At 39.6% G+C, this 144179-nt stretch overlaps 1 protein-coding gene and 1 long non-coding RNA gene across 9 annotated transcripts; one reads left to right on the forward strand and one right to left on the reverse strand.

Moving 5' to 3' along the window:
• Positions 1-25183: 25183 nt before the first annotated feature.
• Positions 25184-84171, reverse strand: ERCC6L2 (ERCC excision repair 6 like 2). Of its 8 annotated transcripts, none has more exons than XM_051642930.1 (19): positions 83797-84171; positions 81353-81777; positions 78342-78461; positions 76698-76891; positions 73807-73968; positions 72390-72597; positions 70831-70971; positions 68684-68797; positions 67022-67141; positions 61878-61949; positions 61481-61626; positions 54511-54606; positions 53098-53197; positions 50675-50827; positions 49474-49554; positions 47409-48570; positions 46533-46687; positions 30324-30511; positions 25184-28463 (listed from the first exon to the last, which is right to left on the reverse strand). In XM_051642930.1, the coding sequence occupies exons 1-19, from the start codon at positions 83813-83815 to the stop codon at positions 27491-27493; spliced, it is 4629 nt and encodes a 1542-aa protein (XP_051498890.1). In that variant the 5' UTR covers positions 83816-84171; the 3' UTR covers positions 25184-27490. The 8 variants fall into 8 exon arrangements, with proteins under 8 accessions (XP_051498890.1, XP_051498892.1, XP_051498891.1 ...); XM_051642933.1 differs by having other exon boundaries at positions 28296-28463; positions 30328-30511; XM_051642932.1 differs by lacking the exon at positions 83797-84171 and having other exon boundaries at positions 78342-78439; positions 81353-81430.
• A 213-nt stretch (positions 84172-84384) lies between these two features.
• LOC127395683 (uncharacterized) lies at positions 84385-98743 on the forward strand. Its single transcript, XR_007891839.1, has 3 exons — positions 84385-84456; positions 94058-94174; positions 97435-98743. It is a non-coding gene; the product is annotated as an uncharacterized LOC127395683 (long non-coding RNA).
• Positions 98744-144179: the final 45436 nt, after the last annotated feature.

The raw sequence follows: 144179 nt of genomic DNA on the forward strand, positions 1-144179 counted from the left end.
CCCTGGTGCTACACTACTGGCACTTATGGAAAGCAAAGTGATAGTAACATAGGGCATTAATTCACTCAGTTTTCCATGCTGAATATCAAGGCACTGAATACCTTTCAGTTCTGCTGACTTTGAAGTAAGCTCTGATGCTGTCAGTGCACTGAAGAAACAGGGTTTTCACTGTACAAGCTCCTCATCTCATCTGAGGTGATATTCACCACCCTGGTTAAATGTCTGTGCAGTTCAGAAAGACCCATGGGTACTCCACTGCCTAGGACTGCAACTCTTCTGTATGGCATTTTCACAAAGGGGCTTACTCAGACCTCCATGTTTAAAACCAAGATGCATTTCTTCTAGCGCAGGTGAGGGTGAGCTCTGAGTTGCACACATCACAGTCAAGAGCAAAAAGGACTTTTTATTCTGTAAGCATTTCAGTGCTTATTTAAAATTCTTTCCCTTCCTTTCATGAGTGGCAAGAAATTGTTCTTCTTAAACTCAAACATTCAATATTTGCATAAAGCAAACACCAAAAGTTCACAGACATTCAGACTTAAATTCAGCTGGGATCTGATCAAACAGGAACAGAGAAAAAAACCTTCATTAGTTTCACAGATCTGATTCTTACAGAGATTATAAAGACCCAAATGCACACATTAGAATGAAGTCTGTGCATCAGCATGTATAAGAAGATTAAATAATGTTTCTTTAGAAATGCATTGTTTCACAAGTGCTTTTCAAAGGGGGTCTTTATTTGTCCTTTCTTTGTCATTTTTAGCTAGAGCCATCATTACTCACTCTTCTCTAGTGGCACACAGTATGCTGGATACTCATAAGCAGAGTAAAATATCCCTTTTCTGGCAGTAAAGAGGGTATTGGCCCCTCAATATTGCCTGAAGAAGGAGAAAGGGAAGAATCTGTCCTGCCCACATTATTACCATATTTATCCATCTTCGAAATAAACATTCAGGTATAACATGTTAAAAATAAAATTTTAAAGTTCTTGCTCATAAATACATTATTTATGGCTTTGAAAATATAAGTTGGAATGTCAAGCTAAAATATGTCCTGCATGTACAACCATAAATTATACAGCATCATAAATTTACTGGACATTTTACAAATACAGATATTTCCCCTGTCCCAGCCATTTATAATATATGACCTTTCTAAAAATGACATTAAGCTCTCAGTTACCAGCACAAACACGATCTGCAGTTGCAGAACCAGACTACCTGCTCTTTCCTGAAAGGACAGACTGTGTTTACACCAGGCTGGTGAAATCACTGTTGTCCTAAGTTATTATCTTGTTTAGATATGCAGATAATGCTTAAAGCTGTTTTAATTGTTTATCCAGGTCTCTATCATTCCTTTTTAGTTCTAACCAAAGGCTAGGAAGGAGACATTGATCTCTCTTTACCCCTTGCTGGGAATTCAAACTAGCTGATTTGCTAGAAGTCATGGTGCCAGGCATCAAAGAAAAACGTGTCTTTACAAAAAAGCATGCTTTTTCATTTTCTTAGTAGTTGGATCCAGCTGCTGGTTTCCAAAGATATTTGTCAAGGTGCCCCTGAGCAAATCAGGAAAGAACTGGACCTTACAGGAAATTCTCATCTCAGATTGAACAAAGAAATTTAAAAATGTAACAGGAACTGCTAAATTGCTATTCCAGAGATAATGTTTTAAATTAACAGTTACAATAAATTAGTTTTGCCTGTGACAATGTTGGTGTTACATACAACAAGTCTAACATGAGTAGTATGTCAGGACAAGCAGATCAGAAAAGGCCACTGCACTCTGCTGGGATGGTGTGATGAAACAGGCATCTGATCAGGCAGCAGTGCCATGGAAACTGCCTGGAAGTCAGCACTCTGGCTTCCCAAACTGAAGAGAAGGAAAACTATATTAAAACTGCTAATATGCTAAATATTTGGGCTTAGCACAACAGTGCTGGATGAGGCTATCAGGGAAGCTCTTGAACTCATACAGATGGTAGCAAAGGAATTGCTTCCATTAGGCCACAACTGTTGAATGATATGTGCTGGTGTCCCCCTGCAGACTAGTTAAAAACATCCAGTTTGTCACTATTAGAAAGCTCTTTGGGAATGGGTTGGCTTCCACAGCTTTGTCAGGAAGTGGCTGGAATTCATAACTGACATTTATTACTTTTGATTAAGCTTTAGTAGCTCAGGCTGTAACAAATGTCAAGCTTATTTAACACTACAATCTATATATATATATACACAATGTTGAATAGTTACACATTATTGACACTATGTATCACATGGGATAATTAATGTAATATTCCATTAGAACACTAATATTGAAACAAAAGTGTTTTCAGTATTACCATAGTAATCAAACTCTGTCAGGTTGTTGGGTTTTGTTTGGGATGGAGAGGGTTGGGCTTTTCATTGCTGTTTTTGTTTGTTTGTTTGTTTGCTTGCTACTTTATTTATTTATTTATTATGGAAGCATGTAATCAATTTGTTCTGTTTTGGAATAAGATTTGTTTCAAACCATAGGAATTTCCTTTAGAACAGTAATCCCAATTCCCAACCATCTTTGTTCCCATTGTTCCTGCATCCCAGATCCCAGCACCCGGAGGCTAAACTTCTTTTCCAATGCATGTCCCCATTCCACCTCCCCATGTCCAGCAGTCTCACTGTGTAGAGTCTCACAGGCTCTCTTTTTGAGAAGCAGCCTCTGCAGACAGAACAGGCACACAGCCTGCTCTTTGGAGCCCACTTGTATTGTGTGAGGTTCCTGTGCCTAGGGGTCTTTGTAGCATGATCTCCCACAGCACTAACATTAAACATCTGGTACTATTTATCCCAGAGAGAGGTCCCATGGACTACATTACCCAGAACGCCTGACAGGGGAGCTGGCTAGTAGCTTGTAAGTGAAAAATAAATCATGCTCATCACTGTGTTCCTCCAAGTCACAATCTTTTTCTTACATAAAAGCTACTGGCCAGATGTACACACTGGATGATGGTGACAGCAGACAAAAATGTAAGCCAGAATAGGCTGCACTTAGAGTCATCTGAATAACAAGTGAAAATTCAGACCCAAGAATTCTGCTCAGATCCATGTTCCCAGCCATAATGTGAGAAACTTACTTCTGCTGAGTCCTAACACAAGTATCAAAAAGTCACACTTACTGTAAAACTCTAGCTAAAAAAGGCCAAATTCTGTCAATAAAATACCAAAAAGATTAACCAAAGTTAATCCTTCTAGGATAGTGGGAGGCAGAGGTTAACAACAGGAAATTTTTTTACAATCAGGGAGGTGAAACTCTGGAACAGATTTCACAGAGAGGTGGTAGAAGCCCCATCCCTGGAAGCATTCAAGGTAAGGTGGGTGGGGCTCTGAGCAACCTGATCTAGTTGAAGATGACCTTGCTCACTGAAGGGGGTTTGGACTAGATGACCTTTAACGGTCTCATCCAACCCAAACTATTCTATGATTCCATGACTCTCTAGATGCAGTGGCAAGATACCCATAATGATTTCATCACAAGCACAGCTGGAGCGATGTCACTGCAACTGGAGCACATGACATCAAATCTTTGGTTCTTCCCTAAGCAGTCACATCATTGACAGCTTGGCACTCGTACCCTCTGCTACCAGCTCTTTCAGATCAGAGCACTGCTGCTTTCAATGCTGACAGCAGGCATCCAGTTTCAGAGATAGATCACTATACTTTAAAAAAGCTTCCTTAAAGTTTACAACGGTGGAAATGTCAAATAACATTTCACTTTTGATGTGATGCAGTGTAAATGGTGTAATTATATTTACAAGACATGATTGATAACATACTGCCCATGAACTCTTTCCTTTGAACTTTCTCAGAAAACACATTCATCTGCCATTTCCCAATCTCAACTACCAAAGGTTCCAAGCCAAAAAAAAAAAAAGAAAAAAAAAAAGATTTGAACAGTTTCAACAGAACAAATAAGCCCTGAACAACTGTTCAGGAGCAGAAGAGGAAAGCTGATCTCCAAGTTTGGGTTTGCTGAATTATTATGCTCTTCCTTTGAAAGCCTGTGCAATCTGGGGGATTTGGGTGGGTTTTTTGTTTGTTTGTTTGTTTTGCTGAACCTAGAGTCACATCTCATCTAAGAGTAATGTGAGATCCCAATCAATGTTGAGTGCCACAGGAAAACCCTTCACTTGATTACCTGTTGGTTAGTCCTCTTTTTCAGCAGTGTCATCTCACTGAACCACAAAGCTACTCATGAGGTCCACTGCTGCACAGCAATCTATGGGAGACACAGTGGAGGATGCTACAGACTTCTTGAGCTGATTTGCTGCCTGATAATACTCTTCCCTTAGCTGCAAACCACAGTAAATCACCGTAAGTGACTGCTAAGTTAATACAGCCAACTCCAATGGCAATGAATCAGGGAGAAGCACTCTGTTATCATTCTGACTCCAGAGCTGTGAGGTGATAATCTCTGTCATGGGGAAATCACAAACCATGGCAGGGAGTAGCCTTGCTAGATACTAAGGGCTTCTACTGAAGCCTTAGGCACCACAGCCTGAGTATGGGGAGGGAACATTTTACAACTGAGTCAGGCATTTTTGCTCACTTACCTTGCTTGAAACTCCCCTTCAACACCCATCCAGTTTGACCCCTATAGAAGACCATGAACCTGGCAAGCTCACAATAACAGAGGGATTTAATTCTTGTAGCCAGATTGTGATGGGACCATCGAATCACTAGTAAAAATGCAAATTTGTTACAGTGAAGGAAGAGCATGGTAAATTAGTCCAGCTGGAGAGGAAGACCTTAATACACATTCGTTAGACTATCATATTCTCAGACTAAGGCTACAAGGTAGAAGATATTTAAAACTCCCATTGTAAAATAATCAAATTCAGTTTTTGTGTTATATAGAAATGCATTATTTTGCTATAGCATGTTTGAAACTTCAGCCAAGAATATCTGAAATATTCTACAAACATTTTGACAAATAGGAAATAAGTTTAAAGTTGAAGCAACATCATCCTCCCAGGAATTTGACACACGGTAAAGTCATGCTGGAATCACTTAAGACATCAGATTATCTGGTGTAGTAATGGGAGACACTTTGAATGGTAGAAGGACATCCAGTCCTGCAGATGTTCAGATAACAAATGTTTTCAAGGCACTTTGAAGCTGAAGCACATAAATAAAAGGTTTCCTTATTAGATATTAGGAAGAGTAATAAAAATACACTTTGTACTAAAGAACATCTGAAGGTTCTTTTATGAGACACAACATAAAGGTTTTTTCAAAGTAACGTGTTTTTTTTCACATTACCTTTTTTCATTAGCAGAGTTCAGAAATCAATTTGAAAACTTCTCTTTCATTCAATCCAGCAGTGTCAAATCTTTTTGTCAAAGAAAGACACAACTACTCAGACAGCGTAAAGAAGCTTGTAAAAGCTACTAGATAGCGAAGTTAACTCTATCACTAGCACCACTGATTGGATCCAGAGCCACAATAAAAACGGATAGACTTATGACTAGACTTAGACTTACTTAAATGCCCATACCTTAAACGATCTCAAATACCACACCAAGGAAGGGGCTGGGGTGGGGACAGGACAGGGGAGCAAAGGAGCAAAAGACAGTACTGTAGAAAAAGAAAATGAAAGCCATACACTCGACATGTCAATTTCCATCAGTTGTGTAAAAACATCTGGAAGTTGCAAATCCTGAAGAACCTGGCAGTCCCGTCGTCTCCTATTTCACCCAAGGACACCATATTTTGTCCCTAAGAACTAGAGAACAGGAACAAAAAGAAGTGTAGCACATCAAATAAGGAACATGTACCAGGTAGAGATTTGTTGGCTTCATTACAAATTAATCCTTTTTCTTTATGATGAATGACAAATATCCGACAAAATGGGGCTGTGAGAGCAGTATACTCTAGATTTCCTTTTTAATATCGATAGGCACTGGAAGGGGAACTTACAGCCTTGAGGCTTACATCCATATAAGCATGATCTTTTAGCCATGTCCCTACAGTTATTGTAAGCATATAATGTATCTAGTCAACAACTTGCTTTTCCAGTGATGATTATATGCAATGACGATTTTGATGGATGTATCTTTGAGAAATTCCATTAAGGTTGTAGAAGCTCCTTTGGAATAAGGAATATGAATATGATCCAGCAGTGTGCCCAGGTGGCCAAGAAGGCCAGCACCATCCTGGCCTGCATCAAGAACAGTGCAACCAGCAGGACCAGGGAGGTGATCCTGTCCCTCTACTTGGCCTTGGTGAGGATGCACCTCAAGCACTGTGTGCAGGTTTGGGCACCACTGTAAAGGAAGGACATCAAGGTGTTGGAAAAGGTGCAGAGAAGGGCAATTAGGCTGATTAGGGATCTGGAGAACAGGTCTCATGAGGAGAGGCTGAGGGAGCTGGGGCTGTTGAAGGTTGTAGTGAGGTGGGTGTTTGCCTCTTCTCCCTATTGACCAGCAATAGAACAAGAGGAAATGAGGTCAAGCAGCACCAGGGGAGGTTCAGGTTGGATATTAGAAAAAATTTATTCACAGAGAGAGTGGTGAGGCATTGGAACAGGCTGCCCAGGGAGGTGGTGGAGGCACCATCCTTGGAGATGTTAAAAAAAGGGGCTAGACATGGTGTTTCATAAGATGGTTTAGTGGTTTCGGGTTGTAGGGTGGATGGTTGGACTTGATGATCTTGAAGGTCTTCTCCAACCTGGACATTTTTATGATTCTATAATATTCTGAATTATATTAATTAAAAAATTATTACATTTTGTTTACTGGTAGAAGAGAAAGCTCTGTAGTATTTGATAGACCTGAAGTAAGAAGTACAGCAAATTTAAATACCGCTTACAAGAAAATATGAGAAAGCAACTCATACAGTTTTAGGAAAAGAATGTACAATTTTGTGCATGGGATTATGCCATTTTTGTGAATTTTAATATTATCAGAGAAATCCTTTCATTGAAATGCTGGACAGCTCACCCTCAGAGAGAGGGATAGGGCAGGGAGCTGGGAGGTGAAAACAAAGCTGAAGTTAAATAATTGTCAGCTGGGTCAGTAAATGACCACTTGCAGAACTGGAAACCAAAGCAGGTCAGGACATGAGAATGCTACAGAATGCAAAGCTCTTGATGTCCCCTGTGATTTTGTTGAGATGGAGGGAGTGTTTGTGGACAAATAAATACTTACTTCTCTGATTTAGACATAAAGATTATATGATGCAGAAAACCCACAAGCAGTTTTCTAGTGAAGAAGCAGCCTAGGAATATAAGGAAAATGCTAGGAACTGCCAGTTAGGATTAGGACTGTAAAGGATCCTGAAAAGCAAAGCTATTAGGGATGGCAGTATTTTGCTTGTGTGTGGTGCACATATGCAGAACTAAAAATGCACAATGAAGTTTCAGATTCAGTTATTTAAAATTAAGAACACCAGAACTTCCCTCACTCATAAAATCTTCCTTGGGTTCACTTGCATGTGTGCCTTGGGCTATGGTGAGGGCTTACAGACCAGAGTGCTACTTATCAGCATGTCCCATCCCCAGTGTTCTGTATGTGCCTTTTGCATTATTCAGGCACAACTTTGAAGACAGAAATGCTAAGTAGCTTGCAGGTCACTCTCTTTTCCTTCTTATTATAATCTGCGAGTGTTTAAAAGACTGCAATCATCACAGGCATGTGAAAAGAGGGACTACTACAAAAGATGGGAGTTAAAGCACAAACCAATTGATGTCCAAGGGACCTACCTCTTTGGGGTGCCTAGGTGCTTCTAGGATTTTGTTTTTTTTCCAGACTATTTGGCACTAGCAGGCACTTTACATTGTCCAGACACCAGTTCCATTGACTTCCATGGCTCTTGCAAGCACTCTGCAGTTCTGGAAGTGAGGCCCTTGCACACAGACACCAATTGCCTGCTAAATTCTTGGTGATATGCTTCACATTAAATGTGTTAGAGAGAGAGAACTCAGTTGTAAGAGGCAGCACTTCACCACCCCAGCTCTGCTTGATTCAGTAAATAACTTCCAGTTTCCTCAACAATAAAAGCTTAAAAAAAAGATAAGGTTGTCTTTCATTAAACAGTTTTGTCCCTTCAGCTACCGCATTCAGTGTGCTGAATAGATCCAGTCAGACTGTTGCCAGAAACAGTCTCCCTGCCAACTGAAAGCAGCAGTTTTCTCCTATTATTCCAATAAGTTTCTTCCTTTTCTTGGAGGATTTCCAATAGCTCATTGAGAAAAGAGTCCAGCCATGAAAGGTTAACTCCATATTGGTGTTCCCATTGGAAATCCTATTGAGCAATTTCAAACCTAAGCAAGGTAGTGGGATGAAGCCAAGAAAATGTAAATCCAGTATGAATACTGGTAATTTTCTTTCCAGGAAAAAAAAAAGAGGAAAAAAACAACAAAACAAAAACTGAAAACAATGGGATTACTGGAAATCAGTGGTCTTCTTTTTGACAGTGTGTGCAGATGAGTAAGAATGGATGATGGACCAGCTCCCCTCCTATCTTTTGTTCCTGATACAGCAAAACAATGTGGAAAAATCATATAGGAACAACTGGCTTTTGAATACTAAGATTTGCTAATTATAATGAATATCTGAAGGCTACCTATACATATGTGGTTCTAGACAATCTTGGAACTATAAAGCACAGTGAAAGCTCTTTAAAGTTCCTGCACTGTAAGTATTCTTTATGTCCTAACATAAAGCAAATGAAATTCAGTGGTTGTGAAGGAAGCTAATGGTCCCTTCTGGCCTTAAACTCTGAGCCATATTCGAGAAAATAATGACTGATTCAGACCAAAGCTTGGGGTGGGAGCACGGTGGGAAGGTGATGAGATTCAGCACCTAATTTAGTATCCATCTGGATATTCCATACTTCAGCAGATCAGATTAATATTCCTTTGCTGCTTTCTGCCAAAGAATGCTGCACTCAAGTGCTTCACAACACAGAGCTTTAGCCTCAGTTTTTTACATCTACATGTAAACTTCACTGTAACAATACCCCAGAGAAAGAGATGGATTTCCCCTTTTTAAGTTGCTGAGACCATCAAGATTTTTTTTCATATTCACCTCTCTAGATTGTCTTTGATAGTCTGGCTGAGAAACTGAAGGAACCATGGAGTTTATATATTTCAAGCTCCATTGTAACTGTCATTTAATAAATGCTCATTATCACTGCTTCAAGTTGCAGCTGCAGAATTGCTAGAACATTTTCAGCTGGTTCTGTGCTGTCACCTGTAACCTAATGAATCCAAAATACCCTGGTATTGTCTTCCTGAAAGACTCAGACTAACCTCCATATTTTTTAGTTTGTCACAATTTCCAGCAGTTTCTACAAAGTTTTTTGAACAAATAAGCATTTGGCTTAACAGCATAAGGCTGTTTCCCACAACAAAAGGACACAGTCTTTGAATGTGGTCTTTGTGCTTTCTCTTTGACCCCAGTTATTTGTTGCACAGACAACATGTCGCTGTTGCAGTTCCCTGGCATCTGTAGTTACCGTCACCACTAATCCAGTAATTTCTGGTGCACATTTTAGGGCTCAGCCAGCCATTCACTGCTTTTTGATTGCCTCCTTTTGCACACCACATACTAAACAATCCTGCAAAACAACATTGAAACTCTGCAGCTCTACACAGCTCAATTAATTTTCCTAATTGGATCAAACACTCAGAATTTCCTTTGTTTTATTCTTTCTCCATTTGCAGACACACTTTTTACTAACAATACATAGCAATTAGAGAGACACCACGATTTTCAATAACTGTATGTAGTAGATACAGTGCCTCATGAATACTAGCTTTATACAGTCTATCTTGTCTGGCTTCTCATGTGGGACACAGCAAGCCTCAGTAGATGATAAGATGTTTTTAGACATTCTTATCAAATGTTTATGTGTCACCATACTATGCTTCAGTCTCTTAACCTAGTAGCTTCCTGTGTGTGCTGCAGAGCATAAGCAAACTTCAGGCAACTAAACTGTGCTGTTACGATGACAAATCTGCAGAACAACACAGAGGAGGAATGAGGGGAAATCTTTCCACTGGGGGCAGGCTTATGGAAGTGTTGTGTGATCTTTTGGGATCTTTTGCTTTTCCACACAAAACTGGAAGCCTAAACCTCCTGAAGCCAAAATGAGTTGTGCTGCAGCTTACAGATGGCAGATCTTGATTATTAGTGTTTTACTTCCTTCTATGTCTTACTAGAAAGTGCTCAACAGAAGCAAATCTGGTGACAGACATGTATTCTACTACAAAGTCCCAGAGAGATGGAAAATAATAGACATAAAAAAACGTGTATAAGGGCTACAAAGGCCTTGCAAAAGAGAAAAGAATTATCTGGCAAGAAGGTCGAAGAACAGGCAGTAACATTTAAAATCCCTTGGTTGCTGCTTCGGCCCGTGTATAAATTATCCCTCTAGAGGCCAGCAAAGTATCAAAAAACAGTTACTGTGAACTAGACTATAACACCAGTGTAGAACCAAGCCTTATCCAAATTATTAACATTTAAAACTTCTCCCAGCTGTTCAAAGGCTGCCTTCTGCACTGATACTGAACTGTGTGGCAAATACAGTAGGAATCTAAAAAGCATCCCTTGATATTACTTTTATCATGGAAAAAAATTGTTTACGTGGGTCATGGGTGTTGGAAGTAGAGAGCGCTCACCAAAACAGATATATTGCCTACATTCATATAGGGAAGATCTGCTCATTTAAGCAGTGTGCTTCAGATTAGTGCATACTTAAAAGTGTGTATTGTGGTTACAACCAGGAATGGGACTCTTAACATACTGCAGCACTGATTTGCTGCCCCTGAACTTCGTGTTTTGGTTTTACCATCTGTAAAATAGACTCTGTGATACTTGGAATACACAACTGACCTGGGAGAATCACCTCCTGCCTCATAGAAGTGATGGGAAGATTCATTACTGTAATCAATTACACAGAAGAGCCTCAATAAAGAGTGCAATGGGAATGCAAAATCTGGCAAATGAAACAGGCACACACATGCCTTAGTCTTTTCTTCTAACTAATGTGATGATCTAAGGCTTTCACTTAGAGTGGGTTGTATTCTTAGGCTTGTTCCTGCAGCCCTCACACAGCTGCATTTCCACAGACGTTTGCTTGAGGAAGGCCTCAAGATTCAGCTTTGTGTCTTTTGTCTTGGTGCCAGGAAATATTATCCTTTTAATTAGCATGTCCATTTCTTTGATAAGTGTTTAAGTGGCTTCCCTGCAATTTCATCTCTTTTGTTGTCATTCAGCACCTGGGAGGTAAGGAAAATGGAAGCCAGCACTGAGTATTTCCATCATTTCTACAGAGGGATATTTCTGAGACACTGTACTTGTGTGGGTGGGCAGTCAAATGGATAGACAGATGGAAAAGGGAGTTTCCTTTATGGGATTCCAATAATTGGTATGTGGTTTACATTCCATTCATCTGAAGGACTCCGATTTTAAGCAGAAACAGGCTCGGGCTACTAAACTACCTGTAATGTTCAAAACATGCACATGCTTTCAGTCAGTGACTTGTCTCACATGCATCTTTTCTTTGACACACACAGGCCCCAAAGTGTAATGTGGTCATTTACCAACAAGAATTCATCATCAGGTACTTTATTAGGAGCTGGTTCAGAGCCCTCTTCCAGGCAGAGGTTTTCTGATTGCTACCTTCACAAGCAGAAGCACTTTACAGAGCGGTATTTGAAAATGGCATTGATTTCTCAAAGGGGGTTTTTGTTTTGTTTTGTTTTGTTTTTCCCTAGGTTCATCCAACCTGGGGAAAGCCTTGTCTGGACAGTGTTGCAGAGATCTGGCAGCTCAGCTTGGTCTTAGTAGCCACATGCTAATATAGATAACCACCAAAATAAGCCTCATATTGAGCAGCTGGATTTGCTGCTGCTCATTAAGCACAATTGAATGAGAGGCAATACCTTGTTCAGAACTATTCAGACTAAACAAGTCAGACTACAGAACAGCACAAGATACATTTTGCTTCAGAGTTGGTGAAAATATGAAGAGCTTCAACATTAAGTGCTATCATCCAAGGGCAGGGAAAACAATGACTTTGGTAATGCATTGGCATGATGCTCAAAACTCTTGACCATTTATGATAGGCCTGTCATAAACTCTAAAAATTTCTTCAAAAATTCCCCCATTAGCTAAGCTGTTCTGCTGTCCATATTTGTTCACCCTTAGCTTTTAATTACACATGCCCCAACACGTTTCTCTTTGCTGCACCTCTGTTGACTATCCTGTCTAGATTGTAAGTGCAAGTGTTTGGATATTTCCATACCACCTTTGACCACACAAAGTGCTTTATGTCCCAGCACTCTCTAGTTTTACCATTTGGGCAGGTCTCCCAACCAGCCCAGTGGAAGATATAATGCAGGTTGCTATACACTCTAAGAAAGGAAGAACAGTTTTGCAACTCAGGTCTACAGGAACCTGGCTCAACCACAGACTTTTTGCACATTTTGTTTACTTGCTCTGTGCTTCAGTTTTCCCATTTGGAAGAAAGTAACTAGGGAGAGATACAGATCTGCCATCAAAGTGAAAGCTAAACCAAGCTCCTCATTCCCACATAAAATATGTGATGGGGGATATCTGTGGCACTGGGCTGTGAACACAGGCAAGAACTGCAGTGTCACCTGTTATTTCCAGCTCTGTGCATCCTGCAAAGACAACATGCAACATGGCCTTGGCAACTCATCAGTCTTTTGCCTGCACTGGGTAAGCAGGAGCTACTAACATTATGAAGGAATTTAAAAAAATCAAACACCTTTTTCTTCTCCCTTGTGATTCAATGGTCAATGTTCAGTTCTCCACTGTTATTCACTGTGAGACCCTTGGGACTCAATTTAACATTGGTACTGGTAAGTGAGAAGTACTCAAAATTGCCTTTTGCGTTGAAAAGTTATCTAGAAAATCCTTAACTTCAACCCAACTTTTTAGGATCATGCCACACTAAACCAGGAACCTCTCTTCAGGCAAATACCTGTAGCCTTGCACTCTGCTGGACCTCTGAGAGGTGTGGATCCATCCTGTGCTAGCTAGGGCAAGGAGATAATCGCTTCATACCTGTAACTAGATGCCTTAACCTAATTGCATTTGTCCTGACATTTCAGTCTCTAATATCTCTGTCCAAGATTCACTTTGAAAGAGATTCTCCCTTCTTGCTTTAGCTCAGACCAGTAAAAAGTTAATCCTGTAAATAAACAGGCCAGACAGTTCTGGTGTTGGCTATATTACTAATTTAAAGTAAATCTATCAAGATCAGGGATATTCTGATCACTCAGTAATGGACTGGAAGCAGAATTTGGAGTACTCAAGTCTGTTATGGCCAAACAATTTCCAATTAGATGAGTAGTAACATTTTGTCAGTCTCCCTAGTGCTATCCTGTCATTTGGGTTTCACCCACCCACAGTTGTTGGTTTGGTTCATTGGCATCCTGAATGCATTCTGGGATTTTTTTTGTTGTTTGGGATTTTGTTGTTGTTGTTGTCGGGGGGTTAATTTATTTTTGGTTTTTTGGGGGGCTTATTTTTTTGGGGTGGTTGTGGTTTTGTTTGTTTCGTTGTTGTTTTTTGTTTGTGGGGTTTTTTTGTGGTTTTGGTAGGTTTTTTGTGTTGTGTTTTTTTCCCCCCTCTGCCATTAAATAAACCAGAATTTATTTTGCACACCAAGATTTAGCACAGAGCTATCATTCACTGCCTTACTGATTTGCTGCTGGACACCCCTGCCTTCCCAGGGTACCACCATTTACTTTTCTTGGACACCAAAACAGCTTGATACAAGGAGCCTTTGGATTAATATTTTTTGGGGTGATTATAATGAGTTTGCACAACATTTCACTAAAGTAAGGTGAAATGCTGAATAAACTATGACCAGCACACCACAGGGGACTCCTAGCAGCACAGTAAGTTAATTTAATAATATCCCAGTGTTCTCCCTGGACTGATCAGACAGCACCTTCACACACCAAGAATTATAATCCAGTCTTTAATGTTAATTAAGTGTGACTGCTTAAACTTCTGCATTTTTTCTCTCTTCCCTTGGCTGGCTACAACTGTTCAAGTGTTGCTGAAAGTTACTCTAAGTATTAAAAAATGCTCAGCTAAATAGGTTAGCTTATTTGCTTTTGCTGATAGTAGCAGTCTACAAGAGCCCTTTCAAATCTCTTCAGTGTTTTGGAAAGTGGATAAGGGACTTATTCAGTGATGTGCAAGTTTTGCCTGAGCCAGGAATGAAGCGTGCACTTCATGAAATGAGAAATAACCTCAGACCACACACAGAGTGTAATTTCTGAACTCTGGCTTGCACTCTCCTCCCCTCATTCCCATACACACATACACACACTCCTGCTAAAAAACAAGATGATGACTGACATTCCTAAATCCTTTTAAGTCCTTTTAAGTATTCTTCTACATGTAACAAGACGGAGGTTTTCAGAGCTTATGTGGCTCATTATTAGCAACAAGAGGATAAAAAAATGGATTACTACAGTATGTGTGTAGCATGCCAAAGAGAAATAGCAAAAAGACTATGCCATCTAAACACAGCTTTCAGGAGGAAAAACTGCTGATCCAAATGTAATAAAGCTATTTTTACTACATAGAGAGATGAGGAAAAGCCCTTTCTGAAATTTTCCTAAAGAATAATGTTTGTTCTGTCACTCCTTGTTTGGTTAAGCTAAAGTCAGTGAGTGTTTAAAATACTATTTTCCGTTAAAACCCAGTGAAGTAAAACAGACAGATAGGTTTATTGCATATAAAAAACTCACATCCTTTCCTCTCCTAAGCATAGGAACTACTTTGCGTGGCTGATGAGAACAAACTGCACAAAGAATAGGCAAAAGGTAAACTTTTCCACAGCTATTACTCCATTGCTTCAATATAATCTCCAGAGCTTAGTTCAGCCTTTCAGCAAGCAAGTACACTTAATTTCCTCTATGGTGGCCTAAAAGAAGCAGCTTAATTGTGTTCAACAGGTAAGGAGTTCTTTTGCATTACAATTGTAGCATGTCTGCTGAACTGCCCCTACAGAGCTAAAAATTAACAAGCAAAAGTACTTACAGATTGACTTCCTTACCTCATCTGTTGCTGTGCATCTGATTGGTATACCATCATCTAGCTAAGCCATTGGTATCTACTCCACCATTCTGAACACTGTATATCTCCTTATGCATACAAATGTACATCTATGCTTGTATTATACACACTGCTGTTACTTCCACCAACAGTTAGGCTTGCTTATCACTTTCCAGCACAGGACTCTGCTTTCAGTTGTTTATAACTTTGCCAAACTCTAAGTGCTCAAGCTGAAATTTTCCATACTGAGTGTCTGCATCAGGCTGATTTTTTCTGGTAAGTTTCAACTAAAATAGTACAGCTGTTCTGAAAACGGGGTTAAAGGGGAGCAATCTCATTTTCCCCCTTGTTTTTCTTACAGGCATTTCAGTGAAAATTATTTTGTCTGTGTACCTGGGGAGAGAAATTGAGGGAGGAAATAGGGGTTGCCCTACTGCAAAGGATCAGACTGTCAGGATCATGCTCACTACTAGCCTTCTGAAAATGTGTCAAATTTTGACCATGTTATAAAATTCTAAAAACTGTTTAACCATACTCCATACAAGTCTCCTAGAGAGCAGCAACATTATTATCTGAATACTCCATTGCAACAGAGGATGACCTTGATGTCACACACCTCCTCCGTGTCCATCACCAGAGTGCACTCTTCCCACAGATCAACCAAGCAGACTCCCAGTTACAAAAGTATCTACAGGACAGTGTGGAACTTTTTGTGCAATTTCTAGTCCTAGTCCCCAGGAGCTGCTGTGGCAAAATATCTGAGAGCTGAGAAATTCTGCCTGTTGTACCCATGAGGAAGCTTGTTAGCTTGGAAACAAGCCAATGAGTTTGGAGTAACAAGAAATAAATGGAAAAGCAGAGAAGATTTAAGAGACAAATGCAATAGGAGAGCAGAATAGCCAGGGCATAACGATCCATTGTGTTAAATACACATTCTCAACAAGAACCAAGAATTCACAAATGGCAACACACTTTTGCTTACAACCAGTTTCTGTGATATCTGCTAGTAACTACATGCTTTCTTTCCCTAACTGGCTGATCCTCAGAAGAGACTGTAACCTACTACTTTCCTTTCAGGTAGTTGCAGAGTGATAAGGTTTCCCCTCAGCCTCCTTTTCTCCAGATTAAACCCCAGTTCTCACAGCTGCTTCTCCTAAGACTTGTTCTCCACACTCTTCAGCTTCGTTGTCCTTCTCTGGACTTGCTCTAGCACCTCAATCTGAACACAGTACTTGAGCTGGGGCCTCACCAGTGCTGTGTACAGGGGGACGATCACTTCCCTGATCCTGCTGACCACACTATTTCTGATACAACCCAGGATGCTGTTGGTCTTCTTGGATACCTGGGCACACTGCTGGCTCATATTCAGCCAGCTGTCAATCAGTGCTCCCAGGTCCTTTTCCTCTGGGCAGCTTTCCAGCCACTCTTCCCTAAGCCTGTAATGTTGCCTGGAGCTGTTATAACTAAAGAGCAGGGTGCAGCACTTGGCCTTGTTGGATCTCCTACCTAATATTATCCTTGGCCCATCGATCCAGCCTGTCCAGATCCCTCTGCTGAGCCTTGCCATCCTCAAATAGATCAACACACTCTCCCAGTTTGGTGTCATCTGCAAACTTACTGAGGGTGCATTCAATCCCCTCACCCAGATAACTGGTAAATGTATTAAAGAGAACTGGCCCCGATACTGAGCCCTGGGGAACGCCACTTCTGACTGGACACCAACTGGATTTAACTCCATTCATCACAACCCCTTAGGCCTAGCCACTTTTTTCCCCAACAAAGTATACACTCATCCAAGCCATGACCAGCCAGTTTCTCCAGGAGAATTCTGTGGGGAGCAGTGTCAAAGGCTTTCCTAAGGTCCAGGCAAACAACTTCCACAGCCCTTCCCTCATCCACTAAATGCATCACTTTGTCATAAAAGGAGATTGTGTTCATAAAGACCTGCTTTTCATAAAACCATGCTGACTGGACCTGATCCCTTGTTTTCCTGCACACGCCACATAACGGCACTGAAAATTATTTGCTCCATATTCTTCCCTGGCACCAAGGTCAGACTGGCAGGTCTGTAGTTCCCTGGATCCTCCTTCCAGTCTTTCTTGTGGATGGGCATCTCATTTGCTAACTTCAGTCCACTGGGACCTCCTGGTTAGGCAGGACTGCTGATATATGATGGAAAGAGGCTTGGTGAGCATTTCAGCCAGTTCCCTCATCACCCTTGGGTGTATCCCATCCCGACCCAATTGGTTGAAAGGCAGAAGTCAGAGAGCTGTGGTCAATGGGACAGAATCTAGTTGGAGGTCTGTGACTAGTGGAGTCCCTCAGGGGTTGGTACTGGGACTGGTACTATTCAATATTTTCATCAACTACCTGGACGAGGGAACAGAGTGTGCCCTCAGCAAGTTTGCTGATAACACAAAACTGGGAGGAGTGGCTCACACACCAGAAGGCTGTGCTGCCATTCAGCAAAACCTAGATAGGCTGGAGAGTTGGGTAGCGAGAGACTTGATGAAATTCAACAAGGGCAAGAGTAGAGTCTTGTATCTGGGGAAGAACAACCCCATGTACCAGTACAGGTTTGGGGCTGACCTGCTGGAGAGCAGTGTAGGAGAAAGGAGCCTGGGGGTCCTGGTGGACAAGAGGATGACCATGAGCCAGCAGTGTGCCCTTGTAGCCAAGAAGGCCAATAGCATCCTGAGGTGTGTTAGCAAGGGTGTGGTTAGAAGGTCAAGGGAGGTTCTCCTTCCCCTCTATTCTGCCTTGGTGAGGCCACATCTGGAATATTGTGTCCAGTTCTGGGCCCCTCACTTCTGGGAACTGCTTGAAAGAGTCCAGTGCAGAGCCACAAAGATGATGGAGTGGAACATCTCCCTTATAAGGAAAGGCTGAGGGAGCTGGGTTCTTTAGCCTGGAGGAGACTGAGGGGCTACCTCATCAGTGTTTACAAATAAGTAAAGGGCAAGTGTCAGGAGGACACTTATCATCTCATGAATAATCCCAAGGTGGCCTTCAACCTTCACATCACCCATAAATCCTTTTCTGTTCACAAGTAAGAGATCCAGGAGGGCACCTTCCCTAGCTGGTTTCCTCACCAGCTGTGTCAGAAAGTTACCTTCCACACACTTCAGGAACCTCCCAGACTGTTTCTTCTTGCCTGTACTGTATTTCCAGAAGACATCTGGTAAGTTGAAGTCCCCACAAGAACAAGGGCTAGTGATCACAAGAATTTTCTAGATGCTTAGAGAATATTTTGTCCGCCTTTTCATCCTGGTTGAGTGGTCTGTAACAGACTCCCACCATGACATCTGTCTTGTTGGTCTTCCCCCTGATTCTTACCCATAAACACTCAACTCTATTGTCACCATCATCAAGCTCAAGACAATCAAAACATGCCCTAACACACAGGGCCACCTCACCACCTCTCCTGCCTTGCCTGTCTCTTCTGAAGTGTTTGTAGCCACTCATTGTAGCCCTCCACACGTGCGAGTCATCCCACCACGTTTCTCTGATGGCAGCTGTATCATAGCTTTCCTGCTGCTCAATGGCTTCCAGCTCTTTCTGTTTGTTGCCCATGCTGTGTGCATTGGTGTAGACGCACTTCAGTTGGTCTACCAATCCTGTCACCTTTCTGATGGGAGAAGCCATAATTCCATGGCATTTCCACAATTTCTAACCCATCAATAACCCTGTGTCTCTGCTGTCACATGGCTCTTCATCCACTGAGACAGCAGACAGCTGTCACTAGGAGGATATTCCTCCTTTAAATGTTCACAAATGTTAATACCTAGAGTACCTGAACCAAAGGATACAGATTAAAAAATCAACTTTAAACAGATTTCCTCATTACTACTGAGGATTGTAATCTTTTCATTACATAAACAATAGCAAGTTCAACTCTTCCCTTTAAGTGCCTTCCTGCTGCTTCTGTCTCTTTCAATTAAATGGAATTTATTAAGATAATCACTTCATACATATCCAGAAACATTTCAAGAGAAATACCACAGTCCAGGCCAAGTGCATTTTCCCATTTTTTTTTTTCTTGTTCACGCGTACAGCTTATAAAGAATCAGACACATGAATGTTACTGAGTTCAGGTATTTGCTATGGATGCAAGTTACAATTTTGCAGTGTTAGGCTAAGGTATCTGAGTTTGAAACAAAGTGCCATCAGATGGTGAATCACCCAAACAGCATGTACTCTTGTAAAGTAATAGGGCCCCTTACAAGGTAACTTAAGATTTGGACTTTGTCAAATACCACATACAATGACATGTCAGGAATAGAACAGAACCTTAACATTTCATTAAAGAGAAGATACTCCTCGATACTCCCTCCAAGTACAAGACTCTTGCATAGGAAATAGTGTATTGCAATCCAGCAATATATTTAACTGAAACTACAAAAGAGTGAGGGGCTCAGAGGCTGAATTACTTTAGCTATGCTAGCACAGTATCTGTATACAGGACCAAAGCAAGTGCACATCTGATTGTACTGTAGAGGTGACATGACCAAAACACAAGAGAGTAGTTTTGAGAAAAATGCTTTCTCAGAGGTACTTAAATTATGGTTCCAATTAGACCACAGTATGAATTTGTTTTCTTTGCCATTGAGTTATAAACCAGAACAACTAGAAACTGTGTTGGAACTTTCACTGCAGCCTGAATCACGGAGAGGTCAGTGCTGCTGACAGTTGTGAGCATTTACCTCAAACAGTATAAACAGACATCTGGTATTTGTTTTTAAAGTATTGGCACAGAATAATTTTCAGGGTGATATAGGAGATCGTGTTTACATGAGCATTCACTTGATGGAAACAACTTAACATCAAACCATAGGGGAAGAAAATCCCTTTAGTATAAACCATTCTGTTGAAGTAAAATACAGATTAATTCTGAGTTGCGCTGTTATTTGTTTAGAAACTGAGCAATCCCACTGCTTTGCCATTGACTTTAACAGGTGCAGTGTTAGGGATTGCTAATGTTGATATAAAATACACTATCAATGTTCAGACATTGGAAATTGCTTCAACAGACTGGTGCAAATTCTAATGTAATTAGGCAGAGTGTATGCATTTTCAGAAAACAGTGCTTTTAGTGCAGCAGGCCTGCTCAGGCTCCGGTTTGTGTGAGTTCTGTGTGCAATCTCAATTCTGTCTTACTGCGTTTAGACACACAGACATAGCATCAATTTCTGATAACTCAATTCCATCCTCTCAGCTCAAGTAGTTTCAAAGACAAAAGAGACAATTAGTTCCCAAGTATCATGCATATACAACATACTTGCCTTCAATTACTTCTCCAATTTTAGGGCAAGACCTTCACTTGGGTTGAAAAAGGATAAGCAGCTTTTTGGAAGAAAAGTAAATACAGGCTAAGACACCAAGCAAACAACTCTGAAGCCCACCAGTTATCTCTTTGAGATGTACTTTCCTTCTCTTTCAGAATTAGCTGGCAGAATCACCCAAGAGAGACAGACTCATTTAGCATATCATGGATTTTCCGAGATCCATGTGTGATCCCCAGGAAAAGAGGCATACCTCTTAAATGATCTGAATCACTGCCTAACTTTCTCATCTGCACATCTACACATCCAGTTTAGATCACAGAAACTTGATTTCCCAAGTTACCTTAAGCCAGTTATCTACTTTTCAGGTGCCTTAATCAGGAAGGTAGATGCTGGCACAAAGTCAACTTAGATGACTGTTACTCTTTTTCTGTAGGATGCACCAGTCAAGATGTACTGCATTTTAAAAGGTGCAAATGCAAGGAAAGAGAGTTTTCATAAGAATACTACTTTTTTTGTTGCATAAGCTGGAAGACATGCAGTGAATAAAATAGTCAGGATGTTGCAGGAACAGAGAAAAACCCAGCAGCAAAGGCAGTCAAATGCTTTCTTTGATGAACAGACCCTCTTCTCCTGCTATTAAAATTACTAACAAAATAACAAACCATCCTTGTCACACCTAGTAACTGTATTTTCATCTTTGAAGTATCCAAAGACACTCTGACTATGTGGTTTCAATTTTCCTTCCCTCTCATTAATGCTGCTTTAACTCAGCTGTGCTGAAGCCACGGCACTGTCATCAGTTTGCATTTCAGTGCTCAGTCATGACTTGCTAAAGCTAAGCTTTCCAGCTGACTTACTGTGTTCACAAAATGTTTGTAGGTACACTCAGACTTTCTCAATATACTAATTACCTCAAATTCTTCATTCTCTCTCCCCCAGAACAAATATAAAATTTGTGTACTACATGGCTACTCCCATGTCTAGTTATAAGCACAGCTCCAGTAAAACATGCTTAAGAGCCAAACTATACTGCAAATCAGATCCAGGAGAGACACAGTGTCTTCAGCTAGGTCTGGTGACAGTTTTGTAAAAAGGTTGCTGACTGAGCTGCATTTGTTAGCATAGACTGGGTCAGATGCCTTGCTATTTCACTGGCAATCTGGTTGTTTGGTGCTTTTCCTCAAAGAATTTCCATTGATGGCAATGGGAACTATTGCTACTTCCTGTTAGGTCAGGGACCCAGAGCCAGACCCACAAGAACCTCCCTGAATAAAAGAACAAGGAAACAGCAATAAGTAACAGCAAAAACCTAGTGAGCCATTCTCAGAGAAAGTGATGACAAAAAACCACACTGTCTTTCTCCTGGCTGATTTATATTGAGATCAGGTGATAACTAACATGAAGCTATTTACATAGCCTGTAAGGCTGCTACAGTTTCCCTCTAGCATGTGCTGCCCTGCAACTGTGCAGGAACCTGCATGCAGAAGCTATATAACTCCATTCTACCATAATCCTAAATACAGCATCCCCAATGCTTCCTCCATTTTTAGAGCCAAATAAAATGATAATCATAGATTTCTGAGAAGACAAAAATTGTCTGGTTTTAATATTTATAGTATATGCCTTAAAATACAGGTTACATTCTCCTCTTTTGTATTTGTTTAGACTCTTTTTTTAAAAAATCATACACAAGTATTATTCATGACAAAAATATTTTATACATAGATCCCTAAGGCACAAAATTGCTGTACTTATGACTTAGGTGATACTATAGAATAAAATGTTAAATTTGCAGAGAAATTATAGAATCATAAAATGGTTTGGGTCAGAAGAAACCTTAGGGATAATCTAGATCCAATCCCCTGCATGGGCAGGGACACCTCCCACTAGGCCAGGTTGCTCAGAGCCCCATCCAACCTGCTCTTGACCACTTCCAGGTAGGAGGCATTCACAACTTCCCTGGGCGACCTGTGCCAGTGCTTAGTGTACCATCTTCACACTAATTTCTTCCTGATCTTCAACTAACATCTACCCTCTTTCAGGTTGAAACTGTTCTTCTCATCCTATCACTACATGCCCTTGTAAAATGCTCCTTCCCAGATTTCCCTAGCCTCTCTTCAGTGAAACCAAGAGTGACATAAATCTTACTTCAAGGCATTTTCCTGCAGCTCAATTTAATTACACATAGCAAATGCATTTCCTCAAATTTAGAATCAGTACTTGGCTTACATGTGAATAAAACATGCACTTCTATGGAGGTTTTGATTCACGCATATCATCACCTTAAAGATGAGAAACATTATTTCCTGAGTACTTCAGGAAAATTATGACCACTTCATACTTGGAAATCAGCCCTGCAGTCCAGCCTTGTATCTGTACAGTCCCACTGCTCTGAGGTACTTCTGAAAGTAGTAAAATCAGAAATGTTACCTGACTTAAGCAGATTTTACCCTCTCTGGTACCTACCAATTTAAACCATGATGGACAAACCAGTGGTGCTCAGATGAAACCTCTCTAGTGCCATGATTTCAACAGAAATCAAGGTTATTTAGCCCCTTCTGGCCCTTGGATTGACAAGCTACCTATCCTGCTCTCTGATCTAAAATAAGATCAATTCTAGCTATGTAGCTTCTTACAGATATTTTTCTCTCCTGGTCTTGATGACCTCCAATATTGGCACTATGCAACCTGTTATACAACATTTACTCTTACACAGTTTCCCTATTATCTGACTTAATTTATCTTTGGTGTGGTTTAAGCCACTTAACATCATGGGACTATTCCCCTTCCTTATGCAGCAGCATTTTTACTTATTTGACGGGCATATTCTTCATTCCACCAAACCTGATCTTTAGCTAAGCAGCAGTTTGCCTCTCTGAGCAGAAAAACACTGTAAAAACAAATATTATGCCACCAGTAAAAGGTCTTAATTTATGCCCTGTTTATCAACATCAACAAGAAGGGTCCACACATTCCCTGTCTTGTTGACTTCCTTGCAATCTACGTTACTCAAATGTTCCAATAACTAACAGTTTTATGGCTTGTTTTTTCTATTTTCTTAGTTAAGACTTGTTGAAAAAGCTGCTCCAACTGAATATCCTAAATTTCAGTCTGTATCTTAAGAATCATTTGGTATAATGATTTCCTTATGAGGAAAGGCTGAGGGAGCTGGGTCTCTTTAGTTTGGAGAAAAGGAGACTGAGGGGTGACCTCATCAATGTTTACAAATACATAAAGGGTGAGTGTCAAGAAGACGGAGTTAAGCTTTTTTCAGTGATGACCAGTGATAGGACAAGGAGTAATGGATACAAATTGGAGCAGAGAAGGTTTAAGGCGAATATCAGAAAAAGTTTTTTTACTGTGAGAGTGACAGAGCACTGGAACAGGGTGCCCAGAGAGGTTGTGGAGTCTCCTTCTCTGGAGACATTCAAAACCCGCCTGGACGCCTTCCTGTGTGATGTACTCTAGGTGACCCTGCTCTGGCGGGGGGGTTGGACTAGATGATCTTTTGAGGTCCCTTCCAACCCCTATGATTCTATGATAACACAATGTTAACAGCATAGATTCAGGATGAGAAAGAGAGTTAGGCAACGTATTTATCTTATTTATATTAGTTACCTGATTTATCATGTATGTTAAATACTGAGCTCCTGAGCTTCTTGCTCCTTGCTAAGTCAGATTTCCCAATCAAGTTTTTAAATGGTTTACACTTAGAATAAGCACATAATGTTTAATGCAGAGACAGGCAAGCCTGCGACAGTTTCCCATGACCTAAAGTAGATGCTGCTCCAGATCAAATTTAAGCTTATTTTCCAATGGGCCGTCATCCAGACCACAAAAACCACCACCGCTCACAGACTGCTGCTGTGCTGCTTCAGTGTCCAAGCTTTTAAAATTTCATAACATTTATCCTTCACATAAAACAATTTATACAGTATACTCAACATAAAACCCTACACTAATACAGCATTACATTTGAGATTTCAAAGCTTACAAAAATCAAAGATTAGGGTTAAATTTTCCAGAGCAACATGAAGCCCTGCCCTCTTTTATTTATATATTTTAGTAAGATGCTCCTTCACACAACCCCACAGCACTGAGAAGTGTGACAGAGTATGCAGCAAATGGAATATGATACTGGAGAAGTAGTTGTAAGATAAGCAATCTGTGAAGAAGTTTTCATTTCAAATTTTTGCTACAGCCATTGTTTCAGGTATATGATGAAAACTTCTCAGTATGTAGATCTATATATACTACATTTCATTTTCTCAACAGCTGACAAGGTGAACACTTCCTTTCTGAGATACTCACAGTATATTAAGTATTGGAAGAAAAATGAGATCCAGCAGCTTCCCCCTCTCCCCACGTACAACTTAGAAAGTATTTATTATATTCTAAGAGATGTATAGATTTATTTATGCTTTGCTTCCAAAATGCTGAATGGATCCTTAAGGCCACGTTCCTCAGCATGTTAAGAGGAAGAATTATTATGTTCTATTATAGAAGTAGTTGAATTGGGTGCAGCTTGTATTTATTCCCAACTGGGTAAAAAACCCAATACTATTATGTATCATTGTATTTGATACCTGAATCAGAGAAAGGAGTTGTGGCCTGATTCCAGTTTTACACATCTTCATCTGAAAGTCTGGGTCTGTAATTCTATACAGCAATAGTGAACTGTTGAACAAAACTAACCTTAAAAAAGCTCAACTTAAAAATTATTTGCCCTGAAAGCTATCAGCATGAAGCAACAGAATACAAATTTGATGTTGTGAGAAGTGCTATGATTATTACCAGGCCAATTTCAACTCCAGTTTTGAAGTTAAATGCAGAAGACATATGTAAATACATTTGCTTTAGCTGAAACACAGTAGCCAAACACAGACGAAGCAGCTGTCATGTCAAAGCCAGGGGAATGCACAATACCCATCACTCCAGACAGAAATCTGCCTCTGTAGCAGCGGTGACGTAAAGCAAGGACTGATACCAGTGCTCTCCTCAATTCAGACTGCTGCATAAGCTGCTACCTCAACACCCCTTGCAGCAGAACCAACAGCCATTCCTGCATCCATACTTCCACTAAGGATCATCATGTTCCACAAGATAATGCCTGCTCATGAAAAGAGAAGGCCATGAGGAAAACAACCCACAATTGTCTCCTGCTGTAAGAAGGCTCAAAGTGTAACAGAGTCCAGAATGGCCATGAAAATGGCCAGAGGACTGAAACAACCCTCCTATGAAGAAAGGCTGAGAGTTGGGATTGTCCAGCCTGAAGAAGAGAAGGTTCCAGGAAGATCTTATTGCAGCCTTTCAGTACTTAAAGGGGGCTTTATAAGAAGCACTGAGAAAGACTTCTTAGTAAAGCTTGCAGGATAAGGACAGAACTAGAGGAAATGGTTTTAAACTGAGAGGGAAGATTTGGATTGGACACGAGGAAGAATTTTACTGTGATAAGGGTGGTAAGACATTGGAACAGGATGCCCAGAGAGGTTGTGAATGTCCCATCCTTGGAAGGGTTCAGGGTCAGGTTGGATGAGGCTTTGAGTAACCTGATCTATTGAAAGATGTCCCTGCCCAGGGCACAGTAGTTAAGAGTAGATGATAGCCAAAAGTCCCATCCAACCCAAACCATTCCATGACTCTATGATCCTGTGGTTCTTGAAGTGTCCTGAGGCAACTAACTGCTGTGTCTACTCTAATTTGTGTACTTCACCTTTGGTAAGTATCATCCCTGGTGAAGTGTCACTGAGACACACTCATAGGTTGTTCCTGCCGCAGAAATTATTAGACTATCATATTAGAGCAAACTGCTGTAGCACAGCAAGAATTACAATTATATAAGCATAATAGGACTGACAAACCTTTTGACTATCAGCAGAAGATGAATTCAAGCTGCAATATATTATCAGTAATATTCAATGCCAATAGCAGAACTAACTCAAGAGAAGATTATGGTTAACCTCCTAAAAGTTACCTCACTGATTTTAAACAGTATGCACACTTGAGTTTAAAAAAGTGTGGCCACAAAATTGCTGATTCTACAATACTCACAATTTAAATAACTAAAGAAAAAAAAAAATCAAGCAGCAATCGGAACATGCAATTTCATGATATTTCTAAGTGCACATGCAATACAAAAATGTATTTAAAAGTTTTTCAGAATACAGTGCTAACAAAATGAAACTAGTTTCATGAAGCCAAGCAAGAATTAAGTTTTCCCGATATAAATATTTTTCAATTTTCCTATCAGACACTCAAATGCATCAAGGAAATGGAGACAACAGTAAGTCTGAAATACTGAATGGCATTAGATTCTTCCTGGTATTTAATAGGAATTTATTTATTTATTTTAGGCTATTCCTGTTCTTCTTCCCTTGCATAGAAAGTATTATTCAGACCACAGCACCTTAAAAAGACTCGACAGAAGTCTATAACAATAAAAAAGGGGAGATGAAAGAACAGTGAAATATGAAATTCGATACCCAGCAAAATTTAATGTGCTGTAGTTCTTGCATTGAAAAAGTGAAAATTTGTATTTTTTCACATCAACCAAGCTCAGAAACTCACTGCTATAGGATACTGAAGATAATGAGAAACTCTACAGCTTCAATGAGATTGAGTAAAATCATAGAAGAAAAAGATTTTCAAAGATTATTAGGCATGAAGACATCATCTATGTCTCATTAAGTCTGAGTTTCCAGTAGCTCAGAAAATATGTGGAGTACCCTTGTCAAATCCTTTTAATACCATTAGATTGTGCTGAGATGACTGGGGGTATCCAAATGAAAGGGGAAAATCTACCTAGTACTGCTACTGTGTCTATAAATAAAATCAAGATGCAAGAAAGCAAATTGCACTAAAAACATAAAAAAAATATTTAAAATTAAGATATCATAGCTTACCATAAAACATAGCACATATGTATAACATATTACACACGTAATTACACATTACGTATGTAATTACATATATATTCACAGCTGTAAAACACAAACCTCTATAATGATAAATATGGATTCATCACTTCACCTTTAATTTCATGGAGGTATCCCATTTTCCTGCAAACTGAAGCTATGCATATTTTAGTGTTGAACTGAGATAATTACAGCACAACTCACATAGAAAACTTTCATTTTACAGCATTACAGGATATAGAAGTGGATGGTTTATCTGAATCATCTGGACTGTATTTTTTCCACAAAAAATTTTCATTTTTTTTCCAAAGAGAACTTTCATACGTTTCTTTCTCTTCTGTCACTGGCAGATGGGGTACTTTTTCACATAGCTTCTCTATGACTGTTATGTCCGTGAGCTTTCTAAGGTTCTCCTCATTCTGCTCATTCAGCATGTCCCAGAAGTCTTTTGGTCTCTCCTTTGATTTTTCTACCTGCACTGAAGGCAATCTCCTCAGTGATTCTGTAGGCCCATTTCCACCATTTCTGAAGAGGTCATTGAGAATAGAGGTATCTCCAAGTAAGTCCACAAATGACTTCTTAAAAGTCTGAGCTTTCTTCTCCCCATTTTGTGACTGAGATAAGGATCTTTTTCTCAGCAGTTGTGCTCCTTTGGAATCTTGCTGTCCTTCACTACTTTTTACAGACAGCACCTCAATTATTCCTGATTGACTGCTTAATGAGCCAGATGCCATAAAATCCTTGAATGCCTGACTGTTTCTCCTTTTGATATGTTGAGCAGCAACAGCAGGTGATTGTTTATATTTTGTATCAACACACATACATTGCATGTAGGAGTTACTGTGAAGTTGCTCTGCCTCTCCCTTGCAGCTCTGCTGTCTCTGCATTTCTGTAGTTTCACTCAGAAGCTGGCTGTTAGTTGACAAAGATTTAGACTTAGATCTTTCAAAATTAACAACAGATTTTCTTTTTTGTAAGTGTGTTGCACCTGATTCTCTTTCCTCAGAGTAATGTGAAGCTTGTGCTGGTACTACAACTGGGAATAAAGATTCCATCTCTGGCTGTTTGGTAACATAGAATTCCTTCAATATCTTCTGCCTTTTTTCTGATGTAGCTTTTACAATATGTTCTGCCAGTTTCTCCACTGATCCCATATTAAAGTGGGATACCATTTCCTCAAATTGTCTCCTGTAATTATGAAGAGGGAAAAATAGGTTGACACCTTTAACTAGAAAAAAAAGCTGCTTTCAAGTAATTAATTCAATTCACATTCTTCACATACCCCAGAAAGAAATCACAAAAGGGAACTTCCTTATCAGGAGCTTTGATTTCATTTGCAAAGAGAAGAAAATAGCAATGATCTTATAACTGAAGTGACTTCTGAATCCCAAACTCCAGTGTGACTTCCTCAGCTTACGAGCCAAAGATTTACTGACTTTCAGCATAGGTATGATTTCATACCAAAGGACCACAGTTGAGAAGGATGCAAGTGGACACATGCTACAGTGTTTTTTGGAAAAAAACAACAACATACCAAGAAACACAAAGTAGTTGCTCAGCTCCTTTTAAGAGGAGATTTACTAAACAAGAGCTAGATAAATATATTCAAAGGGGATAGGTACTGTCTCCTCAGTCCTACCTAGTGGGCTATAAACTATTTGTTTCCGCTATGAGGCCAAATTCTAACCAAAGGAGATCAGCCTAATCAAGTTAGCCATAGTTTGGAACAAGGTAACCTAATCAGAAGTCTGGAGAAGTGGGTTTATGCTCCCTTGCCAGAAAACAGGTATGAAATGTTGCCTTTCCTGTATGAGGGTTTCAAGTAGGCAGTGACACATTTGTTGAGTCAGAAATACTGCTGGATTGGCTCACTCTAGCTATATTCTTTGGGTGTGGTGGTTGCAGGCAGCTTCCCACTCAGCCTTACAACTCCAATACAGCAACCTGACGCTCTTAATCATCCTCCACTGTACAGTGGATCCAAATGTACTACAAAAGTACAACTGCAAGTGAGGTGCTAACAGGTGACCTACTTAATGTTTAAGCATGAATGTGCTTCAAGTTTTTGCTAGATATCACTTTAGGATCTTGGAATAACATCCTTAATTCCTTCATTGTCTTTGAAAATTGTTGCCTCAAGAGATTATTGATAACTATTATTACAATTTTCAGTATTTTTAGCATGAATCATTCTCCTCTGGATGACTCAAATATTTAGAATTTGAAGTACCTGTAACAGTAAGCAAGTCTGGCACTTCAACATTAACAGTTTGGTTAGCTGGAGGCCGCTGCCTAACATGACAGATTCTGAACACAGAGATGCTACCTAGATACCAACTCTCATACAGTAATGTTAGTTGAATCAAAGCTAAATTAAAAATACATACCAATTCACAGTTCTATAGGTTTGCCTAGTTAGCTACACCTTCCTGCTATTTCCACGTACCATCTGGCTACTCTTATTGAACTTCCACCTACATAACAATGGCATTTTAGTATTTTTATTAATAACAGAAATAACTTGGGGAAAAAGAGAAAACTAGAAATACAAATTATTATCCTTCCAAATGTGAGGGTGGAAACAACATCATAAAACAAGTATTAAAAATACTGAGCCCCATGTTAAAAAAAATACAAGTCCAATTTGTTTTTAATCGTCTCTCAAGTAAAGTTATGAGACCTGGGAAGAAATCAGTAAGTAGTCAGAAGCTCACACTATAAAATTTTGTGCTTCTATAGAGTTTAAACACTGGTTTGTAGTACTTCATGGTACACATAAATTAATACTGGTGGTGATGACATCTGCTATCTATGTAATATATAGCTCATTGAATCAATAGGTAAAATGATCTGTCGGTTCAATTAATTTAATTACTCAGTTATGGTCCTCTTTGTATATTGTGAGTGGAAGTTTCCCATTAGTTCTACTCTTGCCACAGAATATAATCAATATTCCCTGAGTATGGCTGAAACAGAAAAGCAGCTGCCTTAGAGGGAAACTGTTGTCAAGGTTAGAATTTTACCACTATCTCAATAGAACAGTCTCACCTACGGATTCCTTTTGGTGTCCTTCCAACCAGGAAAGTGGTTGAAGCTACTCTGTGTACTGTTTTGATTTTCTGTGTCACAGGATGCACAACATACAGGTGATGTTGCTTGCTGTCCACCGACATTTCTTGATCTTCCTTAATAACGTTCTTCTCTGCTGCATTATCTTCTGGATTTTCTTCATTTTTCTAGTATAAGGAGACATGGAAAATTGTCAAAACAGCTGTGCCTAGGACACATTGATGAGCTCTCTTATGCCAAATTCTGTCACTCTCAGCTAGCACTCAATGGTTTAAGTGCTAAGAATTGGATTGAGAACTGCTGTGTAAACTCTTACTCAGTCACAAACTTATAGAAACACTGAAGGCAAGTCTTAGTTCTCTAAGAATAAGGTGGGATATTTTTCAAAACCAGTTAACTGTGAAGCTAAATGAAAGATCTCTGTAAGTTCTCTAATGCATAAATGGGTTAAATTAGCTGCTCAAAGTTTTTTCCTGAGGGTAGAAAAAGTTACTATAAAGAAGTTTCTCAAGATCTGCAGGAGCTTTACCAGTGACAGCCCATGGCCACTGCAAGTTACTCTTGAAAAAATTCTCAGCTGTCTGGCAAAGACAATTGATTAAATCGCACCCAGTTACTCTGAAAGATAATTGGCTCTGTTGAACTTGTAAATTTTTTTTTAAAGTTTGCCAACTTAAATACAGCCCCCACATCCCAAATCCAGTAATTTCTTTTAAAAAATTTATAAACATTTTCTCATTAAAACAAAACCACTGATTTCAGTTTTTCTTAAAATGTCTCCATGTTCATTAAGGGACAAATCTGAATATTGGTACTCCAGAGATAACACAGATGAGGCCCTAGGCAGCGGTAAACTTCATGCACAGATGAAAATATTCCCTTTATCTTTCCACTAGTATTACCATTCAAAAAATTAAAACTTAGGTCAACCTTCCAAGCACTGTCAACAGTCCACACTGTTCTGGTTCCTTTTGAATTTGACTTCATGCATTACTGTCTGAATTCAGCCCTTTCATGGCTGATTTCTTTCTGACTCTCCTTCAATTTTTGTCTTCTAACTCACCAATTGAAATCTATTTCATGACAAACATTTCTTTTCAACAGTTTTCTATTTTCTGCTCCTCAAGTGCTTTCTCTACCAACTTACTCTGTGTGTGTCCCATTATGTGTTCTTACATAAAATCCCATGTTGCCTTTGTAGCACTGGTCTTGTTCATCTGAACTACTTTATAGCTCAGCTACATAACTACTGAAAAATGTTAACCAAATTAAGCCAGGGAAAAGAAAAATAGTCAAAAAACTGAAATTGCACAAGTAGCAACAAACATTCTCTCTCTTGGAATTAAGATACCACCCAGTTTCTAGATAAGTGATAGCAAGTTTTTCTGCCACTTAAAAATATAAATATGTTTTAAAGATTCAATTACATGAAAAAGTTTTTCTGTATAACAACTAAAAAGTACAGTAAAAATCCAAACGCATTCTTGTCAAACATCACACATGTACATACTGTGTGTTAAAAATACATTCTTCATGCACTGCATAATAAATCTTCTGATTAGTTTTCTGGAATACACCATGCAAAGCTAAATAAACACTTAGTATAGCATACAGTATCTGTGGTATGCATTTTAAAAGAATTTTTACAAAAAGATTGACAGCAATCATAAAAGCAGGTAGTTTCTACTACATGTTTAGCTACATTGGTGGTATTATGCATTTGCAGTGCATGTTATGGAATTTCCACTGTGGAAAGTGGAAAGATTTCATTTAAACTTGACCACATACTTACTGGTCATCTGATAAATTAAGTGCACCTATACCAAATTACCTATAACACCATTATATGTTTCTACATTATTCACATTTTCTTCTTTCAAACCAGTACTTTGGTGGGCTTCAAAAGGTGCAGCAAAATAAATTCTTTAAGGCAACATTACAGCACAGAAAATATCCCACTGAATGCAAAGAAATAAAGTTAAAGGAAGTACAATAAAAATAAATTGTGAAGTGCTACTGCAAACTAGGGAAAACGACACACAAAACTGCAGCCATTCCTTCCTGTCTTACTCTTTTTTTCTTATCCTATCTGCTTTTCATTATACTGGACTTACACTGAAGAGGCTTCCCCTATATTCGAATGGGGAAGAAGAGGGATCACTATGTAGTTGTACAGAAAATAGTTCTAAAATTATTCATAAAACCTAAGGACTCTTAACACATGAAAAATAAATAAAACAAAGCATTTATTTTTCACTTTTTATATTCCATTTAATCTATGGGTTTTCAGCATAAAAACATTTTATTTTCCTATCATGGAAGATATTTTCCTCCACCACTACTTCTTTTGTTATGCCTGTCTCTGATTCTTAACAGTATATAGCAAGTTTTGGATACCAAGAATGAGTATCCATTTCTTTGAATGACTTATTACAGACAGGCTGTAATCACGAGTCCAGCAAAAATGGTAGCAGCTGCACATTTAGAGTCCTGCACCAGCCCACATTTGAGTGTAACAATCTTCAAGAAACATGAAGACATGCAGCTGAGCATCAAGCAGGAATGTAAGTGCCACAATGTAGCAGGAACTTCTACTCAGAGATTCCATCTTAAATCTGTAACAACTCTTGGATCTGTTAGCTCCAGGTGACAATCTGTCTCCTGCACATAGTTACAGCAGTTTTAAAAATAGTATATACCTAATAAACCCAATCTTTGTCTATCTGTGACAGTACAAAATTTCAGCATCTGTCCTTCCTGCAACAGGTAAAGAGCCACTTCTTTATGGAATTAAGGGTATATGCTCTGGAGCAATGAATGCTAATCCATGTATATGCATCCTCAGACACAATGGTGACGATTGACCACCTTAAGCCTGTGACTTTCCTTTGCCTCTCTTTAGCCACTTCAAGCAAGGCAAAAGAGATTAATCTTTTTATGTACAGCAAGATTAAAATGCATGGGAGGGCAAGTGAGCAAACGCTAATAGTAAGCGGAGTGGAGAAAAAAAAAGAGATTCAAGGATATATGCTTTTTGAGCTGTCTCATGTTTGTAGCAATTCAAGTCACCAGACTTAGAGTAATCTGAAATTGAAAACATGCTTGCATAATCATTCCCTAGCTGTAGTTGCACTATGTCTGAAAATCTTCCTCTTCCTACCTGAGTACTCAAAGTATTACCACGGTTAAGTATCTTGCCAAACACTGACTTCCAGTCAGCAACAACCCTCTCTGCCGTCCTCATTTAAAGATGAAACAATGTTAACAGGCTTTTTTCTTCCAATATGCATGAAACCACTGCTGCCAGATATCTAGGATACTTTCCATTACATGGTTGCATTGTTTGTTTTCATTTCTAAAACAAACAAGGCCTCCTCAAATCTCTAGCTGCCTTGCAGTCACCTAAATCATATAAAAGCACAAAAGAGTGAATTCAGCATGACTGTCCTCTTAAAACAGGGATTACAAGCAAACAACAAATCCTTATGCCATATTCTAAATGGTATTTTCCCACTCCCCTCAAAACCTGAGAACACACATGACTTTCCAGATATACAGTGAGCTGCAGTGGGTTTTGGATGATTGTTATTATTTTGATCAGGTGATATTTACAGCATTACAGTGAATTCATCTACCCAAATTACAACACTAAATTATTTTAGCTAATAATTTTTCCCCTTACAGTTTTTACTGGATTTTATCCTGAGAGTTTTCCCCTAATATGTATGAATTACTATGATCTTTCTATATGTTGTTCTTGAACATATTCTATGCTTAGATATTGTTTTTATTTTACCTTAGATAATGTATTTATTTCTTCTGCTTGTCAGGACATACATACCCTGAAATGTTTTCTAAATGACGATTTATTCTTGGTCTTGTTTCCTTTTCTGTTTTACACATACACATGTCAAACAAGAATCTCTTCCTAAATTACTCTGCATACCAAGGAAGACAAAGTATAATGGTGTCCACATAGGACTCCCTGTAGTTTCCCTAAAAATGAAGTCCATATGGTCAAGATACAAAAAAAAAAAAAGTTATCAAATACTGAGAATGTCTCTGCTTTCACCTGATTCTTAAATAAACCAGAACCGCTTTTCTACTTACAGAGGCTACAATACTTAAACTATGTACTTCAGAGCATTATGGTGACTTAGTCATTGCACAGTTTTAAGTAAGATCAACTCTTATATTTCAGAACAATTTCTGACACAGACATGAATTTTCCCCTCTGAATTTAACTTTCTTAATTGAAAAGCAGACTCAGAATGATGCTATTATTCTACTAATATAGGACAGACAAATGAGAATTAGAGGTTATGGTATAGCTGATGGTCAGTACTTCAGCTGTCTTAGAAAATAAAGCTAACCTAGTTTAAAATTTTAGAACACTAACTCAAACTTTTTAATGCTCAAACTTCCTGAACTAAACTACTAAGCTTTTCTAAAACCACAGAGAATGTTTGTTCTGAATACAAAGGTATCTAATTTTGATTGTATCACAGAAGAAAAATACCTGAAATACTCTTCAAGCTATGAAAAATGTTGTGTTTGTTTTTTTTTATTCTGGGTTCAATTCATACCTCCAAAACACTGCACCAACACTCACACCAGTATTTTTATATACCTGCTATTAAAAGTAAAGAAATTTTACCAGAGTAATATGTAGTTTTTTTCTCCTGTTTGTCATTTCTAGTTTGTTTCTTGTATAAACAGAGACCAAGGACATTCCATAAACTCTAATCTTTTGCTTGGTAGGGGAAAACTGCCTACTAAGTCAATTAAGGACTGTTTGTGTTCTATTTATCTTTAGAAATAGAAAGAATATTCACTTCCAAGTCTGTTTTCTTCTCTGATCAGGTAACAGGGCAAAAAGTTCTCATTCAGAGCAATTTAGTTTAATTTGTTGCCTCTTTAACAAAAAGAACATAAGCCATATCACTTTCTTGCATGAAAATATGACCATAAATCAATATAGTTGTTATTATTGTTGAGAATGAGAGGATATAATCAGCCTGTCTCAGAACTCAAAGCTAAGGTAATTCCTTACTCCAGAAAAAGCCTGTGGACTTATACCTATCTTCTTTCACTCTCTTAACCCTCCATCAAACAGCAGCAAAACCAAGAGCCATGCACATACACCATAATGAATACGCAACTACAGGCTTCACAGAATTCCACATACAAACTCACTGCATTTGGAAAAAAACCCAACAAAACAACAAACAACAACAATAAAATACCACAAAAAAATCACAAGCCATACTGAAATGGTTAATTTCAAGATAAGCTAAAATTGTAAATTCAGTAAAGCAGCATTACAGGTCCCTCATTTGGGGACAATTATATTAAAGCTGAATAGCATTCCTGATCTTAGAAAAGCAGGACAATGCATTGCTATCTCCTCAAAGCCTACTCTTTGTAGACAACTATCTAAACTTGTTGAATCTGAAAGCTGTGCAAACACACTTAAATCAGAGTGACTATAACTGATAGAAAGTCTTGGTTTAAATAATATACAAAGTGTCAATGTAATACAAATATGACAAAGAGGAGTTCTTAATACAACTTTTGTATTTACAGTATTCTCAACAGCACTTAAACCTGCACTGGAGATACAATGGGCATGTTTTTTCCTAGGCTGACAGAATGCTTAGTTCTCTCATTTATACCACATTGCAGTAACATAAAGAGGGGTTTACCATTAATCCAGATTTTACTACAAAGAATCCTGTTATTTCTCTGTCAAACACTGGCAAGAGTGCCAAATGTCTGTCATCCAATTCAGAGGATTAAGTCTTCTTTTATAGTGCGATTCTTGTAACGATTTATAAAAATACAGATATAGTTTCTTAAAGAGTTGGTCACAGTCTGTATTTTGGCCTGAATTCATGCTGCAGAGGTTGAATATGACAGCTGGCAGGAAGCTGAGGGGAGAATACATCCTCCCCCTTTTCCGTCACATTTCAGTTGCCATAGTGATTAATCCTCAATTGAATGGCTGTCTTTGTACTTCTCAGTAAAACTAAGTAAACTTAAGTTGAAGATATGCAGTTGACTGGAAAAAAAAAACAGACTCCACATATTCAACAGGTACCGTACAAGTTCTTGTGATTAATACTTTTCTATATATTAAAAAACACAGATTAGCTTTAAAATGTATGTCCTGTTCTCATATTTTGCCTTTCTTGTAAAGCCTTCAAGCCTTTCCAAAGTCTTCCCAATGCTCTCACCCCCCCCGATTCCTACTGAAGAAATACTACACAAATTCAACTTTATAGAAGCTAGAGAAGGCCTATTCCAGACTTTTGTATTTATGTAAAATATGTCACATTGGCTGTTTTTGCCAATTAACATGGAGATTAATTAGGAAATTAATTAAGGAATGCAGTCATTTACTTCAGAATACTCTAGAAACTTCAAAATAAAGTATTTAATCTTGTCACTGGGAGGCTTCTACTTCTTACAGTAGCTAAGTAAAAGTTTCATAAATATCACTGCAAGCTACCCAAAAAAACAAAGTAACAAGCTCCTGCAATGAAAATCAACCAGGCTGCTTCGGAAGCTTGAACTCCACCAGAAAAGGGTCAAAAAACCTCCAAAATCTCTAAAGATATTTAGTGGGTGACTAATGTCTTAGAGGAAATGTTAACACTAATTTTTTTTTGCCCAAAATTAATAATGCCAGCATAATTTTTGAGCAAAATATCCTATGAATGAGTCAATACTTTTTTTTTTCCTTTCGTTCTCTGAAAGGGTGAAATACCTGTAGGTCAGCTCTGAAAAGTAGTCTGGCTTTGTACATCCACCATGTCCAGTCTACGGTCTTTGATTTTAAAAGTTTTTTTGTGTTTTGTTTTGTTTTTTTTCTTAAGTAATTCTTTCTCTAGTTACACAAGACAGATGAAAAACAAAACTCAGAACTCTCTTCTTAACAGATAGTAACGCAGTAATAAAGACAATAACCTTCTATTTGTTTAATGGAAAAACAATTAATTTTTAACCAAGACTATTTGTACACATGTAAACAGAAGACTTGAACTGAAACATAAATGCAGAACAAAGATGACTCAATGACATTAAATCAGCCTAAAACCTACACAAAATAATGCAACACAAACAAGTTCTTTATTCCGATAGATTAGTTTTTAACGTAATTATCTTCACTCAGACTTCTACATAGAGAACCAGAAAACCCTTGTTATTACTAATCTTCTATGAATAGCACATCAAGTGTATTTTGTAGTCATATGTGTAAGGAGGCAACAAAGACCAGTGCTCAGTCATTTTTAATTGAGTGGTTATCTGCCACAGTAGTGATGTCCATTTTCTACCCTCAGATGTTTAAAATACTGTGTGATTCTCCAAAAACTCCTTCAGAAACAGCTGTCTGCCAGACCTCTGCATTGAACGAAAATCCCTGTCTCTTAGATAGCTCTAATTATTGATGTTTCAGTGTCTTCCACGTGACCAACACTACCAGAAACATCAACTGTTTGAGGGACCATCATCACTCTGTTCTTCTGTCCTTTCTTCTCAAAATCAACAGTGATCTGACACTGCAAGTTTTGCTCACTGGTCAGAATATGGAAAATATTCAGACACAGGATAATATATACAATTTGGGAACCACTGGTAGTAAGTTTTTACTGTAACTCTATATAAATCTTAAATGAATAATACTAAGTACACAAATACCATGCCTATCTAGGAAAAAAACAAAGTCTTTCAAGTACCTGATTATACTTGCAAAATAAAGTATAATCAGATATCCATTGCTGTAGATAAGATTATGAAAGTTCCCAAGACAACAGTACCTCTCTTCATGGAATATCCAACACCAATTGACCTACAGAATCTTCTTCAGCTTTTATGTAACCCCTTAGAATTTATGATAAAACAAATATATTCCCAAAACCACACCTTCCATAGCTGATAAGTTGTGAGAGAGCTCTCATGATGTTCTGCTTTTATCTCTTTATGGCAGACTTAATACTCTGATTGCTGTTAATTGACTGCATTTTTGATTGTCATGTACAACTCACAGAAGTAAACAAGCATTTAGAATTATAAACATGAATAGCCTAGCTAAACCAGTCGATTTACACATTCTTTTTAAAACAAAACAAAAACATCCAGAGTATGACTACACTCCCTACCACCTCAGGAGAAAGAAAAATTAAAAGGCTCTGCAGGAGTCTTGAAGCCATGTACCAGAGCTATTATGGAACGTGGGCATAATGCAAGCAAGATCAGAAAAAATAGTAGCAAGACCTATTTTTCATAAAAAGAACAAAAATTTTGTTCCCTAAGCCTTTAATGGCACAGAACAATAGCACATTAAAATACGTTCTATAACTTCTGAGGAAAGCTGGCTGGGGTATATGAATACTAGCACAGGTAACACTAAGGACAGCTTGACTACTTATTACTGGATAAAAAATTACACTTGACTGAGAGCTGCAGTTTAAAAGGCTAAGAGAGATTTTACTGTGAATTACATTAGTGCCAACAGTGAAGATCTAACACAGACTTTTTTCAAGTTACTTATTAATTAGTTACTTGCATTCTTAAATGAGGTATTCTACATACCTTCAACCCTGAAGAAAAAAGTCACTGCTGCCTTTTCCTTCTAACTTGGCACTCAAGGGTTTTCTTCCCGTGCAGCTTCTCTCACTTTGAAGGAAAAGTCCTCACAGGTTTTGAAGCCTGCTCAAGTTTTAGGCATTTTCTACAACTCAAAGACTACATTAGTCTCTGTGCTTCAACAATAAAAAAAACCCTAATACACCCGTCCTGATTTGAGCCAGAATGAACCCACTTGTCCTTTTACCAATTTTTTTTTTTTTTTCCCCTTCAATAAGCTAGGACTGATAACACTGGAATGTTTTTGTTCTTGCCAGGACTCCAAGGTTGCGTCTTTACTCTGCCGGCTCAGACACTACCAGGAGTTCTATCACCCTTCCACCCTGCCCCCGTAGGAGGTTGAATTGAGAGACAGCAAAATTGGCCAGAGATATTCCATTCCATATATTTAAATAAGCTCAGAGGAAGGTCAGAGATCACAGAAGACAACTTCCTTCCTGCTTCTTCTTCCCTTCTCTTCCGTCCATGGGCAGCGTCCAGGGAGGACTCCATCCATCCATCAATCATTGTCGACTCCTAGGCTGTGCATCCCTCAATCCTCATAACTCTACACTATCTCCAGCAGTGCTCCGGGACTTTTTGGAACTGCTCACAGCTCAAGAGATGCTCTGGGAGTTGCTCGGGGTGGGGGGAGGCAATAGGGGTTTGCATATTCCTGAACACATTTGTATATAATTGTACATATTTTCTTTCATTGTTAGTGTTTAATTAAAGCTGTCTAGTTTAGTTTGCAATCCAGAAAAGTCTCTGCCTCATTCTCTCTCTCCTTCTCTACCTGGGTGGGAGGGGGAGGGGATCAAGAACATTGTTGTCGATCCTAAGTCAAACAGTGACAACAATTTATTGGTGCTCAACGTGGGGCCCAGTTTTAAACCCAGATTATAAATTCTTACCAATTGGAAGTGTTTAAAATTCCAACTCTGATGGAAGGAATCCTTCAGATAGCAATGGGCAACACTTCAGCTGAATTTAATGACAGAATGAAAACTGAACAGACATTTTCTGCAGACATGTATCTGCTGGGCCTCTCTCCCAACATCAATCACACAAGTGCTATGCAGCCAAGAGCATACTACTGTGTAGCTGCTTTTGTTATAGTTTCATGGTTTATCAATGGAGCTGTAGCCATAATCAACCATATAATTACCAGCATAGTGATCCTAGGGGTTATGACACTGATCTTTATGGGGGCACTGTATGTGTACAGTTACAGTACAGATCCTAAAGTAAACAGAAAGGTCCATGTTGGTAATGGCAGTAGCAGGTTCAATTTTACCTCTCCATTTTCTCTCAAGCTGAATCTCCCAACTCTTGATCTGAACAGCATTGCTGCAGTAGGGATGCTTCTGCCACCCCCCCACAGGCAATGCTGCTGCCACTGTTGCTGCTGCCACCCATGGTGCTGTTACCACCACTGGTAATGCTACAAAAAAAGTTGCTTCTGCAAAGATTAAATCCACTCCCATTCAAATCAAACTAGTTAATCCTGTGACCAGGAGCAAAGCAAAGGTGAAACGATCCTCCCTTTCTACCCACTCCCATCCGAGACATCCACAGTTTCTTCAAGCAACGATAGAGACCGAAATTGAGGAAACAGACTATTTTAAATCAGGTGATGGAGGAGGTACCTCTCAAATAGATAAAGGAGCAGGCCCTTCTCAGGCAGATAGAAAAGCAGGCCCTTCTCAATCAATCAGATGACAATGATGATCTTGTACAGCCTTTTTCTCTGAAGGAAATTCACCTCATGAGAAAGGACTTCACCCATATTGATCGTGAGGGACTCCTTCCTTGGTTGCTCTGATGCTTTGATAGTGGGGCTAAAATGTACAATGTGGAAGAGAGAGAAGCCAAGCAGTTGGGATCCCTTGCCAGAGATGCTGATATTGATAGAGCACTTGGTAGTAAGATAGAACTACTACCCTGTGGGACCAACTTCTTTCAGCTGTGAGGGAGAGATACCCCCACAAGGGTGACATCAAATGGCGCCGAAGCAGAACACCCACTCTTGAGAAAACCATAGTATATTTGAGAGAAATAGCTGTGTGAGAGGTGATCTATGATAAAGATGGACTTACAAATCCTGATGACATTCTGTGCAACACACAAATCTTCTGGAGGTTTGCTCAGGCTGTACCAGCAACACATGCCCATATATTCTCCCTCATGGGATGCGCTGATGACAACACAAGACCAACTGTGTGTGAAGTGGCTTTCAGAGCACTATAGTATGGAGACAATCTCTGTTTCCCATCAGTTCCACACCTCAGCCATTGAACAAATGACAGAAAGAATAAGATGCCAAATAGATCTCCCAGTATCTCCCTAGAGACAACTGGTCATGTGTTGCAGCCATTAAGAGGAGGCAAACTGCTATGAGACAGCAGCAAGAGAGACAAGACCCACTTTGATGCCATCTGTAGTCTCTCTTGCATACTTAAGGAGGACATGAAAATATGGGACAGGAGACCCACTGATGTCCTCCAGATATGCATGCAAGAGCTACTAAACAAACAAAAGCAGGAGATGGTTCTTCCAAGAAGAAGCCTGCACCAGTCTCCACCCAGGATGGTGCTTCAACCTCAAAAGCTCAGAGGTGCCCTGCCTCTTGCCAGGAAGAGAGGGACAACCAAGTTTACCGGACTGTGTGGATTCAGTGGCCTGGCACATCAGAACCACAAAAGCTTTGGTGGACACTGGTGCATAGTGCACCCTAATGCCATTGAATCATAAAGGGACAGACTTTGTCACTATTTCTGGAGTGATGGGAGGATCTCAACAACTGACTGTTGTGGAGGCCAGTATGAGCCTCTCTGGTAAGGAGTGGCAAATGCACCCTGTAGTGACTGGCCCAGATGCTCTGTGCATCCTTGGCATAGACTATCTCCCTGACCTGAAAGGGTACTGGTGGGCCTTTGGTATAGCAGCTGTAGAGACTGAGGACACTGAACAGCTGCATACTTTGCCTGGCCTTTCAGATGACCCTTCTCTAGTGGGATTGCTGAAGGTTGAAGACCAGCACGTGCCATTTGCCACTTCAACGGTGCATAGACGACAATACCACACCAACAGAGACTCTGTGATCCCTATTCATAAGCTGATCCAGCAATTAGAGAGCCAAGGAGTGATCAGCAGGACTCATTCACCCTTCAACAGTCCTGTTTGGCCAGTGCAAAAGCCTGATGGCAAGTGGAGGCTGACAGTGGACTATCGTGGCCTGAATGAGGTTACACCACCACACAGTGCTGCTCTGCCAGATACGCTAGAACTTCAGTACAAGCTGGAGTTGAAAGAAGCCAGGTGGTGTTGCCACTACTGACATTGCTCATACCTTTTTCTCTATTCCTCTAGCACCAGAGTGCAGGCCACAGTTTGCTTTCACATGGAGGGGAGGCCAGTACTCCTGGAATTGACTGCCCCAGGGGTGGAAACACAGCTCAAAAAGTCCAGTTCAAACAGGGCCAGACATCAAAAACGTGCTCTACACCACAGCCAGATACATTTCTACCTGGAGCCTCTAGCAGAAAGCATCAGGGGAGACTCAAGGTCGACCCCAGGGATTCTGGAGCCGGAGCTACAGAGGTTCCGAGGCCAACTACACAACAACTGAGAAGGAGATACTTGCAGCATTTAAAGGAGTTAGGGCCCCTTCAGAAGTGATCAGCACCTCGGGGCACCCAGATTACCAGTGCTGAGATTCATGTTCCAGAGTAACCTTTCTCCTGTCCATCATGCCACTGATGCGACCTGGAGTCAATGGACTGCTTTAATTAGCCAGTGAGCACAAATAGGAAGGCCTGAACGTCCAGACATCGTACAAGCAATTACAAACAGGCCAGAAGGCATACACTTTGGCGTGCCCCCACAAGAAGTGGTGAGACAGGCTCAAGAAGCTCCACCATATGATCATCTGCCAGAGACTGAGAAACGATTTGCTCTTTTCACCGATGGCTCATGTCATCTTGTAGGGAACCACCAGCAGTGGAAAGCTGCTGTGTGGAGTCCTACACGACTGGTTGCACAAGCAGCTGAAGGAGAAAGTGAATCCAGTCAGTTTGCAGAGGTAAAAGCCATCCAGCTGGCTTTGGACATTGCTGAGCGAGAGGGGTGGCCAAGACTCTATCTCTACACTGACTCTTGGATGGCAGCAAATGCCTTGTGGGGTTGGCTAAAGCAGTGGCAGCAGAATAACTGGCAGCGAAAAGGTCAACCTATTTGCTTTGCTGACCTATAGAAAGACATTGCAGCTTGGATAGAGAAACTGGTGGTGAAAGTGTGTCATGTAGATACATACGTACCTTTGAGTGGAGCCACTCAGGAACATCAACACAACCAATGAGCAGATGAGGCTGCTCAAGTGTTCCAAATAGAATTAGACTGGGAACACAAGGGTGAGCTCTTTCTGGCTTGATGGGCCCACGACATTTCAGGTCATCATGACAGAGATTCAACATACAGATGGGCTCATGACTGAGCGGTGGATTTCACCATGTACCCTATTGTGCAGGTGATCCATGACTGTGAGACATGTGCTGCAATTAAGGAGGCGAAATGGCTGAAACCTCTGTGGTATGAGGGGAGGTGGTCAAAGTACAGGTATGGAGAGGCCTGGCAAATTGACTACATCACACTGCCTCAGACCCACCAGGGTAAGCACTATGTGCTTACAATGGTGGAAACAAGTAGAGGATGGTTGGAAACATATCCTGTGCCTCAGGCCACCGTCCAGAATACTATCCTGGGCCTCGAGAAGCAAATCTTACAGTATTTTAGCTGTTACTCATATTTATCTCATTTCCATTAAAAAAGCTACGGAAACTAAGGAACTTAACCTAGGATGTAAAAGCTCATGAGAATTTAACAAAGCGAAAATGTGATTAGAGTCAGTTATGAGTCAATAGCAAAAAATCAACAAAACATCCATGATCTTACAAGAGTTTCTTAGTTGATTACCTTTGCTTATTATTTATAATAGAAAATAAGCAAAAGGTAATAACATTGTTATGACTGTCATTCTAGATTCACATGCAAGCAAGAAGCAAAAAGTTTCATTTAGTCTCCAAACAAGATCTGTAGCTTTGTCTCCCAATTTACCATTAGTTTATACTTCAACTGAATACTTCGTAAGCTTTTACATGGTGTTGCATCCACTTCCCAGAGTTATTAGTAATTTCTTGAGAAACCTATTTAAACTTTATTAAGTCAGAAATGCATTATGAAAGACAGATTACAGAGCAAAACTGCAAAGCAGGAAGACAGAGTTGGCATAGGTGAACTGAACAGCACAAAGGATATTTTACTTATGTCCCACAGAGACCTATCAATGAAATGAAGAAATTTTTTTTTATCACTTCTACTTACAAATAAGACAAAATGATTAAATGAGCTTAAATGGGGACATCAGTATAATCAGGGCATTATTCAAAAGCCTTCATGATGTTATCAAATAAAGCTTCAATATAAATATGCTGTAAAACAAGTTTTAATTAAGAATGTCATCATTGATATCCAGACCAAACAAAAATTGCTATACAATATCTGAGAAACAGAACAATTATGTTAGAAAGCAACATCAGTGACAAATTTTAGTTGATACAAGCTCTGGTCTTCTTTCAATAACTATCAGGTTATAACTAACATTTCAGTATTTAATACCATATTTACCAAAAATAATAATAGCAACTTAAAACTCTTCAGCTGTATCTTTAATATTACACATAACGCTACTTCCATCTGTTGAAAAACTTTCCCATTAAACTTCACTTGAAATCAGTATTCTCTTTATAACACAGCTAGTGGCTCTGACAGTGAATGTTCTAGCTTTAAACTGCTGGCAAATAAGTGAAAAATGACCAGCAAAGACTGATGGCCAGAAGATCAATAAAGACAGTGTTTTTCACAGAACACCTTTTAAAATAAACTAATGAAGAAAGGAAAATAGTAGCAGTAACATTATAAGTAGATCATATTTCTAAGTTGTCTATAAAGCCCTGGCAGCATTTTTTTTAAGGCCAACCACAAAAAATTCAAAGCTCCACACAGAAGAATGGTCAGCCATCTAGGGATTATTTCTAGACTAGTGCCCAACATCAAAGAAACAAAGTAAAGGAAGAGGCAGCCTTCTCCATAATTACTGATGCTTTTCTTCCTACTTAAATCTCCAAGAGCACTGATAGTAGCATTGCTTCTGAGTGAAAAATAGATACCTTAGGACAACTGAGTGACAAGGTGATCAAGAGAGTAATTTGTAACAGTTTAATTTGTAACAGTTGCAGTCACACAGTCTAAATATTGAGATTCAAGTTACATGAACAATACAAATTACTCCCAGAGACTAGTTTTAAACCTATGTGGAACAACAGACACTTACTCGAAGTACTCTCTTCAGTTTTCTTTCATTTGTATTTAATTTTATTAATGTTGTCAGCCACTGCCTTTAAATAAGGACCTCTCTACAGTATTCTCGAGCCTTTCTACCCAACTTTTCTGTTAATAAGAGACATTTTAATGCAAATGTGTTAGAATTGAAAAGGCCCCACTTCTGCTGGTTGGTCTGGTTTGATCTTGCCAGTGCAAAAATTCTTTGTCATCCCTGCTAATGGCTTAATTAAACACAGTACATCAACAACACTGGAAGAAACTCTTAGCCACTGCAGGTGTTCAACACCTCAGAACAACTGAAGGCTTCTGTATACCATTTCGATAGTGACTGCTAATACGGCTGTAAAGATGAAACTGCACATTCACCAATTACTTTTTCTGTACTCTTGGTTTATCTTAAGAATCAGTCTAGGAAACAGCAAATGTTTCCTACAAGACAAACAACAAAGTATCAGATAATTTGGCTAGATTAAAACCACTATGTAACAAGAACAAAAACCTGGGAGCAGTACGGAGCAATACCTCAATTTATTCCAGATTTGTATGTATTCCAAATGTAATTAAACAAGATGCACAACAAACAAAAAAAGATAAAATGAAAATGAGTGCTCCCAGTAAACTCTTGTTTTGCATTTCATACATTAAGCAAAGACAATAATGACCATTACTTTAACCCATTATAGAAACTGCATGTGTCCACACCCAATAAACCCCCTCAAATAAATAAAATCTGCAGACTGACTTATGTTTGACTGTCTATGCTACAGCACGTATTGTGGTAACTAGATCTTTTTTAACTGAATCCAGTACAAACTGAAGTTTTTTCAAGCCTCAGATCAGAAAAACATGGAACAGAATTTGATTCTGAACAGTCAAATCCTTCATTTTACAGTTTTTCCTCAGAAAAAACCCACAGAGGGTGCTCTGCTGCTTAATTCAACTCACTCAGAACTGGTCAATCTAAAAAAATCCAACAAAACAAAACCAAAACCCAAAAGTGATTTATTGCACCTCCATTTGAGCCTCCTCCTCCCATCCTCAATAGCTTTGATCATTCCTGGTGGCCATTAACAGGAAAACAAGTTTGTTAGAGCTTTTTAAGATGAAAATTAAGTCTAAAACCAGTAAAAACAACATTTCCCAAGCATTTCTCTTTACCTTAGTACTACAGACTGCTACATTAGCAGGGAGCTGGGAAAACTGCTTCAACTCAAACACATCTCGCACTGCCCATCGGCTCAAGTGATTCTCAGCCTTGCTGGATCCAACCACATTCTGATTTGAATGAATATATGCCACTTCTTGAACACCATCTGATAAAGTAGGAGAAAGATAGAATCAAAGTTTTATTCCAAAACCCTGAAGCTAGACAGCTGCACTGAAGAAGGATATCACTATTAAAAAAAACTAACAAACAAACAAACCAACAACCCACACCTTTTACAGAAAAATTGTAAAAGTTCTTACTATTTCACTCAGCACCAAGTTTCTGAGTTCTACGAAATGGGCAACAATCATTAGACTTATTCAGATTTATCCAGGCAGTTTAAAACTGCTCCCATTTCACTGTGGGGTTTTTTCACATGGCCAAAGGAGACTTTTCAAAGCATCTATGATTTAATGTCTGCAATACTAATGCTTAAAGTTAAGTCTCTAATAGAATCAGATCTTCTGTGTGGTACTTCAAACTCCCAAATCACAAAAACAAAATTTTATTTATATATAAAAAAAACTTTACAGCCCTGTCAAGAGTTCAGGTTTTACAGCAGAAATAATTTGATTTGTGAATTCTTAATAAATCTTCCATTCTAGCATCCTTCAACAAACAGTAAGTGTTTAACAAAATATTACAGAGCAACCCACTACCTCAGAAGACAGGAAAGGAAGGCTAATAGGTAAACAGGGAGATATAGAAAGACAGTACTAAGTCATGTAGACCATTCACTAGTATCTTGTAACAAAAACAACTTCAAACCTGTCAACAATGATCAACATATTACTACTTTATTTAAAATAAAATAAATTTCTAGTTACCTAAATATCTGTCCATTGATTCAAGTTTTTGCTCTTGATGTTCAAATTCAGTTGTACTTGCAGAAGTTCTATGCACAGCATAACTGCTAGACTTCATTTGTGCAACAGAGCTACCTTGAATAGGATGAAGCATTTTAGACCCAAACTGAACTCTGCCTCTCTGTCTTTTACATTTGTACCTTTGCTTTCTGGTATGAATTTTCTCAACTGGTGAGTTATCTTCAGAGGATGAAAATTCATCTATATTCTGAGAATAACTTTCCTTCTCTTTTCTACTCGGCTTCTTTGATGGTAGCACAGATTTGGAGAAGTCACCTAGTACACTGTTACGGGAATGTCTTTCCTTCCCTTTTAGAAAGCTGAAAGTTCTTAACTTTGTTGATTCAGAATTGTAGGAAATTTCAATATCATCTGACTCATCACTTACATCGTTTGTCCCTTTTAAATCTCTTCTGCTGTTCTTGATGTCTCCAAAAGACGTAAATTTTCTGAAATTTGACTTAGTAGTATGCAATTGAAGTGGCCTACTGCCTTCCTTAAATAGCAGCCCATCTTTTTGTTTTGGTAACTCCTCACAATTTTCATATGCTGAACTGTAAATTTCAACTTTTTTAGTAAGCATTGGTTGCTGGTATGTTGGAACTTGGGTAGGAAAGATAACATCATTCTCTTCAGAACTCCAGTCTGTTTCAATGACTACATCACTTTGCTTTGAAATGTATTGATCCTTGCTTTCTCTGTCCCCTTCCTCCTCTGAGCTGGATAAAACAAGCCCGTCTGTACTACACATATCCTGTTCATCACTTCCAGCTCTCTCATGCTCCAAAATATGCGCATGGCTTTGATGTTTCTGGAAGTCACCATGCTTGCTACTTCGATTTCTTCTTACAGTATGACCATCAGAATTTGACTTACGAGAGTTGTAATTATTATATTCTTTGGTGGTTTCAATTTCTCTCTGCAACAACTTAGAGAATCCACACTGCATTAAGGAAAGCTGTCCCTGTGTTACCATTAAATTATTTGCATTTCTAGGCTTCCTTCTGCCCCATTTTCTCATGGAGGTCTCCAAAGTATCATCACTGAAGTAATCAGAAAAATCCATTTCTTCTCTCTTTACTTGTTCAGGATCTCCATCTTCTTTACAGTCCAGTTGCTCACACTAAAAATAACAGTAATTTACAGCAAAGGCATTTAAAACATAAGTAATATATGGAACATACCTAATTCCAAAGCAGTATGAAAAAAGGGGGTTTTCAGTATGTTAAGAAATAAAAAAAGATACAAAAAAGCATTCCAATACACAAACAGAAAGTAAATACAAAACAAATCAAAGAAAAATTGGACGGAAGTATTTGGCAGAACAATTTTTTTAGCAGAACCATTAAAATAACCAAAAAATATGCTGCACACTGCTAAAACAACCTGTCTTCACAACCTACACTCATTTTTGTAGCTTACACTCATCTCGCAATTTAATCTTTCAAAGGAGTTTGAAAAGTGACTTCAAACATTAATAGCATGTAATGACATTCGTAAAAAAATCTCCATGCAGTTGCCAGCCTCCTGGTATATGGTGGCTAACACAATTTAAAAGAGCTATGAGTTCTTAACATTGTGCTCTTAAAATCAATTGAGGCCTACTTTAATAAAACAAAAATTACTTCCAGGCCACATTAAAGTATTTTGAAGTTGCAGAAGTCCAGAATAAAAATCCAAAGCTGCTTACTACTGAGATAAGAAACATGACAATACATAAATGCAAAGTCAGAAGGGTAAATACTAAACTTTTACACACAAAAAGAAGTTGCAAAATCAACATATTATTCCTAATATCCAAAAGACAAACTAAAGAAGTTATTGTTCATCATGGAATCCACTGTGATATCATGACAATACAATGTGACATTATGAACAATGTTTTGGCATACTGATTTAAATTAATACTGACTTTTACCCACAGATATCTCCAGAAAGCATAAGTGACAGCAGTTCATTTTCAGTACCATTCAGTGTTATCTAATCTAACAATATTTTCACACTCTGAGGCAAAAAGACACCTCACCTTTTCTGATCTGCATGGAGGAGTCTCTTCCTTTAGCCATGTAGTTGCTGTCATGACCCCTGCTTCTACTTGCCCTTCCCTCTAAAAAAAAAGAAAAATCAAGGATGAACAGAACAAAAACTGTATCTGTTCAAGTTAACAATGGCAAGAAGGACAGAAAAAAATAGTTTATTTTTTTCTACAGAGATATAAGCATGAGAAGTACAATCTGTGAAGTCCAGAATAAGACTTATATTTTGGCACTTACTGTTCTTTGATCTAACCTATAACCTGCAAGAAAAGTAGCATACAGCATAAAGTGGAGTGACCTCATAAAGACAATGTTTTAATTTTTTACTTTTTACCAAAGCAGAATACCTGCTACAATGTTGACATTACATACCGTGTTTTAAATTTTATTTAATTTAAATAATTTTTTAGTGTAATACCCCAAAGCACACAATCTTATACCACATTAGTCTTTGGCCATGCTGCCTTTATACCTCTGTATCATGTTCCCCAGTCTCTTCCTACATAGGCAAAATAACAAACTAAACAGACAACAGAAAGAAATCTAAAATAAAATGGCAATAAATTTCAAAATGCAAGCTAGCTGCAGCAAATATGCTAAATAGAAAAAGATACAATACTGCACATACTTAAAAACAGTGTGCACTATATGGTATGGATTTGTGCCAACAGTCTTTTTTAGAATTACTAAGAAATTAATCTTAAAATATGAAGCTTCCATTATTTATTTCCACCTTGTAACATTTTAAAATCTAGCATCTGACATCTTAAAATGTTCTACTCAAAGGTTACTATGCAAGTAAAAATTTTTTTACAAGCAGTATTCTGGCTTAAAAGGTCACTCTGATGTACTAACGAATAAAAGCTATCTGTGTACAAAGTTGACAATATGTGAAAGTATCACAGAAATAAGCTACAGCATTTTTTTATTAGGAAAAGAAGTATATTAGCAAACATTTTGAAATTTAGTCCAAACTTTTTCCAGTTTTTGTTTGATTTCAGGAAATTTATCCAGTCTACATCAGAACAAGAAATTAGCATGCTTATTTAATTTAAGGTACTGCATAGTCAGGTACTTTTAAAGTTTCTTTGGTTTATAAAGTATTTTCCTGTAATTTTGAATGGAAACGCCTCATGAGGGAAGGAAAAATGTAAAACTAATATCCAGAAGGAAAAGGATAGGACTTCACACCTCCAGGATGTCTTTGGTAAGACAGGATCCATGAGTCCTAAGTTTGAAAAGGTTATGGATCCCAAAAAGCTCTCCTTGATGTTCCTTGGATCCTTGTACTGCTTCGAAATACCGCTTGGCATTTTCACTTCCAACCACTGCACAGTGAAGTTGCTAAAAAAGAACATAAGAGATTTCAGAAATGTTTGCTCCAACATGCCAGAACTTCCTGCCATCTACATTATATACACAGCCTTAGTTTGAGCAGACAGAAATTGCTAAGGGAGAATAATTTGTTTTAATTTCCCTGGCAGATCACACACCCACTATAGAAACCACTGACACTCCTCTATATCTTTACTGTTCATCTTTTCTCTACACAAAATTCTCACTATTTTTTCATAGGCTTTTGCATCATATGTTTACTTGGTAAGGACTAAGTAAAAGCCACAAGATCACTCCTATTGATCTCTGAGTATTTTAATTATCATGCACTCTTGCTAAGTACATCAAACAGAAGTGACTTAAAAGTATTTGAGGTAAAAAGGAAAGACAACTTAATAGTTTATCAGGCAGAATTAAAACATTTTTGAAGACAGGCAGGTTTAGAGATATTCCAGAGATTGCAAATTTCCATGTTTCCATAATGGGTATATTTGATTTCCAGTGGAATTATGTCAAAACCATGGTTTTATGATACCGAACCTGTAATATTTTTGTAACTGTCTCTAAGCAGTTGGTAGTTCTTCAGTTCTACCCCCTTCTAGTTCTGGCACTGAACAGGAATTTTCCTAGACAGCACATCTCTTCAATTACATAAGCCAGTAAATACACAGTTACATTCTAGCTTAACTTCATATAAGCATAATTTACTCTTTCCTGAATTATGCATGGCATTTACAATAGTACACTTCAGGACACATATATATCTTATTCAGGTTTCTGTTATGTTAGATTTTATCTATCTATCTATCTATCTATCTATCTATCTATCTATATCTTCAGTCACATCCGGATAGGTCATATAAACACATATAAAAAAGTCAGTAATTTTACAATCAAATGGAACCCTCAGTAAGAACACATTAAACATGATAAAGTATTTTCACAATAATTAATTTCATGAAAAAGATGGATGACCCTGAGCTCACTTGATAGCATCACTTGTATAGTTCAAAAGGCACACGTCCACATATGCTCATGGTTTCTGAATTTTCAATAGCAGATAAAGACATTTTCTTCACAATTTACTGAAGATTTCCTAGCTGTGCTCAATTATTAATAGCAGGGAATGCAATCCATGTGCAGACTAAAAAAATACAAACAACAACTTACAATTACTCTGTTTATTGCTTCTTATTCAACTCGAAAAACACAAGTCCGCTTGAAAAAAAACCACTCAAACAAAAACCAAGAACAAAATCAAGAGCCTTTCAAGAAGTTTTATATCTGCCTTTTGGAAATCCAAACAGACAGGTCTTCTTTCCATATGAGACCACCAACTCCAAAGACCTCTGTGATGCAATACTCTCCTGATTTTAGTGAATGCAGTCAGTTGTAATTTGCTATTGATAACTTTGTTAGCCTTTCAGAGACTTCTCCTACTGACCCTTGCTGTTGAATTGAATCCTTGGAAATACTTTATACATGCGAAACTCTGGAATAGGGTGCTCTTTAAGCTTTTCCATGAATGTGGATATTAAGAATAAATCAAGTAGATTATTTGCAATGAAGACTCCTATTTCAAAAAATGCTTTTTAAAAGAAAAAGCTACCTGACTTCAACTGCTGCAGATACTAAAACTTTTGCAGATATCATAGAATCATAGAATCATTTAGGCTGCAAGTGACCTTCAAGGTTATCTAGTTCCAGTTCTCCTGCATAAGCATGAACATTTCCCTCTAGAGCATACCGCTCAAAGCTCCATCCAACCCGGCCATGAACATCTCCAGAGATGGGGCTTCATGTGGCTTCCACAACTTTCCTGTGCAACCTACATCAGTGTCTCACCACTGTCACAGTCAAGAATTTCTTCCTAATGTCTTACCTAAATTTACCCTCTTTCAGCTTAAAAGCATCCCTCCTTGTCCTATCACTACATGCTCTTGTAAAAAGTCCCTCTCCAGCTTTCTTGTAGGCTGCTATATACATTCCAGCTGGAAGGTAGCTGTATGTGTTTTACAAGTTTTTAAATAAAACAGTTCTAGTCTCTGTATAACTTCATAAATGTATATTTTATAATTAAAGTTACAAAAGTTACAGAAAATCTTTAAAACAATTTTTTGTTCATTGACAATCACTAAATAACGTACCACTGCTTCACAAGTCAAAGTAACAGCATATACCATAAAATCGAGCTGAGCTACAATTTTGTTATTAGTTTAGCTTTCAGTCTTCAAAACAGCTACGAAGATCTCCCAATTGAAATAGTTTGTGAACTTCACCTGTTTATAAACTTGTCGCAAGTACATCATCTCTTCCACAGTTCCCAAGGATATCAATCTAAACACTTTAACATCCTTGTGCTGGCCAATCCTATAAGCTCTGCAAAGACAGTGGCATATTAAAAAACATATATTATCAATGAATAAACAAAATAAAGGTCTTTGAGGTAGTAAAAAAAAATATTAAAAGCATTCCAATAAACAAGGAGTACTCTAAATCATTTATGAGTTGTTCGTTTTTGCTTTAGTTTGTTTGGTTTGGTTTTGCTTGTGTTTTTTTCACTTTTCTAAGTTTTCCTTATTATTTCATTCAATTTTTCTTTACCCTTAGTTTTCCAGTTGAAAAAGTGTTTGCCTCAATTTTTATCACAAGGCCTGTCACTCATCTCTTTTGAAAACAAATCTTCCACTGTGTTTCCTCAGGTTGTGGGTTTTTTTCCCCTCTGTCTCCACCTGCTCTTGCACAAGATATTCTCCTATTTGCATTACAGAGGAGTCAGATGATGGGTTAGCTAAGGCAGCCTTTTCTTTACAAAGCACTTTGCAATGTAATAAAAACAGCTATTGAACAGGGTTCTACCTGAATGGCAAATCCTGAGACTTCTAATAGATTACATTCTGAAAATTCAAGAGACACTGAACCAATTTATAGAAATGGGGTCATACATGAATTCTTTAAAGACAGTTCCTTTCAACAAAACACATTTCTGATACACATATTTCTCCAGAACAGGTGCACATGAACATCTGAGAAGTCAAAAAAATCCTTAAAACTAAATTGCAGAATTGGATGGGAAAACAGAAACAAGTTTATTTCTGCTCATATAGAAATACAAAAATCTACTCAAAGACTTCCAATGCTCTTCAGCTGTTCAAAAGTCTGTCCTGATTCCTAGAGAAGCATCCGATGATCAGGAAGCCTTGAAAGAAAAATTTCAGATTCCTTGAAGTCCTCCAATCGCATAATACCAGAGATAGACACAAGTGCTGAAAAGATGCTGATCTCCACAAGGGTGAAGCAGCAATGAACATAAATGTTTTTCTTCAAAGATTCTGGAATTCAAAACATCACTTGAACTAGGGTCAATTACAACAGACTCTGGTCTGACAAACACAGGAAAAATGTCACTCAGCTACACACACACTGATCTACTCATCACAAGAAGTAACTATGCCTCTTTTTTTTTATGAGCTCACTACCATAGTGCCACAAAAATAAAATGGGAAGTAAGTAAAATTCAGAGTGAAAACAAGAACATCAAAGCTAACAAAGAATTTAGCTGCACATTTCTTACTGTCTCGTGGACGAGTCAGACCATGTAAAAAATTTCTTCCCTTAGGAAAGCTGAACATTACAGAACCAAAGCAGAGTACAGGACAAGAAGATTCGAGTTCTCTGTTTTGCGAGTGTACCTGTCAATAGCTTGAAGATCATTTGCAGGGTTCCATGTAGGATCAAACAGTATAACAACATTGGCACCAACAAAATTGAGACCCAGTCCACCAGCCCTAAAGAAATAAAAATGAAAAAACAGAACTATTTGACAGTAAGAACAAGACAGTAAGAAAAACAGAAGAGGTTTGTTTTTTTTCAGTGTATTAGATCCACATCAGCATACTCTTTCCCAATTAAAAAAAAAAAGAAAATAGAGATACTGAATATAGTGGGGTACTGCTTTTTGCTACTGTTGTGTTAATAAGCACTAAATACTTAAATAACCACTGCTGTAAAATGCAGCCATATCTCCTAAGTAGCAAGGTGATTATAAACAGTATGACTAGGTGAGACAAAACCAACTGCCGCCACCTTACTTAGTAAAAGTCTCTGATTACTACTTCACATCCATCGAGTCCTACACGGGCCAGCACCCCGAATGACTATATTGAAACTCATAACCACTCTTATGCCAGTTAACAGAAGCATAAGAGCTATAATTTAAATAAAAGGTCTGCATTACATTTTACTTCCTCTAATTCCAAAACATCTTGACAATAATGCTATGCAGCTTCCACTAAAATGGTCATGGTCTGGGGTAAGACACATCCATAAGAATTTACAACTGTCTTAAATATATTTGTACACTATGTAAGTCAACTGTTAAAAAGAGAGTTGATTACATAGCTGCTTACCAGCAACATTCATACCCGTCATTACAAGGAAAAAAAAGTCACTGTAAGAAAATTGTCTCCTGTGGGAATAAGCAGTCACAGAAGTACCACTTATATTGTCTTAAACAGCTGTACTGTGTTTTTGGGAAAAGCCTGCAAGACTGCAAAGATTTCAAGCATACACTTAACCTCAAGTACCTAACTCATGCCCCTGCTGAATCTAATAAAACTACTCAGTTACTTGGAGTTTGGCATACACATAAGTGGATGATTGGATAGGAACAGAAGTGAGGAAAATAAGACTTCTCGTTCAGCTGCAAAACAAGCAAACATTATTTACAACTGTCTCAACCAATATTCCAAGGAGACAAGACAGGTTCCTACACAAGCACATGATGAATACTATTATTAACTATGCAAACAATTCTTTACATTGACAGCACTAATTTCAAGAGTGTTCTTTTTTCTGAACACAGTACCACAAAATTGAAAAAGTCAATGCCATTTAATTCACCAAGCATCTGGTTTTAAAACACTAACTTATATCCTGCTTGTTTAAAGCAGTATGAAAGGTAGTTTCCAGGGATGTGAATAAATGGAGACAGAAACCAGAAGCTTATGGAGCCCCAGCATCTCTTGGTCTTCATGGAATCCTTGTTAATGTAAATACAGCTATGGCTTCTTCCAGGTATGGTGTAGTGTTGGGCTAGTTAAACCTGGAAAGGGAGAGGATGTGGGAACGGAGACTTCCAGAGGATGAGCACTCTTAAAGTTTGAAATACTGAATACAAATATCTGTATTTTTCAAAATAACTTGCTGTATTTTGGAATGTTGGTAATTTCTTTTTACTGAGGACAGAATTTAGCCTCTCGTCTTACCAAACCAACCCTGCAATCAGAATGAAATATAAGTCAACATTTTTTTTCAAAAGCTTTCTCATAAAAAACGCATTATTTGGAACTGAAATATGAATTAAACCTCACTGCTGACTTAGAGTCAGCAAAACAGGCTACGCAAAATTAACTAAACAGGGTACTTAACTTTATAAAGATTTTACCTTTCAATATTTTCACAAAAAAAAATCAGATACTTCAAAACAGAAAAAGAATGCCTCCTGTATCTTCATGGACAGAACGAACACAGTCATTTGCGCATTGTAAAGAATATTTTCCATTTCAAATATCATTTTAACCAGAGATTGAAGTCATTATTGCAAGATGGTCTGTGCAAATTAGTAAAATGCAGCTCAAATGAAGAGCCCTGTATGAAATGCCTCATAACAGTTCTGTTACAAACAACACTGTTCAAAATTTGAATTTACTTGAAGCTGCTGTGTTACATGAATGGCTTATTTTTATATGCTGTCACTGACAACTTAATACTCCGTTGTTCAGATGTTACAAAACAGTATCACACTAAGAACATTTCCATGAAAGCTATGTAGTTCTGTTTACTGAGGTTAAGTTTTTGACCCGTAATCCAGGAAGAAATAGTTAGGGACCTGCTGTGCCACTTAGATCCCAACAAGCCCATAGGTCCAGAAGGGATTCATCCCAGGGTGCTGAGGAAGCTGGCAGAAGAACTGACTAAGCTGCTCCCTATCACTGATCACTGGTCCTGGCTGACTAGGGAGGTCCCAAATGACTGGAGATTGGCCAATATGACCCCACCCACAACAAGGGCTGGAAAGAGGATCTGGGAAACTATAGGCCTGTCAGCCTGACCTCGGTGCCTGCCAGGATTATGGAACAGATCATCCTGAGTGCCATCAAGTGGCATGTAGAAGACAGTCAGGGGATCAGGTCCAGCCAACATGGGTTTAAGAAAGGAAGGTCCTGCCTGACCAATCTCATCTCCTTCTATGACTGGGTGACCTCCCCAGTGGATATGGGGAAGGCTGTGGATGTGGTCTACCTGAACTTCAGCAAGGCCTTTGACAGAGTCTCCTACAGCATCCTCCTGGAGAAGCTAGCAATCCATGGCTTGGACAGGAGCACCTTTAGCTGCGTCAGAAACTGGCTGGATGACCAGACCCAGAGACTGATGGTGAATGAAGCTCCATCCAGTTGGTGTCTGGTGACCAGCAGTGTCCCCCAGGGATCAGTGCTGGGCCCAGTCCTATTCAACGTATTAATTGACGACCTGATGTGGGGATTGAGTCCATCCTCAGTAAGTTCACAGATGACACCAAGTTAGGGGGGAGTGTCAATCTGCCAGAGGGGAGGAAGAATGTGCAGCAGGACCTGGACAGGCTGGGTTGATGGGCCAAGGCCAATAGTATGAAATTCAACAAGACCAAGTGCAGGGTCCTGTACTTTGGCCACAACAACCCCAGGCAGCACTACAGACTGGGGGAAGAGTAGCTGGAAAGCAGCCCAGCAGGGAGGGACCTGGGAGTACTGGTTGACAACTGGTTGAACATGAGCCAGCAGTGTGCCCAGGTGGCCTGGAAGGCCAATGGCATCCTGGCTTGTGTCAGGAATAGCGTGGCCAGCAGGAGTAGGGATGTGATTCTCCCCCTGTACACAGCACTGGTGAGGCCTCACTTCGAGTACTGTGTCCAATTCTGGGCCCCTCAGTTCAAGAAGGATATTGAGGTGCTGGAGCAGGTCCAGAGGAGAGCAACAAGGCTGATGAAGGGACTAGAGGGGAAGTCTTACAGGGATAGGCTGAGGGAGCTGGGATTGCTTAGCCTAGAGGAGTCTGAGGCGGGATCTTATCACTCTCTACAACTACCTGAAGTGAGGCTGTAGTCAGGTGGGGGCTAGGCTCTTCTTCCAGGCAACTAGCAACAAGACAAGAGGGCATTGCCTCAAGCTGCTCCAGGGGAGGTTTAGGTTGGACATTAGGAAGCACTTCCTCATGGTGAGGGTGATTAGACATTGGAATGGACTTCTCAGGGAAGTGGTGGAGGCACCATCCTCAGATGTGTTCAAGGAAACACTGGACGTGGCACTTAGTGTCATATTCTAGCCAATCTGGTGGTGTTACGTCATACGTTGGACTTGATGATCTAAAAGGTCTTTTCCACCCTTGGTGATTCTGTGATTGTCTGTCTCTGTGAGATCTTGTGGCTGAAAGCTCTCTGAATGAGATCATATGCACTTTGAAAGTTACTTACACACAGTTGTGAATCACAGAATCACACAATAGTCATGACTGGAAAGGACCTCTGAGACCACCGTCAACCATGAAAGAAAACCCAAAAATAACAAACCAAACAACCCTACAACTACAACAAACTCCCCTCAAAACAAACAAACAAACAAACAAAACCACAATGAAACAAAACCCACAAGCACAAAACCTACAATCTCGGCCACTAGATCATGACCTGAAGTTCTGCATCTACATGTTTCTTGAGTGCATTCAAGGATGGTGACTCAGGCAGGCTGTTCCAGTGCCTGATCACACTTTCAGTAAAGAAATTCTTTCTAATGTCCAATCTAAACCTTCCCTGCTGCAACTTCAGACCATTTCCTCTGGTTCTGTCATTATTCACTTAGAAGAAGAGGCCACCAGTCACCCCCTGAACTCGGAAGCCCTGAAAAAGTATGAAGTAATTAACAGCAGTCCCATAATGGAAAGTAACTCAGAACACTGAAGGTAGAATAGAAGAGCATATGTAACCTTCCACTACAAGAACTGTGTAAACTTCTGTAGCTGCCATCATCAACTAAGCACTTCTCTTTACACAATAAAGAAAATTGAGAAGCAGAAAGATTTTCATTTCTATTGCTCTGAAAGAATTAATCTAAAGAAAGAGTAGTGTGCAAATCAGAGAATAGTGATTTTGCTTCAAAGGTGGGAACACTTGCTGCTCTTACTTCTTCCAGACCACTGCAATGGAACTGTGTAGACTTCAGTATTGAAACACATTCAGTTCCCCTTCTTCAGGCTAAGCAGCATCAATGGAGTTGCAAGCTCCCACGTCTTCCTAACAAGTAATATCAACATGAGTAATTATTTTAATGTTTCTAAGCATGACCAAAAATCTCCTTCCTTTCTTCCAAAAACTCGTATCTTTTTCCAGCAACACTAGCATAGGACTGCCGTTATCTGAAACAGAATTTACTTTGTGAGGCTTAGAAGTTCCAAGAGATTTATACTTATTTTTCTATAAAGCTCAAGGCTGAAATTCACAATCTATACCTACTTGTTTGATGGAATTTACAAGCTCTGAAGAAATAATATTTTCTCTAAAAACTCATAAAATATATTCATCCATGTGACTATATCACTCATAGCTGTTCATGAAAGTGTTACAGATAGCTATATGACTATGTTTCATACCCACATTAATGGAAAGACTAGAGGTTAAAGCTATATAAATATCGATTTTTTTTTTTTTTAACTTTATTGTTTGAGGCCCCACATTTCTCAAATTCAACTCACCAACCAATTAAAATCAGGATTTCCAAATGTCTGTGGGAAATATCTAGGCAACTCCAGGCAGAAACAACATATGGCCAGTATAAAAAAAAATTGACTGTAACAGGAACACTGCAAATTTAACAGTGAAGTCATCACCATTGTCTGCACTGTAACAGAGTAACTTATAGATTGGAGCTTCTTGTTTAAAGCTGTATGTTAACTGTGCCAGTGGAATGTAACACCAGACTTAAGATCATTATCTGGGTAATTTATCCTTGGTAGAATGCATTCTCTAAGCCAAAAGACTGAAAGTATTTTCAGCAAAAATCAGTATTTGGCTTTCTGAGAAATGGGACTTTCAGAACACATACAAACTGACAACATAGAACAGACTGCCAAAAACTTCACAAGAAAGTACAGACAGAAGAGTACAACCCAATTCTGTCAGTTTACTACGTGTGTTCAGAAATAAAGAATTTACTGTGAAGTCCTAGTGCCACACATCTGAATAATAGGAAGTATGAATCTCTTGTAGATTAGAATGGACTTTCTGATCTCCAAATTATTACAAAATTAAAGTTGCTTCCACTGCTGTATATCAAGTAAGCAAAAAGATTACTTTTTGTTATCTGTGATAAACTAAGCAAAGAATTGCACCTCCTGTTTTTCTTAGTAAACACTGGTTATATTGACTGCAATTTCATTATTGAAGAACAGAACAACAGAATCAAGATTCTCATCTCCAGCACCACCAACCAGGATGGAGAGCTCACCAATCCGTATTCACAGGCTTTAACAGTAAAAAGGAGAAAGTCCATCTCTGTTTACCTGACCTTCATTTTTATTTCTGTGTAAATTAATATATCTGAAACAGTTGTAATTATGCAACTAATCTAGACTGATAGAAGAACAAACTAGAGTCTTTCCCAGTGCTAGTGATGCAGCAATTCCCTGCTGTCTCCAGGAACATAGCACAGGGACAGATGATGGTCTTAGGAAAGCTGATGGCCAAGTTCCACAACTGACAGATTACAAACAAATGTGCATGACCAACAATACAAATATTTTCACAACACTGCTCACATGCACCAGAGAATATCTGAAGACAGTTCCAACAGGCACTTGCAAAAGTCTTTAACATTACATTTATCTTCTAATTCAGAGGTAGTTTGGCCCTCCTAATTAACTCCAAGATGTACTTTCAATAAAGAAGGACCAAAGTGACCATACAAGGAGAGCATATTTGCACGTTTCACTGAGTTTCACTGAGTCTCTCTCTGATCAGAAAGATTAAAGTTTCCCTTTGTTCACTTTGTGCCCTTGCCTGGTAACAAACTTCATCTAAGACAAAACACAGAACTAACCAGAACTTAAAATAATAATAAAAAAAAGAAGATACAATAATAGTAATAATATTTTCATTAATTTTAGTTTAACGTATTGCTCTATTTCAAAAGAATTCACTATCCATCATGAGTTGATAAGCAGACCTGGTAGGCAAACACATTTTTAAAAGATAACCAATGATTGCTTGAAGTACTTTCAGAAAACATAAGCTAATTAACATGGTTAATAAATTACAGTTACAACAAGGGATAACTTTTCAGTTCAACACATTTCCTCACTCTTACAGCAAGTGGAAATTTAAAACTAGAATTCAGAGGACCAGTTTGTTACAGATCTTGGCAATTCTCAAAGCAGAAGAGAGGGGAAGGAAGAAAGTCTTCAGTTATTTTAAGAAGCTTTTGTCCACAGCATTGAGTTTGTTTACTAACAGTCAAAAGAACAACTCACTTTCTCAAAAAGGTAATCCCTTACAAGATTCTCAAGTAAAATGCAGAGTAACCTATTTACTATACACTAGAAAGGCAGAGTGAAACAGACTAAAAGTTTTCTTACGTTGTAGATACAAGACATATGTTAATCTCTTGAACACTGTTGAACTCTCTTACAATTCTGATCCTATCTTCTGATTTTGTATTTCCATCAAGTCTTCGGTAATCTAGCCCAGATGCCATACAGTATTGTTCCAGCACATCTAGCAACTAGGTTGAAAAATAAAATTAAAGAAATAATTAAAAAGAGCACCAAGCGTTTACTATTACCTTTCTGATTAAACATAATGACACCATTTTTACCACTAGATAAGGTTTCAACATGGTTCTGGAGTATGGTACACCGGCCTTATTATTTCTCACAGTAAGGAGAGAAAGGAGATGTGGCTGACAGCCGTCACCTCAATGCTCTAAGCTTGAGAACTTGCTGCGGCAGTTGATAAAAATCATAAAAAGCTCACCTTTGTGGAAAAGGAGAAGAGAAGAACTTTATCCTTGTTTTTTCTAAAGTGATTTAAAAGCTGCTGAAGGACCTGTAAACAAACCACAGAAAACAAAGAGATGTTACCTACAGGTAATCTCACATACACTTACTTGTGTTTTCAGCCTTCAAATGGGCTTCACTTAATTGTTTGCAAAGCCAGAGGCATGACAAAAACCATTACTATCATAATTAATATGTTGAAGGTAATACAGAAGACAAACCTATGCATTTTTCAGTAAACTATACAGAAATCCTTCTACAAAAAGGTAATCATACTACTAACAGGTACATTCAAAAGCTATGTGTCAGTGCAGAGACTGTAACAAAACGTTACTTACTGCATGCACCAGCTCAGCTTGTGAATTTTTGCATTTAGCAAATGCACACAATTCCCCAGAAAACAGAAAGGCCTGTTCAAGTTTTCTGTGCTACATCTGAGTTCAGAACTTCTTTGAACTTGTATTCTTAAAATAATCAGTGAAATGTACGCCCATCTCTGCTCACAATCTCATCTGTTGCTTTGTTTACAGTAGGATCCAGCTTCCCAGACTCTGCACAGACCTTGAAATGAAAATAATCTGCCCACACACAATGTTCTTCTGGCAGGGAAGCAAATAATCCAGAGCCTTGGATATAACAGTGATACTGTTATTTTCAAAAGAAGCATGTCCACATCTGGCAATGGAAGCTCTGGAGTATCACGCAGAAGCAAAATATAAAGGGGAAAGCAGAATTTTCTGTACCATATCTGCAGCTTCCTCTCACTGAGGAATAAATATTTTAAAATTGTATTTATTCAGTGATAAATACATAAACTGTTAATCAACATTGATTTCACAAAATGCCTAACAAATCCTTGACAACCAAATAATGTTTGTATTAAGTTTACAGTTCTGGATAACATCCAAAATATAAAATAGTAATATCACTTCACTTATAAGCCCTTATGTATAGATTAGCCAGCCAGTTAAAAGTAAAAAAGGTATGAGCAAGGTAACTTTTGCCCAATTTCATTGCACAGCAACACAAAGTAGGACTTGGTTACTGGGGGGAAAAAAAAATCCACATCAGGTAGTTTAACAAGAGCTAAATTACTTACTTTTGCATTTGAGTTAGCCATATTACAGAAGAAAAACAGTAAACTGCTTTTAAACTAGAAGGAATTTGGCTACAGTATTATTGTCTTTATGATTGAAGTATAAGTCAATAATTAATTTCCTATTGGAGAATACACAAACAAATCCACCCATTCTGTTTAAATAAGACAGACCAATGTCACACTCATTGGGATTTTAGGTATTTTGCAATAAAGAACAGCTCTGATGAACAAGGAAAAATAATTAATGGTTTTGCACCAAAGATCAATAAATTATAAGCTTTCACACCAGAGTATTACCCTGAAAGTTTGAGTCTGAAAAAGAAATGCTCAATTACAGTCAAACAAAAGTAATATGCCCCCTTCTAAAGAGTCCACATGGATTTAAATGCGTATCTCCTCATTGCTACACATTGTGAGTTGCTGGACTGTGCAGAAATTTCACCTCTCACATCTGAGAATACCCAGTTTGTATACAGATGTCCAAGCTAGCCTATAGTGTTTTTAAGTCTTCAAAACCACGCCTGCCTCAGCTATGTCTAACAGTTGAAATTACTATTAAGTACAAGGTGCTCTGATAGACTTCCATTTTTGTACTGAAATAGTGGTAATACGCCAGGCAAAATAAATAAATCAACCCAATACAGTTATTCCTAACAGACAAAATAATTAAGTGCAGTATTCCAAAACTCCACAAATGGATGTCTGTGGAAATATTATATTGTTACATTAAAAAAAAAAGTTATTTCAAGTGCCGAGATGTTTAATAGTCCTTTTCACTTAGAAAGCTATAGAATATCTCAACGCTAGAATTTTAACAAAACTGTAGAAATAATCAAAGTAGTTACAAGAAACAGTGCAGGCTTTTAAAGCTACCCTCATTGTTCTCCATTTCTTTTCCAAGCAGTCCCTGATAGCTCCGAACAATCTCCAACTCCAGTGTTTAAAAAACAATGGAATCATTTGTTCTTACTTTGCAGGTTTCCACTTTCTAACTTCATGATGGGAAAAGCGTGGTTTCCAGACAAGGCAGAACAAGGTATTTTAGCAAGAAAGTATTTTACCAGACAGATTAAGATTTTCAACACCACCCCCCCCCCCCACCCCCCACCCCAAGAAGAACTACAACAACTTTGCTAATGAACTTCAAAAAACCCTGGCCTTTCCTCTGTCCTGAATAAATTTACGTAAACACCACAAACTTTTCCTTTGCAAATACACTCATCTAGAAATGAATATTCTCATGTGCCAAAATTTCTGAGTAGCCTCTGCTAAATTTAAATTTGAAGGACTAAATAATACCTATTCATGTTACACTATCAGATTAATTTCAATACTTTGTAACTTTCATTTCCAGAATTCATGTATTGAACTGAAAATGTAAAGTATTACAGTGGGTCAAGGCTATTTTACTATTATGTCTCATTTATTTCCAAACATGTTCAAAATATACTAAGTATATCACTAAAATACACCACCAGAAAGTTTAGAACATTCTGTTTATACTAAGATGTACTTCTGTACTGCACAAAACTCAAGTTCCCCTTAAAAGAGAAAGCAGGCCAAGTTGCCTCCAAGTAAGCCACTCTTTCAATAATTATTTAAGACTTCTATCCAGTTTGCAATGGACTGAAATAAAAACTATAGATTTCTAAAATAAATCACCATGTATAGAAAACCTGAGATCATAAACAGTGGAAAGATAGTCTACAAATCTACAGGGCCGTCATAAATACAGCATCTGAAAATGCTTCCATTCTATAATTCATAAAGTAATAAATAAACCAGACAAGCAGAACCCCTCATAATCATAGTATTTCATGCTGAAGGAAAGGAAGGTTGGTATTGCTTTGTACCACTAATGCAGTTTAGTGTCTGATCTGAACTTTTTCAAAGGTCAAAGTACTGAAGTAAAGAATTACAGCACTTCTAAAAATTGTCTTTCTTACTTTTCTACAGAAATCTGCCTTGCATTTATCTTTCATCTACCAAACATAGGAAAGAAATATTCTTCAATATAAATATGACTTAAAAAACACATGGCTGGATTTTAAAATGCAGTTTCCCATGGTATACATTGCACTCCGTTTTAAAAATCGAAATTCTCCCCACCAAGGACCTTCATGAAGATGTGCTTATTGATTATGAGGGGTTTGGGGAATTGTGAGAATTTCTTGTCTTGGGTTGTTTTTTCCCCCAGTTATCTACAATCTATATAAATACCTTGAAATACATGAATATTGATCATCACAAACTGGTAACAAACTAAAGAAGTCAAAAATCAAAAAGCATGATCAGGAAAGTAGCAAGATAGAATGAAGATGAACATTACATAATTCACCAACAATAACAGAAACCACAACAGAAGTAATCACCATGGTAGCAGCTCATTATACAGTGATGAGAGTGTTTTAACCATGTATTTCTCATTTCACTCTACTTGGGGTTTGGATTAGATGACCTTTAAATGTCCTTCAAAATTACCTTTAAAACTCAAACTATTTTATGATTCTACTCATGTTTTGGCAATTTACTCAGAAATATAAATTGGCCTGATACTTAGCTAATGGTAGCTCAGAGATTCTTTTTTCTAACCATGTGCATCTCTCTATGTCAGAAGTAAACATTCAACCTGCCTGACACCTCACCAGTATCAAGCCATCAGCACAAGCTTAGTATACTTAAAAAGATTATAGCCTCTACTTTCTTGCCACCTCATTTATGGTCTTACTCTGGCACTGCAATATAGCAGAGTCTTCTTCCTTATCACCCAACGCCACTGCACACAATCATGAGAAGAGCCCTACTATGAGCAGTGAAGGAAACACCCAATCCACAAAGCCACGGCTAGCTGCTGCCTATGCTGTCCCAGAAGACACTCAAACTTACAGCTACAGTTTTTGCAAAGGATTCCTCCCAACAGGCACCTCTGTAAGTTGCAGACTTTAAAGGTACATAATGTTGGAACCTCTGCCTTAACTCATGGAGTTTTCTTGTCTGTGTTGTTCACCAGAGTGCATAAATACACATAATGAAAATGTCATCATGCACTGATGGAGTGAAGTAAGCAATAGCCCAAAGAGAAAAATTTCTGTAGAAAGCAAAATTAGTTTTAACCAATAAAGGAAGAGCTTCATAAGCACCACTGAAGATCATAGTCTTAATTTTTACAGGTATGTATTATATAATTACTGGTAGCTACTGTGAAAATAAAGTTGACTTTCATGAGACAACAAAGCATATACAAAGGTAAAAAACATACAGGCCTCTCACACATATGTAGTAACAAAAAAGAGAGATGTTGAGATGTTGCTTGTGTAATAACATATCAATGAAGTGGTAACAACCCTTAGTGTTACAAAAAACATGGCCCAGCCAGTGTCTCCTCCCTTGTTCCAACTAGCAACTACAAATATCCAGGTTTATAGAGAATAAAGTTTACCCCATCCTACATAGCTTCACACTCTCCAGTTGCTCTCAGTTCAGGAACACTGCCAAACTTAATGATTTTATTTTTAACTGGCTACCTTAGTGTACTTGTTTGCTTCTGTCCCACAGCACTGATGACCTTTGTGACCCTGTTCTGAACCTTTTCCAACACATGCTTTTTGAGAGGAGGGAATGCAACTAATCATACTATCTAAAGCGTACACAAATCATTAAGTTCATAAGGGTTTTGTTTCGCTGTCCTCTCCTTCTCCAAACATTTCTGACCACCACTGAGTCAAAAGTTTCATGGAACTATCTGTCATTAATATTATGACATCAACGTCCTTGACTGCAAGTGTCATTTCCATGACCATCACTAAATATGTTATGCTAACACCTAAGAATACCTTAGCACCACAGATCACTCTTACCCAGCCTTAGCCCAGAGGCACCCTAATCCAAGCTAGGAGATCTCTGCTATAGTACCGCCACCATAAACAGAATTATTTAAGAAAGCAGCAATTAAGTGTAAGTTTTCTTACATCCATATGCAGATGTATTACGAATACTTTTTTTTCTCTAAAGAACAGGTTTACCTTCATTTTTCCACTGTACTTTGGATCCGAGATTGTTTCAAAGGCCGCATTTTTGCTTAACTGTGCAAAATCTGGAAAACTGGAAAATACCTCACTGCACACCCGTTTGATATGTGCTTCCTGGAAAAAAAGTGGGAAATCTGAATAGGCATTAAAATTAGACCTACACCAGAATGCCAGTAAGCCATACAAGGAGTTAAATAGGCTAAAACAAGTAATCTGCTAAAGTAACTCAAGCAGAAAGACTTAGGTGTTTTTACTAAGTTCACTACAGAAGTGCTAGATAAAACATCTATGTGTTTCAGTTTGCTTCCTTTTTTCTTAAAAAAAGAGAACCCTAGTCTGAAACAATGGATTCCAGTTACTACAGTAAGAGATGCCCAACACTACTGTTCTGGGTCAAGACTGCAATAGAACTGGCCAGAACTGAGGGTCTCAAGAACTCTGTTGACTTGAGGATTCCATTACCCAACAGTTGTGTACCACAGGTTCTCTTGACTCTCTGGCATGATAAGCCAATATAGGAATTACACGTTGATCCACCAATATGACAAAAACCAAGATGAGAAATGCCTTTAAACTGTTCAACAGCTACATTAAAGCTCCACTGCTAGAATGTGGGTATCTCCGAACTTGAAAGTGACCACACATTTTAAGTCTGCCCTTCCAGAGGAGCAGAAAATAACTTATCTCTCACCTAAAAATAAGACCTGTGATGGACTTTAGTATTAAAGGTAAAAATTATAAAAAATATTTATTTCTTCAGCAGGTTTTTGGAGAGGTAAAGGTATTATTGTATTAAAAAATATATAATATATATAATAATATATAATATATACTTTTATTCCAAAAAAGACAAGTCTCAAAATACTTGCACATTGTTATTTCAAACTCTCAAATGTTATTACAAGAAAAAACATACACACACCACCAAAAACACCACCAGAACACTTAAAACATTTGGGTATTTACTGCATGTAAGCCCCGGACATTAACAGTAACATTTAATAAAAAGCAAAACTGCTTTAATGAAATAAACTTGCCAAAATTAGATAGGATTTTCTCATTTCAATTCCCTTGTGGCTTCTGAGAGAAAGTGGCAACGGCTCTAAAACCCTCTGCTCATTTTTTGATCTTAAAGATCACATACAAATATTTCTAAAAACTCTGCCCTTTATGGGTCTTCTAGGTTTCTAGCCACAGTAACAAGATAAACTGATACTATTCTCTCTTTGGTAATTTTCTTACAACACGTTTCTCATTATTTAAAGAATCTCAGCTCTGAATATTAAAATACTAAGAAAACCAATCTGATTTAGTATTATTTATTTGCACAAAGATATTTCTCTTACTAGGAACGAGTCATAAATGGAACAGAAAGAACATTATTAGAAATCACTAAAAGTTACTCTTCCCTAATATAGTTTTCCAGTGTTTCTATAAGACTAAGCTTCAGATATGCATCAAATAAATGAAGACCCTGTTGTGTAACATCTCTATTAAACAAGGACTATATTCTGAATTATTGAAGAGAAAAAAAATATTTGCAAAATATCTTAATTACACTTAGGTAAGACTTAAAAAGGAGGCCAGCAGCAATTTTCATTCAAGGGTTTTCATCCCATTTTCCACCAGTATTTTTAAGTAACTTCTGAAACTAACTTGCTGTTTGCTAGTGTTGTCCATTTGCAGCAGTGCAGCATGATTTGCAACCTTTTGTAGGATTGTCAGGTAACTGAAGCACAGTGACTTAATGGTCTCACCATGAGCATTTACCTACCAAAAAAAAAAAAAGAAAAAAGAAAAATTTGCAAACAAATACTCCTGAAATAAGAAATAATCTAAAATAATTGCTATTCCTATAAGGTTTAATGCATTAGCAATTTTAAATAGTACTATAATTGATCCCAAAGTCATGCATACCGTATTTCCAAAAAAAAAAACCAAAAAAAACACCCAAGTTTTTTTTCTTCTGCTTTGCGGTCCTTTTGATAGAAAACACCTTCTCAGTAAGGGAAAAAACCCACAGCTATCTTTACAGTTCACTAAGCATTTCAGATGGCATGATACCTGCCATCAGAGAAGGGTCACCAAGATGATCAAAGGCCTGGAGCACCTCTGCTATGAAGACAGAGTGAGAGAGTTGGGGCTGTTCAGCCTGGAGAAGAGAAGGCTCCAGGGAGACCTTATAGGGGCCTTCCAGTACTTGAAAGGGGCCTACAGGAAAGCTGGGAAGTGGCTTTTCACCAGAGAAGATAGTGATAGGACAAGGGGTAATGCTTTTAAACAGAGAGGGCAGATTTAGATTAGATATTAGGAAAAAATTCTTCACTATAAGGGTGGTGAGGACCTGGAATGGGTTGGCCAGGGAGGTTGTTGATGCCCCATCCCTGGCAGTTTTTAAGGTGAGGTTGGACGAGATTTTGTGCAACCTGATCTAGTGGTAGGGGTCCCTGCTCATGGCAGGGGGGTTGGAACTTGATGACCTTTAGGGTCCCTTCCAACCTTAATGATTCTATGATTCTGTTCTGTATCTACAGAAATTACTCAGATAACCAAGAACTCCTTCGTAGGAAAAAAGCCAGTAACTTTACAACTGATTTAAATACAAATCAAACCAGAGCTGTCTGAATGACATCTTAACCTAAAACTGCTATCTTTACTTTTCTCTAGAGCAGAAATTTATGAAGTTTTATAAACATTTAAGTGACATAATTAAAAAAACTTCAAAAATTTGACAATGCAAAAGCAGCAGCAATAGCTTCAGATATACTTCTGGTTATGGTTATTGGCAGATTTGATCAATATTTATTTTCCTTTTTCTTCTAAAGTTACTACATTTCATGGTAAACCTTGGAATAAGACAACACATATGAAGACTTAAGTATCTGCAGGCCTGCGTATCCCTTTATGAATTAACTTCAACAGCATTTTACTTTTTCCTACAAAACATCGTAAGAATCAGAAGCCTGCAAAGAACTAACACTAGTATCCATGGAATATTAAACAGGCTGACAGAGGAATTGTTTTTAAAGAAATATGCAGAAGACTGAATAAGCTACATAATCTGGAAAAAAACCCACTACACAAGACTCAAAACAGGCTGGAAAGAATATAGGAAGAAGCAAGTATGAGACATGCTTCTACATGTTAAAAACACAAGCTTTCCTTAAGCCTATTGAGAGATACAGACAAAGGAAATACAAAGGTAGACTAATCGAGTGTTGACAAAGTCCAGAGGCATAGAAGAAATCTACAGAGCTGTTACTCATGCATGAAGCTCTACTTGTGCTCTACAGCTACTGCCATGTCCCCATTCAAGGAAGCAAAGCAAAGCACATACCTAGCAGCAATGAAAGACAATCCAACTGCAGTTGTAACACAAGTAAAGCCCAGACAGCCTGCTGGGTCCAGGATGCCTCTGATTCGTAGTTTCTGCACTGACCACCTGAGGTGTATGGGAGCAGCATGCCCGCCACATACTGAAGGTCTCAAAGCAACATCCTTGTCAATGTTAACTGTTTCACAGCTGCACTTACTAATACAACAAATACAGAACTTACTGCAAAAATAACAACCACCTGCTCAGGGCATGCAAAGCAGCTTTTCTACATTCCCAAAGTGCCTAATTCCATCATGCTCATGATGCAACCACCTATGTTTACAGTCAGGATTTCCCAAGTAAGTGGCCTACAAGCACACAGCTGTTTCAATCAGCTCCTTATCTGCTGAGAGGCTCTTGAGAAAACTGATCTACTACCCAAACCAGAAAGACTAGGTTCTGAAACCCAAACAGTAGGACTTCTTACTTTGTAACAACAGTTCTTTCTTTTACGACCACTGTTGCAGCTACAGGGCTCTCCAGCTCCTAATACTAAGCTTACATCCTCTGTCTCTAGCACAGCCTGGTAAACCGCTTTCTGGAATTCAGTCAGGGAACAGTATACCATCTGCCAAGAGGAGAGAAACGAAAAACACAGTTATGTTCAGCATGCACTGAAAACCAAAGATCACTGCATCAAAAACCATAAAACACTGAAAATTAAGCACAAAACTGTAATATATTTGCTGAAATAGTTACATTAAATTATTATATAACCAAATCAAAATATCTGCATCTTGATATCAAAATAGTATGCAACTGTAGGGAAAATGTATGTATAGTTATTTTAGCCCCCTCCAAAATTCTACAAAGAGGATCAATATCAACCTGCAACAACCTGCTACTAGGCTTCTATGAATCTTACAGTATGGCTTTTGTGGATAGGAGGAGGAGGGAGAACTGAGAAATACAAATGCAAATTATCATTAAGGATTCCTTTCTGCATTGCCAGTTGCTTAATTTACTTTTTCTTTCCTCCTTCTAGGCACTAGCTGTTGTAGGGCACTACCATAGGCAGGACAAACAGAATAAGCAATGCAGATGCAAGGATCTACACAGTGCCATGGCCAAAACTTTTATCCTTCGTCTAACAGACCATGGGTGGCATCTCCATGGCATCTTTAGCCTTAAGCAGCAGGAGACAGAAATCCCAAGATCAGTCTTTAACATAGGCCACCCACAAAGCAGCAGCACCATGCTGAGCTATAATACAGCAGTAACTTGAACATATACTCACATTAACAAGACAATGAAAAGAATAAAACCTACTAGACTTAGAAAAGCAACTGACTGATGTCTGTGTTAATCTTTCCTCCAGAAGACAGTTTTGATTATATTATTATTTACTAAGGATTAAGACTACAATATTATTAAAACAATATCAATTTCAAACTAATGTGTTTGCCTACTAAGAAAGTACAAATATATCTAATAAGAATTGATAAAAACTCTTAGCTATAGTAATAAATATAATAACTTTATATAATGTTTACAATACCACTAGATGAACAGTGGTTCATTTGTATGGGCTTATAAACAGCTTTAGGTCTGGAGGCTTTCTTTTATTTAGTGATCAAAAATAAGGGAGTTTAAAATTAAAAGCATACTACTATATGTACAAAGTGTCAAGCTGCAAATTCGGAAGTCCTACATAGAATTTGAAGAGATTAACAAACATTTCATTGGGTTTGCACAGAAAAATACAAAAGTGATAACAAAAGAGATGTGTAAAATCACTAGTCAGAAGTCTAGCTGAGCCTTTTCATGCTTGATTAACTCCATTTCAAAATGCAATCATTGTAATTATGCAAACAAAGCACACTACTGCATGTGCATTTTTTCCAAGGATTCCTCTTAAATTCTTAAGTCCAAAAGAAACCCATGAACTACTAAAGGCATAATGAAAGTGGAAAAAAAAAACCAACAAAACAAAGAGAAATGGATATATTCATTAACATTGTATTTGAAATGTGTAGACGCTCTTACTCTGTCTTCCTTTTTTGGCAACTGATCACTGATAAGCGCTTTGGTACGTCTCAGAAACCAGCCAGACATTTTCCTTGCTAGCTTCACCATGGCCTTACGACCTGTTGCCAGCTCTCTTTTAGTTGCTGTGTGTCTCTGGCCATGCTCGACTGGATCAGAAAATTTCTTCTTGAAATGCAGTCTGCTACCCAAAAGTCCTGGTACAGCCCTATTAAAAAACAAAAGGAGGGAGGCTGTGTGAAGGAATAACAGAATTGTCTTTACTTCAAGGCAGTCTATCCTTTTCCATTGACTAAAAGCATACTGTAAATTGTTTCTAGCTAACAAGAGATCTTATATTAACAATCACTGTAGAAATGAATTAAAATTGTGTATATAAATTGAAACATACAGTACTTCCAGACACGCCATTTTTTATTTTACTTACTTCGATCCTCAAATGTTAGGAGTCCCTTTAGGAAAGGATTGCCAGCTCCAGAAAAACTAAAGCTCAACAGAGCAACAGGTATATAGAACCTCTAACCTACAAGGCTGTTACTCTTCAGGAGCCTAAACTGGAAGCTAAGACATAATGTTTTCAATTTTTACTGTTTTTTCTTAAAATCAGGTTATGCAGATATTGCAAATTACTAAATAAAATCTTAAGAAATCCAAAAGAAAAAAGAATTTGGTAATAATTGGCAGCGCTACATACTGGAACAATCTATTACTATCAGCATAGGATGCAAGACTAAGTTTAAAGTATTTATTTCCTGGTATTTCAATTCAGTCCATATTTCCTTATATTTAAGGCATGTTTGCTTTGTTCCCCCTTTGTAAAGCATCCTCAGTAAGTGTGCTATGCTTAGATTTACATCTAGGGTTATTTCTACCCCTACATCTCCATTAAAAGTTTTCCTTGACAAGACTGTTGCCTTCCTAATAGCTGCACTTCTGTATTTTGAAAAATACCACTTTCAGCTTCCAAGGATGTCAGAATGACTTGCACACATTGGACAGAGCGAAGATACAGCATAGTTCAAAACTGTAATGATTCTCAATCTACTGTAGGGAGAAGAGAAAAAGAAGAAAGTCATGTCTTTAAAAAAAAAAAAAGTAAGCACGGAGGAAAGAGGAAAAAAAAAAAATGTAGCTGCTTCCCAGATTCCCCAAAGACACCAGATAAGAGTAGTTCCAAATCTATTAATTGCAAAATACGTACTGCAGATGTACCTACCAGGAGCGTTACCTCCCATACATCTGTGGAAGAATATATGTCACATTCTCACAAAACATTGTTTTTTTTGGGGGAGGACTGTGGTTTGTTGTTGTTGTTTTTTGACAAAGAGGCATCCAAATCATCTAGCTCTATTCCAGTCCCACTGTACGGTTAATGTATATAGAGATGTTTAAATAATTTTTCAAAAAAATTATTTACCAGTCCATAACACACCAAAGCTCCTTCATATTGTTTTGAAGAATGGTTCCAGTAAGACCTATGCGAACACTGCATTTTAATGACTTCATGGTTTGAGTTATTTGAGCCTTTGGATTCTTGATTCTGTGCGCTTCATCCACTATCACAGCAGACCATTCTACACTACAGATTAACAGAAAACATTGTATTAAGTGAAACAATTTATCTGGTCATCCCAGATACACATACAAAGTTAAATAAGCCCCACATGTACCTGTAATTATTATAAGGCACTCTTACTTTTTGTTTTTCCTGTTTTACGGTGTATTATGCTATGCCTCATATTCTGTTTGTTTAGTAAACTCAGTTGCCATAGTTGAGCATAATTGCTAAACTAAACAGCTAAGTGAATTTACTACTACTAACTACATCAAATGCTCCCTGTGAAGAGAGCAGCTTTCAAACTTTAGAGCAATCACGTTTCCTTCTTCCAACAAAACCTATCCAGTGCAACTAATAGAGTGACAGCATTCCAATATGCTTAGTCTCCTACATGAAAGCACCATTCAACTTCTTTAATATCTGTATGATACCGATATGGCAGAGTATTTTTAATATTTTGTGATTTCATGACTAGGAGGAATATTTCTAGAAGCAGGGAGTCAAAGGTATCTTGCAGCCAGTTCAAGCATAAAACTAGGAGATAAAATTAACTGGTGACTTAATTAGTATTACAGTATACATGTTGCTAGGAAGAGATTTAATTTTACAAGACTGCTTTATATATATATATACAAATTAGTATTTCAGAAAAAACATCATATCCACTTCGACGACACTTCAAGCAGCAAAAAGCTCCAAAAGAAAAGTTTAGAATGCAACCTCTATCCCAAGCAGGCTGCATTTAGTTCAGTCACGTGAAGGCTGATCTTGTGGCATTTTTTATGCCTGCTAAATACATTAGTTCAGATCCAAGTTCTCTACATGCCTAAAATCTGATAAGAACTGGAGTCTGAGAGGAGTGACGGGGCAACGAAACGAGGTGAAGGGCCTAGAGAATAAATCTTATGAAGAATGCTTGAAGGAGCTGGGATTGTTCAGTCTGAGGAAAAGGAGGCTGAAGGGAAAAGTCAGTATCTACAACTACCTGAAAGGTCATTGTAGAGAGGTTGGTGCCAGTCTCTTCACAGGTAATTAGCAATAGAACAAGAGGGAATGGCTTCAAGCTGCAACAGGGTAGGTTTAGACTGGACATTAGGAAGACTTTTTTTTCACAGAAAGAATGGTTAGACACTGGAATAGGCTGCCCAGGGAGGTGGTTGAGTCACCATCCCTGGATGTGTTTTAGGGTCGTTTGGATGTGGCATTGGTGGATATGGTTTAGGGGAGAACTTTGTAGAGCAGGGATGATGGTTGGATTCGGTGATCCCAAGGATCGTTTGCAACATAATTGGTTCTATGATTCTATGACTATGTGTTAGCTCCTTCAGCTTCACCTTTTATTATGCTGATTAACCTGCATAACTGAGTCTACATGTTCTTATTAGTGAAAACTAATTATTTCAGACCAGTTTTTGAGGCCAATAATCTACAAGGGCATACAGTGATAGGATGACAGGTAATGGCTTTAAACTGGAATGGAGTAGTCTTAGATTAGACATTAGAGAGGAACAAAGTCTTTGTCTGTGAGGGTGATGAGACATGCGAATACTTTTCCAAGGGAAGCTGTGGAAGCCCCATCTCTGGAACTGCTCAAGGCCAGGTTGGATGGAGCTTTGAGAAACCTGGTCTAGTGGGAGGTGTTCCTGCTCGTGGCAGGGAAGTTGGAACTACAGAATCTCTAAGGCCCCTTCCAACCCAAACCATTCTACGATTCTACCTAAGCAAGACACTTAGCTTCTCCCAGTGTTGTGATCACAGGACCCACCAGTTACATGTTCTGCAGAAGCAGTTTGGTGAATCTGTATGCTAAAGTAATTTATTTGCAAGCAGTCACATATAAAATCTCTTCTGCACATGCACCTATTTCCTGACCACTGTATTCAATGACCAAGCCTGAAGAGTTCGCCAGAAAGACTACTGGCAACACAAATCCATTAGAATTCTCCTCTCTGAACTTCTTTTTCAGACCTGAGCAAAGACAGAGTTGGAGACCTAATTGTTCTGGTGATGGTCATCCAGAACTCTAGGACACTTGCAGAGGCCTTGAACTTTCCCAACCCCTAAAACAACAAGATCTGCAGGGCTACTGAGAACATAAGCTGCTAGGGGTGGGCTGCCACTATCAGTTATTCATACAACTTGGACTCCACTTCCAAAGCTGACATAAGAATAAAGGACCACAAGGATCACATGAGAGGCTAAGTATCCTTGAATACAGCCAAAGGAAAGGCAACACTCCGAGTCCGAGAGTGCCGACAGCTTTGGAGCAAACAAAGTAGAATTTCCAATACAATTTGCTGTCAGAAAGACCTTGATTCCCTAAGTCCATGAGGTATTTAAAATTACATACACAGCCAAAAATATGCATCTTGTATCTCAAAGATTTTAGGACTCAAGAATTTAATAAAGATGGTGAACAGTGAAATAAAAAAAAGTATTTTTTTTTTAAATTCAAAAATATCTTTTGCTAAAAATTCCAGATTTTTTTTTCTCCTTACACTGTACTGAAAGATAGACATTTCTGTCTATCTTTTAGCTACCAGTTTTCAGGTAGACAATTCTTGCATCTTTTTTGATAACATTTCATGAATAGATTAAAAACAAAAACTGGCTTTTCTCCTCTGTTACACAGTGCGCGATTGGATTTACAAGTGAATATATTACACAGTAAGACTAAGTACTTGCTAAGAACAATGCAAACTTAGACAGTTAAAATTCCATGTGTAAAAAACCAGAATTAAAATAATTACCTGTTAAATTCATCCAAATACAGGCGAAGTACCTCATAGGTTGTAAGGGCAACTTCATATTTCCCTTGCTTGATGCGACTCAGGTCATCATCCTTTCTAGTGCCATGTAAGACAGAGACCTTAAAGTACCCCCACGTGTCTAACTCATCCTTCCAGTTGTACAGCACTGAAAGAGGGGCCACTATGAGGAAAGTCTGAAAACAAATAGTTGTTCCAGTATTACTGGAAAAACTAGTACATTGCACTTTCTCAAGAAGGAAAATAAAAATCTTGACATTTATTTTAGTGCTTTATAGTTTGAAGTGTTTAATTCTGTGACTTAAAAGCATCGCAGAGAAAATTTCTGAAGAATCAAAAAAAACCAAGACAAAACAGTTTACTCAGATCATATTAACAGTACAGAAAGAAAATGCTGTAATACTCGAAAAGATACCAAAGTAGTGCTACTTAGTCAAATTATACTCTAACAACTGCAATAAGACATGAGATGCTATCACTTCACTTTGTTATTAGTATCTGTGTCTGTGTACAGATGTTCTACAGATGAAGAAAATAAGATGAAGAGGATAAGCAGCTTCCTTCAGTTCACAGATCTACTCAATATTTGACTTCAAAACAGAAAGACCTGAAAAGGGCTTCAAAATTTAAGACAGCTCACACAACTAATTTAATACCACATAAAATCAATGAGGCGGGATGTTAGAAAGTTTCTAGTCCAACTTTCTAGTCAATGCAGGGGCAATACCGAATTCACACATTTAGGGCTTTCCCTACTTAGATATTCAAAAGCCCCAAGGATGTGGTGGTTCACAGTCTCTCTCTGTGACCTGTTCATTATTCAGTTGTCCTCGAAGTTAAATTCGTCTTCACTTATTCCCAGTTGGAGCATTCCTGGTTTTTTTGCTGGGTTTTTTTTTTGTTTTTCACATGAAGTGCTATCCCTTCATCTCTTCTTCTCTGACTGTTTTTCCTGATAAACCTGTATCCTTTATTCACAAAGCTAGCGTTATATGCACCATTCCACCACTTAAAATTCAATTTTTCCAATAAAACAAAAATAGCCATGGAAAACAAATTGCATGGGTCCCGTGATGTGGAAAACAAAGACAACCTTCAGCTTTCTCTCATTCACACAGAACTTATATATGCATCTTTATTTGCTGTATTTGATTACCTAAATTATCAGACTTGCTTCTGACACTGTGGCAGTCACTAAAGAACATATGCAAGGTCACAATAATATTAGCAATAAATTATCCAAATATATGCATTTGCTTTATTTAATTACCATGTGAATATTTACATGTTTTCTGTGCTCTAGAAACTCAGTCACACACTACTCACTGACTTTACAAACTACTCAAGCAAAAAAATCTCATCCAGATATTTCTGTATGTTTGTATCAGTACAGATCAACATTATTAACAGACTAGACAATTACAGCTAGATAACACACTATGACAATCTAGAAAACTGAAGGCTTCCCTAACACTAGTAGGAAGACCAGGAACCCTTAATCTAACTGAATAGCTGAATATGAAACATTTGCATACATAAACTCACCAAGCAAAGAAACAAACAAAAAAAAAATCAAAGTATTGCCTTTTACCAAAATCCTTAAGCTTGTATCACTAGAAGCTGTACCTTCTTGAGGTTACACTTCAGTTCTTTCTTCATTGTCCTCAGTAAAAATTCTGGCATGTTATTCTCAATATCTTCACGGGTTCCCTTTTTGTGCAACACTGCAGCCAAAAACGAAATTACCTTGAGAAAGAGAAGAACTCTCAGTGATTATGTTAAAAAATGCAAACAGAAAGTTAATTAGTTCCACTGAAAATGAACATTTAGGACAAAATCCTGGATGAGATTTAGAAAGGGGGAATTGGGTGTCTGAGTTTGTTTTAAATCAATGTATTCTTTAAATGGGAACCCCTTCCCTTGGAGCACCCTGAATCCATCATAAGAGAACTGCTCTATTTACTCATTCACCCTCTAAGTAAGTCCCAAAAATACAGCATATTATGAATGAGCCAGCAAAAACTAGACATGAGGCATGCCTTGCAATCTTCCTCCCATTTTCATGAGGACAACTGAATCTTGGATGAAAAAATAGAAGAGATACTTGCTAACTATACTCCCAAACCACTTATGTAAAAGGAAGAAAAGATTTAAACTAGAAATCAAATTTTTACTAATATGTTTTTTTTCTGTATGTTCAGTTCCTTCCAATTCCTGTTGTCAACTTCAAACCCAGTTATTTCTGCTGTTTTAGGGCCTACATCCTCATGCCTGCCTTACCTTTTATTTTGAGAAGACACTTCTTATAATATATCACAGTGGGTACAAACATTCCAGCAGAGCCTATTAAAAGCTCCTCCCATGACAACCCAAAACAGGAAGAAGGCACAGAGATATCTGGCCAGAACACTCAAATCTGTAAAACCCACTTGGTACCCACGGGGATAAGCATCTGCAAGAACCAGATGCACCACAGAGGTGCCCTTCTTTGGAAAAATCAACACCTTACTCTGAGCAGCCAGTTCCAGCTGCTTCCTTTGGCAGCTGCTGCACAGCTGCTCACAGCAGGGCAGAGGTAAAGCCATCTGTTGACTTCCAAAAAGGAGGAAGTTTCCAGAGCTTTCTCCCTCTAATGGTGTGGGGAAAAGAACCAGTCAGGAATGCAGAAATACAGGAAGAATACCTGAGAAGAGCAGATGAGCATAAGAGAGAGGACACTCATAACATACGGGGCCTTGGGGTAGGTAAGATATGTAGAAGAAAACAAACCACTTTTATACATAACATTTCATAAGAACTGCAAGTGTGCACATTGCTTGACTTTAATATACAAATGTTTAAAATCCTAAAAAAATCCTATTGAACAAAAAATCTCCATGTGTTGTCAAGATCCTCCATTTTTGGAAAAATTATGCCTCACAACTTTTTAGCAATAGCAAAAGGGCAACTCTGCTGAGTAACCCTTGGCTCTTCCAGATAAAGCAGGAAGGAACCTAGAGGCCTCAATAGGAAACTAACTTAAAGCAATCACATTGAGAAACAACATTGTTCTACTTCAACTTGAAGCAAAAGAGCCATGCAGACAGGCCATTTACGCAAAAATCAGTTCAGATGTACCAAGAATACTAAAATGTGAAATTTTCTAGGAAAGTCTCTCATAAATCAACTTACAATTCAGAAACAAGGTTCAGCCAACTAAGAAACGTAAGACAAATTTTATATAAGCTCCATCAGTTACTTGCTACTTGAAGTATAAGCAATACTTATTTTCAAAAATACTAATGTTTTCTAAGCAAGTTAAAACCTATTACTTCATATCCACTCAACTGCCTTTCCCATATTTGAACCTGAAAAACAAATAGTGTGTTTTATACAAAATACACAAGATACTCTTCAAAACTTCTACCTTTCTTCTACCAACTTGACACTGTGATTAAAAGAAATAACCATGAGATGTGAATTCCACAGAAGAACACACTGTCCCTGAGAATAAAAGTGACCAGGTCATTACAGAATCACTTCAGAGACTGCAGTTCTGAGCAGAAACAAATTTCAATAACTACTGAGTTCTTAAACTGCCACTGACAAGAAACACGGCCAAGTTTGGTAAAAACCTAAAGTAAGTGTATTAAGTTTACTTTTAATAAACATCTGTTGATAGATCAGCATGAGCTGATCACAAATCAATGATGCACTTCTAAATGCTCTACCCAAAGTAGTTCTGCCAGTTTAGTTTACTCTCTCCTCCTACCAAGTTTGCTCTAGAACAATACTTCTTTGCACTCATGGGTGTCTGTCAACACTCCTAAAAAGAGTAACAGATGCTACAGCAAGAACTTGTCAGTAGAGGAATGAGCTTTTACTTGACACATGGAGAAAGAAAAAAGAGGGGGACAAAAACTAACCACTGTAAGATTCAAACTGCTAACTTAAAACCAGACAGATTAAAGAGAATTTTCAAACATAAACCCACCATAATTTTAGTAAAATAAATAAAACATTTGGATCACACCGATTCAAATCCTAATGGAAAAATCCAGCTATACTTGTCCTTTCATCAACCCAATTTGTATGTCTAAGAGAGTGATTAAAAAACAACATAGAAAGTCGAAGAACTTTTTCCAGACAAGGGACTAAATGTGTCTGCTCCTTCTTATTCCCAGTACAGTCAAGCTATTGGTTTCCATGAAAAAAAAAAAACAACCCAAAAACAACCACTTAAAGAGCTATAGTCAGAGAAGAGCTGCAGGTAGTTTTAGCGTACTCTAATCCACATTACTTTCATGAGGCACAGGTAGCAATCCTGAAACATTCAACATAATGAACACTAATATTATAACTACCATAACTGCCCATGGTTACAGTAAAAGGGTTCACAGTTCACAGTTTTGTGGCCTGTGAAAAGTGAATCTTAAATACATCAATGGCTCCTGGCTCTAAGTGCTGTCCTGGATGGTCATGTCCTGCCTCCTCAACCTCCACAATAGAAATGGAAAGGTTAAGCTCCACTGAGGGGGCTATTCTTAAATACATTTAAAAAAAAAAAAAAAAAAAAAAAAAGAGATTTACATGTCACAGAAAAAACACACTGCCAAAAAAATTATCTATTCTCTCAATGTAACAAACAAAAAGAATACCTGTATTGTCTTCCCAAGGCCCATATCATCTCCAAGAATACAGCCCCTTTTATTAGTATAGTGTCCATACAGAAATTGGGCTCCTTCCCTTTGATAATCACGTAGGTATCTGTTAATTGTGTATGGAATAAAATCACCACTGACAGATAATCTGAAAGAAAGTGCAGGAGATGGAAGATTTCGGTCTGGAAAATAAGGCTTTTCCAAATCACCATCACCAAATATTAAGCTCTTCCGGGGTCCTCTACTGGCTTCAACTCTACGAAGTTTAGTTATTAATATTTTTCTTTCTTCAGACTCCAGAAATGATACAATAGCAAATGATTTTCCATTCTTGTCCTTTTCAATAGAGGATATTGTTCCTTCATGAAGTTTCCCATTTTCAAGACAAGGGGCAAGGCATTTCTCCCCAATACGCCAATTATCTATAAAAACACCAAAACAGCATAGTGATAAACTGGCAAAATGTAAGTAGTATTTCATTCTGTCACACTAATAAAACATTGGATATAAATATCTTTCACAAAGTGCATAAAACTTAAAAAAATTTACTGAAAGTAGCACTAGAATCAGGATAGTGAATTACTGTTTAGAGCCAAATCCTGATGTAGGTATTAAATTATAATTTGCTGACGTAGTGCTATTTTATAAATATCTGAAAGTCTATACAAAAAAAATACCATGTAAAAGCCATATTCTGAGGCACTAAGTTGTTCCACAAGTTGTTCACACAAGTACAGATATGCTGATGCCTGCAGCTTTAGTACCCAATTAAGAGACCACATGAACTGGTCAAAAAGGTTTACCAGATACGCTTCTGATCTGCCTGAATATAGTCTTGGAGTTTTGCAGATACAATCACATAAGAAAACATCACCTTTCTCCTAACAGAATCTGGAACAGGTGTAAAATCTCTATCATAAGGGCCCCCCCATCACCCTTGATACACTGAACCCCACAACCTGTGACTTGCACATAAGCTGCTCCATAGCTTCAGCCATTCCTGCTGACCTTCTCAGAGATTTGAACCTCTAACATATCTTTTTGAGGCAAAGGATGAAGTACAGACAGTGCAGTCAACAAACCATACATAATTAATTCCTTAGAGTTTAAAGCATTTGTACTGCCTCACACACATTCTCAAATTGGTGCAAAAAACCACGCTCGAGAACTCCCAGCAGCATCTATGTCTTTGAGTAATTTCTGAGCAAGACTCAGAAAAATGAAATCAGCTCTATGTAGCATAATGTTACATATGCAAAGCAAGGTTTAAAATAAGAGACAGCATTTCTATAATTATTTTATTTTACAGTAATATCTGACACTGGTTTAAAGATTCTCAAGGTAAGCCTGATTTAAGATGACAGTGCCATTTTTTTAACTAAGTATTTACTTGAGTTTCATGAGTTGCCTAAGACTTGTTAGAATTAGGGTTCCAGGAGCAAGTGGAATAAATCACATTGGACAACAGTTTCAGTGAAACCAAACTGCAAACAGAAAGGGGAAAAAAAAAAAAAAAAAAAAGTAATGGCATTAAGGAAATCAAAGTAACAGTATAAAGGAATTCATTGCTAGAAAATCCCAGAAAACAGTATTGTACCAGTCAAAAAAAGAAATGCTACTTTAACTAGCCCAGTTCACTAACTTGCTGGGTTTTGAACCAGAAATGTAATTTATGTAGGGTACTATCTTTAAAAATGAAGAAAACTTTCTGGTATGGATTCTCAGGATGGGTACACTACACTTGACATCAATGAAGAAAGCTGGTATTAAAGATTCCTGCCTACACTTAACCCTTTTATCACAATCGAAAAAAATGTGCCATTATATATATTGCCTGTACTAAACCGTACCGCAAACGGTCTACTGTCACACACTAGCTCATTTCACCAACTATTCTTCTACCAAAGCAAAGCAAAAGTACCGTGAACGCTTTTTAACTGTTGCGGTTTGACCACTTAATGTAATACGCAAAGGGGTTTTTATGCTCCAATAAATTACTGCAAAATTCCAGGACGCTATAACCTAAAAGCATTGCCCTTCTTCAATTGCAAAGCTCAGCTAAAAAGATTTTAAATAAGAGGCTAAAAAAAACCCTAAAATGTTGTATTTCAAAATAAATCTTTTGAGCTTACTTTACCACACGTTTCCACTTGTCCTGAGAAAAACTCGAAGGTTTCTCATAAGCAGAACCGATTAAAACAGTTTTCCCACCGAGCGTTTCCAAATCATATACCCCCCCACACGCACCTCTTACATTCAAATGCCTCAGCTTTGCAGTTAGGCGGGGCCTCACAGCACTGTGCACTGACAGCAAACTCACACCCCGGATTACCAAACACCTCTTAAATTCCATATCTGCTCTCATTTTCCAACTGGGCTAAGGTGAATAAACGATAAGCGCCTGAACATTTTCCCTGGAAAAATACACGGAAGGTGCTTACCTGGGACATCATCACACATTTCAACTTTTGGCCGTGCGAGGCCCAGCAGAGCCCGTGAGCGGAGGCACTCGGGGCAGCTGGGGACCAGCAGCCAGCCGGACTCACTGCTTTGGTGACTCCCTGCTACAGCAGAAGGGCACAGGCCGCTCTACCCTCACCGCCCTTCGCCGGGAAGCCACAGTCCCCCGGGCAGGACACTGCGGGGAAGGCGCTGACGACACGCAGCGGGCGCCAAGCAGTCACCCGACAGGCACCTCACAGCGCGACAGGAAGGGAAACCGCCTCTTGCCCCCCCTCATCTCCGCACCGGTTCCGGCCAGGCGGCCCCTGCTCCGGGAGGGTGAGCGCCGAAACCGCCCGGGCGCACGGGCAAGAGGCTCCGCCCGCCGCGGCGGGGCCTGCGCCGCAGGGCAGGCGCTGGAGGGACGAGTATCGCGAGAGAAGCGAGACAGCTCTTTTGAAAGAGCCGACGGTGAAGGGGGAGGCTTGGGAAGTATCGCGAGATCTGCTGGCAGTGTCGCCAGCGCCGGGGCCTGAGCGGGGCCGCCCCGGGAAGTGCCGCGGGCAGCGCCGGTTGGGGCGGGGCCGGAGTCTCCCGAGGCCTGTGTCCCGCGGCGGCCGCCGGTGGCCGTGGCTCTGGGGCCTGTTCTGAAGGCGGCGGTAGGTCCTGCTGGGGCGAGCCCCGGGAGAGCGCTGGCAGTAAGGCCAGACTGCGCGCCACGGGCACCGGATGGGGCCCTTTCTCAGGGAAGCGCCCGGGGGGTGGTGACAGGGCGACGCCCCCTCGTTGCTCTTGGAGGCGGAGTGGTGGCAGCTTGACCAGTCCGACGTACACTGTAACAACCTTGCTGCTGGTGTGGAAGGGAGGAGTTGGAGCAGAGTAAGAGCCAGATCTGCATCAAGTTTGGGAAAAAAGCTGAAGAGAGGGAGGCCCATGTTCTTCCCCTGACCGTTTCCAGAAAAGCCTAACTGGATGCAGTAATTCTTTGCAAACTGCAGATTCAATCAGTGGCAACCATCTTATTCTTGCTGAAAAAATCCAGCCCTGCCAGGAAATCTGTACAGATTGCCTTGGATCTTGGTAGCAATTTGTTAGAATGTTACATAAAGGATGTATGTTCCCAGAACCTTTCTATTAGTTTGACAAAATACTTCAACGGTGTTTAGTAGTGCAATCCTAAGTAGTTTCACTTAAAAAAAATTAAGAGTGTGTAAATATGCAAGATCTATTCTTAAAGCAGGTTTGTTTGCTTAATTAATGCATGAGGTATCAATTTGGGAGGATTCTCTTTCATTGTTTCTAATTACCTGATAGCTTTATTCATTTTAATGACATATTAAGGAGGGCTTAAGCATTAGAGAATAAAACGTGATCATGTTGGCGTGTGCAGTAAAATTGCATACAATGGAGATGGATAGACTGGCTAATCAAAATTCTGCATCCTACAATATTTTCAGAAACAAGGCAAGACAATACAATTTCTAACACATGGATCTCTGTGCTCATCCTGTGTACAGCTGACATGCAGTCTGCTCCCTGCCTGCTCTGAGTAATGAAGACTTCCAACCTGAAGCAATATTAAGTTGCTTCTTTTAAGTTACGTGCCATTGCCAGAATTTTGTCCTAAAAGAAGTTAATGTAAGATGTATGGGTTTTTTATTAGCCAGTTACATTAGAGTGATGGGAGAATAGCAGGCATGAAAGCACTCGTATAGTTGCTGCAACAATACACTACTTGAATGTCACCTACCACATATGTTGGGGGAGGTTGTTCAAAAAGAGAAATACAGAACCAATACATACATTACATTGTTCTAAAAGTATACATGTAGTAATGCACTTAGCTGCATTTATTTTAAAGAAATGTGACAAGAACTGTACTGGCAGAAAACCAAAGCAGAAAACACGATGACAACTCAGATGTTAAAGATTTGGCGACATAAACACAACATAACTTTGCTGTGACCTCAGATGCTTACTACACCTCCGCGCTTAGAGCATCAAAAAAATCAGAATATAGGCTCTGATTATAAGGCAAGCTTTTAAATGAGATCATGTTTGAATGTGGTTTTATTCCACAAAGTGATTACTTAACAAGTATGTTGCATTTGATTCTTACTGAGATACTTGTGCTTAATAAGAACTCTTTCATGGAGACTACAGCTGTTATTTTATAGTCACAAATACAGTATTATGACTTCACAATAGAAGGAAATAAGAAACAGATTAAACTCTTGCTTAAACACTTCAATTTTTTTAATAAACAGGCAGTAAAATTCTGCCTACACTTCAAGGATGTTTTTATGTCAATGGTAAAACCTCAGTGGCTTAGCTTGAAGTGGAATTGCACTTGAAAATCCCAGTGAAGTCACTAGGATGAGTCCCTGTTACAGTTTGGTACACTCTTCTCATAAGGAGGGAGGAAAATAAGAGGAACACACCTTTAACCCAGAGCGTTTGTTTAGCATGTCAACAGGTAGTTTTCCTCTTGCCATTAAAATTTTATCTGGCAGATTACAAGAAATATCTATTTTTACTCCAGTTGAAAAAAAAAAAAGCTAGAAAACAAGCTGGACCACTGAAATTAGGAGCAGGCCTATAATGGAAATTTTTCCAGAGGCCAGAGAATTACAGAATCACATAATTAGTGTGTTCTGTCATGTAGCTTTGAAAGTTTTTTGTATATAAAAGTCTTATTTCAGGCAATCTTTCTAGCTCAGGGTAGGATTTATTTGCTGGGATGTCAGAAATCAAGTAATGGTGTTTCATATCGTGTTCCTACAGGGAAAGGGTTGTAAAATTAATTTATTTTGAAAAACTGTTGCCATTACTGAGAAGTTGAATATATCCAACCTCTATATGAAAATTTGAGCTCATTTATGAAATCTGAAGTAAGTCAAATGAGAAGTGTTAGGCTCAGATAACAACCAAAGTTAACAGGATAACGGGGATTAGCTCTTCTAAAATATGTGCTATGTCCCTGAAAGCATTTCAAGTGTAACGTTGTGGCCCTCCTGTTCACTCTTCTTTGACAGAGTGGAGATTAATTAGCAGATGTGCATCTAAAAATGACAGCGTAGTTACATTTAAAGCATCTTCCATGTTAGTGTGACTGAAAACAAAGCAAGCTAGTGATTCTCGGACGCACTCAGCATTTGCAAGTCTAACTGAAACCCAAAGAAAGAACAGGCACCCAGAATTTTTTATTAGGTAATTCAGTTTAATTCTTTACTAGAAGAAACTAGAGGTGGTTCAATTAAGTGGTATTAATTAAGCATGGAAGCCTTAAAAGTGCTACAAAGAGAAACTTGTCATGTGATGTGCACTGAATTAATGTTTTAGAAGGCCTTTTGTCTCTCCAGCAGTTCATTTGGCACAGTATTTTACACATTACCCATTCAAGCTCTCTAGAGTTCTTTGAGGAAATCAGGCCAACAGTGCTCTGAATTGTGTGTACCCTAATGCACAACCTACAGGGATACTGGAGCCCTTGTGTGCAGCTGCAGGGCTAGTCTCTTTGGGATCACAGATACATGGTAGGATAGCTCACATGACTAGACAGACCTGGGCCAGGAAGGATGAGCCAGGGCCGTGGGGAGTAGAATTGGCATTTTATGTGAGAGCAGCAGGGATACGTGGAGCTCTGCCTGGTCTGTAGTGACCATGAGATGATGGAGTCCAGGATCTTGAGAGATGGAAGAAGACAACTGGCAGGATCATAACCCTGGACTTCAGGAGGTCAGACTCATGCCTGACCAGCCCATTAGCCTTCTACAATAGAACTACTGGCTTGTTGCAAGCAATTTATGTTGTTTACTTTGACTTCAGCAAGGCTTTCACTACTTTCTTCCATAACATCCTCTGTATAGAGGCTGATGAAGTGTGGGCTAGATAAATAGGCAGTGAGTTGGACTGGAAACTGGCAGAACTACAGGGCTTAAAGGATTCTTATCAGCAACTTGGGGTCTGATACTGGGGCCAGTACTGGCCATTTCATTAATTACTTGGATGGTGTGACAGAGTGCATCCAGAATGCACCGACAGTATCTTGGCCTGTGCCAGGAAGAGCCTTGCCCAGCAAGTCAAGGGAGATGATCTTTCCCCTCTGTTCAGCCCAGGTGGGGCCATATCTAAAGCACTGTCCAGTTCTTGGCTCCTCACTACAAGAAAGACAAGGACATATTTGAGAAAGTCCCAAGACAATAAAGAGATTGTAGCATCTGACCGTATGAGAAGAGTGGAATTGTGAAGCCTCAAACAGAGAAGGGGAGATCTTGTCAGTGTGCATAAATACCCAATGGGAGGGTATAAAGAGGATGGAGCCATGTTTTTCTCAGGGGTGCCCAAGGCAAGAGGCAATGGGTGCAAATTGAAATAGGAAATACTTAAACATATGGAATAGCTTTTCTGCTGTGAGGGTGGCCAAACACTCCTACAGTTTACTCAGAGAGGCTATGGAATCCCCATCCTTACAAAGAATCAAAAACCAAGTGGACATATGCCTGAACAACTTGCTCAAGGTGATCTTACTTTGAGGTTGGACTACATGTTCTCTAGAGTCTTTCAGTCTTGGGAGACAGACTTTTTAGTGGGGCTTGCAGCATTAGGAGGAGGAGTAATGGCTTTAAACTAAAACGGGGTAGATTTAGACTAGATAAAAGGAAGAATTTCTTTATTACAAGGGTGGTAAAACACTGGACCAGGTTGCCCTTATAGGTCATAGATGCCCCCTCCCTGGAAACATTCAAGATCAGATTGAATGGGGCTCTGAGCAACCTGATCTTGTTGAATATGTCCCTGTTCATTCCAGTGAGGTTGGACTAGATGACCTTTAAAGGTCCCTTCTTGCCCAATCTGTTCTGTGATTCTAACCTCAGCCATTCTGATTCTTTGAAGAAGTTTGCAGGACAAACTGATTTCTGGCTAACTGCTTATGCTATCTTTTATTTTAAAATTAAAAGTTTTAAATACCAGGCAGATTACAGCTAGAGTCCTCTTTGTCACAGAATCATAGAATGGTTTGGGTTGGAAGGGGCCTTGAAGACCATATAGTTCTAGCCCCCCTACCATAAGCACGGACACCTCCCACTAGTCAAGGTTACTCAGAGCTCCATCCAACCTGGCCTTAACACTTCTGGGGGGGGGCATCCACAGCCTCCCTGAGAAACTTTTTTCTTCCTAATGTCTAATCTAAATCTACTCTCTTCCAGTTTAAAGCCATTACCCCTTGTCCTATCCTTACATGTCCTTGTAAAAAGTCCCTCTACAGATTTCCTGCCGGCCCCCTTCAGGAACTGGAAGGCCACTATAACATCTCCATGGAGACTTCTTCAGGCTGAACAACTCCAACTGTCTCAGCTTGTCTTCATAGGCTGTCTTCTCCAGCCCTCTAGTCATCTTTTTTGCCCTCCTCTGGACACAATGCAAAAGCTCCATGTCCCTCCTGTGTTGGGGGCTCCAGAGCTGGGCTGCAGCCCACGTTGCCAGCTCATGTTGAGCATCTCATCAACCGAAAACCCCAAGTCCTCCTCAGGGCTATTCTCAGTCCATTCTCCACACAGCCTGCGTTTACGCTTCAAATCGCCCAGACCAAGGTGCAGGACCCTGCACTTGGTCTTGTTGAACTTCATGAGGTTGAAATGGGCCCACCTCTCAAGCCTGTCACAGTGCCTCTGGATGGCCTCCCTTCCCTCCAGTGTGTCAACGCCTCCACACATTTTGATATTGTCAGCAATCTTGCTGAGGGTGCACTCAATTTTTCTGTCCATGTCTCCAACAAAGATGTTAAACAGCACCAGTCCCAATACTGACCCCTGAGGAGTGCCATTCATAACTGATCTCCACTTAGATACTGAGCCACTTTGAGTGCAGCCATCCAATCGATTCCTTCTCCACCAAGCAGTCCATCTGTCAAGTCCACATCTTCCCAAATTAGTGACAATGATGTCATGTGGGACAGTGTCAAATCCTTTGCACAAGTTCAGGTGGATGACAGCAGTTGCTCTTCCTTTATCCACCGATGCTATAACCCCATAATAGAAGGCCACCAAATCTGTAAGGCAGTATTTGGCCTTAATGAAGCCATGTTGGCTGTCACCAATCACTTCCTTATTTGCTGTGTGCCTTAGCATAGTTACCAAGAGGATCTACTCCATAACCTTTGCTGGGCAAAGAGGAGGGACTTGCTAGCCTATAGTTCCCTGGGTCTTCCTTTTCTCCCTTTTAAAAAATTGAGGTTATATATCCTCTTCTAGTCAGTAGGAACTTCACCAGGCTGCCATCACCTCTCAAATATGATGGAAAGTGGTTTAGCAACATCATTTGCCAGTTCCCTCAGCAGCCACAGATGCATCTCATCTGATCCTATGGACTGGTGTACCCTCAGGTTCCTTAATCAGTCTTGAAACTGCTCTTCTCTTACAGTGGGCAGTTCATTCTCCCAGCCCCTACCTTTGTTTTCTGTGGCTTGGGCAGTGTGTCTTGAGTTCTTACTGGTGAAAACTGAGGCAAAAATCCATCTAGTACCTCAGCTTTCTCCATATCCCAGGTAACCAGGTCTCCCACTTCATTATGGAGAAGGCCCACATTTTCCTTAGTCTTCCTTTCATCACCCACATACAATGAGAGGCTTCTCATTGTTCTGGGACAGCTTTAATTCTATCAGAGCTTTATCTTTTCTGTCCTGATACCTGTTCGCTCGGACAATTTTTTTGTACTCCTCCCAGGCTGTCTGTCCTTGCTTTCACTCTCTGTAGACTTCCTTTTTACATCTAAGTATGTCCAGAAGCTCCTTATTCATCTGTGCAGGCCTGGCATTCTTGACTGCCTTCCTCTTTGTTGGAAAGCATTGCTCATGGGCTTGGAGAAGGTGATCCTTGAATATTAACCAGCTTTCTTGGGCCCCTCTTCACTCCAGGGCTTTATCCCATGGTATCCTATCAAGCAGGTTCCTAAAGAAGCCAAAGTCTGCTCTCCTGAAGTCCAAGGTAGTGAACTTGCTGTGCACCCTCTTCACTGTCCTAAGGATCTTAAACTCTACCATTTCAAAGTTACCACCCCTGGACCCCTTCCCCCACTATTAAAAACCTACCAAACCAAACCAATACATTGGTACAAGTGATTTGGATTGAGGATCCCCCCGCCCAGCAACTTTCGTTTGAAGCCCTCTTCACTAGCTTGACAAAACTGTTATCAAAGATGATCTCCCCTTTCTCTGACAGATGGAGCCCGTCACCCCAGTAGACCAGGTTTCTCAAAGCAAGTCCCATGGTCTAAGTCGCCAAACCCCTGCTGTGGCCCCAGTCCTGTAATCCTTTGTTGACTTGCCAGATTAAATTGACTATTTGAAACCCATTCCCTTTGACTGGGAAGACTGATTAAAGACTACCTGCACTCCAGAGTTCTTTACCAGTGCTCCCAGGGCTCTGTAATCCTGTTATAGTCCAGTGTCAAAAGACATGCCCACCAGTGTTTACCTATACCTAGCTATATGTGTATTTCCAATCTCATCTTCCAGTTATTCTCAATGACTCGTAGGATCTTCAAGTGTTTCTTCTCCTTTATATTGTCAATTGTAAAATGAAAGCTTGAAATGCTAAAGACGTCTGGAAACGCACAACACTTACACGTGCGCACAGCACAAAAATAGATAACACCCTGAGAGTTTAACTCTGTGAATCAGATATCCCTTTTATTATTAACTCATTCTCAGAAAGAGTCTAGCCAGTCCTAAATCCTACTAACTCTTAGAAGCAAGGGTAGTATAATTCTTACAGCCTGCTGCAAAATTGTCCTTTAAAGTTTGTCAGCCAGATGATGTGTTACTCAGCTTGAATAAACCTGAGAGACTGATTCCACAAGTGTTACAAAGTATTGATTCATTTCCTTTGAGTGTTTGGTTAAAGAGTGACTTAAGGAAAATACAAAGTTTTGTCCTTAACTAAATATTGTATATAAATGGATCATGTCAGCAACACTCAGATTTCATGATTGCCTGGAGTGGAAACTGGATAATAAGGCTTGTCAGCTCTACTGGATTTGTAGCAGATATTTGTGTGGAGCAGTTTTGAATGCTTCAGAAAAATATGTGAACACTTGAAAGGCTTGTGGACCAGTCTCAGTTATTCTCTGGGTCTGGTTAAACAAATCAGCATAATTGTTCTTCAGAGGATCTTTTATTATGTGTTACATATTTCACTTTACAAATAGAAATTATTTCAGAAATGCAAAAGAGCTTTCCATTAGGAACAGAAGTCAGAGAAATGATTTATGGAGATTACAGTTGAGTTTGGTTCCTGTAATCCCTTTTTTTCTTTGTGGAAAAAATAATAATGATTTGCTTCCTTGGGTTTGAGTTCACATTTTTGAGTGATGGACAGAAAAGTATGAAGGGAAAGACTTAAAAATACCACACACACAGAAAAAGAGCAAAAAAAGACTAAAACTTGGAAGACATCATTTTTATTCTTTTCCTCTGGAGGGGTAACAGGGCAAGCTGTCCTCAAGAGATAAGAAAGTCATGATTTAAAGCCTCCTAAGCAGATAAGATGAAAATGTGATCTGGTGTGGAAGACTGGGATATGCAGCTTTCAGAACTAGTATCGCTGCACACAACCCTTGGAGACAGACATCTTACTTAATCATCAGGTGCAGATTAGCCGAAGCATCTCTAGTAAAATTAAACTGCAAGGTCATCTTGGAAATGCAATGCCAGCTGTGAACTAGTAGGCTCCTATAATGATCCAAAAATAAAGAAAAAACTATGTAGTTATAATCTTAAAGATTTAATTTTTTCCCTCCTGACTTGTTTTAAACAAGTATTTATTCCTCATTGTTTGTGTAAGCCATAACCTAAAGTGTTACACTTTTGAGGAAGCATGCAGAGACATCTCACATGCAACACACTCACATAAAGGTACATTAGGAAGCAGCTCTGAAGCTTTGTTGAGAAGATAAAGCTCCTGTTTAAACAACAACAACAAAAAATTTCTATTCCAATATTTTGAGTAGAATGCAGTGTTATCTGTACAACACTTATAGCAAAATAGCATAGCTTGATGAAGTGGCAGTTTTCAGGAGAATATTCCAGCTATGTACAAATATGTTAAAGATGTAAGTTGGAGCTAGACAATCTATTCTGGGGGCTTGTCAAACAATTTACCAGTCAGTTCCCCAAAAGCATGCTAAGAATTATGTATGTTCACATGGAAGGCAGAGGTATTTTGGTTCCTGGGGGATTTTTCTCCGACTTAAAAGTCACTTAGCCTCTTTTACTAGGAAAATCAGACTGTTCCTGTGCCAGAAACCACATGTCTGGGACTGGTATGTCAGAGATTATTTCTACTGAATCAAGTTCTCAGTATAGCAAATACATTAAACCAGTAACCAAAGCATAGTGACATAACACAATAGGAACTGCACTGTGAGAAATTCTAACTCTCTGCCCAGTGTTTACTGTTATGTTAAAAAAAAAAAAGAAAAGTTTTGTGATACAAATTAAAATACTAATGAAACTACTGGTAGGCTTTTCCAAGTCTATGCTTGTGGATAATAGAGAAGATAAAATAGTAGAAATATCATTATATGTTTTCTAAAGCACCAAAGAAACTACTGACTGTTCAAGTCAAATTAATTTAAAGGAATAATAAAAAATACATTAAGTATTAAATGAAAAAGGTAAGTTATCATGCATGCCTTTTATTGGGATAATATCACCCATTTCTAGTCTGTAATTAAGGCTTCTAAATGCAAGTATCAACAATTAAAACCACAGAACATAAACCTGATCGTTGTGCTGTAATAGCTAAGTCTTATTATCCGAATCAAACGTACGTACCTTCCTCAATTGTGAGCAAATTGTCAGTTACTTTAAATGGCACTGTTCTCTTATTTTCTGTGATTCACCCTATCTAGTAAATTAAGATGTGATACCAGATTTTTTCAAGGTCTAACATATAGGATAACTTTGTTATAAATCACAGAAATAAGCAATATGGCTTACAAAAGGAATTCTTATTGCTGTTAAAAACATGTATTTTTTTTCTAGCTGTAGATTATCTGAAGGACATGTAGCAGGCTTCCTTATAAAAAATGCTTGAAACCAAATACTCAGTCTTACTCTGGGATTGGGCCTCAGCCTTTATGGTTTTTCTTTTTTTAAAAAATATAACTGATTTGGGGTTTTTTTCTGTTTTTTTTTTCTTCTTTTTTTTTTAAAGTAATAGTTACTATTAAGTTATTTTTAATTCCTTGTTTTGCTAGCACATTTTCAGGAATTTTTCAGGCTGCGCTGGGCAATAAGACTGCCTTCTTCAACGTGGTGCTATCTTATGCTGAATGTTTCGTTTTGACGTCCTAGAGCAAAGAAGATTCATGTATGTAAGTACAGTAAGTAAATAAAGCCAAAAGGAAAAACAAAAGAAAGACAAAAATACACAGCATTCAATTGCTTGTGCTTCTGTACAGGCCTATCAGGATGTTCCCATAGCATTCAAGATTACTGCAAGTTCTGAGCTTACCAGCCCTTTTGAAATCCAGCCATCCCTTCTGGTCAGTCCTAGGGACTGATTCTGTCCATGTGGGTCTTGGATCATAAAGCACACGTTAACTGGCTGTCACCATTTGACTCAGGTCCGACAACAATGCTCTCAATCCCCTCCCCCTCCCACCTAAGTATAGAAGGAGAGAGAGAAAAAGAGAGAGATTTTGCTGGATTGAAAACTAAACTACGAAGCTTTAATTAAACACTAATGATAAAAGAAAATATATACAATTATATACAAATGTGTTCAGGAAATGAACACAAGCCTGGGGGTCAACGGTGACAGATGGACGGAGTCCTCCCTGGACGCCAGCCATGGATAGAAGAAAAGGGAAGAAAGAGCAGGAAGGAAGTTGTCTTCTGTGATCTCTGACCTTCCTCTGAGCTTACGTAGATATATGGAATGGAATATCTCTGGCCAGTTTTCCTGTCAGTCTAACTCTGCCTCCTACGGGGTGGTCATAGATCTCCCTGTAGTGTCTGAGCCGGCAGAGTGAAGGTGCAACCTTGAAGACCCAGCAGTTAGAAAAACATTCCACTGTTATGTCTTAGTTGGAACACTCTGGCGCTAGTTAAAAGAAAGCTGACTGAAGGGGGGAAAAAAAAAAAATCAGTAAAAAGAAAATTGTCTTCATCCTGGCTCAAACCAGGACACTGGCTCCCTAGACCAATTGTCAAATGCAGTCCATTGAACTTCCTGAAAAAAACCCAACAACAACATGGAAAAAATCCAAATCTATGGTCATAACTGTAATTAAAAGAGAAAAAATACCAGAAAAATTGTTCATAAGAGCATTCTTATCACAGTCACTCATGTTGCATGTCTTTTTTTTTTTCTTGAAGAAGGTATCAACTTGTCACTTGTACCAGTCTCTACCTGTGTAGGTGCCTCAGAAAGCATAATCCACTACACTCACATATAAACAGAACCTTTGAATATGTGACAGATGTTCTATTTTATTGAAAAGCTTTTGGATTCATTGACAGGCCTTTGGCTAAACTGATGAATTTATTTATTTGGGGCAGATTTCAAAAATCCTCTAATAATTCTTACCCTTAAACATCTTGACTTGATTTCTGAGATCTGTGCCATGTGTTTTAAACGTTATAACCTCTACTATTTTAATCAGGTAACATTTATTTCAGGGCTAGATGATGATCAGTCATTGAAAGTTAGAGCTGACCAGAACATAAAATCCAATTTGTCAGTTAAGCAAACCACATCTGACAGTACATAACAAAACCAGACCTCCTCATCTGAATTCAGGCTTCAGAAATGAACTGAACTCTAGGTAAAATCCATCTGGTGGTTTACATTTATTTGAAAGAGGTCTGTAATTAAGGTTTCTTAATATAGGCTAGTTAGAGGGGTGTGTGTGTGTTTGTGTATACTTCTTATTATCTCTAAAATGAAAATGCTGTTCATGAACTGGAACTACATTTCATGAGTGAAAAAATAGTTGCACAAATTAAATTCTGTTTACCATCTTGGTTTGGTGTTTTTTGTTTGTTGGGTTTTTTTTAATTTTCCAAGCTACTCTGGAAACTGAAGTCTGAACAAAGCAATTTTTCCCTCTTGATTTATCCATCAGATCCTTTCTTGCCGGTTCCTCTGTAGACCAGCTGACTAGCAGAAGCCAAGCAAATGTGTACTAACTGCCTTCCAGCTTCCTTTCCTTTGACAATGCCACTCCTATTGATCTCTTTTCTCCAGATGACAAATTACATTAAAATTTATAAATGTAATTGTAAGAGAGATTTTTAAAACTTGACCAGATAAAGTCCTAGGCAACATATTCAAACTTGAAATTAAGCCTCCTTTCAGCAAGAGGTGGGAAGAATGACCAGCCCAAACCTCTTTTGACTATATTTGTTAAAAATTCTGTCCATCTGTCTCCTTTCAGTTGAAACTGGCCCAAGGACTGGGAGATTATTAGAGGAGACTAGTAGATGATACAGTCATGTTTCAAAAAATCATACGGAAAATTACAATACATATGGTGCAATATAAATGCAAAAAGCCAAAGTACAGAATGCACATAGCTGATTATCAGTTCATCCTGTGAACCACCAAGCACCTTGCACTGCAAGAACCAGAATTCACTGGTATCAGAGATCTGGTAAAGTTAGTCAACATTTTCTGGTGTATAATTTGTGTCATGTGTCATATATCATACCTGTTCCCACATAGTATGAACTGCTTTTGTTGTATTCACTGGAGGGGATTTCCTGCACACTACATCAACCTGGATCAGGTTTAATGCTATTTTGCTGTCCCCATTGCAATAAGAAGGCAAGCAGACCTTGTGCTTTTGAGTTGCTCACTGGAAACATACCCAGCCACTGGGAAAAATGCCTATAGGAATTTTCAAGGTGTTGTCAGACACTGTATCTTACAAATGCCGAACAAACTGCAGTATGTTATGAAAACGACTATACCTTTACCCAGTTCTCCACTTTGCTATGTTACCAACTTTGGAATGTATTAGTGCATAACAGGTGACAGGATAAAGGTATGAATGAAAACCAAATATACAATAAACTTTATGAAGTTGTTGTTAATGAATTATCTTCAAATACTTCTCCTAATAGTAACAATGCCATCACAGCATCTCTGGTACCTAGTCAGTAATATATTTCAGCATATACTGAGAGCAGCAAAGTATTTCACAGCTAACAATCAAATATGAGGGGGTTTAGTGAAAGACTTGCCCCAGAGAAAAAAAAAGAATTCTTACTGTAGCCAGGAATAAAGCAGCCTTTGGCTCTCAGTTGCTAATTTCTAAATGTCAGATTTACACTGCTAAACTGAAATTCTAAGATCAGCTTTTACTGGTGGTATGTTATTTTCTACTAAAAATAATGAGATTCACACAGAGCTCAAAGGGCCCCAAACTCAATTGTAGGCCTAGCTGCAGAAATATATCATACACAAATCTGCAGTGCAACAGCATCATGCATACCAAGAAAATAATCTCATATAAACACAGAAGTCATTCTTCTATATCAACTGCAGTGGGTGTGACCATTTCAATAACATAACCAGGAAAGGCTATACTGCTCGGTAACTGACACTGAATTTATTTTTTTTTTTAAGGTTGGAAAAGACCTTCAAGATTATTGACTCCAACTATAATCCAACTACCACAACCACTAAACTACATCCTGAAGTGCCACATTGTCTGACACCTCCTCCCCTGTTAACCAGGACTGCTGATAGAAGACGAAGAGTGGCTTGGCAAGCTCCTCTGCCGGCTCCCTCAGCACTCTCAGGAGAATCCCATCTGGCCCCATAGACTATCCAGGTGGCTTAACAGCTCATTAACTGCTTTGTCCTGGGTTCTGGGGAGTTGCTGTTACTCTCCATCCCTACCAGGAGGTTGAATACCCCCTGAGAGCAGCACCAAGCCATGGTGCTCCTCAATCAGGCAGGACAGGGCAGCACGGGCTGGCTGCGGAGCAGAGCCCTGAGCCCCGAGGTGGCCAGGCCTGGGCTGAGCAGCCACTGATGGGGCACCGGCTGGCCTGGACAGCCCCTGGCTGCAAACACCTCCCACAGAGCAGCTGCCCAGATGCAGCCCTGGAGCTGAGCTGAGCTCCATCTCAAGGGCAGAAAGACAGAGACAGCACCTGGGCTGCCTGGAGGGAGCCGCCAGCATGAACAACCCACTCCTCCCTGGCCATACCCAGCTCCCCCAAGGTGGCCCCACTGACCCCCAGCGACAGTGGACATGAGCAGGAGCACATCCGAGGTGAAGACAGTAATGCCACCCACCCCCTTAGTGACACTCAGACGAGAATTCTCCAGTCATCCTCCACCCTCCCAAGTGAAGAGAAAAGGAGAATAAGGAAGAGAGACTTAAGGGTTAGAAACTGAAACTGGAACAAATTTATTGTAAGAGAAAAGGGAGTAAGAGAAGAACAGGGAGTGTGGGGAAGGATAGATCTATAAACTTACATACAGATATATACAAAACCAATCTTGATGATTGCAGAAATAGGTGGGTGAGAGCCCCTCAGGAGAGGGGTCCACAGCTCCTCATGGCCCCTGGTAGAGTTGGATTCTGGAGAGCACATGGTGAATTGAAGAACCTCTGAGCTGCAGCAGCAGCAGCAAGGAAAGAAACACAGGAAAAAGGGGCTGAGGTGGCCTAGGGCTGCTGGCAGCATGGCCTCTTGCTGGGGTGGATGGAGTCCTGGGGGCTGGGGGCCCTCCTCTTTGGGGGGCGCGGAGGACCCCCAGGCCAGATGTCCCTGCCCCAGCCAGGGGCAGAGGGGCCTGCTGCTGCTGCATCCCCCAGCTGCTGCTGGGGCTGCTCCTGCTCCACAGGGACAGGCGCAGGTGTGGGGCTGTCACTGGAGCTGGGGCTAGAGCTGGTCGTGAAGCCTGAGCTGTCAATGGGGCTGGGGCTGCCCACGGGGCTGGGGCTGTCAGGGGGGCTGGGGCTGTCAGGGGGGATGGGGCTGTCAGTGGGGCTGGGGCTGCCCATGGAGCTATTGTCCTCCCACCAGGGCGAGGGCGACCACCAGTCCAGGTGCCGGCGGAGCTTGCTGCCACAGAGGTGCATGGCGGCGCTCCTGAGCTGCTGGACAAAGGCCTCTGTGTTCTCTGGCATGCAGCTCTGCAGCTCCCGCACCAGCACCTCCTCATCCAGCCCATTCTCACACAAGCAGGTGACAATGGTGGCCTCCATGACAGCAAGGTCCCACCAGTCACCCTGAGCCATCACCTCGAGTGCGCGTTGCACCCACAGCAGCAAGGGCCTGGCATTCACTGGGTTGCTCTGAAAAAAGTCAGCCCAGACCTCCGGAGGGACATCCATCACCGGAGACCAAGGTGCTGGCCCTGCAGGCCCCTGCTCATCTTCAGCCCATGGCTCTGCAGGGCCAGGGACGTTGAAGGTCAAATAGTCGTCATCTGACTGCACCGAGAACAAGACAGTCGTTGTTAGGGTCCCACAGAGAGGACAGCTGGGCCTCTGCTCCACCCAGCGCAGTGCACAACCCAAGCACACTTGGTGGAGGCAAGGGGAAAGGCAGGCCATCTCCTCTCCATTGTCAAGGCAGATAGGGCAGCTCCACTGGCTCTCAGCAGCCATGCTCTCTGGGAATCGCCAGGGACAAAGAGCTGCCACCTCTCGTGCACTGCACAGGGGACAGAGGTCACAGTCACTGGCTGTCCTGGGGAGAGCAGGACAGGAAGATGTGCCCAGATCCTTCAGGAAGGGTACCCTCCTGGCCCCACACTTTTCCCAGCACTCCCAGGATCAGGCTGGGGCTGTGGGTCTGGCAGCTTCCCAAGCTTCTGAGCCCACCCCATGGCCACTTCAGGGGGACATGTCCTTGCTCAGCTCACCTCTGCTGCTGCCAGTGCACACCACAGGGCCTGGTTGTCCCAGACAGGCTGGGCCAGGGAAACACAGGGATTGGCTCCAGGAGGGGCACTCAGAGCTGCTGCCAGCAGCCCCCAGAGCACCACCAGCTCCAGGAGAAGCCTTGCTCAACCCTCCAGACCTTGCAGGCACGCTCAGTCCACGTCCAAGCCAGACTGAGCCAAGCTCTGCTCAGGCTTGAAGATAAGCCCCACCACAGGGTGGCTGGGTGATGTCACAATACCCCATCTGCCCCCACAGCTGCCTGCCTGGGCAGCTTCCAGGGGAGGACTGTTCCCACCCTGTTCCTAGGACCAGAGGGGGGCTAGAATTAGAGACTGCAGACTTTTGAAAACAGGTATAAGGAATCCCAGAGCTGAGACACATACCCATGTGTTTATTTGCTGACTCACAAAATCATTTATGTCCAAGCTTCCTACAGATGGAGCTATAATGCAGTTTGTAAGTGCCTGTTTTCTTTCACAGCAGATAAAGGGGTGGCATCTTGTGGATAAGTATATCCACTCAGAGGACAAAAAATTGGCTGGGTGGTTGCCCTCAAAGAGTAGTGATCAATGGCTTGGTGTCCAGGTGGAGAACACAGATGAGTGGTGCTCCTCAGGGTTTGGTACTGGGACTGGTGCTGTTTAACATCTTTGTCGGAGACATGGATAGAAGGATTGAGTGCACCCTCAGCAAGTTTGCTGATGAGACTGAGCTGTGTGGTGTGGTCAACATACTGCAGAGAAGGGAGGCCACACAGAGGGACCTTGACAGGCTTGAGAGGTGGGCCCATTTCAATCTCATCAAGTTCAACCAGGCCAAGTGCAAGGTCCTACACCTGGGTCGAGGCAATCCCAAGCACCAACACAGGCTGGATGGAGAACAGACTAAGAACAGCCCTGAAGAGAAGGACTTGGGGATTTTGGTTGATGAGATGTTCAATGTGAGCTTGCAGTCCAGAAAGCCAACCATGTCCTGGGCTGCATCAAAAGCGTGGCCGGCAGGTCAAGGTAGGTCATTCTCCCTTTCTACTCTACTCTCAGGAGACCAAATCTGGAATGCTGTGTCCAGTTCCAGAGCCCCCAACACAAGAAGCACACAGAGCTGTCGGAGCAAGTCCAGACAAGGACAATGAAGAGCAGGGGGCTGGAGCACCTTTGCTATGAAGACAGGCTGAGAGAGCTGGGGTTATTCAGCCTGAAGAAGGCTCCAGGGAGACCTTATAGCAGTCACTCATAGGGCCTGAGTTTGCTGCACTTCATTTTCTTCCCATTTAATACTACTGCATTTAGTTTGTTCCTTTCTTCAAGCCTTTCTTCATATGGCAGTTAATGCAGAAGGAGGAAAAAACCAAAGAATGTCTTTGAAGGAAACAGAGACACAAGCTCAGTGTCATTTCTGTATCATTCTACTCTTGGTGCATGTCTTCTGCTGTTTTGTCTTTTCGGTTATCTGCCTATATCATAGACTTTTGGGACCAAAGTCATTGTCTCCACATGTGGAGTTAGATGAGTGTTATTCTACAGCCTTTGTTTTAGAAAAAGGACAAATGGCTGCTTTACTTTTTTTTTTTTTTTTCCCCCCCTCTTGGGATCCTCCAGAAGGTTAAAGAGACATCCTAAATTGTGTCTTTCATATTTCTCTGATGCTTTATCCTTGTGTATTCATACTTTCTAATCTTCTACTATGGCACAGGCTTGCAGACAGCAAGTATGGAAGCTCTTGGACTGGCACCATGGACAGAGGCCCTCAGCGTTGGTGGCTGGAGCTGTAGACTGCACGTTCTTGTTGAATCTTACTAATGTGTAACTAAAAGATATGTAATTAGGCTAATTGAATTTGCTCCATTGGTAGATTTTGAGGATGGATCATTCTTCCCACAGAACTGGACCAAACCAACAGTTCCTCTTCTATGAAATATCTGCAGACTAGTAACTGAGAGACTCTGCAGTTGTATTACCTACTGCATTACCTGAGAAAAATAAACACCTTTATGAATCAATAGTCCAATCTTGTAGCATGGCACTGGACAACTTTGCTTTTTGGAAGTGGTCTTCTACCCTCCAAAGTACATTTTCTGCTCACTGCAATGTTCTCCATTGTTACATCTAATAAATGCATACTGCTCTAGCACTAGGAAGACACAATCCAAACACACTCCCTGTGGTATGTGGGAGCTTCCATTTTTACTTCCCTCTTGAGAAATGGGTTGGAGATGGAAGAAATTTGCTGTCTTCCTAAAGGGCACTGTAGTTCAAATAAAGCTTCTGGAATTTCACCATTGCATGGTGATTTGCCTTTCTCACTGACCTGTTACAAAAACAGTAAGGAGTCTGGGTGGTGTATGGAGTATTGTGTCCTAAAATTATTGTTATCATCCATTTGTTGTTCAGCAGTTTGTCACACAACCTTGGCTGCGGGTTGCTTGCCGATACACTGGATTTCATAGTCACAGACAGTTCTAGCACAGCCACACTTGAAAGACTTATGCAAGTGTGTTCTCAAAGCAGAGGTGAGGTGCTTCTCTGCCCTGAGACAAAGCACTGCATCCTAACACAGTGCCACTCAGAAAAGCTTTTTGCATATGAAAGTAGGCTCCTTTTTATTAGTGTCTTCTTTGAGATATTATTTTATTACATGCAAGACACAAGGAAAAAATCCTCTGCTGGGGCTCCAGAAATCCCGTTTTGGGAGCTGCTAGTTTTGCCTAACACCTAAGGGTGAGGAGAGATTCAGGAATGAAGAAGAGATTCTTGCTGGCCAAGAATATAGATACAAGGCCTCGAGTAGAAGGGAGAATCACTTCTAGCTGAATTTACGATACACAGTAGTGCCAATGTTATGCAGTCCCTGCATTTTGTTTTATGGTAAATGCCTCTGTCTTAGTGCAAGAGATTATCTATTTGTGGCCAACTTCTATCCATCTCACACTCTCCAAACAATGAAAATGCTCCTTGTCTGGCAAGGTAGGCCTCAAAAGTAACCTCTGTGTTTAAAAGTAACAAAAATTCTTCTCAGAATGGACCACATAAGAACCAACTGGGCATAAAAGCCTGTTAATCTTGTGCCTTTGGAGCTAAATAGAAAAACATTCACAAACATTGCACAATGTAGAAATGGTTTTCTGTGGAAAATAAACCCTTCAAGATGTGAGTCACAAAAGATCTGAATTTCTGAATCACAAGTGGTCCTTGATTGAGCCATTGAGTTGATAATTATGGCTTTGTATAACGCTGACTTTCAGGTGATGAAAAGACAAAGACTGTTTCATATATCCCATCCCACGTATCATAGAATCATAGAATCATTTTAGTCTTATCAAAACTGTTAACTCATCTGGTTTCATGGTACAAAAGTTACGTACTTTGCTTCTTGAAGGCAACTTGCGTTGATAACTGGTCCTTTTCTGTGCAAATGATACTAAAATTTTATCCCCCGGTGGCAAGCTACTGTAGAGCTGAGAGCCTTCTCAGACAAAAAACCTAAAAATCATGCTGTCTCCCAGCTCAGCTGAAAACTGCCAAGCAAAAAAAGGTTTACAATGCAATAGACATGTTGGATGTAGAGTTCCTTGTATTTTGGTTACCTTTGGTTAACCTTTTTATGCATTACAGTAGCGTCTGAGTATGAAGGAGGAATCACTCTGCCTTTCCTTCTCCATGCTGCCTGACACACTGTTACTTATCATATAGGAGTTGTATCTCTGAATTTCATAGGAAGGCCACCCAACCTTAATCTTGTGCAGGCTAATGATTCAGGCTTATTGGTGAGACTGAAAATCCTGTTTTGACATTGGACTATGTAGTGGACAGCCACAAATCTGAAGCAGCTGTCAAAAGAGTGCGAAGGATCTGCTGTTGTGCCCCATTCAGCCCCAAGGATTAATTATTTGTCCCCTTGCTGGCTGCTCTAAAACTTATCACACCTGTGGTCCCTGAAACTTACTGAAATGTTTGTTAGCACTTTAAATGAAAAGAACTACTGTGCTGCCTATTGTAAATTATCCAGTTTACCACAGTCTGACTACTACCTTTTGCAGTGACAACCTTTCTAGTATTTTATGTCTCAATTTACATTTCATCATCTAAACTATTTTTTCTAACACCTTAGCTCTATGAATCCCAGTCCTAATACAGAGGGCTTGAAACTGCTTTACGCTTTTAAAATACAGAGTTAAAAACAGCCTGAGACGATCTGATAATTATTAAACATTTGGTATCCACATTGTTCAGGTTCCTCATGGTTTCCTCAGAAGCTGAGAAGGATTCTTATCTAAAGTTTATTGAAAGTCTTAGAGCCAGCTTATACTGATTTCTGTTAGATGTGCTTCATTAGAAACCTTATCAGGCCCTACTCACAACCTTTATACATCCTGTTACAATCCCTATGGAAACACAGGTTTATAAAGATGTGCATTCAAGTGCTACAGATAAGGATTTGTTTTCAGATTAGAAACTTAAGCCATACAGATTATTTCTGCATCAAATAACTCATATTTCATATTCTATGCCACGTAGCCTCCAGAAGAATCCAGCTCAGCAGCCAAAAGAAATCACTCTACACTTGCTTGATATTTAACACTAACATCTGTGAGGGCAATCTAGGTGTCGAGTGAGAGGAAATGGCAACACCCCATTTAGTTAGAGTGCACCATTCAATCTTATATCTCTTTTCTGCTTCTTGTCAAGCAAGTTCTCAATTTTGGTTTGAAATGACTGCTCCTTTTCCTTAATAAACAACTCCCACTTGGAAGGTGGAGTGCTAAAGCACATGCCTAGGCTCAAGAAGAAAGACTTCCTATCCTCTGTGAGTTAACATGGAGAGTATCCAAGTACAGCAAGATAAGAAGAAAAGGCTTGAAAGCAATCCTCCAATGGATCCATGCCACATTAGTCCTGTGAAAAGTACTAAATGATAAACAAATTATGAAAATGGGTGGAAGAGAAAAGTGGAAGCGAAACCCAAAAGATTTGTCTGGAACAGAAGGTATGTGCAAAGGAAGACAAGGAGATTGCTCACACATGAATATTGCTTCAATCTTAATGTCCTTTTAGTTTAGCACAGGAATAAAAGAATATATATATATATATATATATATATATATATATATATATATATATATATATGAAAACTGTATTTTAAGCCAGGAATCAAGCAGAAGAGTAAAGATTAATAATTGCATAATTCCAGTCTGTTTTCCTTTTTTTTTGTTTCTCTGGATCAAAGTCCTGCATTTGGCACAGGCCTAATTTCCATTTCAAAGTATTCTTCTGATATTTGCTCTTCCTGCCTGCTTCTTCAGGGGGAACTTGTGCATTTAAAATGTTTACTGATTTCAGACTATCTCAATAAACCTCATGAACACATTCTGTCTGTCTCTGAAATATAATCCCTTCTTGTTTGGATATGAGACTCTTAATTCTAGGGAAGAAAACAGCTTGAATAATTTGTTACATTATATCCCATTTGGGATAATCCTACCACATTAGAGCTGCAAAGGTAGCATGGTGAGCCATGGAAGGATGAAGGCAGGATCTGGTTCCAGGAAGGTTGGAGTACTGAGGAAAAGGGAGCATAAACATGGGTTATTTTGCTGAACCAGTTACCAGGACCTCTTTTGGGAACACAGACCAGAGGCAAACAGAAATTTCTCCTGAAAAACACATACACTGCATGAAAGTCTGATCACAAAAAGCAAAGGCTTTCCTTAACTGTGCTTTGAACTTCCTTACTGTAACCAAGTGTATAGGTCAGAAAATCAATATTGTATCCAGCTAATTAAAATCAATATATTATTCAGCAAGTATCACTTAATTAGATACTTTTAATTGGATTTTGTTTACAAGGTTTTAGTAGCAAGCTCTTGAAAAACAAACAAAACCTAAAACAAATTATTTATCATAACTGAACATAATATACTGTTTTAGTCTCATTTAAAAAGTGGAGTATACAGTAATACTGTATTTGCAATATATAGACACAATGTTGTGAATATGCATTGCAATAGGTCATTGCACTCCAACTGTTGGTGAGGAGCTTTTTTGATTGGTACAAAATTATTCTTTGGCTAAGAATACCCCAAACATTTCATTCACTGTAAAAGTTTGTTTTCTATAGAGTTACAAAATGCTCAAAAAGAAGCTGTTCTGTCAGTAAGACTTAGTAACTGTATGATGTATTCTGATTCACAATTACATCACATTTAGGAAGCAGCTGACCAACACTGGAAGGCCATTACTTAAACATCTGGCTGCATTCTTTGAAAGACGTGTGTGTTGTGTGGAAGTAGGATAGTTTGACAAAAATATTTAATGGTAGTTCCTGGTTTTTCAGAATTTGTTTTTAAAATTGCAATACTTCCTACTACTGTGCTTGTCATTATGGAGTTGTTCCCCAATAGAAACAAGCATATTAGACATTCAATTGCATTTAAGAATCAGCAACGACATAATCCTGTGATCTTCAGTGGACCTGGCTCAGCCAGTAGGCAGTAATTATTTCAGTTAGCAAAATAAACAAACAGAAAGGTGTGTACAATGGAGATTATTTTTTTTTGCAATATGCATAGTAAGTTGCATATAGACTATTTTACATAATGAACATAGATAGTAAAGCTGTTAGGGAAAAACAGCACATTTGTGTTAGTAAATGCCACCATAGTTGAACTTACTGTGAGGTATTGAGTTGTTATGTGTGGAGTTCTGGCACAGAGTAAGAGCTTTCCCAGACCACCTTTATGTGTTCGTTCTAATTAACGGTAGGGTTGGAACAGGAAGCTACAACCTCAGTATCAGAAAATGTTATTAGGTTTTTGCCTTTGTACACCTACCCTGTGAATGTACACTCTCACCTGTTCACAGAACCACAGAATCTTAGGGGCTGGAAGGTACCTCGAAAGGTCATCTAGTCCAACCCCCCTGCCAGAGCAGGGTCACCTAGAGTACATCACACAGGAATGTGTCCAGGAGGGTTTTGAATGTGTCCAGTGAAGAAGACTCCACAACCTCTCTGGGCAGCCTGTTCCAGTGCTCTGTCACTCTCACAGTAAAAAAAAATTTTCTGATATTTACATGGAACCTACTATGCTCCAGTTTGCACCCATTGCCCCTTGTCCTATCACTGGACATCACTGTAAAAAGCCTGGCTTCATCCTCCTGACACTTGCCCTTTACATATTTGTAAACACTGATGAGGTAGCCCCTCAGTCTCCTCTTCTTCAAGCTAAAGACACCCAGCTCCCTTGGCCTTCCCTCATATGGGAGATGTTCCACTCCCTTCATCATCTCCGTGGCTCTGTGCTGGGCTCTTTCAAGCAGTTCCCTGTCCTTCTGGAACTGAGGGGCCCAGAACTGGACACAATATTCCAGATGCAGCCTCACCAAGGCAGAATAGAGGGGAAGGAGAACCTCCCTTGACCTACTAACCACACCCTTGCTAATACACCCCAGGATGCCATTGGCCTTCTTGGCCACAAGGGCACATTGCTGGCTCATGGTCATCCTCTTGTCCACCAGGACCCCCGGGTCCCTTGCTCCTACACTGCTCTCCAGCAGGTCAGCCCCCAACCTGTACTGGTACATGGGGTTATTCTTCCCCATATGCAAGACTCTCTTAGAGCTTTCCTCTCTATCTCAGCTAACACCAGGATGAAAATCTTACTTTAAAATGCCTTTGTAATTTCCTTGGTACAGTGAAGCATTTAGAAAGCTTATTCCTCCATCCCTTCTTACACATTCCCCCAGTATGTTTGTATATATGGTATAAATGCTATCTGTACACCTTAAGATGCTTCTTGAAATTATTTGCATCAAAATCTATGAGTGAACCACACATGATGATGTGGTCTTCATTTTCACCTCTGGTAGAAATGTGTTCCACATAGACGGCATCCCATCTTAATTTTTCTTTAATTAGGCATCCTGAGGTCAGAAAACTCTAGTGGGATTTATCACCCTTATGTAAGAGACACACAGTGAGCGTTGTGAGGTCTAATTAGATCTGGAGTGGCTAAAAGCAACTTTAAGTTTCTTGGAGGATTCAAAGGGAGAAGCCTAGCACTGTTTAGAATTTTTTGCTTTAATAATGGGAAGAAGACAGGTTTTTTTTCGTCTGTTACTGTGGAAGTAAAAGTAGTGGTTGAGTGCCAGGGCCTAAGGAAGATTGCTCCCTGTGGAAAGGTAGAGCTTGATAGGAGATGATTACTTATTTAGCTGCCAAAAAGCAAGTTGGGCTTGCCTGAACCTGGGCAGGATAGAAGTATTTGTAGAGTCTAGCAGTAGTGAGGAGTGTAATGAAAGTCTGGACCCAGAAGTAGTGAAAAACTTTGGGGATTTGAGCTTTATTTGGACTCAGAGTATCAAAAAATGGACAGAATTTTATATGACCCTGTAAGAGAGCTGCTCCAGAGGCCAGATGTATAACATGAAAGGTCAAGAAGAAAAAAGAAGTACTCACGGTGACCTGCCAGTAAAAATATTTGTAGTTGCCTTCAGTGCCGTTTTAGAGTGCTGTGCATACCTATCCCAGCTGCGTATGAGTGACATTTAATGAGAAGGATTATTGGGATGATGATTTTTTTTTTTCCTTTTTACTACATGTGTCTGATAAACAGGAGTTATCTGAATTTTAGAGTATGGAAATATGCCATGAAGCATTTGTCTGTGTTTTATATTCTGTTTGTGTATCTATATGCTCAAATGCACATTTCCAAATTCCTTATTCCTTAAAGATTATAGATTATACACTTATTTGATGATCCAACAAGATGGGTGAAACAGTCTTCTGTGACCATTCACGCTAACATCTTTCCCATCTATTATAAGCCACATACTAGGAAATAAAAACATCGCTTTACAGAATTTTGCAGAATTAAAATTCTCCACTATTACCTGAAAATACAGTAGAAATATTTATGCACTATATTGACCAAGAATGTTGACTTGTCTTGTGCTTTCAAGTTTAATTTTGTAATGTGCTTAGAATCATAGAATCATAGAATCATAGGGGTTGGAAGGTACCTCGAAAGGTCATCTAGTCCAACCCCCCTGCCAGAGCAGGGTCACCTAGAGTACATCACACAGGAATGTGTCCAGGAGGGTTTTGAATGTCTCCAGTGAAGAAGACTCCACAACCTCTCTGGGCAGCCTGTTCCAGTGCTCTGTCACTCTCACAGTAAAAAAAAATTTTCTGATATTCACCTTAAACCTCCTATGCTCCAATTTGCATCCATTACCCCTTGACCTATCACTGGTCATCACTGAAAAAAGCTTAACTCCATCTTCTTGACACTTACCCTTTACATATTTGTAAACATTGATGAGGTCACCCCTCAGTCTCCTTTTCTCCAAACTAAAGAGACCCAGCTCCCTCAGCCTTTCCTCATAAGGGAGATGTTCCACTCCCTTCATCATCTCCGTGGCTCTGTGCTGGACTCTTTCAAGCAGTTCCCTGTCCTTCCTGAACTGAGGGGCCCAGAACTGGACACAATACTCCAGATGTGGCCTCACCAGAGCAGAACAGAGGGGGAGGAATCAATATTAAGCCTAGTGTCTCATTATTTCTAATGCCTGGTAATGTAATAGATTGTCAACACATTCCCCATGCCCATGTCAGATCTCCTGTCACTTTTAATAAGAAACTGATGTGAATTCTGTTTTCATCTACATTGGCAAGTACTGTCACTGGATTGAATTTACCAACATGATCTTCCTTCTGTTGTCACATAAAATCCAAAAGGGATTACAAAGGTTTTATTAATAGTGGTGCAGTTTTGCTGTGGTGGGGAAGTAGACTCGGATTGCTAACAACTGCCCAATGCTCCAGGCAAGATACACACCCTACAAAACCCCTTTCCTCTGCACAGTAGAACTAAGGTTTCAGGAGCAAAGACCATGTGAAACAAGGCTATGCATTCAAAAAATGTAAGAAGTTGCTCAACTGCAGTTGAGTTCAGTTGACATGCAAAAATGGCAAGCAAGACAAGCCAAGTTGTGGAGTTAAAGGTGAAAATAAAGCCAAAATCATATCTAAAAAATGTAAATGAATGAATAATGACATCTAGATATAAGATATGTATTAGGGAGTAACTCAGACTTCCAGCATGATGTCTTATGATTATTTTTACTCTTTACACAAAAACTAGTTGGCTTTCCTGAATAGGTCTTGGTATTGTTGGAACCATAAACATGAGCTACAAAAATATTGAAAACTGGTAAGAAGCCAAGCTTCTTATGTATTTTATAGAAAACCTAGTGTGTTATTTAAGCAGTAATGAAGATCTAAATTACATTCTTTTTTTTATCCAGACTTAAAGTTGTATGTCCCTTTTCTGTGACTTGTATTTGCTTTGTTTACTAAGTGAATCTGAAAGACAGAGGAAAGGAATGCATTAACATCCACTTAAAATTCATTAATTATGTGTTTTTGAAAGTTGAACCTTTAGTTGTAAAAATGTGGTCTAGATTTTTAACAGTTAGAAGAAAAAACACATTCTAATTTGTTTTTCTGCTCAGTGGTGATAAGATGCTAGTGAAATGAATATTCATGTTAGTCCATTGGAGAAAATGTGAACTATGTAATACTGCCAGGAATTTTGTAAATAATTATCTTCTCAACTCCCTAGCTACAAATGCCTGAGAAGGTGACATGAGTAACATGGACAGAGACTAAATTATTGTTCAAGACTGAAGTCATCCTACTAATCTAAATATGCATAAACACTTACTTTGGGAGTTCAGGCTCTCCTATTCTTATCAATGAAGCATTCTTAATTCCAAGTTGAATGCCCACTAAAAAAAATTTTTTTTTAATAAAAATATTCCAGGAACACCTCTCAGAAAAGACCATCTTAATTTCATTCCATTTATCAGTCATGAAAGGGAAGAAATAATGCTGGTCTACATTAGCACTGTGAAATTAAATGATTACCAGTTGAAGATTTTGGTCTCCTAAAGTGTTCCTAAGTCTTTTGGCATGACATATTATTGCCCTACTAAAATAGTGCTTGGTCATCTACAGTGTATACAACAAAAATCTTAACCTGGAAATCAATAGTTCACTTGCTTTCATTAACATGAAAGGTTTTCAGACTTTTTCAAGATACTGGACATGTTTTCCCCTGTTGCTGATGCAGAAGAACTTATTATTGATGACAGTTCAAATTGCAAGTATTTAAACTAAATGTGACACTGCTTTCTGGTATGGTGGGAGCTTTTTGTATCACAGACAATGTGAAGGTCACAGTAGGGTTTCTTTATTACCAAAATAACTCATTTTGTGTCAAATATTTTCCAGAGTCTCCAAAAAGAGGAAGTAAAGTTTAGCCTTAATTCCATTCAAAAGAAGCTCTTTTTGTTTAAAAATCCCCAACACTGAACATCTAATTTCTGTGGTTCTATTTTGAGAAGATTTTCTACAATATGAAGTTTGATTGGGCTAGAACTATTTCATCAAATACTGAACATGTCATGGTATATTCAAGTATCAAGTGAGAAATACAAAATTTCTTTTAACTGAGGCCTAAGTAAGTGTTAAAGGATGAGGCCCTATTCATAACAGAAAGATGTTTTTAATAACTTAATTTTTGCATTATATGAATCAGAAGTGGAAAGAAGGAATCTGTGGTAAGCACCATGGAAACATAAGAGAAGGTAATTTAAAAAGTACATTTGAGACCATTGCAACTCCAGGTTTAATTGCACTCTCACCTTTATGTCTACTTTTCAGTAGGAACATCTTTTTCTTGTCCTCATATGCAGACATTTAGGATTAAAAGAGTAAATGCATGTAATCTTGTATTTGTGGCATTCATTTTTGTTTGTAATGCTGAGGAATTCTCTACTCCCTGCCTTCTGATATGTAGGGAAGCTGCAGCTGTAGACTGCTGCTTCAGTATAAATAATATCAGTATGTAGTCCGAGGTACTCTTGGCTGCTGAGGGAATAGCTGAAGGAGTGGATAGCATTCTTCAGAAGAGGCCATGACTAGGATGACTAACAAAAGTGTTGACTTGGAACCTGCTGCCGGTGGAGCTCTCACGAAACACCAAATACCCCTCCGCAGTGATTAATTGCCCTCTCTGGCACAGGAGGTTTGGTTGATGTTAAGATGAGCAAATTACATCTCCCTGTGGCAGCCTGTCTAAATCTGAATCTTTAATTTTAATTAAGTGGTGAATAAATTAGCTTCCTTTTTGTTTTGTTTTGGTGGATTCAGCTCTGATAAAGGTGACAGATTAATTGCACTTGGGAATGAAGTCATTGAAGCTGGTTGAGAAATGGTTCAACAAGTATTTCATTAACTTTTTTTTTCCCCTTGAATTATCTAAAAAATATTTCAGCTAGGTCTAAAAATCACAACTTCAGAACAGTAGGAGAATCTTTTCCTTCTACCTGCATCCAGATATCTGTACTGCACCTTGAAATGCTATTTGCCTAATACAGCCAGGCATAAGCCAGATGGCTTTGTGCCAAAAATATTTTAGAATGGCCAGACAGATGTTCACAAGGAAATCTCTGCTTATGATGATTCACAGGATTTTCCTTCTTTTCCTGTTTGTTTGTTTTTTTCCTGAGATAAAAATCTCAGAATGTTTACAAAGGCAAATTGAAATTAATGGAGACCCATCTTTGTGAGGCTTTCCTTGAACCAATAGTTGTGAGTGGTGTGTGGCGGAAAACTCCTCTATAGAGTCACAGGTATTTTAAGTTGCTTTCATTGAGGGCTTAAGGAGAGTCCAGCAAGGGCCTGGTGGCCTCTAGGGCCCTCTCAGGAAAAATAAGATGGCACGCAGACAGGCTGTTTCTTCCCTTTTCTCACCTATTGCAGAAAAGATGCTGTCTCTGTGTCCAAATGGGAGGCAGGACAGATATTTGGGATCATTAAAAGAAACTGCCATACACTAATTACTAGACTTTAACATATAATTGCATCTCTTGGAGGCTTCTCTGCTGCATAAAGTAAGCAGGGTAAGGACATGTAAGCAGCTAAATAATTATTTAGAAATGGTTGTGGAGCATCTTCTGGTCTTCTAGTAGGAGTTCACACAGAGTGATGGAAGACTTCGGCCACAAGAAATGTATTAGAATAAACAAGGGCACATCTAGCAAATTGTACTTGAACTGATAAAATAACAGTGATTTAATTGTGTCCATTTTATTCCATGCATGTAAAGAGAAGAGGGAGCTTTGTGCATTGCAGTGGGGTTCTTTGTCACACAAAGTAATTGTTGCCACAAGGTTAATGTTTCGTATGATACAGAATTCTGGTTCAATGTAGGAAGTTCAGACAAATGTCATAGGATCAAATATTTTATGACCAAACATTTCTGCTATATGTATTTTCTATCATATCTACGCTGCTTTGGGTTTTTTTAAGCAAGTTGTTTTTATTGGACTACAAGTAGAAAATTCCTACAATTTTATTGCTATGCGACATTGTTGTCATTGCTCTTAGTACAGGAAATGGTACATCTGTTAGTAAAGGGACCAAGAGGACTCTCCCATGAGTCACCAAAATTCATTTTCTAAAACTAATTAAACTAATGCCAAATATGACAAGTTAGTTTAAGACCTGTAACAATTCACAGTACACAGACTTTGTGAGAAAGGAGTAGAATTTGGGGATGAAGGTAGTGGGACTTAGGGTAGGGATCCAAAGCATAATTTTGCAGAAGCAGTAAAGCTCCCTTATCTGATTTTTTTTTCTTAATAATTCATCTACCTGTTTTGAGCTAGCCCAACAACTATTTTCAGAGCCTTTGTTTTGCCTTTTTATTCCTTCACCCTTAAATTGCAATTAACAAGAACACTTGATTCTGTGTGACCTCACATTTTACATTTCTCCAGATATAAAATTGTATTTATTATTCTAAGATGAGAATTGTTTTTTTAAAAAAATGGAATTTATCCTTGTATGTAATGCTTGCTAGGAGTTTCACTACATTTCATGGGACTACCATGAAAATCTCCTAAGGAGATGTTATTCATTTTCTTAAGGAAATTCATAATTAAATACTGAGTTCTTTTAAATACAAAACTAAATAATACAAGAACAACAATGTAAGTTTTTATAAAAAACACTGCAAACTATTTTTCCCAATACACCTACAAAACCAAAATATTATGTGCCCTCAGTCTAATTTTAACTTCAGAAGTGTATCTAAACAATCCATCAAGAAAGCTGAAGTATCAATAATAATCAACCTGATTTTTGCAAGCACTAGAATATAATTAAGAAAATTACTCCTTGTGAACTTAATAACTAGTCTACTTATTGTATGCCTACGATTTCTGAAATGAGAAATTTTTTTCCATTTGTATAGCAACTTACAGCAGTGCAAGTAGAAATATGTCTTTAAAAATGAAGTCTGTGGAATAAAGCACACAGAAAAACTACATGGCAAAAACAGGAAAATATGAGGCATATCCAGATTTTACTGCTGGAAAAAAAAATTTGGGAGTGTCAGTTCTATATTTGTCCTGCATGTTGCTAATGGAATTATCTTGTGATTATATATGTCCTGTATTAATCACAGCAGTCTGCTACACTGATACCCACATGGGGCAGTTGAGTAAATAATTTACTGCAAAAAAACCAGTGTGGTTGACAGTGCATGTACAGTAGCCAAATTTGACCCTGTATGTCCTACTATTCCCCAAACTCCTTCCACACATTCCTTTGAATACTTAACCATTTGCATACACATATATCAGAAATTTACCCCAAAAGCTACAGTGTTGCTAATGCTATGAAACACAAATGTTATTATTAAAATGCAGCTATAAGAGTACTGTAAAATTACTTCATCTACATGAGCCATTAGATTTATTTTCTAATCTTGCATGGCTGCAATTTTTTGACCATTATGTCCTGTGGAAGCAATGAGGGACAGAAGGAGAAGAGTTAGGTTATCTAAAGACAAGACCAAGGCCCTGACAACACCTGACTTTTTTAGTTGACAAAGATCCTTTAACACCTCTAGCCTGCATCATCTGCCACCACAAATCTTGTATCAAATAAGAATAAAGAAATGAGGCCCTATTTTTTTCTTACCTTACATTTGTCCCTGTTGTCTGCAAAACTTTGTTCTGCCAGTTCAATGAGCTCTTCCTCACTTTTCTGTGACATAGAGATAACTTTTAGTGTGTATGTGGGATTTATTCAGAATTAGCCCATTAGGATAGCACTAACCATCAGAAATCCCTCTACTAATAAATATTCTACTCCATTTTTGCCTTATTCTGTTGACTGGTGATTTATCAGTCTCCATCTTGGTTTCAGAACGGTTTTTGTGTCCTCAGCCTTCACGTTCATATATGTACTACATTAACTTCAGTGAGTCCAAACAATTGTTATGAACAAGTTCTTCCCAATTTTCAAACTAGTTTAAAACCAGTGTTGTAGATTTTCCTAGTTTTAAGTCTGAGAGTTTTTACTTTACAATCAAATAAGGATTTTGTGATATCAAAAGAAGTCCTTTTCAGGAAAAATCATCCAAGCTTTCACCATCATTGCTGTGAGCTGTTGATCCGTCTTCAGCACTAATCATGATAAATTTCTGGTGCAATGTAGTTGGCAATTTCAAGGTGTCTCTCTAGCACTCTGAAAAAATTTTCACTAACACTGAGTTTTCCAGGATGGCATAACTTCTGAGCCTGCTGCAGCTCTATCCTGCTTTCTATCCAGATTTCCTGTTTATAAAGTGAACATCTTCTGATAATTTAGCATATTTAATGTTCTTAAATTAATATCTAATCCTATCATGTGGGAGGAAGTATGTCATACTACTTTCATTAACTAAATTGAAACATCTGTGGCTCAAAGCTCCCTGGCATGGACTAAGTGATCAAGATCCCCTTAATCTTTTTCATGAATCAGTATTATACTTCTCTGATAGGAACTCCTGGTCCTAACACCTCCTGTTTAGATTATTATGGTCATCTTAACCAGGACTAAATTATGACATTCATTTAAAAGATACAGCTAGCTCAAAATATAAAATGTTGTGCAAACTACTTAGAAGCCCTACAGTTACACTAGTATAGATGTAACTTTTCACAGTAAGTTTACCGTATGGAGGTTAGAAATTCTGTAATGTCTGAGCACTTGTTTCTGAAGCTGTTCCTTTTTCTAACCCCATAACTTGATGATGCCGTTATTCTTCATCCTTTTTGTTCCGAAAGCTATTCCAACTTCACTGATTTTAGGAATGTGGGATATGGATAATCTACTCCCAGAATTTCTGCTGAAGGGTATGATAAATGAGTTCCATTTTTATAGCTATGGGAGTCCCTATTTTAAGGAAAAGATAATCCTGCCAACTAGATTTACTTTTTAAGTAAGAAAAACTGTAGGGAAGTAAGAGAGATAACAGTACATGTTAAAGCTCCAATATGAACTGATTCTCCATCTAGGAATTTTCTAGGACAGAAAATTATTTAAATAAGGGAATGTAATACTTTGTGCTGAAATAAAAGAATTTGTACTCTAAATGAAGAGGGCGGGGAGAAATCTGATGAAGTTCAACAAGGGCAAGTGTAGAGTTTTGCATTTGGGGAAGAGAAACCCCATGTACCAGTACAGGTTGGGAGCTGACCTGCTGGAGAGCAGTGCAGGTGAAAGGGGGTCCTGGTAGACAGGAGGATGACCATGAGCCAGCAATGTGCCCTTGTGGCTAAGAAGGCCAATGGCATCCTGGGGTGCATTAGAAAGGGTGTGGTTAGTAGGTCAAGAGAGGTTCTCCTCCCCCTCTGTTCTGCATTGGTGAGGCCGCATCTGGAGTATTGTGTCCAGTTCTGGGCCCCTCAGTTCAAGAAGGACAGGGAACTGCTTGAAAGAGTCCAGGGCAGAGCCACAAAGATGATGAAGGGAGTGGAACATCTCCCTTATGAGGGAAGGCTGAGGGAGCTGGGTCTCTTTAGCTTGGAGAAAAGGAGACTGAGGGGTGACCTCATCAATGTTTACAAATATGTAAGGGATGAGTGTCAGGGAGATGGAGTTAGGCTTTTTTCAGTGATGACCAGTGATAGGTCAAGGGGTAATGGGATCAAATTGGAGCATAGGAGGTTCAAGGTGAATATTCGAAAAAAATTTTTTACTGTGAGAGTGACAGAGCACTGGAACAGGCTGCCCAGAGAGGTTGTGGAGTCTCCTTCTCTGGAGACATTCAAAACCCACCTGGATGTGTTCCTGTGTGATGTGCTCTAGATGACCCTGCTCTGGCAGGGGAGTTGGACTAGATGATCTTTTGAGGTCCCTTCCAACCCCTAGGATTCTATGATTCTATGATTCTATGATAAGAATGAGAATAAATTTTACTCTTCATTAACATCGTTGGTTTTTTATGTATATTTTTCCTGTAAATGTAGAAGAACTGTAAGATTTCCTTAGAATTCTGTGGAAGGTGTAGATGGCAGAGTAACTTCAGAAGACTGTCTTGTCAATCAAGATAATATTTATGGACTGTACAAAATAAAAAGTCATGGCAGTCAGGCCAAGTCCTCAGTGAATGGAGAAAGGAAAACATCATGCTCATTTTTGAACTATTGACCAGTCATCCTCACCTCCGTACTGGGTAAGATAACGGAACGGATCTTCCTGGAAGTTATGTAAATGCTTATGGATGACAGGGAGGTGCTTAGAGACAGGCAACCTGGCTTCACAAAGGGGAAATCATGCCTGACGTTGACCTTCTAAGATGGAGTGACTGCACTGGCAGATACGAGAAGAGCAACTGTTGTAGTCTATCTTGACTTGTGTAAGGCCTTTGACACTTTGTCACATAACACCTTTGTCAGGAAGTTGGAAATAGGGGTTTTATGGATAGACTATTTGATAGCTAAGGAACTGGCTAGCCACATCCACAGAATTGCAGTCAATGCCTCAGTGTCCAAATGGAGATCAGCAATAATTGGTGTCCCTCAGGGGTCTGTATTGGGCCCAGCATACTGCTCAATATCCTTATGAATTACAGACAGTGAGACTGGGTGCACACTCAGCAAGTTTGCAGATGACACCAATATGAGAGCTGCAGCTGACAGACTTGAGGAAAATAATGCAATCCAGGGTGATCTTGATAGACTTGAGGGGTGGGACAATGTAAACTTCATGAAGTTCAACAAGGCCAAGTGTGAGGTTCTGCATCTGGGTTGGGGCAGACGCTAGTATCAGTAAAGACTGGGCAATGAATGGATTTGAGAGCGGCTCTGTGGAGAAGGTGTTAAGAATATTTTTAAATTTAAAAATTACATGAGCCAGCAATGTGTGCTGGCAGCCCAGAAAGCTGAGTGTATCATGGGCTGTATCAAAAGGACCATGGCCAATAGATTGAGGGAGGTGATTCTCCTCCTTTCTGGTGTGACCCTACCTGGAGTACTTATAGCAGGACACTCCATCTCTCAGTATACTTGCCTCAGTTTCCCTCTGTGATTCAGGTGCTTTCTGTCTCTCAATTTTACACGCCCAGGCCTGGAGAGGAAAGATTCCCATGGGAAAGGAAGGAGCCTAATAGGTTCTGAGCTGGTAACACCCTTGAAAGGTACAAAACAAGTTTATGTTCATAACACCCACTGCTCTCCAGTATTGAAGGACACAGAGTCCAGCCTAGCCACAACTAGGCCAGAAAAAGAGACAAAATAAGAATGAAGAGAGAAACAAAGAAGTTTGCTTGGTGAGAAAAGGGCCTTCTTGCCTTTATTTTCCACTGTTTTCCTTTTATTCCTCAATGAGAGATTTTGGAGATATGGCTAAATAGTTAAATGACAGCAGTCAATCCACTTTATTCTATAAAAGCCTGGTCCAATCTTTGATCAGAGTGACTTCCATACAGTCTTCCAGGAGGTGTGCTGGATCTTCTCCACTTCAGTGGAGATGCCTGATGGAGAAATTATTTCTCCAGAGTTGAGGAGCTGGACAAAAGGACAACCTGCTGTGAGGGTGAAAGATATCAGCTCCCTTATTGTTTTTATTAGTTAACTTGACATTAAGCAATCTTTCATTGATAAGTTTAAAAATTTTAAGATTTTAGGATCATTTAAAAAAGTAATCAGTGTTCTAGATCTAGTATAAGACTTGTTAATAAATAAGTTGCTAGCATTTAAATGGTTAACCTTTATTGATTGACCTGACTATTAGTGGTACATTTTATTGTTAAGGTACATTCTGCATTATTGCTTCAACATTCTGTTGTGATATCCTGACTTCCTCACAATCCAGTTGTGCTTGTGCTTTTTAAGTTTAAAAATAGTATGTGATTTGCTGTTTGCCATAAATCTTACTCTGTGCATACACACCTGGACTGTTATCTTGCCCCGTTTGGAACAGTGCTGTGGTCTCCAGTTCTGGCATTCCCAGCACAAGAAAGACATGGACATGTTAGAGTGAGTCCAGAGGAGGGCCATGAGGATGGTCAGAGGGCTGGAGCACCTCTCCTATGAAGACAGGCTAAGAGAGTTGGGGTTTCTCAGCCTGGAGAAGGCCAAGCTCCCTTGCCCAGGAAGGGAGCTCCAGGAAGACCTTATTGTGGCCTTTCAATAAATTAAGGGGTCTTACAAGGAAGATGGAGAGAGATTTTTACCAGGGTCTGCAGTGACAAATAAGGGGCGATAGTTTTAACTGAAGGGGGTAAATTTATATTAGATAAAACCAGATTAGATTTACTATGAGGCTGCTGAGACACTGGTTCAGGTTCCCCAGAGGAGTTGTGGATGCCCCATCCCTGGAAGCGTTGAAAGCCAATTTGAATGGAGCTTTGAGTATCTTAAGTGGTGGAAGGAGTCCCTGCTCATGGCAGAGGAGTTGGAACTAGATGATCTTTGAAGGTCCATTCCAACCCAAACTATTCTGTGGTTTTATGATTACAGAATCACAGAATCTTAGAGACTGGAAGGGACCTCGAAAGATCATCTAGTCCAACCCTCCCGTCTGAGCAGGATCACCCAGCGCACATCACACAGGAATGCGTGCAGGCAGGTTTTGAATGTGTCCAGTGAAGGAGACTCCACAACCTCTCTGGGCAGCCTGTTCCAGTGCTCTGTCACTCACAGTAAAGAAGCTTTTTCTGATATTTACATGGAACCTACTATGCTCCAGTTTGCACCCATTGCCCCTTGTCCTATCACTGGACATCACTGTAAAAAGCCTGGCTTCATCCTCCTGACACTTGCCCTTTACATATTTGTAAACACTGATGAGGTGGCCCCTCAGTCTCTTCTTCAAGCTAAAGACACCCAGCTCCCTCGGCCTTCCCTCATATGGGAGATGTTCCACTCCCTCAATCACCATTGTGGCTCTGTGCTGGGCTCTTTCAAGCAGTTCCCTGTCCTTCTGGAACTGAGGGGCCCAGAACTGGACACAATATTCCAGATGTGGCCTCACCAAGGCAGAATAGAGGGGGAGGAGAACCTCCCTTGACCTACTAACCACACCCTTGCTAATACACCCCAGGATGCCATTGGCCTTCTTGGCCACAAGGGCACATTGCTGGCTCATGGTCATCCTCTTGTCCACCAGCATCCCCGGGCCCCTTGCTCCTACACTTCTCAGCCCCCAACCTGTACTGGTACATGGGGTTATTCTTCCCCAGATGCAAGACTCTACAATTGCCCTGGTTGAATTACATCAAGTTTCTTTCTGCCCAACTTTCCAGCCTATCTAGGTCTCGCTGAATGGCAGCACAGCCTTCTGGTGTGTGAGCCACTCCTCCCAGTTTTGTGTCATCAGCAAACTTGCTGAGGGCACACTCTGTTTCTTCATCCACGTAGTTGATGAAAATATTGAATAGTACCAGTCCCAGTACTGACCAATTCTAAAGAGAAGTGTAGAGTAATACATCTAACAATTTTATATGTGAAGGTCTCAGTTAAGAAATTGGTGCTTTTCTACTAACCTTACACAATATGAGGTAGAAATAGACTGGTTATCAAAAAATTGGAGTAGTAATTGGTATATAATGGCTTTTAGAAGTGAGATTTTCATGGGAGGGAAAACAGGATCTTGTGGAATGAAGGACGACCTAGATGATTTTGTAAATATGTGAAAAGCCTTATAATAGTTTGGCTCAGTGATAATCTTCTCAATACAAGAAGTATAAAAAAAGATTTGATATAAAATTAAGACTAAAGTCAGAGGAAAACTAAGCAGTTCCTCCGAGGAGTGAGACACTCTTATTTGTAATTTTTTGTTAGTTGTAAGTTAAGATGTAGTGATTATACCTAGATACAGTATCTGTTTATAGGGTTTATATATGTTAATACTTCAAGTGTATATTACTTGTCAGAAAACCTAAACACACATGGATAAAGCCTAGTCTGTTATACCTGTAAAGCCAAAGGAAGTTCACTGATTTTACTGGTGGTTTATTGGTTCTGTATCTTTCAACTGAAAGTACGGTTTGGCTGAATGTTTATTTTTAAAGAAAAAAAATAAAATAATTACATCTGTTTCAGAAGCCATGTAAGTTTGTGTGTCATCCTGTTCTCTTTCTTCCAGATGAGAGCCTACTAAATAAAATGCTATAAAAATATGCAGGATGAAAAGAAAATTTTAAATTATGATAAAAAACAGAGGCTATTTTCCTAATATCAGCTTCCAAAAAATTCCCAAAGAGCGTATTAAAGTGAATTATATTTCCAATAAATGCTTTTCTTTGTCATAACAAGAAAACAAAAAAATTACCAAACACATACCAGCTTTCAAATAAGGTTATGATTTAGCAGAACAAAACCAAGGCTTTTTGTATTGTATTTGTTTATTTGCTTTGGCACAAGAGTAATTTTTTGATTGTGCTTCAAATGCTCAATTTTCCCCATCAGTATTTCTTGCTACTTTAGTTTGGTTTGTAAAATAAAAAAAATCTCTTGAAAACAGGCTTTGGATAAACCTGAATAATAAACATATCTGTTTGTCAAATACAGGCTATCAGACAGACATTAATCTATTTGCACTCCAGCATTATGCATGAAAGAAATACGGAAGTTAAGGGATTTTTTTGATCCAGTTATTCTGTTTTCTCTATTCCAGCCCCATTTTAAGATTCCATCTACATCCAAGAGGATGTAGAATTATAAATGGAAACGAGATGCTTACTGGAGTTTTCTTTGCTATCGTATGGTGTCAGAGAAATCAGCCCTAAATCTAAAATGCTTGTTAAATTCTGTGATATATAATGATGAATCACCCTGACAAATTTCCAAAAAAACTTAAATTTGACCTTGACTTTGTTACTGTGTTTATAGAGAGTGAATCTTTTACACTGCAGGAGACATTCAGGCTTTCCACTCCCCCTCAGGAACGGCAAGTTCAAAGTACAGTCCTGTAGGCTGTGTCACCAAAAACCACACCCACATTCTTTTAAAAGCTTTTTCCCTACCAGAATCTTTTTGGTTTTAACAATACTCAAACAAAATAAAATCTCAATTGAAAACAGAAGTCAGAAGCATCCCTGCTTTGACCATCCAGAGGAGGGATGGAAGGAAAAGAAACCCGGTCCCCATAGCTTCCCACCTCCACTTTCTAGGACAAGCACAGCTAGAGAAGAGCCAGGTTACAGACTTTTTAATGTGTTTTTTTTGTGGTTTGTTTTTTTGTGGGTTTTTTTGTTTTTGTTTTTGTCTTTTTTTTTTTTAACTTGACACAATGCCAATTGATAAGCTACAACATAAATAGAAGAAATGCTGTTGGGCCAGAAACCACCAGAAGCAGCAATTCAGAAGAAGCAAGGATTGGGAACACCTAGGCTTGATTGGTGTGTGAGGAGGGAGCAGGGCTGGAGCTTAGTGAGTTGTATACTCAGAGAATATTTCATGTTCTGCCACATTTGGCAACGTATTTTTGAGATAGCCCCTTGCGAGACTTTTGGAACCCTACAGTAAACTACAAGTGCAGCTCTCTGTTTTGAGGAGGAAAAATCTAACTGATCTCAAAGAAACCATAGTCATCAGGTACTAGGAATTTCCCACCAGTGGCAGAAAAAGGGGTTCGATCATCAAAGCCATTGGATTATGCAGACACATTCTGAAAATTCTGGAAGAGAGTAAGTGAAAGCATGCACAATGCTCAGAACACAGGAAGCATGAGGGTTATACTGAAAGGAGCTGCTGCTGTTCTTAAAAGAAGTACGTTGTACAGTAACATGGCCATATATTGCTATGAAGTACTTTGTTAATGTGCTCTCATGTTAGTGTTAGAATCTGCCAAGAAAATCTGCCTGTATGTTTCCTTATTTAGAAACCCAATAGGGTATATTTTCCAAGTGCCTTACTTTAGCAATGTAGTTGCAAAGAATTATCTAATACTGGAAATGTAGCTTCTGAAAGTATTTTTTGCTTCTACTGCAAGCTGAGACCAGCATCATATAAAATATTCAGTAAGCACTTTCAGGAGAAAAGAAGGAATCATAGAATCATAGAATCACTAAGATTGGAAGTGACCTTAAAGACCATCAAGTTCCAACCCCCCTGCCATGAGCAGGGACCCCTACCACTAGATCAGGTTGCACAAAACCTCATCCAACCTGGCCTTAAAAACAGCCAGGGATGGGGCATCAACAACCTCCCTGGCCAACCCATTCCATTTCCTCACCACCCTTATAGTGAAGAATTTCTTCCTAATATCTAACCTAAATCTCCCCTCTCTCAGTTTAAAACCATTACCCCTTGTCCTGTCACTATCTTCTCTGATGAAAAGCCCCTCCCCAGCTTTCCTGTAGGCTCCTTTCAAGTACTGGAAGGCCACTATAGGGTCTCCCCAGAGCCTTCTCTTCTCCAGGCTGAACAGCCCCAACTCTCTCAGCCTATCTTCAGAGCAGGGGTGCTCCAGGCCTTTGATCATCTTGATAGCCCTTCTCTGGACCCTCTGTAACAGCTCTATATCTTTCTTGTGCTGAGTGCACCAGACCTGTACACAGTACACCAGGTGTGGCCTCACCAAAGCAGACTAGAGGGGCAGAATCACCTCCCTGGCCCTGCTGGCCGCACTTCTTTTGATGCAGCCCAGGACACAACTGGCTCTCCGGGCTCCATCACACACTGGTGGCTCATGTCGAGCTTCTCATCTACTACCACCCCCAAGTCCTTCTCCTCAGGACTGCTCTCCAACCATTCTTCCCCCAGCCTGTATTCTTGCCTGGGGTTGTGCCAACCCAGGTGCAGGACCCTGCACATGGCCTTGTTGAACTTCATGAAGTTGGCATTGACCCACCTCTCCAGCCTGTCAAGGTCCCTCTGGATGGCCTCCCTTCCCTCTTGGGTGTCAACCACACCACACAGCTGGTATCGTCAGCAAATTTGCTGAGAATACACTCAATCCCACTGTCCATGTCTCCAACAAAGATGCTGAACAGCACTGGTCCCAGTGCTTACTCCTGAGAGACACCGTTTGTCACCTGTCCCCATTTGGGTATTGAACCATTGACCACAACTCTCTGGGTGTGGTCATCCAGCCAATTCCTTATCCACCGAGTGGTCCATCTGTCAAATCCATGCCTTGTCAGTTTGGACACCAGGATGTCACATGGAACAGTGTCAAATCCCTTGCACAAATCCAGGTAGATGACATCAGTTGCTCCTCCACCATCCGCCAGTTGTAGGCCTTGTTGTAGAAGGCCACCAGATTGGTCAAGCATGACTTGCTTTTAGTGAAGCCATGTTGGCTGTCACCAATCACCTCTTTATTTTCCATGTGCCTTAGCAGATTTTCCAGGAGGATCTGCTCCATGATTTTGCTGGGAACAGAAGTGAGACTGACCGGCCTGTAGTTAACATGTGCATTTACTTGGAAACTTGAGGAGCAATCTACATACAAAGACAAGAACACAGGAAAGCAAAGGCAGAGCTGAGATGTTCTGAAGACCTGGGATTATTCAAGGAGAAGAGAATGCCTAAGATTTTTAGTTAAGATTTTTAATGCAACAAGCTTCTTTAAATCTTACTGTGCTGAAGAAATATTGAAAGAAGGCTGAATAATTTTAAATTAAGTTTTAATTTTGTTTTCTCTGTAATTTGCTGTAAGATGGATGTAAACATCTTCACATGAAAATAAAACTTAGTTTATACCGGTTCACAGCTTTAATTAGAAGATTGGTAGGAAGTCTCCTATAACCTTCAGTGCCTTTCTTTTTTTGAGTCGTGTTTGTGAAAGCAGATCTAATTTTGCCATGATGATGTGTACTTTATGTTTAATTGTCCTGTCTGAACACATTGCATTAACTCCCCTAAAAGGTTGCATACAGTAGTTCAAATCCTAAACTTCAACCAGAAACTAGAAGAAATACAGTATTTTGAGCCAGTTAAAAAAATTAAGATACAAAGTTATCAGTGAAAGTACACTATGCTATGAGCCTGCAGACCTGGAAGTTTAACTGGCTTTCTGGAGAGGAGGACTGTGTAGACCAATTTGAAAATCTGCCTTCCTGTTCCTAGCCCAGCATGTCTTTTCTTGGTGTTTTGCACCTCAGATTTTACATACTTGTAAGCATCCCAGGAGAGCAAATCTTTGAAACCCAAGAAAGTGTAACTTTGAAGGACAAAAAAAAAAAACAGAATGCATTCCCTTAATATTGGCTGTGCAGAAATGCACAGAGATCAAAGCAGATATCACCAACTGAAACTGAAGAGGTCGGTCACAGGCATGTGACATTGCAGTCAGTGTCAAAAGTATCAGGAAGCATCCTTCCCATGAAACAGTGATGCAAAGACAACAGATGACAAAAATTATTTTTCTCCTCAAACGATGATGTTGTGAAGTGTTGACCTGAATGGGACAGTCCTTTTTGTTCTGCACTCAGACAGAAACATTGAAAATGTGTTTACAACTGAACTGCAACTCATTATTCAGTGACCTTGTATAGAGGCACTCTCTACCTGGGGCAACAGTAAATGCTTTTACCTTTAGACCTATCAGTGATCTTGTAATATATTTTTTTTAAATACTGAGTTGATTCTTGGAATGGATTTCAATAAATAATTCTTTTGCACTGGATAGTTTTATTTTAGACAAGTACTTCCCCTTTTAGCATAACTCATTGTATTTTCCTGTTTAGGTAGAGTTTTCCATGTTGTGCAATTCTTTGTTAATAATACACCATTTAACTTCTGATACACCACCATACCAAATGTCTTACTAAAACTGGATGAATTATACCTACCTTTTTTTTTTTTTTTACTTAAGATGTAACGGATTTCTCATTTGAAGATAAATACTGAATTAACATGGCATGGCCTAATATCCTTAACTATAAACTAAGCTGGACATTTCTAAATACAGACAACTGGCTCTGCTTGCTGGTTTTTGAAGTCAGTAAGTTTTCAAACTCAGCAAGTGCTTATGTATATATTGAACTGCAACAGTCATCTCACAGATAACAGGGCTATTTGTGGGGGGTATACTTTTGGTAAAAGTTGAGGTTGTGTGTAAATTATTGCTAATGTCAGGACCAAAATCATCTGGGTGAAACTTGAAGATGTGGGCATTGAGCCTGACAAAAAAACCCAAAAGTTAATTCAAATAACTGCCAAAATGAACAGACATGTATCTGTTCAAAGTGGCCTATAGAATCTCTGATGTGTGAGAAGTGAGACAGATGCAAGTTTGGCACAGGTTGTCCACTTTTTTAACATCCAGGTTTTGCTGTGTAGTGTGGTGAACAGGGTGCTTAGTATGGTCCCTCTCTGACATGGTTTGGGCCCAACATGCGAAAAAAGAATCAGTCCCATGGCTGCTCACTCCCTTTCCTCCACACACACGCACACTCTGGGATGAGGAGGACAAAGCTCATGGGTTGAGACAAAGGACAAGGAGGGTTCTTCACCAATTAAGGTCCTGGGCAAAACAGACTCAACTTGGGGAAAAAATTGCAATTGAATTTCACACTAAGCAAACACACACAGGACACAGACAACACACAGAGCAGTGTTTGCTTATGTTAGCCCCACCCCTCCCTTTTTCCCAGGCCCAAATCACTTTGTTGCCAATTTCACTACCTCCTTTGCCCCAGAAGTACAGGGGGACAGGGGATGGGGTTTAGAGTCAGTTCACAGGCTGGTGGTTCCTGCTGCTCCTTCCTCCTCAGGAAGAAGGATTCCATACAGTCCTCCCCTTCTTCCCCACAGGGTCCATCCCATTGGAGAGCGTCCTCCATGAACCTCTCCTTCATGAGTCCTTCCCACGAGATCCAGAGCAAGCTGCTCCAGCCTGGGCTTCTCACAGAATCATGGGCCGCTTCAGAAACAGCCGCCTCACCTGGCGCTGAGGTCTTCCACAGCTGCATAATCAAGTCCACTGGCAGCAAAATCCAAGTTCACCCCTCCCTGCACCTTAAGGGAATGTTCCACAACGTTCCTCCATGAATGCAGAGGGACAGCCTGACATCTAGCCATAGGTTGCAGAGAAATTTCTGCTTAGGGACTTTCTTCCCCTTCTTCCTCACCAAGCACAAGCTCTGCTCTGCCCCTCCAGCACAGCTCTTTCCCAAATTACTTGCTCTGCTCAGATACTGTATCATTTCCTTCATATGTTAGTCACAGAGGTGCATCTATTCTCTTCAACTGCCCCTTGGCTGCTTTTGGAGCTGGGTGAGCTCTTCAGCTTCTTACTGGAGCCACCCATGGGGCCCCTTCCCCATTACCAAAAAACCTGCCAAACTAAACCAGCGCACTCTCCCATTGCCTGCTTCTAAAGGCTGAACAAAAATGTTTGCTTTCAATTGGAGTTCCCACCTATTTGTTGAATTTAGCACACCTGTGCCCTTATCACAGAATTGTCAGAGTTGGAAGGAACCTCTAAAGATCATCTAGTCCAGCCCCTCCATAAAGCAGGACACCCTAGAGCACATTACACAGGACTGCATCCAGGCAGGTCTTGAACATCTCCAGAGAAGGAAACTCCACAATTCCCCTGGGCAGCCTGTTCTGGTGTCTTGTCACCCTCACCATAAAGTAGTTTTCCTTCATGTTCATAGAATCATAGAATCATAGAATCATAGAATGGTTAAGGTTGGAAGGGACCTTAGAGATCATCAGGTTTCAACCTCCCTGCCATGAGCAGGGACATCTCCCACTAGACCAGGTTGCGCAAAGCCTCATGCAACCTGGCCTTGAACACCTCCAGGGAGGCGGCTTCCACAACCTCTCTAGGCAGCCTATACCAGCACCTTACTACTCTCATGATGAAGAATTTCTTCCTGATGTCTAACCTCAATCTAACCTCTTTCAATTTAAAACCATTACTCTTGTCCCATCACTACCTTCTCTGGTGAAAAGCCATTCCCTAGCTTTCCTGTAGCTCCTTTAGGTACTGAAAGGCTGCTATAAGGTCTCCCTGGAGCCTTTTATTTTCCAGCCCAAACACTCTCAGCCTGTCTTCATAGTAGAGGTGCTTCAGCCCTTTCACCATCTTTGTGGCCTTTCTCTGAACCCTCTCCAACAGCTCCATGTCTTTCCTGTGCTAAGGGCACCAGAGCTGTACACAGTACTACAGGTGTGGCCTCACCAGAGCAGAGTAGAGGAGCAGAATCCCCTCCCTGGCCCTGCTGGCCACACTTCTTTTGATGCAGCTCAGGACACAACTGGCACTCTGGGCCACAAGCACACACTGGCAGCTCATGTCCAGCTTCTCATCTACTACCATCCCCAAGTCCCTGCTGTACGAAGGAGTTGTTTCCCATTACTGAGTTTTCTTGTCTTTCAGCAACATTTGACACCCATTTAAATAAAACAAACCAATTTCCTACTTAATTTATACAGCAATTGCAGCAAGAAATACAACCTTTTTCTAAGTTTTCTCCTGACTCCATAGATAATTAACTACTGTGAAAGTTGTATCTTAATAAATTAGACAAATACTTACTATTTTTTTTCCCATTGGTGTTGTTACAAGCGTATTTCAAGATAAAATTGGTCTTTAACAAACTGTTTTATGGGCATAAGACAATTCAATATATAGATATATTTCTGAACAGTGAACCATTAGCATTTGTTTGTTCTCTGGGAAGACAGAGAAGGGTACAAATCAATGCAAGGTTTTCTTTCTGAAGATGCTGACCTCTTTATAGACAGAGCCTTTTTATTCTGGGAAGTAAAAACAAACATTTTGATTAAAAATCAGACAAATCAAGTTTTCCTTCTATAACCATTTATGCTGAGCCTACCCCTCTTCAGACTTGCATCTAAAGTACCAAAGACAACACAATTTTAAGCTCTTTTTAAAAACAGAACAAAACCTTTTCACCATTCATTACTATTTGACCTACAAGTAAGTGCTAGTTGAATTATTCTGTCTTATCAGACTACCAAATAGTTCCCTGTCTTAGTTCATCTGCTAAAAATGGCTAGATATTTTTGAAGTTAGAGCATCTCTTGAAGTATTTTACTAAATGACATTTTTCTGGTAATAAAACCTGTCACCATTTTTGTTTTCTAAAAGTGTATGATTTCTGTTAATCCAGGCTAGAATTTGTAAAACATTGAAAGTATGAAACATAACCCAAAATACTTATTAAAAACCACTTAGAAGTGTTGGTGAATACTTCAATTATCTACAAAACCTACAGATCTCCTGTCTTTTTCCAAGCTCTAATAAGGCTGCTTTGAAGAACACACACCAGATGAGCTTCTTTGTGCCCATGGCTGTGGGAAAGTGTATATGGATAAGAAAAAAGCTCTTCTGAGCTCTTCAGTTGAAAACAGAGAAAATGCTAGAGAAGTCTGGAGTATTAGTAGCAATAAAAATTAGCTAAGCTGATTGAGCTGAGGAGAGGTGGGGAGCTCTCAGCCACACATCAGGTTTGCTATTAATGCCTGGAGTAAAGATTTCTTGGAGTAGTAACCATTCTCTGAAAAGTATGGATAAAGAGAGAAAATACACCTGTAAAGCGCTGATTCAAGACAAATCCGCAGGAGTTTTGATTATTCAGCATTCTCTAAAGTATGTTGTTAGTATCTGCTAGATTAAATGGTACATGAACTTCATCAGTGGGCATAGATGTGCTTTCATCAGTGACCAAGTCCAGGTTCACCAAAATCAGAACCTCCTATTCTCAGTCTCTGCTAGCTTGAAAAATTAAATTGTTTGTTTAAAGAATTACTTTCTGCGGTGGATTGACTCCATCCCACAGCTAAGCTAAGCTTTGGTCAGTTTGGGTCAGCTGTCCAGGCTGCATCCCCTCCCAGCTATTAGCCCACACTCGGCCTACTTGGCTGGGAGGCCAGAGAGGAAGAAGGAGAAAGAAAAAGCCTTGATGCTGTGCTGGTACTGCTCTGCAACAAGAAAAATATAGTTTGTTACCAACAATTTTAGCCACAAAGCCAAAACGTGGCACCCTTGAAGGAAGTAAACTTCATCCGGCCAGACACTGTACATGTTTCTAAACACAGTTTATCAGTACTGAGTATGTGCCGTAAAGATAATGGTTAGTAGGAAAGGTGATAACACAGGAGGAAGAACTCAGCTGACCTTGTAATTAATTTTGCTGTGTACTTCCCACTTCCCTATATGTCTGAGAATCCTTCCTTTACTAGGAACTAAGTCGCTTCGCTGAGTGCCTTATGATACCCATTGAACATAGCATACGAACTCTTTTCAAAAATTGAGTTTAATTTCCTTGCCTACTTAAAAAAAAAATATTAATTACTCTGGATTTCCTGTAGTGTGACCCAGTGTATATAATTCCTTTGCTACTTTGAAGCTACCTGGTGGACCAACACAATGCAGCACCACACTGTACAGGGAGCTTTTGTAAGAGGAAGGCTTGGAGCTTGTCAGCTCAAGCTGCAAAAGCAGCTCAGTACAAGTAACATCACATTCAATGATACTGAGACTCCCATCACAGGCATAGGAAAGTCAGAAAACTAAGTAATTGCTTGCCATTTTTTGAAGCAAAAGCCAGTGCAGTTACAACTTCCACATGACAGAATGCTGCTGGTCAAAAGGCAGTAGTGCATCACAGTTATGACCCTGACTTTGTGACTTAGGTCTGTTCTTCTATTAAAAACACATACAGAGCTCTTCTTCCTTGCTTGTGCCGTATAATTACTGGTGGGTAAGCAGTCAGGACTGCTAGCACAGGAGGTTATTACTTGTATCCAGACTGAAAATAAAGTAGGTCTAAAACAATTTCATAGTTCATAAAACCATATAACCATCCTCTGCTTTTGTCAACCTGTGTGGGGTTTTTTGCATGAAGGGTGCAGGGGAGGGAAGCAAAAGAATGTGAGAAATTTGTTACAACTGATTTTAGATTTAGGAATCCAGAGCTACTGGTGCATGCCTGCTAGATAGCTGTCTCCTGACGCTAAGATGTTGCCTTAGAAAGTGGCACTTTCCTCTCAGCTGAAATCACATGGATGTTATTAAAGGAGCATGACAAGATAAGAGAAATGGAAAAGCTTAAAGATAAGAATTTTTATACCTACGCTTGTGTTGCCAGTTCTTGCCTACAAGGTGTGACCCTTGTGTACTCTTCATGCTGTTAAAAAAATTCACAAAGTGCATTTCACAGCAAAGGGAAATGAATAGGTTAGTTCACTCACCAACAATGAAATACAGGTGTTTGAAGGGTGAGGTGAAGCTGCTATTTAACAGTGCATGCGATGCTACACAACCTTTTGGTCAGGGTGAGAAGAATGCAGCAGGAATTTGAAAACACAGAGGAAATGGCAGACTATAGTTAGTCACTGCAAGCAGTAAAATGAGGCTAGTGCTCCACCTCTTGCACAAAGCAGTAAGAATCCTTAATTAAAGCATTTTATTATTTGTTTTTTTTTCTTGAAAGCAAAAAGCTGAACAGTGCAACATTGAGGCAGTAGCTCAGTTCTTACTCAGTGATTGCAAGTGGAGAAGCAATGAATTCCCTGTCATTTCAGTTCCAGAGTTGTGTCAATAACAAAGGAGGGTGTACTGCAGGGAGTCAGCTGCCCAGGCTAGACTGGCAGGCACAGTGTAACACTTAAGTGAAATAGGAGAAATTACCCTTTATTATGCTGCACCTTCTATACTGCAGCTACTACTACTCATCATTAACTGTGGTGGTGGAGTATAGCAGATTACAAAACCACATTATAGACACAAATAGGTACTAGCTGCTTAATCATCAGGGCCACTTTTCACAGAATCACAGAATCACAGAATCTTAAGGGCTAGAAGGGACCTCAGAAGATCACCCAGTTCAACACCCCTGCCAGAGCAGGATCACCTAGAGCACATCACACAGGAATGTGTCCAGGCAGGTTTTGAATGTCTCCAGTGAAGGAGACTCCACAACCTCTCTGGGCAGCCTGTTCCAGTGCTCTGTCACTCTCACAAGAAAGAAGCTTTTTCTGATATATATGTGAAATCTCCTGTGCTCCAGTTTGCACCCATTGCCCCTTGTCCTATTACTGGACACCACTGAAAAAAGCATGGCTCTGTCATCCTGACATTCACCCTTAACATATTTATAAACATTGATGAGGTTGCCCCTCAGTCTCCTCTTCTCCAAGCTAAAGAGACCCAGCTCCCTCAGCCTTTCCTCATAAGGGAGATGTTCCACTCCCTCAGTCACCATTGTGGCTCTGTGCTGGACTCTTTCAAGCAGTTCCCTGCCCTTCTTGAACTGAGGGGCCCAGAACTGGACACAATACTCCAGATGTGGCCTCACCAGAGCAGAATAGAGGGGAGCAGTACCTCTCTCGACCTACTAACCATACCCCTTCTAATACACCCCAGGATGCCATCAAGCTTTCTTGGATGAAAGGCCACCTTTGTCCAATGCTTTTTACATGGATGGACAATAGAAAACATTTAACCTTATTCTCTGGATGGATTGTACGTTATAATGAAATACAACTGTAGGCAAGCTGTATGTGTGTAAACTACTAAGCTGTAAGCATATAATACCATCTTCCAGAATTTTGTCTTTGGTTCCTTGTGCTGTTTTCTATGATCATAAACAATGTCATTGTTAATGTCTGTCTTTACCTTTGTCAGGCAGGAAGGAGAACTATTTTGGAGGACACCTACTGTAAATGTAACCGATTAGGTGGCCTGCCTATGAAATTCAGAGATACAACTCCTATATGATAAGTAACAGTGTGTCAGGCAGCATGGAGAAGGAAAGGCAGAGTGATTCCTCCTTCATACTCAGACGCTACTGTAATGCATAAAAAGGTTAACCAAAGGTAACCAAAATATAAGGAACTCTACATCCAAAATGTCTATTGCATTGTAAACCTTTTTTTGCTTGGCAGTTTTCAGCTGAGCTGGAAGACAGCATGATTTTTAGGTTTTTTGTCTGAGAAGGCTCTCAGCTCTACAGTAGCTTGCCACCGGGGGATAAAATTTTAGTATCATTTGCACAGAAAAGGACTGGTTATCAATGCAAGTTGCCTGGTTGTTTAGTCTAAGAAGAGGAGGCTGAGAGGAGACCTCATCAACGTCTACAAGTAGAGAGGTGAGTATTGGCCCCTTCTCCCAAGTGAATAATGAAAGAACCAGAGGAAGTGGCCTGCAGTTGCAGCTGGGGAGATTTAGTTTGGATATTCTGAAGAATTTCTGTACTGAAAGAGTGGTTAGACACTGGAACAGCCTGCCCAGGGAGACGGTTGAGTCACCAACCTTGGAGGTATTCAAAAGCCATGTAGATTTGGTGCTTCAGGATATGCTCAAGTGGCCAAGGTTTTGGTGGGGATTATTTTTGTATTTGGTTGGGTTGGTTTTTTTAATTGATGGTTGGACACAGTGGTATTAGAGGTCCTTCCCACCCATGACAATTCTGTGATTTCTGTGAAAAGCTCTGGAAAAGAGCTGCACAAGCAAGGGTGGTGTAACAAACAGAGAAGCAATATAGAGTGCAGGAAACGGGAGCAGCAATGGAGAGGCACCTTCAGCGAGTGCTGACGTGGGTGAGGAGTTTGAAGAATCGCTGTAGTCTGGGGGAGGACCTTTCAGCTGTTGCTAGAGAATGCAGAAAAACTGCAGAGCAGGTTCACTGGGGCCAGACTGGATGTATATAAAAGAAAGAATGGTCAAATCATTATTTTTGTTCTGTTTAGTTACAACAGGGACATGTTTTCTACACAGACAGAGATGGTGGTTTTGAGAGTCTTCAGTGTAAATGGCACTTGGTACACACACAGGCCACACACAGGGATCGCACATGCACAGAAACACAAACACAAATACTTTGCACCGGCTATCTCAGCAAATATCTTAAAAATCTGCACTTCATCCACAGTGCCAGAAGATGTTTTAGGACTTTTATTATTGTTGTTCAAGCAGTGCTGCAGATGTCAAGAAACACAGTGTGTAAAACAGTAACAGATCGAACAAAGTGGAAAGCACAAACTTTACATTAGAAATAAACATAATATACTTGCTGTGTATGTTAATATTCCTGGGACAGGTGGGCTTTCAGGCATTTCAAGACGAGGGGAATATACTTCTGCCTATTTAAGTTTTTCCAAGCAGATGTAATAGTGTGTCAGCAATAACTCTCCTGGAGGCTTTTGGCTAGGCACGCCTTGGTGTGTGTCTGTGTGCACTATAACTAGCAAATGCAGTAAAGCTGAACAGCCTGTCTACTGCTGTGTTAGTTGCGTATGAGGCAAGTAAAACCAACTGGTAGAAGGAAAGCCCCATAATATTTCAGGGCTTTACATGGGACCCCAATCACTTTTATTTGGAAAACTACATTTTCTTCGTGGCTTTTGTGACCCAAATGCTTTACCGGAGTTACCTGAAGTAAGAGACATGAAAAGGTATTAGTCTGTATTACTCTTCTCATGCAATCTCAAAATCAGTAACTATGGGTCAAGTGGGACACCAGATTTGTGTGTCTTCTGCATGTACCAGTTCTCTCTGTCTACTGGCCTTCTGCTCTCGTATAAATTTAAGCCTGTGGCTACATGCTCTATAGTCAACACTTGGAGAAAACCAGTAAGGAATTTGTTGGTAAACTGCATCTTCTTCTCTTCCAGAGCATCCTTATTAAAAGCACACATACATCCAGCTCCAGCCTGTGTGGGATTGTGTGCCTGAAGCAGAGAGCCTTGCAAACCAGAGCAGCCCATGGCCTTGCTAGAGGCCAGATGGGAGAGCGCTTGGTAGAGGGATGGACACCAGCCTGAATTTCCACTTCCCACATTAGGGGAAGAGCTATTTGTTATTCAGGGTGGGGCTGTTGCGAAAAATAAGCAAGGCATATTAGTAACATTAAGACTTCAATCTTGTTTTCACACCTCAGCTCAATACCACAACTTCTGAGGATGAAGTCTGGCACTGTTTCTCCCCTTTATAATTATTTAATTTAGATCAAATATGTATTACTATTTACACAAAAATTTGACTACAGAGATTTTGATGAAGTAAGCAAGTTAAGGATGCTACCCTTTTGTTGCAGTGATTTGCTGTTGTTCATGGTGCATAATGAATCAGAACACTGTATGGCAAGGTGGCCATCAAGTGAGGCTTCAGTGCCTGGCTCCCAGCTAGCAGGGGGGAGGGGTGTTGGGGATTAGTGGTGTTTTCTACTCCCAGGGCTGTGGAACCCTCCAATAGCTGGAAGGTGATCAGGAGGTACAACAAAGCTCAGTAAAGCAGAAAGGTTTTTATAATACCGTGACTACTTGGGAAAATGATTGAATTCTGGGAAAATCAGCAGGTCTGAGAATCATTTGCTGGAAAAAAAACCAAAAACAAAACAACAAACCTTTCTAGTTTAGGTAGCTGGTTGCAATAATGAGATAAGAAACTACTTCTAAAAGCTAAAGAAAACTAAAGAAACAAAAAGTTGAAAAATTAAGAATGTAAACCACAGCTATCCTGTGGATGTCAAAGGACAGATTTACTTTCAGTGTCTCTTCCCTTTACTGAAGGTACGCAAGAGTTGGTCTTACCATAAACATCCATTCTATATTGTCTGTGTAAATAAGATTGGGCCTTTATTCAGTTCATGCACATTTAAAAAAGAAACAGAAAAAAATACTCAAATTGAAATTCCCAAAAGAGGTGTGATGTTTACAGAGATATATATATATATACTTAATGTGTATGTGATAGATGTACTTATTTGATTTTGTCTCATGATATAAGCAGGCAAACTTTTCTGAATTATTTTCAAGAGAGAATTAGAGGCAAGAATAGACTGTGCAAGTGCCACTAGCACTCTGGAGTAACTCACAGCAAACATAGTTATTCTTCATGTGTGAAGCTGGTTACACGCTTTTACTGCCATGGTTTGCCGCCCCCAGTCTGAAGGGCCCTAGTAAGCCATCTGCTGCCAGTCTGCTCAGCCACACTGAGACATGCTTTGGCAGCAATCAACTCTAAAATTCATTATGTCTGGCTTCTTTCTGAATGCAACTGATGCCCCAAGAGTACATAAGTCGCTACTCTATTATTCGGTGTCCTTTCTGATTGAAGGCATTGGAGTATCTTGCTGAATGGCATCTGTATAACACTTAGTTAAAGATTACTGTGGGGTATGAGTAGGGGTTGGATACACTGCCAGTGTAACTACATGTTTCTTTTAACTTAGTAAAGGGTTGATGTTCCCCTTTGTTTAGAAGTGATGAACTGAAGGTAACAGCAGAGCTAGTCTGATCTTACTCTTGCTTTGCTGAGCTGGATCCTAGAAAGAAATTAAAGAGAAATTAAGTCATAGTATTGATAATCTCCATAGAGTTTTAGGTAATTACAGTTTTCTGTACTCCTCAATTAATCTTTAACAGACTGCACAATTGTCTGCATGACATATTGAGCTTCAGCGACTGCTATCCTGGCCTAAATTCAAGCTGATGATCTGCATCTGTCTATTCCAATTCACAGCTATACAAATTCTGTATTTATTATCAATTATTTTCCTGCAGCTGCATGTTGAAGAACACAGACTTGTATCCAGGTTTGCACATGAAAACTTCTGGACATGCAAAGACATTTGGTCCGTTTTGCGTTGGGATTTGTTTCCCCTGAGCTTCCCCCCCACCAGCTTTAAGTGTTGCTGCACACACCAATGAGAAATTAAAGGATTTGAGAAGCAAGAATCTGCCTGACTGCTTAATAAAATCAGTGCAAAACTTTGCTTATGTTTCAGAAACTTTTATTCAGTTACCAGGCTCTCTCCACCTGACTCTTATCAGGCTATATAGACATCTGTGTGAGTTCAGTACTTGCTCCCTGAGTGCTCTTGAAGAAATACCCCAGAGTTTCACAAACGCTACAGAGGATATACTCGCCATAAATGTGTGATACTGGATACTTGAAGTTATCGCAATAAATTGGGAATAGTAAGAAGCAAGATAAGATCCTTTGCTAGAGACTGGTGGGAAAGAAGATGGCACGGCTGGCCTGAGAGATAAAACTTCTTGTTTAGTAAAAGAAGAAAAAAAAAGGTTGATTTTGTACAAATGATATGATGGTGCAGTGCCTTCTGGAGGTCGTGAGATTCATTACAAAATTAGACAAACACTTTCCAAACATAGTGTTATGGTTTGGGAGACCCCAGCACAGTTTTGCAAACCTAGAGGGTCCTTAGAACCCTGACAGACTGGAAGGGTCAGTATTCCTGCCACTTCCTGTCACAAACAACAAAATCCAGGAGAGCCAGAAGCCGGGCCATCCTCCCTTTCTGTTCCTTTCTCCCTGGTGAGGCTGCTGCTGGTTCCTTTGGCTTCCCAAGTTTCAATTTCCAAAGTTGAAGACTCCCTCGTTCCCCTCCTATCTTCCCTTGGGAGAGGGAGGGGGATAATAGCAATTCTGTCCTCTGTTTTTTTGGGGGGTTCACCTTTAATATTTAAACCAGGACCCCAGGGAAAATGAAAAGGAATTACTGCTGAAATTAAAAAGGTTAGCATAGAACAAACGTGTTAACCTGAAGAATCAGTAAGAGCCTGCTGTGATCTCTGCAGGCACAAAATCCCAAACTTTTATTTTTCAGCTAATTAGAATAAAACAGAGATTTTCCACAACAAAAAGCAAGATTACCACCATTGCAAAACAGTGTAACTCACAGAAATGTTGCAAGAGATTCAATCCAAGTCCACCTAGCCCTGCAGACAATGCCTAATAAATTTATGGTGAAGATAGGGTGACTGTCCCTACCATATATTGCCCAGCCTCCCATAGCCAGCACTGAGACATTTACATCTCAAGCCTCCGATGTGCACAAGTTGGAGGTATGGAGAAAGTCAGTATGTTTTCTAGTAAATGTCTGTATCACAAACAGGTTTTTGGCTACTATATTTATATTATCATACTTTCTCTATTTTTAAAAATATTGTCCTGCTGATAAAAGAATGTTACAAGCAAGAATTCAATGCCCTGGCAGTTTATGACAAAACCATTAAAAGGCCAGTATATATGAATAAAATTTAAAGAGTAAGCTCAGTGAAAAGAAAAACTAAAATTCCGACAAATGCGTTTTTATATTCATCTGAATCATGCATATACAATATGATTTTCCACTCAGTCCAGTTAAAGTAATGGTGTGGGTAAGGTTACCTTATTTTTTAAGATTAATTTTATTTTTATTCTATCTTTGGAAGTAGAGATATAAGCACTTCCACACCGAGCAAACACCTCTGAAAGCTATGAAATTACAGAACATGGTAGGCACCCTTATGGATTTTTTCTGAACTAAACCAAGCTTTCACACTTAGGCACAGACTTGGGTAAAAATGAAGCAGAAAAGGCAAGGAAAATATAGTGTTATCTTTGACATGATCTGTTAAGCAAGAAATATTGCCTGCCTGCACTCTCCTTTATCCAACCAAGACACATATCCCCCACCCCAAAACAGTAACCGTGACATCCTGTAACTTGAAACCAATACTTTAAAGCATTTTAGTGTCATGAAATTTGCAGTCTGCTACACAAATAATTTGCACTAAAATATTTATCATTTCTCTGACAAAGTTGCTTCCATTTGTAGCTTATAAAGTGGTTTTCACTGTTTCCTTCACATCTGATAACATGGCTTCAGAACAGGTAGTGAAAATGTTAGGCAGTTATAAGATCTTCTGTTTGCACGTGTGTGGTCTCTTGGTTTGCATTGTAAAAGTCTCAAATTCAGATTATCAACTTCCGTTGTTGAGTACTGCCCCAGTTGCAGCTGGAGTCTTTCTGGACTGTAAGCAGCTTCGTTTAAGGGTTAAAAGTTCAGAATTACCAAAACATACATTAAAGAACAAAATTTACCTGAACTAAATGAAAAATATTTTTAAATCTTACAAGCGTAAGTATGCAAGATACTGGGTAACTGGGTAAATGCTACAGTACTGCAGTGCAAGGGTAGCTGCTTAGTACAGCTCAGAAAGTGGCATGTTGGGCAAGGCAGGAGTGGTTATTTTTGCTGCATGTACCATTGCGGCTTCAGAGATCTTTCAACAAACCTTGCTGGTATAAGATGGCTATCAGGAGATAAATTAGGATCAAACTAATTATTCTGTCAGGCTAGAAGAGGAAGAGTTTTTCAGTTTTCTTTGTAGTTTTATCAAGAAAATATTTCTCAGAAGATTCCTTGCAAATTATTCTTATTTAATTAGAAATATCGACCTTCAAAGGCAGAATATCATCTCCCCATTGAGGAGGATTTTCCACTACGGTCCTGCATTTGAAAGTTACAGATGCCATTTGCTGTACACAGAAACAAAAATAACTTCAAATTGTTGCCCTACAGCCACAATAGGGGTGCACATCTTGGATTTCAGCAGCCATTAAACTAACTTTTATAGAACTGAAGGGAAAAAGGAAGTAATAAAGAGGGTATTCTACAGATGGTGCAGTTTTGCATTACTCCATCCATCACTATATTCCCTCCCAATGCAACTGTATCTATCCAGGTCCACTCCCATTTAGTGTGCAGTCATAACCTCCAGAAAAAGGAGATGTGTCCTAGTCTAGGATTTTAGGCACAGTGGGATCTCTTACATCTACAATGCATGTACTTTCAAAAGAAATTCAACAACACGTCTATGCAGTTTCTGTTATCAGAATGTTCCCAGTAGATGTTTCCTACTACTACTGATGGAGCTGAGAAAGGGGTAGCAGATCTGTACAGAAAAAACACGTGAACTGTAATCACTCGAAAAAAGCATGTATCAGAAAGATTAACTGCACAGCTTTTGCAGAATTCCTTTGTGACCCATTGTAGTAAAACATTATGTGAGCTCATTGTATTCAAGTCCCTAAGGATTAATTTAGCTTTTTTGCATTTCCCTTGCTTGCAATTTTGTTGCAAGTGGTCCTGAAAGTTAGTCAGTGCATGACAGTAAAAACAATAATTCTAGTAGTCTCATAACTCGGTTATCCATATCAGAAAATGACTGAAAATAGAATAATAGAATCACTTAGGTTGGAAAAGACCTTTAAGATCATCGAGTCGAACCATTAACTCTACTCTACCAAGTACAGCACTAAGCCATATTCCCAAGTGCCACATCTAGACTTAAACACATCCAAGGATGGTGATTCAACCATCTCCATGGGCAGTATGTTCCAATGTCTGACAACTCCTTCAGAGAAAAATTTCTTCCTAATGCCTAGTTTAAACCTTCCTCTTGTTCTATCAACAGTTACTTGTGAGAAGAGACCAGCACCCACCTCCTTACATCATCCTTTCAGGTAGTTGTAGAGGGTGATGAGGTCTCCCCTCAGCCTCCTTTTCTTCAGACAAAATAGCTCCGGTTCCCTCAACCACTCCTTGTAAGACTTCTTCTCAAGGCCCTTCATCAGCTTCATTGCCCTTCTTTGGACATACTCCAGCACTTCGAGGTCTTTCTTGTATTGAGGTGCCCAAAACTGGGCACAGTATTCAAGGTGTGTCCTCACCGGTGTCGAGTACAGAGGAACAATCACCTCCCTGGTCCTGCTTTCCACACTATTTCTAATACAGGCCAGGATGCTATTGGCCTTTGTGGCAACCCAGGCACACTGCTGGCTCATATTCAGCTGCTTGTCAATCAGAAACTGCAGCTCCTTTTCTGCTGAATAGCTTTCCAGCCACTCTTCCCAAAGCCTGTAGCATTGCCTGGGTTGTTGTGGCCCAAGTGCAGGACTCAGCACTTGTCCTTGTTGAACTTCACGAAATTGACCTTGGCCCATGGAACTAGTTTGTCCAAGCCTCTATGTAGAGTCCCCCTAACCTCAGGCAGATCAACACTCCCTCCCAATTTGGTGTCATCTGCAAACTTACTGAGGGTGCATTCTGTCTCTGTGTCAAGATTCTTGATAAAGATGTTGAAAAGAAGTGGTCCCAAATACAGCTTTTGCTGTCATCATAGCAGTAGCTATGTGTTCTTAGAGGATCAAATGCGTTAATATAAATATACACATAAGAAATATATATAAGTAAAAAATTTAAGACAACTAATACATAAGGAACTAAAGAGTATGTACTGTAGTGGCTTTACAATGAAGATTGTGATTGTAGAGATCATGCTAAAAACATGTTCCTCTTCATGAAAGCAGAGGAAATAAATAGATAGAAAAGTGTGACCTAATCCCTGCTAATGGGAATCATGTATGCTGAGGACACTAGGTGGTTAAAAAAAACAAGAAAGTGGAAAACGGAGATTTTCAAAAGCTTTTTGTTAGATTCATGTGTCTACCTAAGGGTTCCTGTGCAGTAGGATGGGAGGTGATGATACAGGGAAGGACTATGCCACTGATCTTTCCAGTAACTTTTCTCTTGATAAATTGAGATGTATTTGATAAGCAACAGATGGCAGTGTTCATACTGAGTGCTTTATAGGCTTAATTTTCCTAAAAATAGGCCTCTTCTTGGGAACAAGCAAAAAACAACAACAAAAAAATCAAAACAAACCACAGCACACACACACACAAATAAAAATCACAGACCTGTCTGCAGTAAAGAAACCAAGCTCTGTTTTCCTTTTCCATCTGTAGGACCTCATTCATGGCACTAGTAGGATGTTTAATGTATAGTCATAGTGTGCAGCCAAGTTTGTCCCTAAAAGCTGCATAGAGACAGTTTGTCCTCCATAGCAAATGATGGCATGGAACCAGTTTCTGTGGAGATCTCAGCTTGCATCCAAAGATAGATGTAAAAATGTTGCATGTTATTCAGAAAATCACAGTGATCTGTAGGAGGAAGGAGGGTGTTCTTGGCGTTTTTGTGCTTCTTTCCCTTCCCTTCCCTTCCCTTCCCTTCCCTTCCCTTCCCTTCCCTTCCCTTCCCTTCCCTTCCCTTCCCTTCCCTTCCCTTCCCTTCCCTTCCCTTCCCTTCCCTTCCCTTCCCTTCCCTTCCCTTCCCTTCCCTTCCCTTCCCTTCCCTTCCCTTCCCTTCCCTTCCCTTCCCTTCCCTTCCCTTCCCTTCTCTAACCCCACATATAATTGCCTGGAAATACATTAAGTGCTTACTGCCTTTTCCTTTTGCCTTTTTGTTGTAGAATTGCCATTGACAATCAAGTCTGCTGAACTTCCTTTTCTGTTCTGTTAACAGAGGGGAAATAATAGAATGTTCCTCTGAATTTTAACTCCTGGTTTATTAACAGCAAGCAGTGACTGGAGAACATTTACAGTCTTGGGCATTCTTCTGTAGTTTCAAATAGTGTGCTATTATGAAAAATTAGATATATAAAGGCTTTTTCATTGTCTGATCTGTATTTCCTCCACTTGCAAGACTCCTGCTCTGTAGGGACTGCAAGACACCTACAATAAGTTTGCAGATGACACTAAATGGGAGTGCTGATCTGGTGAGTGTAGGAAAGCTCTACAGCAGGACCTGGACAGGCTGGATCGATGTGCCCTGGCCAATTGTATGAAGTTCAACAAGGCCAAGTGCTGGGTCCTGCACTTGGGCCACAACAACTGTCACGATCCGTGACTTGTTTATTTCCTTTTTGGAGAGATTTTAATTTACCAGGATCTGCCGAGAGGTCTGCACGCAGCGCTCACCTCTCACAGAGGAGCAGTGAATTTCGACACTGACTTCTAGGGTGAGACACTTGTCTGGTACTCACTAGTGTTCCTAATGAAAGCAGCCAACTCCCAATTGGAATTTACAAATATGTGGTTTATTAAAGGGATAAATAAATCAATTTGAGGCAGGAGGCTCAGAAAGGGTAATCAGGAAACAATAGTAGCAATAATAACAATAGTGAATAATGGAAAAACCCAATAATATTATAACAAGGTAATTTCAATTAACAACAACAACACCCCAGTAATTTAAGTAATAACAATGACAATACCAATAAGGAGAAGGAAAGGAATGGGAAAAGAGGAGGTGGAGGGCATTGTAAAAGGAATCACAGAGAACTAAGGAAGTGGTTGGGTAAGTGGGTAAGGAAGAATTAGGGGCAAGTAAACGTTTGTTTTTACCCAGATCACAAGATGGTGAGTTGTTCTATAGGTTTTCACTGTCTTCCTGCCTCACTGGTGGACAGATTTAATCATGCTGTGAGTACAGGAAGAAAGAAGGACTGTAGAGTCTTTGTGCTGGTCCATGATCCAGGTGGACACTTATTGTCCTCCTCACAGGTAGGCAGTGTTCCCCAGAGCTCACAGGAACTGTTAGCCTTCTCCAGTGCTTGTAAGGAATGGAGGCACCTCCCTGCTCCAGGCTGACTGACTGTATCTCCCTCAGTTTCTTTAGAGAGCCAGCAGACCCCTCTGTCCACTGACCGGCATCACCCCCGCTGCACTTCAAGGGAGCCAGCACAAGCATGGGTGCTGCAGACCTTTTTATAAGTTGTTACAACGTATTCCCCGTGCTGGACTGGGCTTCGCCCTCTTCCCGGGGCTACAACCCAATCCCTGCGGGGTTGGCAGCAGTCTCTGGGCGGCACTTCACAACAGTGTTGCCAGTGGATTCTGGCCACAGGATTCTCTGTCTCCAACATGGAGTCCAGTCTGCGGTTTGTGGCAGGGAGGAGAGGGGAAACAGTTGATGTCCCCATATAGCTTATGGGCAGCCATGTTGTGCTCACTCACTGCCTTGTGAGATGTAGTTTTTAGGAGAGGGGCACCATCTCCTACAACAACCCAGGCAATGTTACAAGCTTGGGGAAGAGTGGCTGGAAAGCTGCCTGAAATAAAAGGATCTGGAGGTGCTGGTTGACATCTGGCTTAACATGAGGCAGCAGTGTGCCCAGGTGGCCAAGAAGACCAACAGCATCTTGGCCTGTCTTAGAAACAGCGTGGCAAGCAGGACACCAGGAAGGTGATTGTCCCCCTGTTCTCAGCACTGGTGAGGCTGCACCTCAAATAGTATGCCCAGTTTTGGACCCCTCACTACGAGAAGGACATTGAGGTGCTACAGCAAGTCCAGAGAAGGGCAAGCAACTTGGTGAAGGGTCTAGAGAAGTAGTCTTATGAGGAGCAGCTGAGGGAATTGGGGTTGTTTATGCTGGAGAAAAGGAGCCTGATGAGAGACTTTATCTGTCTCTACAGCTATGTGAAAGGAGGTTATAGTGAGGTGGGTATTGGTCTCTTCTCTCAAGTAACATGCAACGGGACACAAGGAAATGGTCTCAAGTTGCAC

This window comes from Apus apus, chromosome Z, assembly GCF_020740795.1.
Source record: "Apus apus isolate bApuApu2 chromosome Z, bApuApu2.pri.cur, whole genome shotgun sequence".
In the NCBI taxonomy this organism is placed as follows: Eukaryota; Metazoa; Chordata; class Aves; order Apodiformes; family Apodidae; genus Apus; species Apus apus.

Bases quoted from the DNA above. Each gene is read 5' to 3' on its own strand.
- ERCC6L2 (XM_051642930.1), bottom strand. The intron at 70,972-72,389 runs GTAAGAGCGTCT...TCCTCTTGGCAG, and splicing joins TGCCAAAAAAGGAAGACAGA to ATGGTATACTGTTCCCTGAC. The intron at 28,464-30,323 runs GTGAGACTGTTC...TCATAATTACAG, and splicing joins ACACCAAAAGGAATCCGTAG to GAGACAATTTGAGGAAATGG.